This window comes from Anomaloglossus baeobatrachus, chromosome 5, assembly GCF_048569485.1.
Source record: "Anomaloglossus baeobatrachus isolate aAnoBae1 chromosome 5, aAnoBae1.hap1, whole genome shotgun sequence".
In the NCBI taxonomy this organism is placed as follows: Eukaryota; Metazoa; Chordata; class Amphibia; order Anura; family Aromobatidae; genus Anomaloglossus; species Anomaloglossus baeobatrachus.
Window position 1 is genome coordinate 501,498,531 of NC_134357.1, and position 144,179 is coordinate 501,642,709.

The following is a 144,179-nucleotide window of genomic DNA, read 5'->3' on the forward strand; positions in this document are numbered from 1 at the left end:
CAAAAATGAGTACACCCCTCACATTTTTGTGTCATGTTGTTCATTAGTGTTACAAGGTTTTAGATGTGAGTGGTGAGCTTGTGGGTTTAATTTTGGTGTTATCCCTCAAACACTCTCTCATACTGCTCACTAGAATTTCAACATGGCACTTAATGACAAAGAATTCTCTGAGGATCTGAAAAAAAAGAATTGTTGAATACATGTCTACATAAAGATGGCCTAGGCTTTAAGAAGAATTGCCAACTCCCTGAAACTGAGGCATGGTGGCCAAAACCATATAGTGGTTTAACAAGACAAGTTGCACTCGCCGATACACCTCGCCATCTTAGACAAAAGTTGAGTGCGCGTGCTCAGTGTCATATCCAGAGGTTGTCTTTGCCAAATAACGCATGAGTGCTGCCAGCATTGCTGCAGAGGTTACAGGGGTTGGTGGTCCATCTGTGAGTGCTCAGACCATAAGCCAGACACTGCATCAAATTGGTCTGTATGGCTGTTGTTCCAGAAGGAAGCCTCTTGTAAAGATGATGCACATAGACAGAATTTTGCTATATGTAGTTGCCCTATTTTATATCTAATAGCAGATTGCCATACTCTCAACAGCACTTAATCTAGTGGACTGTCCCTAGTACATAGAGAAATAGCTTATTAAACTGTCTGTTTATAAAACTCTCAGTATAGTGCTACTGTAGTTATATGTAATGAGGGTCTTAGCTCTCGCATCGGATGCCATACACAATACGGTAGTGGAACCAAGGCCTAATGTTGGAATATTGCTCTACACCCACTTTCTGAAGGAAGGGGATCATGCTGTGCTTCAGTATGTCACAGTCCTGGTGGAATTTATAATTCTTCAGTGAACTGTAGCTACCCACAGCTGGCAACACTCATGTTACCCCAAACCATGACACTTCACCACCATGCTTGACTGTAGGTAAGACATATTTGTCTTTTGTAGTCCTCACCTTGTTGCCACCGCACACGCTTGATACCATCTAAACCAAAAAAGTTTATGTTTGTCTCATCAGACCACAGGACATGGTTCCAGTAATGCATTTCCTTAGTCTGCAAGTCTTCAGCAAACTGTTTTGGGCTTTCTTGTGCATCATCCTTAGAAAAAGGCTTCTTTCTGGGATGACAGCCATGTAAACTGATTTGATACATTGTGCGGCGTATGGTCTAAGCACTGACAACCTTACCCCCTACCCGTTTAACTTCTGCAGCAATGCTGGCAGCACTCATACAGTACGTCTATATGGAAAAGACAACCCCTGGCTATGACGCTGAGCATGTGCACTCAACTTCTTTGGTTGATCATGGCAAGGCCTGTTCTGAGTGGAACCTGTCTTGTTAAACAGCTGTATGGTCTTGGTCACCATGCTGCAGCTCCGTTTCAGGATGTTCTTTTCATAGCCTTGGCCATCTTTGTGTAGGGAAACAATTAATTTTTTCAGATACTCAAGAGAATTCTTTGCCATGAGGTTACATGTTGAACTTCCAGTAATAACACCAAACAGCGATAACACCAAATTTAACACACTTGCTCCCCATTCACACCTGTGACGTTGCAACACTAGTGAGTCACTTGAGTTACGAATTGGGCGTCATTTGTTCATTTCCACTTAGGGGTGTACTAACTTTTCTTGACAGCAGTTTAGACAGTAATGGCTTTCTGTTGAGTTATTTAGTCGGCACACCAAATTTATACTGTTATACAAGCTGTACACTGACTACTTTACATTGTATCAAAGTGTCATCTTCAGTGTTGTCCCATGAAAAGATGTAATAAAATATTTACAAAAATGTGAGGGGTGTACTCACTTTTGTGATCTACTGTATATGCCAGTTTACATTCAGGCTTTACTTTGTCTAACCTGTTTTATATATTTCCTATTACCTATCTCCTCCTGTTGATATATGCTGCCCCCTTGTATACATTTCCTTTTTCAAACCCTACCATGTTTTGAATGAACTATTAATAAAGATTTAATATATTTTACGTCTTAAAAGGCTATATTTTGTTAATAGGTCTTATATTTATTACTTATCCATATACATTGCTGGATACTAGATTTGGCAGATTGCATATAATTTGCATTTTATATATATATATATATATAAAAATATACATATATATGTATATATATATATATATATATATATATATACATACACAGGTTGGATACTTTTTTGTCAACAATCCCCCATCTCTACCATTCTGGGCTGGACCTTTGCATTAAAAGAGAGCCTCGACCCCACAGCCCTCCCAGTCTTCCTCTGATGTTATGCTAGTGTCTGACTGCGAATTGAGTTCTGATAGATTAGATGATAATACTCCAGAGGAGTGGTCTACAACCTGTGGCTTGGGAGCTACATGTGGCTCGTGGGACCGTGATGTGTGGCTTGTGAATGTCTTCCAGCCTGGTGCACCAAGCAGCTATGAAGAGGAGGTCTCAATTTGTTGATTTTGTGAATAGCCCCATATAGAAGAGCAGATCTGAAAAGGGGTAAGGTAGGAACCCCTGGATCTTTGTATACTACCTCAGTGTGATTTCGGTGGAAGAACTTTTGCTGTCATTATACTAGTAATGGGGTCTCTGGGTGTCACTACTGTGAGGGGGCGAGGTCTGAATGTGGCTCGGGATCCACTCTCAGAGCTGAATGTGGCTCACGACCATCTTTCAGAGCTAGATGTGGCTTTCAAGGTCAGAAAGGTTGGGGACCTCTGCTTCAGAGGTTTATTAATTAAACCAATAAAGTATAAATTAATTAAATCGGTTAAAAGCACTTTGGAATCTGTAAGATGCATTAGGGCCATTAGCTCATTAAGGAGCATTTTTATTACTTCCCAGGACTTAAAGAGAAAGTGTTACCTTCTCATCCATTAAGTATTGCTTTCAAAGGAACTGGGATAAGCCGGACAGCAAATATAACCAGGGTGCTAAGATGAAACACACAGGTTATAGACCCTAATTGTTCTTTTGCTTGGGATTCACATCCAAAAATTGATCTTGAGATAGCAAAATTGGCTAAAAGTTCAATTTTTCCCCTCATGAAGAAACCTCCCTATGGATCATATGGATCACAGGTCTGATAGTGTGCTTAAATTTTTTTTTTTATCTACTGCAGCAGCATGAAAGTTGTTTTTCTCTGCTATTCCTGTAGCAACGGCCCAACAAGTCTGGCTGAGCCACTCATGCATGATCTGTGTTATAAATCGGCAGCGCCGTAGCTGCAAGCAGCCTGCTGCGGTCCATTTATGGCTGTGCCTCAAGTCGTCCAATTGGCTGCTTCTTCCTCCATGTCTAAGTGTTGAGAAGCGGCTAGGGCGCATGCACGTGCCTATTTGCCCCAGCCAGAGCCTATGTCCAGTGTCTCGCCTAGTGAGCATGCTGGCAGCAGCTGCTGACTTTGGAGCAGAAGAGAACATCCTCAAGTCACTTCGCTGTAAGGTTCAGGACACTTGCCGAAGAACTAGGGTGGCCAGATAGGACCCTCACGTCAAAGATGCGCTAGCATCCCGCGAAGTGCCAACCTCCCTTGAGGGCCATATGACACTGGATACCCGTATTGACCTGCGAAACTCCAAATGTCAGCTGGAGCACAGGTCAGCGGGTCATTCAACCACTGTGGTGGTCTCTCCCACTGCACCTCCCTTAGAGGATGCCCCTGTCCCCGTGGACATCTCTAGGGTTGGTGTTGCTAGGTCATCGTTCGGTCATTATGCCAACCATTGCCCAAAGCGTCAGGCTAAGCGACCGGGATTGGTGACCATAGCTGGTGGCAGACTGGACCAGGCGTCATCCATGAGGGTGACGTTTCCTTTGTCCATGTTCTTTAAGGGGGCTATCTGGTCCACAAAGGCTTGTGTGGACACAGGGACTGGGGATAATTTTATCTCCTCTTTTGCCCAGCGGCATGCCATCCTGCTGGTGCAGATGCCAAGGCCAGTGAGAGTCCATGTGGTGGATGGGTCCTTTTTACCTAAGGTAATTTCCCACTGTACGGTGCCCATTACCCTTGCCATGTCATCTGGGCATAGGGAGATAATTTCTTTCCCGGTTCTCCCTTAGGGTGCAGATGATATTCTGCTGGGCATGCTTTGGCTGAAGCGGCATTCCCCACTTATCGAGTGGTCGTCAGGGGAGATTGTTTTGTGGCTCCCACAGCATATCTCCATCTCCTGACCGTCGCACGGTGGTACCTTTGGCGACTACAAACCATCCGAGTGGGGGGCCGCCAGAGGGGGGGTACTGTTACAAATCGGCGCCACCATAGCCGCAAGCAGCCTACTGTGGTCCCTTCTATGCCCAGGCGCTGGCCGACATTTTTGGCCGTGCCTCTGGTCATCCAGCTGGCTGCTTCTTCCTCCACGTCTAAGTGTGGAGAAGTGGCTAAGGCGCACGCGCGTGCCAATTTGCCCCAGCCAGAGCCTATGTCCATTGTTTCGCCTAGTGAGCATGCTCAGCTTCAGTTCAGGCTACTGAGCATGCTCACACACTTAGTGCAAAAAGCCTCTTTACCCAGGTTCTTGGACTTCGTGCTGTGTCCAAGTTCTGTGTTGTGCCTACTGAGCATGCTCAGCCTGATAGTCTTGTTTCTGCGACTAAGTCGGTTGTTCAGGATACTGAGCATGCTCAGGCACTTAGTGCATCAGAGGCTAAGTCCGGTAAAGGACTTCACAGGGCATGTCAGTGAGATGGCAAGCCCTGATAGACCAGACGGCATCAGGTGTCCTGATGATGTGGCAAGTCTGAACTGGGTCGCGGAGGCTCACCCCTATGACCTTGCACCCCATCATTGGTCATCAGACGATGACTGGTAGGGTGTTTGGGGCGGTGCTGTGCTTGTGTTTGTGTCATCAGTGATGTGGCGGTCACGGATAGGCCACTGGTGACGTCACTGATGATGTAACACTCCGCTATTGGCCCCTGGAGGCGCCATTGTGGTTCACACTGGGTCTGGGGCGGACACTAAGTGTTAAAAGAGTCTGGAGAGTGCACCATAGTACGCAGTCTTCTCACATGCTCACACATTACCCATGTTTAGAGCCACATTGCGGCCTATAGCCACTAGTTCTGGAAGCGTTAGAGTTAGGCATCTGGTGCCTGTCACGCCAAGATTTGTGACTTGGCACGTTAGGGGCAGGGGCCGCTCTTCCCTCCTATCGTTCCAGTCTTGTTGTAGCAGCACAGTGGAGTTAACTGGGCTGCGGCTGCTGCGCCTACTGCCCCGTTGTGCCCCCTACGCACACAGACAGTGTATCCCAGGACCCCTCTGGTGTTAACAGGGGAGTCTAGGTGTGTGGACCCTGTGTCATGAACAGGGTTCACAATAGTCCTTGTCCAAGTGACGCCTAACTTGTTTCAGTTTCATATTATTTCGGAGACACCCAGCTCTGTATTATCCGCTTTACCTACGGGTTGCCAGCAGCTCCTTTACCATCTTGGAGCACAGTGAACCCTGACTGGAGATTGCGGTATTCACCACCTTATCCTAATCTGCCAGTCCCCCCGTAACAATCTGGAGGATAGAAACTCAGTGACGAGCGCTGCTGTCAGAAGTGCAGCAGCTTCCATCACCGCAGGTCATGTACCTAGCTAACCTCCTGAAGTCAGCGCTGGTCATTCCCTGCAGTGACCTGGGGTGACCTCATGATGTTAGCACAGGTCACTGCACTGCTCTCCCAGCCAATGGGGAACATTCTGTTCTTCACTGACTGGGACAGTGAATATGAATTGTCGTGGGACCCCCTTATTGGATTACACTGGACCCGGATTTGTTTTTTCTTTCCAAAAAATTGGTGAAAAAGGGAATGTGTTGGGGAGTGTTTTTTCAAATAAAAATTTGTCGTCTATTTTTTTTTTATTACTGACTGGGTTTGTGATGTCGGGTATCTGATAGACATCGTGACATCACTAACCTCTGGGCTTGATGCCAGGTGACATTACACATCCGGTATCAACCCCATATATTACCCCATTTGCCACCGCACCAGGGCAACGGGATGAGCCGTGTAAAGTCCCGTGACTATCGCATCTAATGGATGTGCCAATTCCAGCCGGCTGCTGGCTGATATTTTTAGGCTGGGGGGCTCTCAATGATGTGGGTCTCCCCAGCTTAAGAATACCAGCTCCCAGCTGGGAGACTTTATCTTGGCTGCTATCAAAATTGGGTGGACTGCAGGCTGTTTTTTAAAATTATTTATTGTAATGTACGATATAGACCCGCCCACCGGCGGGTGTGATTGCTTGCAGTCAGACAGCTGTCACTCAGCGTGGGAGCGCATCTAACTGTAACCAATCACAGACAGGGGGAGGAGTAAATATGTATGAGCCTAATGAGCGGCCGACTCGGGGAGATCAAAGAGCTGCCACGGGAGCAATGTGACAGCCGTGCCGGTGATTGGTGAGTATGTAGCGCTTGCTCTTACCCCTTTGCCCCAGATTCTGTTCCCCATAGACTTTATATGGGGACCAGCATCTGGCCAGATACCCTGGACTGCATGTAACTCTCTTTCCGCTTTTTTGCAGTCCACAAAAAAAACCAGAAGTCACACGGATGACACACGGACCGTATATGGAACGTAAAGGGACGGATGCGATTTTCACATGGATGCCGCACGGATGCATCTGTGATAAAACAGGACCGTGTTTTGCGGACGGCAAAAACTAAACGGTTGTGTGAATAAACCCTTAGTGTTCTTTCTCCTTGCTCTGGATTTGCCTGAAAACATACACCACACCGTTTCATAGCTTTTCTAGTTTGCTTTGGCAAGCATTTTATGTATAATCTTTCTTTATTGAATAATTCACAACAAAAAGACAAAGAACATAAAGAGAAAAAGATCATCAGTATCATCAATATGACGTATACATTTTGTTACAGACATATTGATTTTCATCCTGTATTCCTCATATTATTGCCACAATTATGCCCTATATTAACTAACAAATTATTGTAGCTAAAACTACTATATATTCTTACATTTGAAACAGAAGGAATACTTATACATCAGTTGTTGTATATCAGTTTTTCACATCATGTGGGGAATCTCTTCTGTGCCCACACTTTTACATTGAAAAAATTCTAATACCCCACTGAGGTTATATGCACATCCAAACTTTAATTTTTTTGATCAAAAGAAAAGAAAAAAGTAAGAACAAGGAAAGAAAGAGTAAGAACCGAATAAAAGAAGGGTAGTATTAGGAGGGTGCACAAGAACGGCCAAGGAGAAGGGAAGGAGAGCTAGGAGTGACAGGTGTCAAAAAGGGTTCGATAATCATTAGTATCCTTATATAATATCCATGGCGTCTATATTTTCAGGAACCTTTCCGTATTGCCCTCCGCTTCTGCTGACAGATCCTCCATATGATGGATATATGCAAATTCCTGCTGCCACTCCCCCAAGGATGGAACCTCCATTGATCGCCAATGTCTGGGTATCACTGCCCTTGCTGCCGTTAGACAAAACCGTAATAGGTCCCCCTTCTGGGCTCTGAAGGACCCAGGAAGCATGGATAATAATGCTATTTGAGGGGACTGTGGCACCACCTCTCCAGTTATTTCGTGTATGTCTGAAAAACTGCCTCCCAAAACGGTTTGATTTTACAACACCACACATGTAACATTCTACCACGTTCAGTTTCACAGCGCCAACACATCTCAAAAACCGATGGAAAAATCCTGTGGAGCCTCACCGGGTATTGATACCACCTTGTCAAAATCTTATAGTTTTTCTCTTTTGCGTGTCCAGCAGTAGACATTTTGTGAGAAAATATATATGCTTTTTGTTTTTGTTCGTCTGTCGAGGTTGTCTCCATTTCCTCCTCCCAGTTGGTCATAAAATTAGGATCTGAGTCCGCAGAGGGAACAGCCCGCCCCAACAACTTATAAATAATTGATATCAGATGGGGGTCAACGATTCCTGCATGAACAATTTCTCAAAGGGTAAAGCTGAAGCAATTGCCAAATGTTGTCCTCCCTTTGATTGAGCACTACCAAACGAGAGTAATTGCCTATACTCAATCCACGATAGGGTCTGGGGGGGATCCATATTCTGCATGTCTGCAAAGGATATCAAATTGGACCCAGCCATGGCGTGGTATAACCTGCCCTCCCGCCGCACACGCCATCTCAGAAAATTGGAACGACCAATTCCCAGAGGGAATTCTGGATTGGACAGAATTGGTGCAAGGAGGAAAGGACACCCCACCAACCCGCCTTTCTGTTTTATTTGATCCCATACCTTCAATGTAGCCCGAATCAAAAAATCTGCACAAGGTAATCCCACCCCTCCCGGGACTCTATCCATGGTAAATATTTTAAGGGGACTGATGAGCTCTCCTGTTCCAATGTGATCCATTTTTTAGAATTTGCATTGAAATGCCAGTCAAATAATCGAACCAGCAGGGCCGCCCGATGATATCCATGGAGGTCTGGACGTCCAGCACCCCCCGTAGAAGTGCAACGAGTAAGCGTTTGATATTTTACTCTAGCTCTGGAGTGTCCCCAGACAAATTGAATCAGTGCGGACCTGAGGGTTCGAAAAAAGCCCGCTGGAGGAAGTATTGGGACCGCCTGAAAAATGTTCAGAAATCGAGGGGGTATGTCCATCTTAAACGTATTTATACGTCCAAACCAGGAAATGGTTTTTTTATGATAAGTTAATAGATCTTTGACCGTTCGTGACAAAAGCGTTTGATAATTCATGGAATAAAGGGATTCCAAATCAGCAGGGTCATTTATTCCCATATATTTTATTGCTTTAGGCTGCCATTTAAATGGAAAGTTACTTTTTGGCCATTGACACCTCCTGAGATTGTAAAGTGACATTTAGAGCTTTTCGATTTGGAGTGATTGACCCTAAAATTGCTTAGGTCCCCGAACCTTTCAAATTCCACCAACACAGGGAAATGTCATGTGTGGTTGGGAAACATATAGTAATAAATCATCAGCATACAATGCCGCCTTATATGTTCGTCCTCCTATGCGTAGACCGTGTACACTGGGATTTCCTCTAATCGCATTAGCAAGATGTTCAATTGTTATAACATACAATAGCGGGGAAAGAGGGCATCCCTGCCTTGTTTCATTTCGAATGTTAATAGGTTTTGATAGTGAGCCATTTGCTTTAATGCGGGCTGATGGGCATGTGTATAAGGCCAAAATTTTATTTAAGAAACATGGACCCATTCCTATTTGTTTTAAAGCTGCCCTCAGGAAATCCCAATGCACACGGTCGAATGCTTTTTCTGCATCTATAGATAGCAGGCCAAGCGGCTGGGACTTTGATCTAGCGTGCGCTATGAGCAACAAAGTTTTATTAACATTGTCTCGTGCTTCCCTACCCTGTATGAACCCCACCTGATCTGCATCGATTATAGAGGGGAGGAGGGGGCCCAGCCTATTAGCCAGTATCTTAGAAAATAGCTTTATATCAATGTTTAGTAATGATATTGGTCTATAATTAGACACCATAGTAGGGTCCTTGCCTGGTTTCGGGAGGACCGTAATATGGGCCTCTAATGACTGAGCTGCAAATGGGGTTGTCTCCGAGATTGCATTAAAGACTTTTGTGAGGAATGGAGTAAGGAACTCTTGAAAAATTTTATAAAATGCTGGAGAGAAGCCGTCAGGGCCTGGACTCTTTCCAGCCGGGGTACCCTTAATGACCGTACCCACCTCCTCCTCTGTAAACCGAACCTCTAGTTGTTGAACATCATCATTTTCCAGAATCGGTAAGGCAGTGTCCGTCATGTACTCCTCAATTCATTTAGTCCGAGTCTGTGACTCCAAATCGGAGAATTTCCCTTGGATATTATATAAATCAGAATAGAACACCCTCAGCTCTTCCAAGATTTCTGTTGGGTTACTCACTTCCCCCCCTCCTCTCCGCTTCAGACAAGGAATGAACGTTGTATTATTTCGCGGGTGCAGGAGACGGAACAGGGGCCTGCCACACTTATCCGAATGCTGGTAGAGGAAACGTTTATAATGATTGCGATACCGAAGGTATTTTTCATTTAAAAGGGTCCTAAGCTCCTCCCTACATCTCGTGAGTTCTGCCAACGTCTCCGTCATTTGGTTACGTTTATGTATTGTCTCTAGCCTGTGTATCCGATCTAACAGCTCCTGTGTTTGAATGACTTTCAGTTTCTTGATACGTGCCCCGTGCTTTATCAGCACCCCTCTGATCACACACTTGAAAGACTCCCATTGTAGAGGCAATGAAGTGGAATCCAATTCGTGAGTGGACAGGAAGGCCCCAATAGAATCTTTAATATCATTCATGCAAATTGAATCCTTAAGCAAATTGTCATTGAGCCTCCATGTCCACTCTCGTCTCAAGCTATCCGGGGGTAAAAAAAACAAAAAGATCGGGGCATGATCGGACCACACATTGTTACCGATCGTGGGGTTCGGTCGCCAAGCTAACACACAGTGGCTAACTTGGCAAGCAGTTTATGTTGCTTCGCTGCATCATGTGAGCCATTACAAGTGCATGGAAAAGGTCCTTCAAGAATAGGTGTCTCCTGTCCTTCCTCCTAACATGGAAAGCGGGATGAGTTTCAATATAAATAATGTAGGAATTAAGTGCTAATACATCAAGCATATTTGAAAAATGACTACAGGTCAATGTTTTGTTTGCCTCTTGCATGAATATTCACCAACCATTTCATCCTTCTTGTCCATACCTTCTTTAGTTTTATTATAGTGCAGGATGATTTCTAGTTTTGGTTTCCTGTCATTGCTATGAATACTGGAATCATGATGCATGGTACTGAGTAATATAATGGATTTTTTTCCTTCTTCGCTTTGTAAGCCACCATCTTTGCTTTGTTGCTTAACCCCTTAGTGACGGAGCTAATTTTCACCTTAATGATCAGACCAAATTTTGCAATTCTGACCAGTGTCACTTCATGAGGTTATGACTCTGGAACGCTTCAACGGATCCTGGTGATTTTGAGATTGTTTTTTTCGTCACATATTGGACTTTATGTTAGTACCAAATTTAGGACAATATTTTTTGCGTTTATTTATGAAAAAAATTGAATTTTGGCAAAAATGTTGAAAATTTAGCAATTTTTAACTTTTGAATTTTTATACCGTTAAACCAGAGATTTCTGTGACACAAAATAGTTAATAAATAACATTTCCCACATGTCTACTTTACATCAGCACAATTTTGGAAACAAAATTTTTTTTTTGTTATGAAGTTAGAGGGGTTCAAAGTTTATCAACGATTTCTCATTTTTACATCAAAATTTACAAAACCATTTTTTTAGGGACCACATCACATTTGAAGTGACTTCAATAGGCCTAGATGACAGAAAATACCCAAAAGTGACACCATTCTAAAAACTGCACCCCCCAAAGTACTCAAAACCACATTCAAGAAGTTTATTAACCCTTCAGGTGCTTCATATGAACAAAAGCAATGTGGAATGAAAAAAAGCAAAAATTAAATTTTACCTAAAAATGTTGCTCTAACCCAAATTTTATTCACTTTTAGAAGAAATAACACAACAAAATGGACCCCAAAACGTGTTCCCCACTTTCTTATGAGCGCGCCGATACCCCACATATGGTCAGAAACCTCTGTTTGGACAAATGGGAGGGCTCGGAACAGAAGGAGCAATATTTGAATTTTGAAAAGCAAATTTGGCTTAAATAGATTGCGGGCACCATGTTGCATTTACAGGTCCGCTAAGGTACCTAAACAGAAGAAACCCCTCACAAGTGACGCCATTTTGGAAACTAGACCTCTCAAGGATTCTATCTAGGAGTATAGTGAGCATTTTAGATCCACAGGTACTTCACAGATTTTGTTAACGTTACGTTGTCATATTGAACATTTTAATAATTTTCTCAAAAATGTTGCTTTAGCATCAATTTTCTCACTTTTTCAAGAGGTAATTCCAAAAATTTGACCTCAAGGTTTATTAACCACTTTTTTATGAGCGCGGTGATACCTCACATGTGGTCTGAAACCTTTGTTTGGACAAATAGGAGGGCTTGGAACGAAAGGAGCAATATTTGAATTTTGGAAAGGAAATTTGGCTGAAAAAGATTGCGGGCACCATGTCGCATTTGGAGGTCCCCTAAGGTACCTAAACAGCAGAAACCCCGCACAAGTGACCCCATTTTGGAAACTAGGCCCCTCAAGGAATTTATCTAGATGTTTGGTGAGTACCCTGAACCCTCAGGTGCTTCACAGAAGTTTATAATGTCGAGCTGTGAAAATAAAAAAATACATTTTTACCACAAAATTGTTACTTCAACCAGGTAGCTTTTTTTTTTACAAGTGTAAAAGGAAAAAAATCAGCATAAAATGTATTGTGCAATTTCTCCTGAGTATGGTGATACCTTATGTGTGATGAAAATCAACTGTTTGGGTGCACAGCAGGGCTCGGAAGGGAAGGAGCGCCATTTGACTGCACAATTGGCTGGAATCATTAGCGGACGCTATGTTGCATTTGGAAAGCCCCTAAGGTGCCTAAACAGTGGAGGTTTCCCACAAGTGACCCCATTCTGGAAACAAGACACCTCAAGGCTTTTATCTAGGTGTATATTGGGCAGTTTGAATCCAAGAGTACTTCACAGAATTTGATAAGCTTAGGTTGACATATTGTAATTTTCATTTTTTTCACAAAAATGTTGCTTTAGCATCATATTTCTTACTTTTTCAAGAGGCAACAACAAACCGTGGATCCCACAGGTTGTTATCCAATGTCTTATAAGCACAGGGATACCCCACATGTGGCCAAAAACCTCTGTTTGGATAAATGGGAAGGCTTGGAATGGAAGGAGCACCATTTGAATTCTGGAAAAGTTGAAATAAATTGCGGGCACCATGTCACATTAGCAGGGCCCCTTGGGTACCTATACAGCAGAAACCCCCCACAAGTGACCCCATTTTGGAAACTGGATTTTATTCAGGAGTATAGTAAGCATTTTGAATCCACAGGTACTTCACAAAAATGTTGCTGTAGCAACAAATTTCTCACTTTTAGGCTATGTAGCCATGATCCAGCGACACGGCGTCTAGTACACAGTGTCAGCCTTCCTGCAGAGATGTGAGTGTTGTCCACGGGAGAACGCAGCTGCCCATGCCCACGATTTGGGTTCAGGCTGCTGTGGAGCTCTATGCTACCTGCAGAGAACACTCTTGTCTCCGCAGCATATATTTACATGCTGAGGCTCGGGAAGCTGCACCACAGGTCGGTTTATGCTGCGGAGAAAAGAAGCACATTGGGCATAGGATTTCTAAAAATCCTTCCACTGTGCTTCTACTGCACAATGCAGCGCTATGGATGCAGGGAAAACACTCTGCGCCCAAAACGCTGCAAACCCTGATTGTGGGCACACAGCCTAAAATGCTACAATGGATGAATGGATAGATGTCAAACATATATAACGTCCCACCCCCCTATATATTCTAAGCTGGTGCCCTTTAGTGCCTTTCATATGGCACTAAAAGGGTGCCTAGCCATGTATTTAGCCCCCTAAAAAATTAATAATTAAAATAAACAACGTGGGGTCCCCCCTATTTTTGATAGCCAGCTAGGGTAAAGCAGACAGCTGTAGCCTGCAAACCACAGCTGACAGCTTCACCTTGGCTGGTGATCAATTTGGAGGGCTCCCCAGGCGTTTTTTAAAAAAAAAAACCAACAAACAAACGTGGGGTCCCCCCAAATTAGATCACCAGCCAAGGTGAAGCGGACAGCTGGGGTCTGGTATTCTCAGGGTGGGAAGAGCCATGGTTATTGGACTCTTCCCAGCCTAAAAATAGCAGGCCGCAGCCGCCCCAGAAGTGGCGCATCCATTAGATGCGCCAATCCTGGTGCTTCGCTCCAGCTCATCCCGCGCCCTGGTGCGGTGGCAAACGGGGTAATATACGGGGTTGATACCAGCTGTAATGTCATCTGGCATCAAGCCCTGGGGTTAGTGATGTCACGGCATCTAAACAGATACCCGACATCACTAACCCAGTCAGTAATAGAAAAAAATAAAGACTGAAAAAAAACCTCCCCGAAACATTCCTCTTTCACCAATTTATTGAAAATAAATAAATTTCGGTCGCTGTAATCCATTTTGGAGGTCCCTCGGCGACTCTGGACCTTCTAGAATATGGGGGGCACGTTCAGGGAACGTATCCCCCATTTTCTGGAAGAGCAAGCTCTCCATGAGCAGTGTGGGTGCAGTAATCTGAGAATACTGCACTCACACTGCCCCGGTCCAACCTAGGGCAGAGTGACCTGCAGTAACCTCATTCCAGAATATGAGGGGCACGCTCACACAACGTACCCCCCATTTTCTAGAACAGCAGGCTCTCCATGTGAGGAGTGTGGCTGCAGATTACTGCACTCACTCTCCCCCGGTCCACAGCGCAGCAGCGAGGTCAGCGTCCATGCTTGCAAAGATCCAGCTGACAGCCGCTGTCTGCGCATGCGCCGCCAGCTTTCTAGGAGGCGGAGTGATCGCGGGGACGGAGCAGCAGCCAGGTAACGGGGCTGAACAGGGCTGACCGGGGAGCTGACCGGGGGACCTGGGCACGACTTTTCTGCCGCATGTGACGTGTCACATGCGGCAGAAAGAGCAGAATGAATACGGCCGCGCGCTGTGCGCTGCAATCTTGCATGCTCCGGAGGGGGGGAATGGGGAGCACTCTAGAGAACCGGAGGGGCTCTGTTGGACCAGAGGGCTCCGGTGGACCGGAGGAGGGGTCAGGGGAGGACATTTCCCTCCGATCTGAAATGTTTGATAATTTCAGATAGGAGGGAAATGAATGCAGAGCCGGCGGCGGCGGCAGTTTTCTGTGCACTTCGGCGCCATTTTGACTGCTCCGGAGGGGAGGTAGGAAGGGGGGGGACTCTCCGGCACCGGGGGCTTTGGGGGTACTAGGGGTTTATATTTCTTTCTCATCTGACATGTTTGATCATGTCAGATGAAAAAGAAATCAGTTTTACCGGCCATTTATTTTTTTTTTCATGTGTTCGTCGGTATACGGTGTATACCGCCGATCACATTATCGGGGTCCAAAAAAAACACCCCGATTCATAATCTGGGGGGTCTCAGCTACCCCTGGTAGCTGAAACCACCGAGATTTTCGGTCGCTGGGGAGCGCTACAGGGTTTTTTCGGGCCGCCACTTTAAAGCGGCGGAACAGAATAAGTACCCTGTTTTGCCGCCGCTTTAAGTCGTACGGCCGTCGTTATGAGGTTAGACCAAAGACACTATCACATGGGCATACCCAGGATCAAAACTAGGGGGGGCAAGCCATGGTCATTCAGGTTGTAAAATATTAGAACGGAAAAGGTGAATGAAACGAAAATTTTAACTATTTACTATCCGAATAACGAATTATGCGAATAGCGAATAGTAATGATTACACTCGCTCATCGGTGCTCACTATTATAGACCTATTGGAAAACATGGAATTTATGGTTAAATGTCTCTAGGCTGGGTTGATTCCTCTCAATTTCATTTCCTACAGAAATTGCTTAACTTACCTTTTTGGATCCAGTTTCTTATATCCATTTAGGCAGCCTCGATGTCTTCTAAATGTAAATAAGAAAGCAATCTAATAAATTATAACTGGAATAAATTCGAAAGATTAGTTGTTTTAAAGAAAAAGGTGCGTTCACATGCTGCGTATTTCTGCATTTATGCAGCGCAGGACCTGGAACAGGACCTTAAACAGCACCATGTGACAAGGCAACGTCACCAGTCACATCGTGCTTCCGGGTCCTAGAGCCCCCCCACAAACACATACTGTATACAGCCCCCCCATAGGGCTCCCATCTCATATACAGTCCCCCCTTAGGGCTCCCATCTCATATACAGTCCACCCATAGCGCTCCCATCCCATATACAGCCCCCTATAGGGCTCCCATCTCATATACAGCCCCCCATAGGACTCCCATCTCATATACAGCCCCCCATAGGACTCTTATCTCATATACAGCACCCCCATAGGGCTCCCATGTCATATACAGCCCCTCATAGGGCTCCCATATCATATACAGCCCCTCCATAGGGCTCACATGATAGGAGCCCTATGGGGGTCTGTATCTCATATAAGGCCCCCCCCCATAGGGCTCCCATATTCAGTCCCCCCATCATATACAACAGCTCCCCAGACTGTCTGATTAAATATTTACATTTTTTTTACTTGTGGCAGCAGCTCAGCCTCCCAGCAGTCTACCCAGCTTGTGACTGTGCCGGCCGCTCTACACTTTATGATAGTGACTATCATAAAGTGCTCGCTGTGGAATGTGCTTCATCACTGGAGGAATATCTCGTCGATTTGGCTTCATAGTACCAACAACTGTAAGATCTTTTTCAAGCAAAAAATTGCCCAGTTCAACATTAGTAACGTAATTGTCCATTGTAATGTTTCTAGTAGAATTGTAAATTGGTACATGTTTTGTTTACAATGTCAGAACCTAGGTCTTTCTGCACTGGAGCGCCAACTTCTTTGCCACAGCAGATAAGCCCATTTATCCCATAATAATTTGCAGAATCACACATCCAGAATATTTTTATTCCATACTTGGCTGGCTTACTAGGCATATATTGAATGAACTTGCAATGTCCTAAGAAGGCTACAAGTTGCTCATCCACTGTTACATTAGCACTAGGATTGTAGAGCTTGGTAGAATTCTTGATAAAAATATTCCAGATGCAACGGATATGTGCTAATTGATCCATTTCCAATCTCTCAGGACGAGTTTGCTTATCAACCAATCTAAGGTGTCTCCAAATTTCCTCATATCTATCCACTTGTGGTGGTGGGCACGGGGCAGGCAGTGTGTACTAGTCATGGCAGCAAGGGAACAGGTCACAGCACAACCTGTCATTAACCCCTCATCTCCCCGTCACTGCACCACACACTGGAGAACTCCGTAACAGGCTCAGGCATCATACATTCACTTCTCTTCATCAGACAATAAAGTTCAGGCTCAGGTCTTCCTTAAACACTTGCAACTTTATTTCTGGGAACTTGTTACAACTTCGGTCTGCATCTTGCCGTCACCGTTATCGTCTCAAAGGGGTTCCTTCTCCTATTCACATGATACAGTTGCAGTGATTGGTCCTGTTGCACCTGAGCACCATCTAAAGTCTAAAGCCCTTTCTTTCCCTTACTTCACTTCATGTCCACACAGGGGTCCGCTTCTGTGCAGGGGTCTCCCCTTTGTGCCAGACAATCTAGACATACCCTCACCACCAGGGGGCGCACTGACCTTTACGTGAGTGAGGGCTCCCTTTTGTTCCCGCCAGCAGGCACTGATGCCAGACCCCCGACTTTCGGACTAAATCCCTCTCCGTGAGGGATGCAGTTCCACCATCCGTCCAGGATCCCATGTGTCGCAGCCGTGGGGGTGACCCACAGGGTCAGGATCTGTTACTTGGGACATCTTACATCTACATCTCAGTGGGGACTCTCCTTTTTCCTTCCCTCTATTACTTACTTATATCTAACCTACTCTTCTACCATTTCTCTCTCCCTGCCCACCCAGGTGCCAGACAACTGTGCTGCAACACTGCCACCTAGTGGAGAAATCACACAAACAAGGCATTTACACTTTACAATAACACTTTACAGTTACCACATAGGACATTAGTGTGCCGGGTACAGATGCAGAGGTGGGCCCAACAATTAACCCCCCTACACACTGACATTGTTGCTTTGAAGTGAGGATCAGAAAATGGTTCCAGAAATAATTCTCTGATAGAAACATTGTAAGATTTTTTACATCGTACCAGAAGTGCTAGTCAAATATAAGCATACGATTTCTCTTCTGAGAATTTTTTCCATGTTTTTTTTTTTCCCCAGAAGCAATACGTCTTCCTTCTAGGTTTGTAAATAAAAGCACCTCATCTGCAATATTTTCAGAAAAAAAAAGTACAGAAAACATCTTTCAACACACAGGCATGATCCACCCCCCTCCCCAGCAACCCTGACTACAATAACACAGTAACTTGAGACACAAACATTGAGGAGTACATGATAAACAGTATGGGCCTAAAAGGCCCAGGTTACGTGGATAATAATAATCTTTATTTATATAGCGCCAACATATTCCGCAGCGCTTTACAATTCAGGAGGATTGTATACAAGCAAGTAACAGTTATGGAAAATACAGTATTTAGAGGGAAAAAAAAAGACAACCCTGCTCGTGAGAGCTTACAATCTACAATGAGATGGGGGGGCGGGGCAAGTTACGAGTGCTTATTTACAATGACAATCCAGCCATCTCAAGGAATAAGGGGTATCCCCAAAAAAGCATTGTTATACCAAAATGCCTATCACATAAAATGATATTACTAACAACAACATACTTGAGCAATACCTAGAGTTTCAAAATTCAAACTAAAGTAATCTTGCAGAAAATAGCAAAAAATTAAGCTACTGGGCCTAAAAGGCCCGATATATGCATTCTAGGGTTAATGATTGGTGACCAGGTTGAAAATGGGTTGTCCAACACCTCTCTGTTCCACAGGCATTGTGACACTCTACTGTACATGATTGGGACAGTTGCCAAGTTAATTATTTGTTTCTGAACAAGTCTCATCCAGTGCTGAACATTCTAAAGTCCAAGGGTATCTGCATCTTCAGGACAGATCCAGTTGCATAGAATGATGGAACAGGGAATGATCAGCTTGTTCCTCCATCATTCAGCCAGCATGTCTAAGTTTTGTCGCGGCAATCGACATGATCGTGCTTTATGTGTGAAGCCTCAGTCCTCAAATAGCACAGGCTGGAGCAACACATAATGGGTAACAAGGCTAGGTAATTTGTTTTATTGTGGTCTGTACATTTTCCTGTGTGAAGAAGGACACAAAAATGTATTGAGGCCAAATTTCGTGGTCTCTTACTGTAGACACGGTGGTCACACTATACTGTATTGTGGAGCCTAATGGTGGCCTCAAACTGAATAATGGAACATACTTGGAGCATTATATTGTATCAGAGACACTGTGGCAGCCTCATCATCTATTGGGAGAACTATGGTAATCTCTTATGACTTTGAGGGGTCATCATAATGTGTGTGAGGGGCACTATGAGGGGCATCATACTGTGTGGGAAAACTAAGGGGGCATCATTGTGTAGGGAAATACACAGTGAAGTCAACATTCTGTGCATGTGACGGTTATTCTATGGGGATGGAGAAAGCTCCTCACCTGGGGTGGTTGTGTGAGACACAACCACTATGTAGGCATGAAGACTACTGCAGATCCATGGGTGTAGAGACACCAAGCTGGAATATAATAAGCTAGTGATTCCTCCATATGTTTTATCCAGCGAATGAGGCCAGATTGCCTCAAATAAATGTGTTAATTTTATCCTACAAATTGTTTGATTACACGGCAGTACAGAGGAACCACTATATACTTCATTATATTCCTGTGGGGATATTAAATGGGAGTGTTGTACTGTGTGGATGTCATACAAAAGTGTATCATAGTGAATAGGTCACTAAGGGGCATCACTGTTTGTGTATATGGCACAATACATTTCGCTCTTTCCTGTGTTTAAAAGTTGTGAATTATACTCTTCATGACTATGCTAATTGTTTTGTTTAGCGGTGAGTGGTTTGAAAGAGTTTTCAATCTGATTTTTCCTTCGGCACCTCATGATTTCTATGTCTCATCTAATTATTTGGTCACTATTAGTTGGATGAGACAAGCAGGGCGTTGAATGGCAACTGTCCTGGTCATGTAGAACTTACTGTCTTTCTATGGTCAACATCTAATTGTATAGAAGAAAGCGTCAACAGACAACATTTTTATACTGCAGAAAAAGGAGGACAATCGAGTGTATATGCAAACAAATTGTTTATTATAGAAAAGACACACGCAAAACCGCAATGAGAGATAGATTAACCCCTTCACCCCCGGCCACTAAAACACCCTAATGACCGGGCCATTTTTTGCAATTCTGACCAGTGTCACTTTGACAGGTTATAACTCTGGAACGCTTCAACGGATCCTGGCGATTCTGACATTGTTTTTTCGTGACATATTGTACTTCATGTCAGTTGTAAATTTAGGCCGATACTTTTTGGGTTTATTTGTAAAAATTTAGGAAATTGTGCGAAAATTTTGAAAATTTCGCAATTTTCAAACTTTGAAAATGTATGCCCATAAATCTGAGAGATATGTCACACAAAATAGTTACTAAATAACATTTCCCACTTGTCTACTTTACATCAGCGCAATTGTCGAAAGAATTTTTTTTTTCGTTAGGGAGTTAGAAGGGGTCAAAGTTCATCAGCAATTTCTAATTTTTCCAACAAAATTTACAAAATATTTTTTTTAGGGACCACATCACATTTGAAGTGACTTTGAGAGGCCTAAGTGACAGAAAATACCCAAAAGTGACCCCATTCTAAAAACTGCACCCCTCACACTGCTCAAAACCACATCCAAGAAGTTTATTAACCCTTTAGGTGCTTCACAGGAACCAAAGCAATCTGGAAGGAAAAAATGAAAATTTTACTTTTTAACACAAAAATGTTACTTTAGCCATAACATTTTCATTTTCACAAGGGAGAAAAGAGAAAGTGCACCCTACAATTTATTGTGCATTTTCTCCTGAGTACGCTGATACCCCATATGGGGTAAAAATCAATTGTTTGGGCGCACGGCAGAGGTCGAAAGGGAAGGCGCGCCATTTGAATTTTTTAACGCAAAATTAGCTGCACTCATTAGCGGACGCCATGTCGGGTTTGAAGACCCCCTGAGGTGCCTAAACAATGGAGCTCCCCCACAAGTGACCCCATTTTGGAAACTAGAGCCCTCAAATAATTTTTCTAGATGTTTGGTGAGCACTTTGAACACCTGGGGGCTTCACAGAAGTTTATAACGTTGAGCCGTGAAAAGAAAAAAAAATTTTTTTTACCACAAAACTGTTGCTTCAACTAGGTAGCTTTTTTTTTCACAAGGGTATCGGGAAAAAATGCAACATAAAATGTATTGTCCATTTTCTCCTGAGTACGCAGATGCCTCATACGTGGTGGAAATCTAATGTTTGGGCACACGGCAGAGCTCGAAAGGGAAGGAGCGCCATTTGAATTTTTGAACGCAAAATTAGCTGCACTCATTAGCGGACGCCATGTCGGGTTTGAAGACCCCCTGAGGTACCTAAACAATGGTGCTCCCCCACAAGTGAACCCATTTTGGAAACTAGAGCCCTCAAATAATTTTTCTAGATGTTTGGTGAGCACTTTGAACACCTGGGGGCTTCACAAAAGTTTATAAAGTTGAGCTGTGAAAAGATTTTTTTTTTTTTTACCACAAAACTGTTGCTTCAACTAAGTAGCTTTTTTTCCACAAGGGTATCAGGAAAAAATACACCATGAAATTTATAGTGCATGTTTTCCTGAGTACGACGATACCTCATATGTGGTGGAAAGTAATTGTTTGGGCGCATGGCGGGGCTCAGAAGAGAAGGAGCACCATTTGACAGCAAAATTTGTTTGAATCATTAGCGGATACCATGTCACGTTTGGAGACCCCCTGAGGTGCCTAAACAGTGGAGCTCCCCCACAAGTGACCCCATTTTGGAAACTAGACCCCTCAAGAAGTTTATCTAGATGTTTAGTGAGTACCCTGAACCCCCAGGTGCTTCACAGAATTTTATAGAAGTTGATAATGTTCAGCCATGAATACAATTTTCTTTTGTTTTACCACAGAACTGTTACTTGAACCAGGTAGCTTTTTTTTTCACAAGGGTATCAGGAAAAAATGCACCATAAAACGTATGGTGCAATTTCTCCTGAGTACGCAGATACCTCACATGTGGTGGAAAGTAATTGTTGGGTGCATGGCGTGCCTCAGAAGAGAAGGGCACCATTTGACAGCAAAATTGGTTGGAATCATTAGCGGACGCCATGTCACGTTTTTAGACCCCCCCTATGGTGCCTAAACAGTGGAGCTCCCCCACAAATTACCCCAATTTGGAACTAGACCCCTCAAGGAATTTATCTAGATGTTTAGTGAGCCCCTTGTAACCCCAGGGGCTCCACTGAAAGTTGATAACGTTGAACCGTGAAAATTATTTATTTTTTTTTAATTTTTTTTTTTAATTTTTGCAGCAACAAGGTAGCTTTTTTTTTTTTCTTTTTACAACGGTATCAGGAAAAAATGCACCATGAAACGTATTGTGCAATTTTTCCCGAGGACGCAGATACCTCATATGTGGTGGAAATCAATTGTTTGGGCGCATGGCGGGGCTCAGAAGACAAGGAACGCCATTTGACTTTTCAAACGCACAGATGCAGTGCACTGATCGGCCGCTGCAGGAGGCACGGTCGGATGAGATACAAAAAGCGCTAGGAATACGGAAAAAAAAAAAAGTCAAGCCAAAAATTGAGCAGGGATGCTGATCCGCGCTCAGCGGGACGCACGGACAGATGCGATACTTTTTTTTCCGTATCCCCGATGCTTTTTGTATCGCATCAGTCCGTGCGTCCCGCCGAGCGCTGATCAGGGATGTACATAACGGATCGGCATCCCTGCTCAATTTTTTGGCGTGACTTTTTTTTCCGTATCCCCGATGCTTTTTGTCACGCCAAAAATTGAGCAGGGATGCCGATCCGTTATGTGCATCCATGATCAGTGCTCGGCGGGACGCACGGACTGATGCGCCACAAAAAGCGTCGGGGATACGGGGGAAAAAAAGTCCCGCCGAAAACTGACCACGGATGCAGATACGTTATCTGCATCCCTGATCAGCGCTCGGCGGGACGCACGGACGCATGAGGTGTAAAAATGGACAGGGGATAGAGGAAAAAAAAGAAAAAAAAAAAGTTATACTCACAGTACCCAGAGGATTAGCAGGAGGAACAGCTTTACAGGAGCAGCAGGCAGGAAGTTGGACAGCTCAGCAGAAGACCCAGGAAGAAGGACCCAGCGATGGAGGCAGATGTGATCGTGCCAGTGAAGACCTCGGAGGACCCTGTGAAGACAGGTAAGAGGACGTCGGGGGGACAGCAGAGGGGGAGGGGGAGAGCAGAGGGGGAGAGCAGAGGAGGAGGGAGATACCAGAGGAGCTGCAGAATAGAGATCACGGGGGAGGCCGGCAGATTGGGATGGCGGGGGGGGCAGATTGGGATGTCGGGGGGGCAGATCGCAGGGGGGCACGGGCTATTACGGGAGCGCGCAGGAGCAATCACAGGAGCACGCAGGGGCTGCAAGGTGAGCACAATACTCACCGCTCCTGCTCCATGTGACCGCAGCGGCAGCAGCAGCGGTGGCGTGGTACCACTAGTACCAGCCAGTGCTGCACGCTGCAGACATGTTGGGGGAGGGTCCCCAGACCAGCACAGGCCTGGGGAGGGCGGCCACCAGCAAATCAAACCGCCCCACTGCACACTGATTGGAGCGATTGTGCGTCATAGCACGATCGCTCCAATCAGTGCTGCAGGGCCTGGGGGCGGCATGTTTGAGATCCACCTATGATCTGCTGTACCTGCTACGGCATCTCATAGACGGATCTCACAGTATCGCACTATTTCCGGCATTATTTTTACCGAAATCAGTGCGAAAGATGTGGTTGGCGGTTCAGATTTGAACCGCCAATCACATCGATCGTCGATGGGGGGTGGCGATGCCACCCCCCCTGGGGTGAAGCAAAGGTCCCCTGCTGTAAGAAACAGCAGGGGACATCATTTGAAAGCCGTTGCTATGGCCACGGCAATCAAATGAACTTTAGGCCGTAAAATAACGTCCCTGGTCGTTAAGTCACGTTAAAATAGGACGTAATTTTACTGTCCGCAGTCGTGAAGGGGTTAAAAACAACTACCACTGAATCAAGGGGGGCATACAGTGTGACAAGGATAATACAATACATATTAGGTACCAGTAGCCGTGGGAGAGGTGAACAAGTAGTAAATTTATATTAGAAAAGCCAACATGAATACAGTATGGCAGTAAGACCCACTGTTCACAATCCCAAAAGGAGGTTTCATCCTTGAAGAAGCAATAATACCTCCGCGAAACGCACGTTGGTGGCGATCCCTTTTCTCTCTAGGTATGTGCATTATGTGACTGTCATTTTTTACTTGTTGCCAGTAGCTGGTTTTATCTGTTGGTATTGCTTTATATACTCTTAATGTTATTGGGATTCTTTGTTTATCCTGATGCATTTGCACTTTATGTCCCTTGATACAATGTCTCCCAAGGGTCTCTTGGCTAGTACATTACACATCTTGGGTCATTAACTATAATTACCCTCTGGTACCTTATAGCCCTTGGTTATGATGTTTTTTTACATGTAATTTCACACACTCCGGTTGTGGCTAGACCCTTCTCGGCACTGAATTTTTTGTACTTTATATACTGGGACATTCAGTAAAACAGAGTGCTGGTAGTGTTGATCCACCCCGGTGTGTTGGCTACCCTTCATTTAGGTGTACCTCTTCACCTCTCCCACGATTATAGTGAGACATCATAACCCATACTTTCTACCTCTTTCATGGCTATTTGTTACTTAACCCTAGAACGCATACCTGGGGCCTCGCAGGCCTGCTAGGTCACTTGTTTTCTATGGTAGATTGCTATGGTTGAGCGTTCTAGGGTTAATTGTGCCAATTGTGCCATCCAAGCAATCCCTTTTTTAAACATTCCACCTCTCCCACGGCTATTTTGGATTGTGAACAGTGGGTCTTACCGCCATACTGTATTCTTGTTGGCTTTTCTAATACAAATTTACTACTTGTTCACCTCTCCCACGGCTACTGGTACCTAATACGTATTGTATTATCCTTGTCACACTGTATGCCCCCCTTGATTCAGTGGTAGTTGTTTTTAATCTATCTCTCATTGCTGTTTTGCGTGTGTCTTTTCTATAATAAACAATTTGTTTGCATATACACTCAATTGTCCTCCTTTTTCTGCATTCTATTGCGAGTGGTGCACATACACCGCTAGTACAAGTGTGCTGGTGGCGTATTTACCTTATGGCTCATGTTTCGAGAAATTTTCTCATAATAAACCTTTTTATACTGTAGTTATACAAATGTAAATATAAACTTTGTTCAGATATAGGTGATTTATTTTATACATAATAGTTTTCGTTTAATATTTCTTTATTGTTTTCAAGAAAAATTATATAACAAAGCATGAATATAGATAATTTTGTAGTGCCCGGTTTTACAGAATATGGAAAAGTTGCAGTTTGGTCTGGGCATTTAAATCTTATACAGCATATACTACAGTGAACTTTATCATAGGTCTTAGGGTACTTTCACACTTGCGTTATTTTCCTTCCGTTACAATCCGCCCTTTTGGGAAACAGCGGAATCCGTTAACGGATTCCGCTGTTTCCCATAGACTTGTATGGTTGACGGATTGTACCAAAAGGAGCTGCGTTGCTTCCGCTGGGTGACGCTCCGTTGCTTCCGCCCAGCGGGAGGAACGCAGCATGTAACGTTATTTTGAGCAGCGGAATCCTCTGGATTTCACTGCGCATGCTTTTTTTTTTTTTTTTTTTTTTTTTTTTTTAAATCAAACTTTATTTTGGCTCGCGGTGGCCGAACGTTCAGCTGAGCGCCCGGCCGTCGGCAAGCGACAGCGCTCAGCTGAATGACCGGCCACCAGCATGCCCGGCCGCCGGCAAGTCACAGCGCTCAGCTGAGCGCCCGCCCGCCGGCATGCCCGGGCGCCGGCAAGTGACAGCGATCAGCTGATCACCCGGCGGCCGGCTGCAGGGAGCGATCAGCTGATCACCCGGCGGCCGGGAGCGATCAGCTGATCACCCGGCGGCCGGGAGCGATCAGCTGATCACCCGGCGGCCGGGAGCGATCAGCTGATCACCCGGCGGCCGGGAGCGATCAGCTGATCACCCGGCAGCCGGCTGCAGGGAGCGATCAGCTGATCACCCGGCAGCCGGGAGCGATCAGCTGATCACCCGGCGGGCGGGAGCGATCAGCTGATCACCCGGCGGCCGGCTACTGGGAGCAATCAGCTGATCACCCAGCGGCCGGCTGCAGGGAACGATCAGCTGATCGTTCACTATAGTCTGCCGCTGGTAAAACCGGGAAAAAAAAAAAAAAAAAAATCAAAACGAATTGCGTTGTTTTGCAGCATCCGTTGCATCCGTTGTGTCACTATATGCAACACATCCGTTGCATCCGTTACACAACGCAATGCAACGGATACCGTTCAACGCAAGTGTGAAAGTAGCCTTACAGGAAAAATTCTTCATAACATCCTAAATGACATCTTATCCCAAGTATATATCAGTCGTTTATCTTTTGTTCTATTTAATATGTAGATGGCAATATCATTCTGTATAATCTTGCCATATATTTCAACAAGTAAACCTATGTACACTAATTAGATAAACAAGAGAAGGAAAAGAGGGGAAAGAAAAAAAAGCAAGGGATGAAAGGAGAAGAAGAGGTAGAAAGAGAAGAGAAAGAAGAAGGAAAACACGAGAAAGAGAGAAGGGGAGATTATGTAGGGTTCTGTGACGTCGCACCACACCACCCTCCCATCAGGAGGGCCACTTCGCCCCGGCAAACATCAATGTGGCAGCGTGCCCGTGAGTAACCAGGATTGGAATTGTTGTGTTTCTCTGAATTGAAGCCACGGATACCAGGTGGAAAAGCATAGTGAGTCTCTCCCTTCATCAAATGCCCTTATCTCTTCCAAACATCTCAGGGCATCCATAGCCCCCATCCAGTCTGCTCTTCTCAATGTATAGGTGGACCTCCAATGTTTCGGTATGATCTGTCTCATTGAGATCATGAAGTATGAGAGCAGACCTCTCTTCGCCTTAGAGATTGCCCCCCCGTACATTGAGATGAGTGCCACTTCCGGCGAGGGTGCCACTCCCACATGATGTAGATGATTATAGAGAGCAAAGACATCTTTCCATAATCCCTGGATCCCTGAACAAGACCACCAAACATGCAGCATTGTGCCCACCGAGGTCTGACACCTCCAGCAAGTGTCTGAGACCTCTGGAAACATTCTGTGAAGCCTGGCGGGTGTCCTGTACCACCGTGCGAGGATTTTATAATTGAGTTCCTGCATTCTACATGAGATGGTGGATTTGTGTGTTAGGTTAAATGACTTATGCCACTGTTCTTTGGAAAAAGTCTTTTTCAGTTCTGACTGCCATTGCCCTACATACTCGGGCAGGTCCACCCCCGTCTCCCCGGACACTGTTATGTTGAAGATTATCGAGACTGTGTGGGGAGGTGTTTCTCGAAGGAAACATAGTCTTTCAAATGGAGTCAGGTCCCTATGCATCTCAGATCCCGTAGCCAGAGAGTCTACAAAGCTACATAGTTGTAAGTATTGAAACCAATGACTTGGCTCTCTTGGCCGGTCATCTAGCAAGGACATCAGTGGTCTGCAACCCTGTTGAGTAATTACATCTTTAACATGTGGGATCCCTCCCATTGGCATTGAAATCAAGCTGGGACGGATTTCGCGAAGCCAGCACTGGAATGCAGGGTTGCCCACCAGTGGTGTCATAGGGCCCGGTTCCCCTGTCAGCCTATATCGTTTATTGGCCCTCCTCCATGCGGTAGCCAGAGACAAGAGAATCGGGGAAATTCCCAGGGTCTCCAAGTTGATTCTAGATGATAACCAGATGATTCCCTGCGTCATGGTCGCGTGTAGATCACATTCAATCTCTACCCACAATTTTCTGTCCCTGTTATGGAGGAGATCCAGTATGCAATTGCCCACCGACGCTGCGTGGTACGCTTTAAAATCAGGTAGCCCCACCCCTCCGCCCCAGCGAGACCTATTCAACATGGAGTATTTCAGTCGGGGTCTGGTACCGCGCCATATAAAATTGCTGATCATCTTTTTTAACTTGAGGAAGAAGTTTTCTCCTAGATTCAATGGGATTGTCTGGAACATATATAGTATTTTGGGTAGGACATCCATTTTAATTGTATTGACTCTACCAAACCACGAGATGGGGAGGTTATGCCAAGCCGTGAGGTCTTTTTGTATGTTTTTTAAAAGGTCTGGAAAATTATGTTCATATAGGTCTTGGTGTTTAGAAGGTACCCTGATCCCCAAATATTTAATGCAATTGCTGTTCCACTTAAAGGGAAAAACGGGTTTGAGGGTATCCTCTTCCACCGACGATAGTGATACATTTAGGATCTCTGTTTTTTTGTAGGTTTACTTTAAAGTTGGAGAGTCCACCAAAAGTCTCAAACTCTTGTAGTATGGCGGGTAAGCTAATCCTTGGTTGTGTCACATATGTCAGGAGGTCATCTGCAAACAGTGCCAGTTTATGAGACGTTGGTCCCATCTGTAACCCCTTTATCGAGGGGTTTTTCCTAAGCGCTTCTGCCAGGGATTCCATTACCAAAATGTATAGGTATGGTGATAGAGGGCATCCCTGTCTGGTGCCGTTTCCAATACTGAATGGGGTTGACAGGCGTTCGTTCACGCCCACTTGTGCCGTTGGTTCACGGTATAGGGCCTTTACCCATTGTAGTAAGCGCGAACGGACGCCAATTGCCTGCAGCGTGGCTTCTAAAAAGCCCCAATGGACTCTGTCAAATGCTTTTTCGGCATCGACTGTCAAGAGGCACATTGGGGTTTGGCGTTGTCGGGCTTGGGCTACCAGAGACAGGGTTCTGATTGTATTATCACGTGCCTCCCTCCCTGGAACAAATCCTACCTGGTCTTTGTGTATCAGCTTGGGAATGTAGGGGCCTAATCTCAAAGCTATCATTTTAGAGTATAGTTTAATATCCACGTTTATTAATGAGATAGGTCTGTAATTGGCACAAGTTAGTGGGTCCCTACCAGGTTTTCGGATTACTGTTATTTGGGCTTGAAGTATCTGTTTAGGGAACTGGCATGTTTTTGTTATGGAGTTAAAGGCTTTCAACATTATAGAGCTACAGGCTTCTCCACATATTTTGTAAAACCGGGGGTAAACCCGTCGGGGCAAGGATTTTTGCCAACTTTAAGGGCTTTAATAGCATCACTTAGTTCAGTGTCTGAGAAATCCTCTTCTAGACTCTCAGCCTCTGTATCCTCAAGAGGGTCTGGTGCATATTTATTGAGGTATTCTAAGATGTTATGGTGTCTTGTGTCAGATAATGGGGCATGTGGAGTTGGGATGTTATAAAGTTTTGCATAGTAGGCTCTAAATTCTTCTAGTATGTCAGGGGTAGAGTGGATCTAAGTTCCTGTCTGTGAGTATAGCGAGAGTATTGAAGTTTGTGCATATCTGGGATGTAGGGTTCTGGCCAGTAATCGTCCACTTTTATCTCCAAACTCAAAGATATTCCTGCGGAATGTATCCCTGGCACACAACGATATTCGATCTAGTATGGATAATATTTGGTGACGAATGTTAGATATTTCTATTTTGAATATATCACTGGCTCTGGATTTATTTATCGTTTCTTTGTGGCCTAACTGCAGCAGTAGTTCTTTTAGCGCTCTTGCACTTTCGTTTTTAATTCTGGATCCATGCGATATACAAACCCCCCGAATCATACATTTTAACGCTTCCCATTTGACCGGGTCTGGTGTAGGATCTGCCGCATGATCTATTTTGAAATTTGCAATAGTCTTATGGATATCTTCCAGACACTGCTCATTTTTAAGTAGTGTGAGGTAGCACGGTCGGCTGCGCAGCAGAAGACACGGGATCCAGGCATTAAGGTTCACAGCACACGGTTTAATGTCCAAACAAAAGTCCATAACAATATACATGTGCCTCTCCAGCAGAGAACTCAGGGAGTTGTGATCACTCCCTCACACCCGGGACACCTGCCCTCGTTCCTGTTTCCATTTAACCCTTCCTTCAGCCTGTAGGGAAACAGCATTAACCCTGGAGTGGATTTACTTTCTATCATGGAGTGAGCACAACCGGGGCGAGACATACCGGCCGTCATAGATAACCCCGGTCACAGTCTCACAGTAGATTATCATAAAATCTCCAGGTGTGTCCCGTGTCCCCTCTGTCCCTTACCCCAATTTTCCCATACACTGGTGCGTGGTCCGACCAAAGGAAGACATCCATCGAGCAGCCCGGGGATTTGTCCAGCAAGTCATGGGATATGAAGATGTGATCTAGTCTGGTGTAGCTGTTGTGTATTGTGGAATGAAAACTGTAGTCTCTGACTCCGGGATGCAAGACCCTCCAAAGATCAACTAATTTAAGGGATGTCAGTTCCCTTTTCAATCTACGTAGTGCCGAGGAGGGGATTGCGGACCTACCAGAGGACGAGTCCAGGACCGGGTCTAGAACGAGGTTGAAGTCTCCTCCCACGATGATACAGGTGCCACCCGCAAACTCCGCCAGCCCCCTCAAAATCTCCAGTCCAAAGGATACCTGGTCTTGATTTGGAAAATAGATGTTAGCAATAGTATAGATGTTATTCAAAAAAGATATTTTAAGAAATAACCAGCGTCCCTCCTGGTCAATGAGTGTGTCAAGGATTGTTGGCTGGAATGTTTTGTGAAAGGCAATGGAAACCCCACATGCCTTCCGACTAGGGTGTGGGCCATGAAACCACGTCGGGTAATTTTTGGTTTTACATTTAGGTATATTGGAAGCTATGAAGTGTGTCTCTTGGAATAGAGCTATTTTAACTCCCTTCCTATGAAGACGATATAAGATATGATTCCTCTTTTCAGGTTTATTTAAACCTTTAGTATTGTACGTGCAAAAGGTTAGGTGCGACATCACAGAAAAGAGTGAGAAGGGGATAGAAAGAGAGAAAAGAAAAGGAAAAAGAAGAAAGGAATAGAAATAAGATCGTTAAGAAAGAGAAGAGGTAAGTAAGCTAAGTAGGACTAGATGGCCTACTGCTCCTGAGTATCTACTAGTAGACTATTGTCTAATGTGGCACTCTGCCACGTCCCTAGTAGAGGTACGGGGAAGCCTACGGCACTTCAAGAGCTCCCCCATCCCCACGACAGACCCCCACCTGAAATATGAATAACAAACCACGTATGCAATTTAATAATGGTCAATAACTTTTCCTTCCCTCCCTCCTCCTAACCCCCGAATGTTTGATATATTTCAAATATAAAACATATGGCACCGGGAGAACACGGTACAACCAACTTAGAAAAATGTAATTAAACCAGAGCTCAATATCAGATCTAGATGAAGGGGAAGGGGAAAAGGGGAGAAGGAAAAAGACAACTGGGGAAAAAGGAACTATGTAACGCAGGGAGTGATGCGAAGATAAAGGACCAGTGGGGAGAAGCAGGAAAAATTTGGAGAACAGAGAGAAAAAAAAAAAAAAAAGAAGAAGTGGGGGGAAGGGGGTAAGAGAGTTGAATATGGTGTGGGGCATATGGTATGTGTAATTATGGCGGGGGAGAATAGGTGGTGATCCGGGTGCTAGAGAGTGATGAGAGTGTGGAGAATGTAGGAAGGTGGGAAGTGGGGAGAAAGAAGAAAAAAAAAAAAGGGGAGGGGAGGGGGGGGGGGGGAAGGAGATGGTATGATGGGAGAGGTGGGAAAAAGCATTGATATACTTATGCTCTATAGATAGGTAGGTAGGTAAACAGTCAAATATAATCAACATGTATCTCGCCTCCTGGCTCCTCCAGTATCTTTCCTTTCTTTCTCTGGATGGTCAGCGATGATCAGCGATGTACATCTCGGGGGGATCCTCCAGCTCGTCTGTTCTGTACTTGTCGCCATTGCTCCCTTGGTGGTAAGGATGTGGGACCCCCCGGAGTTTGCCAGTCTGGCAGGCTGATCATAGGCAGTTCGAAAGTCCCTAAGAAATTAGGAAGATCTCCCAAGGTCCGGAGGACTGCCGACTTCCCATTCTTCTTTGCTAGGAGTTGGAAAGGATATCCCCAGCGATATGGAATATCTTTATCTTTAAGGGACTGGAGTAGTGGTCTTAAGGCCTTACGTAGTTGTAGTGTTCTCCGTGATAGTTCTGGCAGGACAATCAAGGGTGTCTGTCCCTTTATATGTACCTGCTCCTTTCTCTCTGCATCTTTGTAGTATGGCCTCCTTTTCTTTATAGAAATGGACCCGACATATCACATCTCTTGGTCTGGCCGGGTCAGAGGATTTCGGACCCAGGGATCTGTGGATGCGGTCCAGTTCTGTGCGTTGTTCTGGATCACGTTGGAGGAGACGGGTGAAGAATTTTTGTGCCCATTCGTCCAGCTGTGATGATTCCACTGCCTCTGTGAGGCCTCTAATCCTTAAGTACTTACGGCGATGCCAGTTCTCGATGTCATCTAAATGGGTTGAAATGTCCTGTATCTGGGCTGTGTGCTCTGATAGGACTTGTTGATGTGATTCTATATGGGAAAATATCTGTTCCTGCACCTCTTCTGTAGCTGCTACACGCTGGCCAATTTGTTTGATCTCTGATTGTATAGCAGCCATGTCCTGCTTGTGGGATTCCCTTAGTTTCCCCAGCAAAGAGTCAATTTCCTGGTTGGAATTGATCTAATATGTGCTTTCCAATCCCAATCTTCCTCTTGTACCTGTGATTGGTCTGGTTTATTCTTGTCTCTGCTGGTGGAGGTATTTAAATTGGAGGGTCTTTGTTCTTTAAGTGATGTGTGTTGTTGTGGTGGTTTTATTATGGGCTCCTCTCCGGGTGCTGCAGGTCTGCTTCCCATAGCTGCTGGAGTCTGTTGTAATATTGGGCTGGAGCCTTGCTCTGCCTGTAACTCCTCTGGAGATCGTTGTTGTGTCTGGGGCAAGGGGTTATCAGTATTCCCCTCTGTGGTGCCCAGCTTTAATGTGTCTGCGTTTAGAGCTGTGCTGGCTACCGGTATGTGTGGGGGCAGTGAGGTCGCTCCGCTGGATCTTTGCTGAGCGTTACCTCCTGTCTCAGTATCTGCCAGCGCCATCTTGGAGAGAGCAGTGGTGTCAGGCTGAGAGGCTGCGGCCCCGAAAAAGCGGGCGATATCAGCGCCTTCTCCCTCCTGGATCTGTGTGCTCGTCGCCCGTCCTCTCCTGCGTGCCATTACCGTCCTGGAGCCCGGTGAGTGCCTGTGTTATTGGAGTTCTGCCGTGGGTCTGTGGGAGCTCCTTCTTTCTGCGTCCTAACGCGCCATCGGCTAGCTCCGCCCCCTATACATAATAGTTTTCAATAAGAAATGATAATTGGTAATTCTAAACATTTTTTTAATAATCATTTAGTGCACTCAATTATTTTATCTTCCTTTTGTAGACGAGTGACTTTAACATCATGTATTTTTTTTCTGGTACATTGTCAATAAAACATTTAAAAAAATAAAATGGCTACTTCCGTGTGTGAGTTCTCTGATGTTGGACAAGATTTGATTTCCGATTAAAACATTTCCCACAATTTGAACATGAAAAGGACTTTTCCTCTGTGTGAGTTATTTGATGTATAGAAAGTTCTGATTTATCCCTAAAACATTTCCCACATTTGGAACAGAAAATTGGCTGCTCTCCCATGTGAATTAAGAAATGTAGTCTAAGTTTGTATTTCCTACTATAAAGTTTCCCACATTCTGAACAAGAAAATGGCTTTTCCCCTGTGTGAACACTTTGATGTCTAACAAGATTTGGTTTCTGATTAAAACATTTCCCACATTCTGAACAGACAAATGGCTTCTCTCCTGTGTGAATTCTCTGATGTTTTACAAGTTCAGATTTCTTCCTACATGGTTTCCCACATTCTGAACAAGTCAATGGCTTCTTCCCCTTGTGACTTCCCTTATGTTTTACAAGTATGGATTTGGATTTCTCATTATAATTTTTCCCACACTCTGAACTTGAAAATGGCTTGTCTCTTGTGTGCGTTATCTGATGTTTACCAAGATCTGATTTATCTTTAAAACCTTCCCCACATTCTAAACATGTAAATAGCTTCTGCCCTATGTGACTTCTCTGATGTACAACAGGTCTTGATTTACTACTGAATTGTTTGCTACATTGTGAGCATGAAAATGGATTCTCCCCTGTGTGAATTCTCTGATCTATTTCAACTTGGGCTTTTCCACTATAATGTTTCCCACATTCTGAGCATGAATACGACTTCTCCCCTTTGTGACTCCTTTGATGTGCAAGAAGGCTTGATTTACTATTGTAATATTTTCCACATTCTGAACATAAAAATGATTTCTTTGCTGTGTAAACAATTTCATTTTCAAAAGCACCTCTTTGATTTTCATTTTGCATATTTGTCTTTGATGAGGCAGAAGAAAGAACCTGGTCAAAAGGATCACAAGACATATTTTTTCCAAGATGAGCTTGAGCTATAGCTGCAAAAATAACAGGTTCTTCACATGTATCTGGTTTGCTATTATGATTATCAGCTGCAAAATCTGAGAATCGCAGATCTCCCTCAGAGCTCCTGGTATAGTCATCTGCCAAGAATAAAACTGATTTTATTATTTTTTTTATAACAGTGCATTTGCATATTAATATTTATTTTGTTATATATTTTATATTTCAATACAAACTGTAATACAATTCAATTATCATCAGAATAAGACAGTATACCACAAAAGAGGGACTGATAATTTATGATGTTAGCCCACCAGGTTGGGCCCTTTCAAATTGTCAATATTCTACACCATGTGCAGACTTATTAGGCAATTTGTATTTTAGAGGATTTTCTTTTATTATTGATCAACAACTATGTTCTCAGTCAACCCAAAAGACTTATAAATATCAAAGCTTAATATTTTTGAAAGTTGGAGTGGGGTTTTGTTAGATTTGGATTTATCTGAGGAGGATATCTGTTTGTGCAGGTAACTATTACTGTGCAGAATTATTAGGCAACTTAATAAAAACCAAATATATTCCCATCTCACTTGTTTATTTTTACCAGGTAAACCAATATAACTGCACACAATTTAGAAATAAACATTTCTGACATGCAAAAACAAAACCCCAAAAAATTAGTGACCAATATAGCCACCTTTTTTTATGACACTCAACAGCCTACCATCCATAGATTCTATCAGTTGCTTGATCTGTTTACGATCAACATTGCATGCAGCAGCCACCACAGCCTCCCAGACACTGTTCCGAGAGGTGTACTGTTTTCCCTCACTGTAGATCTTACATTTTATGAGGGACCACAGGTTTCAATGGGGCTCAGGTCAGGTGAACAAGGTGGCCATGTTATTATTTTTTCATCTTTAGACATTTACTGGCCAGCCACGCTGCGAAGTACATGGATGGATGTGATGGAGCATTGTCCTGCATGAAAATCATGTTTTTCTTGAACAATACCGACTTCTTCCTGTACCACTGCTTGAAGAAGTTGTCTTCCAGAAACTGGCAGTAGGTCTGGGAGTTGTTCTTCACTCCATCCTCAACCCGAAAAGGTCCCACAAGTTCATCTTTGAAGATACCAGCCCATACCAGTACCCCACCTCCACCTTGCTGGCATCTGAGTCGGAGTGGAGCTCTCTGCCCTTTACTGATCCAGCCTTTGGCCTATCCATCTGGCCCATCAAGAGTCACTCTCATTTCATCAGTCCATAAAACCTTTGAAAAATCAGTCTTAACATATTTCTTGGCCCAGTCTTGACATTTTATCTTATGTTTCTTGTTCAACAGTGGTAGTTTTTCAGCCTTCCTTACCTTGGCTATGTCCCTGAGTATGACACATCTTGTGCTTTTTGATACTCCGGTAACATTGCAGCTCTGAAATATGGCCAAACTGGTGGCAAATGGCATCTTGGCAGCTTCACGCTTGATTTTTTTCAATTCATGGGCAGTTATTTTGTGCCTTTTTTACCCAAGACGCTTCTTGTGACCCTGTTGGCTATTAGCCATGAAACGCTTGATTGTTCGGTGATCACGCTTCAAAAGTTTGGCAATTTCAAGACTGCTGCATCTCTCTGCAAGACATCTCACAATTTTGGACTTTTCAGAGCCCGTCAAATCTCTCTTCTGACCCATTTTGCCAAAGGAAAGGAAGTTGCCTGATAATTAAGCACACCTAGGGTGTTGATGTCATTACACCACATCCCTCCTCATTACAGAGATGCACATCACCTGATTTACTTAATTGGTAGTTGGCTCTCAAGCCTATACAGCTTGGAGTAGGACAACATGTATAAAAATTATCATGTGATCAAAATACTCATTTGCCTAATAATTCTGCACAGTGTATTGTAGCTGTCTTCCCTGTAGTTTCATGTTTCACTGCGTCTTTTCACCATCCATTTCCCGTTACTAGTGATGAGTAAACCCGAACTGTAAAGTTCGGCGTCCGTACCAGATGCCTACTGTCCATGCATGGACTCCGAGCAAGGACTTCTCAGGGAAATCCGTGTAACTGTTCAGGTTCGGCAACCCGGATAATGATAGAAGTGTAATCTAGGTGGCTCTAACACTACTTCCGGGTCAGCTCATTACCTCTCATACATATTCACTGCTGCACCCACTCACCATCAGTCCCAGCATCTGCGACTGGTTGCAGTCAGGCTGTTCCCTCACCTTGTGTGACAGCCTCTATGATCGGTTGGAATCACACATGCTGTCTGCATGCCTTTAGTGGTGTAATAACTAATAAATAAAAAAATTGGTGTAGGGTCCCACCATATTGTGATACCCAGAGCAGATAAAGCATATGGCTACAGGCTGCATCAACCAGCCATGTGCTTATCTTGGCTCTGTATCAAAATAAGAAAGACCCTGTGTTTTTGTTTTTTTTATTTTATTTAAATAAATAATTACAAAAACTGGTTGCGGTCCCCCCCCAATTTCAATACCCAGCCAAGATAAAGCTGACAACTGGGGGCTGGTATTCTCAGGCTGGGGAAGCCCATGGTTATTGGGCCACTCAGTCTAAAAATTGCAGCCTGCAACTGGCTAGAATTGTCACATCCATTAGATGTGACAAACCCGACACATAACCCTGCTTATCCCGATTGCCCTGGTGCGGTGGCAATCGGGTAATATGAGGGGTTAATAACAGCTCACAGCAGCCACTAAGCCTTAGGTAAGTAATAGGTACGATCTACGAGATACCCCCATTATTAATCCTGTAAAAGAAAAACACATACAAATATTTTATTTGAAATTAACAATACAAAAAAAAACTTTTTATCCAATCTATTAACCTCACAAACACCTAGGTCTGACGTAATCCACGAGGTCCCATGATGATCCAAGCTCTGCAGCATAATGAAGTCACAGCGCGCGAGCACATTGCAGAACATTACATATATGTACACTACGTAGATCAACCCCAAATTAGTATACAATAAATTATGGAAGTTACATCAAATATAGGGGAAAAAAATATGGACAAAAATATATTAGGTCAAGCACTATATACAAAGTATCAATATGAAAAAATGTGCGCTAGAGACCAGAATCAGTATAAAGTAGATTTGATTAAATTATTAAAATTACTATGAATAAAAGAGAAATATCGCAAATGGCCACAAGGTGACATTGCTCACAAGATACAGGGAAAATTCAAAGTTACCATCACTACTGACAAGAGGCTGTATTGTGGCTAATTGTAAAAAAATGTTTAGTGCCATCGTGAAAAAACAAACAACAGCCTTATTGAATATGCAAAGAAATTGTGAATAAAAATAAGGTGGTTAATAGTGAAAAGAATGTCATTACAAATAAAGTGCTTAATGCATATAGTGAAAATAACAGTAATGCGGGCGTCACACGGTACGATATATCTGGCGATATGTCGTCGGGGTCACGTCGTTAGTGACGCACATAAGGCATCGTCAGAGATATTGTACCTTGTGACACCTATGAACGAGCAGAAATACTCATTTTCTCATTCATCATTGACATGTCGTTCATTTTCATAATCTCATTCCTCCTTCTGTGCTCCGGTTGTTCGTCGCTCCTATGGCAGCGCACATCGCTCCGTGTGACACCCCGGGAGCGACAAACACAGCTTACCTGCGTCCCGCCGGCAATGCGGAAACAAGGAGGTGAGCGGGATGTTTACGTCCCGCTCATCTCCGCCCCTCCGCTTCTATTGGCAGGCTGCCGTGTGACGTCGCTGTGACGCCGAACGTCCCTCCCCCTTCAGGAAGAGGATGTTCGCCCGCAAAACGACGTCGCCCGGGAGGTAAGTACGTGTGACGGGGGTTAACGACTTTGTGCGCCACGGGCAACTAATTGCACAAACGACGGGGGCGGGTGCGTTTGCAAATTCGATCGGACGATTTATCGTCCCGTGTGACGCCCGCATAAAGGCTGCTTTACACGGTACGACCGATTGTGAAATTGCACAATCGATCGTACCCGCCCCCGTCCTTTTTGCGTCACGGGCAAATTGCTGCCCGTGGCGCACAAAGTCGGTAACCCCCCGTCACACACACTTACTTCCCGTCCGACCTCGCTGTGGGCGGCGAACGTCCATTTCCTGGAGTGGGAGGGACGTTCGGCGTCACAGCGATGTCACACGGCCGCCGGCCAATAGAAGCGGAGGGGCGGAGATGAGCGGGATGTAAACATCCCGCCCACCTCCCTCCTTCCACATAGCCGGCGAGAGCTGCGGTTCGCATGTAAGCGATGTTTATCGTTCCCGGGGTGTCACACGGAGCGGCGTGTGCTACCCCGGGAACGATGAACAATTAAATTAAACGATATTATGAAACCTAGCGAGCAGTACATGACCCACGATTTGTGAGCGATACTGCGTCGCTAGGAGGTGTCACACAGGCCGGATGTGCGTCACAAAAAACGTGACCCCGACGATCTATCGCACGATAGATCTTCTGGTGTAAAGCAGCCTTTAGAGTAGCAAAGTCACAAAATTCCTCTTCTAGTTTAATGATCAGATATCAGATACTGACTAATAGTAAAGTGAATCCATGTATATTATAGCAGCAAAACAATTTTAAAGTGCATAGATGGATCTTAGTCAAATATAATCATATCACCTATGTCAGGGAGCAATGCCATGACTCCAACGTGTGTTTCGACGCAGTGCCTCCGTCGCTCAACAGGATATTATTATATAGTAGGCATAGCCAATCAGGGGGAATAAGAAAGGTGAAACTAATGTTTCCATTGGCGCATGCCAATGACCTCTGCTAAGTAAGGGCCAGCCCACACAGCAGCAGACATGGAGCTCTGCCCACAAAGGGGAAAGGCCATCACTGTGGTCAAATCATCAGCCCATCTTGACGCGATGCTGGATGGTATAGGGATATCAGTGAGAATGCGGTTTACATTGTTTCACCAGACATAGAAGAAAAGGGGCATATAGAATCAAAGGTGATAGTTATATGTGCGGCCGGTGACGCAGACACTGAGGACAGAACCCTGCCCAAAAGGGGAGGAGTTACGGCCAGGGGTCACATCAGCGGTCAGGTGCAACACTGCATGCAACAGTATGATACTGATATAGCCAGTTAGCCACAAGACCAAGTCATATTTATTAATAGACAAAATAAATGAATATGGAAAGTATGGTGAAAGCTAATAGGTCGGTGATGCAAGGACCGAACGTGAACTCCACCCACAAGGGAAGGAGCCACGTCGCATCACCAGCCCATAACAAAAACCAAGATGAACAGATGGTAGGTAATGCACCAATATACAACGAAGTGGAAAATATATATATGTTCCAGACAAGTGATGATAAGCATGCCGGACACAGAACTCCGCCCACAGGGGGAGCCGTGTCCCGCGGTCACATCACCAGCATACGGCAGGACCTAAATTAGCTAAAAAATTGGAAATGAAGGCACACACCAGCCAATATGAATCCATGTGACAAAGTACAGTATATAAATGATGTGATGTTGGTGAAGCAAGCACCAGACGTAGAACACCGCCCATAAGGGAAGAATCACCAGCCCATAACACCCCGTAATGAAAAGAGGTGGACATCACAAGACCGTAATATAAATAAAGGATGTATATTTCATGTGGCCGATAATGTGAGAGCCAGACATGGGACTTCACCCAAAGGTAGGAGCCATGTACAGTGGTCACATTAACAGCACACATGCAAGGAGCTAATGATATGGGCACCAAGTGCAGTCATCTCAAAAGGTGAGGGGGAATTTTTGCTAAATCACAATGATGACCATCATTATAAAGTTGCACACAACAATATGGGGTGCAAAATATATGGGTGATCGCAAGAGGCAAATTGATGGGAGCACCGAACGCAGACTCTGCCCACCAAGTGGAGGCAGCACGTCCAATGATCACACCAACAGCCCCCAACACATATAGACTGCAAATTATATCCATAAGTTTGAAAATCGTAATACAATGTTGCATATATGTGCTGTACAGCTAATGATGAGCGGGCTGGACACGGAATTCCACCCACAGGAAGGAAACGCGTCCGGCAGTCAGATCAGCAGCACACTGCAGGACATAAATTAGATAAGAAATTGGAAATGAAGGCACACACCAGCCAACGTGAATACATATGACAAGGTAATATTCATGCCGTGATGTTGGTGATGCAAACACAAGACGCAGAACTTCGACCATAAGAGAGCAACCGTGTCCAGCGGTCAGATCAACAGCCCATAACTCCCCATGATGATATTAACGTGGTCATTGATGCAAGTACTGGACATAACTCCCAAATTAAATGGGCCGCGTCAGGCAGTCGCACCAACACAAAACACGACAACATTAGAAAACCAAAGCATAATACAGAAAAACAATGTAAATATAAAAACGCAGTGTGACCATGTGTTGCACATAAATACTACACACCGTTGATGTCATACAAAATAGTCCCTACCTACAAAAATTATTAAATATACTGCATGTCTTTACACTACATTATTATCAATATGCAACCCAAGATACATTTATAGAAACAACAAATGTATACATATATGTTTAGAATGGGAAAAAGTTAAAAAAGAGGAAAGAGGGACATATATATATATATATATACATATATATATGAGTCCAGCAATGTAGACCAGCTCACTCCTGTGAATTGCCTGGATCCTCAGCTGACCTGGTTAACTCCGTTGTGCCCGGATCAGGACGTAGGAGTCCATCCATACAAATGTGAACAACAACAAGGCAGAGTCCAGCAATAACGTGAGCAATCCAGGATGCTGTTAAAAAAAAAATTTCATTCAGCGAGAAACTAGGGGAGTGGGTGGATTTTTATCTTCAACCCCTAGTGCCATTAACACCAAGTCACCTTAAAGATTCCAAAAGTATGATACAGATTATGGAAAAATTTCACTGGCAATCTGACTATATGTGGCTATCTTGCGATGTGGTGGGGTTATATCCCTCTATCCCCCATCACGTCGCGATACGATGTATCACATATTATTTGTCCAGATACAGTAATTATGAGGATTCCATCCAGAAGTTTATTGTCTCTTCAATTCAGTTTCTTTTGGGTCACAATTATATTTTTCGTTTGATAAGAGATACTTCCTCCAGACACAAGGCGTGAGCATGGGCGCTAAGTTTTCACCTTCCCTAGCTAACCTGGTTATGTCCGTATGGGAGGAAAATTATATTTTTAACATTGATAACCCATACAAGGATAATATTGTTTGGCTGGGTAGATTTATTGATGATCTGATATTTGTCTGCAGGGGTAGTCTCTCGTCTGCGAAATTTTTTTTTTCTTATTTGGATTTGAATGATTTCTATCTAAAATTTACGAGTAGTGGTCATGAGGTATCAACAAACTTCTTGGACCTAAAATTGACCGCAGATTTGGATAGCAATAAGGTCTTGATATCTCCCTATAAAAAACCTACTGCATGCAATAGTATTTTAATGGCTTCCTCTAGTCATCCCAAACATGTCATTCAGAATATTCCTGTGGGGGAGCTTATTAGACTAAAAAGGAATACCACATCTAGTGATAGATTGGAGGAAGAAATTGAAATAACTTGTAACAATTTAAAAAAAAAAGGGGGTATCCCAATTGGTCTTTGGAGAGAGCCAAGAAAAAAATAGCAGGCATTAATAGGGTTAAGCTGTTGGATTCTACTAAGAAAAAAAGACAGTTTGACTCCAAAATTTCTGGGGTAGTTTTCAGCACCAACTATAGTCCTCAGTTTAATTCTATTGTTAAAATTATCAGAAAATATCTTCCGTTATTATCTCAGAATGATATTTTGAAAAACATTGTGGAAAATAATGATATTGCCTTTGTGGCAAAAAGAGTCCCAACCTTAGCTACATTATTATCACCTAGCATGTTCAAAGATCCAGACAAAATCTCCCCTAGCAACTGGTTAAAAACAATAGGATTTTTTAAATGCGGTGCTAATATTTGTAAGTGCTGCGGTTTTGCTAATAAGTCTAAAATATTTACATCTATTTCCAATGAAAAACAGTTTAATGTTCGTTCTTTTATAAACTGTAATACGGAGAATGTAGTTTATTTAATTAATTGCAATATATGCCGCATGCAATATGTAGGCTGCACGATGAACCCCCTTAAAACCAGAATCCGCAAACATCTTTCAGATGCTAGCAATTTGCCAATGGTTGGTGCATCAGTAGTATCCCGACATTTTTCAAAAAAACACAATGGGGATTTACGCGGTTTTTCTTTTATGGGCATAGAGCATGTAAAAAAACCATTGAGAGGGGGAGATTTCATAAAAAAGTGCTTGCAAGAGAGAGTAGGTGGATATTTGAGCTGGGGACCCGCATGCCACAGGGCTTTAACAATCGTATGGATATCATTATGCACTATTGATACATTGTTGCATTATATGTTGCTGGCTATTACTACTGTGTTAGGCTTTTTGTATCACTTTAAAAATAATTTTATGGTCAGGTTATTGGATTTTCTGATTGTATTTTTCCCCAAAATGTTGAATCCTTTCCTTATAACTCTTATGCATGCTGTATATTGATTAATATGCGGATAGCTTACATGTTTGATTTGCTTTTCTAGCTTATGTTTTTAAATCTCTCGTACATGTTTGTAATTACCCTGATGGGAGTGAGATGTATATAAGGTTCTATGTTTGGAAAGCAGATCAGATTCTGGACCGTGAAGAAGGCGGATTTTACCGCTGAAACGCGTAGTCCTATCTGCGCTATTTTCCTGCGATAATGCTGTTCTGAATTGCTTGGACCATTATATTTTAATGAATTTCTGAATAAAAAGAAGGAAAATTTTTTTTAACAGCATCCTGGATTGCTCACATTATTGCTGGACTCTGCCTTGTTGTTGTTATATATATATATATATATATATATATATATATATATATATATATATATATATATATACATATATATATATATACATATATATAATATATGATATATATATATATATATAATCATATATATATATATATATATATATATATATATATATATATATATATATATTTAACCTTAACCCTATCTTACGTTTGCAATTGCTAGTGCCGTGTCAGTGTCTCTTATGGTAACACCTACTGGAACTCTCAAAACACTTTCTGTGGCAATGGCACTCTACTTCTCTATGCAGAGGTATAGAGTTGAGTCTATGGAGGGGGCAGAGGCTGGAGTCTGGAGCAGGACTCGGGAACGGTGAGACCCTGGAGCAGAAACCAAGTCCACACCATAGAGCAGTAGCAGTCGGGAGGCGTGACCCAGGAGGCAGGACTTGGGAGCAGCAGCCAAGCAAACATCATAGCGCAGTAGAGGCCAGGAGGCGGGATCCAGGTCACAACACTCAGGAAGTGGGACTCTGGATCGTGTGAGCAACTTTTACCATGCCATGGTGGGAGGAAGCCGCAGGACGATTTGGGAGCTACATTATGCCTACTCCTGTGGCTCTAGTGTTAGGTTATGTCTTCGTGATGTTAGTGACATAACCTAGTGTCATGTGACATAACCTAGTGCTGGAGGCGCTGACTAACTAGGGCTTTTTTTGGAGTAGGGGTTATATGCCAATGTATGGAAAGCGCTATGGAATTAATAGCGCTATATAAATGAATAAATATTATTATATATTATTATTATATTTAAAGCCTACTCTAAAGATCCCTAAACATCAAGCTTGGGCTTAGGCCGCTTTACACGCTGCGACATCGCTAGCAATTGCTAGCGATGTCGAGCGCAATAGCACCCGACCCCGTCGCACGGCTGATATGTGGTGATCGCTGCCGTAGCGAACATTATCGCTACGGCAGCGTCACAGGTACATACATGCTCTGCGACGTCGCTGTAACCGGCGAACCACCTCCTTTCTAATGGGGCGGTTCGTTCAGCGACGTCACAGCAGCGTCACAGAACCGCCGCCCAATAGAAAAGGAGGGGTGGAGATGAGCGGCCGGAACATGCCACCCACCTCCTTCCTTCCTCCTTTTCGATGTGTGCTGCCGCAGGAACGACAAAACAACATCGTACCTGCAGCAGCACCGATATTATGGAAATTAACGACGTGTCAACGAGCAACGATTTTGCACATTTTTGCGCTCGTTGATCGTCGCTCATTTGTGTTACACATTGCGATGTCGCTACCAGCTTCGGATGTGCGTCATTAACGACGGACCCCGACGATATATCAGCAGCGATGTTGCAGCGTGTAAAGTACCCCTTAGTTTTGGAAAAATACAACGTGTTACAACAATTGAACAAACAACACATATGTATAAAGAGTGGCAAATATAAACATAGAATATAAAATAAAATAAAAAAGTCATCAACATCCGCTGAGTGTTTGTGTATATGTGTAAATTTATATCAGGCATATAAGGCAAATATTGGATGTATAATATACCTGTATAAAATATGGTATAATTAATTATAAAAGGTAAATAGGAAATGTGAAATAATATTATGATGTAAGAGGGGATTCATAGAAACGTGTGATGTCGGCCAAGAGCACAAAAAGTCAAGCTGTATATACCCACATAAAAGTTAATAATAATGAGCCAAAAATGTGATAAAATAAAGAAAAAGAGTGTGAAATCTTGAGAATGTATATAGAGACACGATGCTATATTAAAGTATATTAATCATAACCTAAAAAAAAGTACAAAAATATACAGTATATGATTATATGACACTACATGTAAGTCAACACAATCATGTACAAAAAGATGAGGATAATAGATAGAAATTAGAAATGCTGATCAGTAGAAAACACAACAATCATTCCTGCATGTAGCCACTACATAGACGATCTATAGCAAGAAAAATTTGATTCTTTATGCCCTTTTTCTTCTGTGACTGGTGAAGTAAAACAATGACGAGCGCATGCACGCTGATATCTATCTCTCTATACCATCCAGCATCGCTTTAAGATGGGCTGATGATGTTTCCACAGTTGTAGCCCCTCCCCTTTGTGTGTAGCGCTCCACGACTGCTACTCGTGCCATCCGTCTATGACGTTGTTTATGTTTGCCCTTAGTTACAGGAAGTTATTGGTGTGGTCATGTGCCAATGGAAACATTCATTTCACTTCTCTTATTTCCCCTGATTGGCTATGCCTACTATATAATTATATGCTGTTGAGCGACTAGCCAAGAAGGCACTGCGCCGAAACGCGCGTTGGGGTCGTGGCATTGCTCCCTGACACAGGTAATATGATTATATCTGGCTGAGCTTCATCTATGCACTTTAAAATTGTTTTGCTGCTATATTGTGCACGGATTCACTTTACTATTGGTCAGTATCCGATAATTAAACTATAACAGAAATATTGTGGCTTTGCTGCTCTGTCATTTTCACTCTATTAGCACTTTATTTGTAATGACATTCTTTTCAGTACTAACCAGTTTATTTTTATTCACAATTTCTTTGCATATTCAATAAGGCCATTGTTGTTTATTTTTCGCTATGGCAGTAATAACTTTTCACAATTACCAACAATACAGCATCTTGACAGTAGTGATGGTAACTAAGAATTTTCCCTGTATGTCACTATGCACTCATCCAGCCTATCCCAGATCATTCTGAGGCCAATCTCATGGCGGTTTATACTGATTTCTCTGATCCTTGCTGTGTGTTTGCCTGACTCTTCTTCCAGATATTTTACTAAGAGGTCTATGTCTTCCTTGTGTAACAACCCCCATTTTAAAAAGAACTTGGTGTTCATACTTTTTAGTATTCTCTAGGTGATACCAGCCAGTGTCATAATATTTCGGCGTGACGAGCGATATGCCAGCAAGGTAATGTGCTTCAGTTACCTGGTGAGTGGTAAGTTATCATTGGCAGAGTTGACTTGTGTGGTGCTTTCTCTTTTATAGTTGTGTTGGAATTGTACCCCATGTTGAATTCTGTTTGCCTCACCGGAGATACCATGCTCTCGTTTTTGTATTAGCTCACGAATGCAGTCTAGCTCAGGATTGTAGTCTGAATCAGGGAGCTCATTAACGTACTGTGAAGTGTGCTGTAATGAATCCTGTGGTATAAGCCTCGGGCTAGGTATACTGCTTTGCCTTTGTATTTCAGGTTGTTGCGTGGCCGGTAGATTCGCAGCAGCCTCCTTTGTGTTTAATGCCGGCTTTCACTTATCTCTTTCTTCGATACGGATCAGGTTATTCTCACCCCTGAAATCAAACTTGGTGAACCAATGAGATCCCAACAGCTTGTTATAAAGATCAGGGATAAGTTTCTGTAAGGGCTTGGGCCTGACTGGTTTCATGATACTGAGACCATACTGCAAGATCGAGAACTAACTTGGCTGGGTTTTGCACGTGATCCGCCATTGCTTGAGAGGGAGACAATTGGCCAGTTATAGTATTACGCCTATCAGAGATCACATTCTCAAAAATGTTACCTCCAATAGACTTTGCCAGATGGAGTGAATTATGCCGAGATTCCTAAGGAACCATGGCTTTCATCTTTTTTTTACAAAGATCTAGTCTTAAAATGGGATCTTCTGAATTTCTTCCACCGAAGAGCTGCTGTCTCGAGGAGCAAACTAGAAGCAAGAGAATGGTCGGGTAGCCAGGTCAGAACCAGGGGGTCAGTGTAGGGAGAAACTTGAGAAGGAAAATTATCATAAACTGAACCGAGGTTAAAGATCAAGAATTTCGACTGAGAGAACAAAAAAGACACAAGTACACAGAAGCAAGTCAGATTTTCTGGCACCTAAAGGAAAAGGTACCATAAAAAAATTAATTTTCAATAACTGAAAAAATGTTTTGTTTAAATATTATAATTTGTTTTTAATTGAGCAAAATATAAAAAAATTAATTTAGAAAGTTTGATATTTTTCACCCTTAAACGTGGGAGCAGCTGCTGAGAACCTAGTGTACAAATAGCTCACATTACAACTACAGTAAAAGTGGGTGTAATCTGCTCCCATGTGTGTGATGTCACACCTCCCATCCCCTTCTGGGTGTTTGCAAAAGGATAAGGGAGGATGAAGTTTAGGATCACAGTGCGGAGCCATTTTGTTGGTGACTGCAAAGTGATCCTGACCGTGGAAAGTTTCATTCAGGACCACTATGTTCCCCACTGTATACAGTGCCCCATATAGTCTTCCGCCATATTACAGTGCCCCATAATACTGTGCTCTCATATTACTGTGCCTACATATTACTGTGTCACCTCCACTCTGCTTGCGCTGAGCACAGAGTGCTGACAGGAGGAACTGCCAGGAGTAGAGGTCCGAGGTGAGTACATGTGGCGGAGCGGTGATCATAGCCTGCGATCTATAGTATAATAGCAGGCTCAGGATGCAGATTACTGCTTGCCGTTGCATGTACTCACGTCAGACCTTCACTCCTGGCAGTCCAAAATTTAGTTTATTCTTCTCCAATTATACTTTTCTTTACTTACAGTATATCACAAAAGTGAGTACACCCCTCACATTTTTGTAAAGATTTTATTGTATCTTTTCATGGGACAACACTGAATATATGCCACTTTGATACAATGTAAAGTAGTCAGTGTACAGCTTGTATAACAGTGTAAACTTGGTCTGCCTTCTAAATAACAACAAACAGCCATTAATGTCTAAATCTCTGGGAAGAAAAGTCAGTATATTCCCAAGTGAAAAATGGCCAAATTGTGCCCAAAGTGTCAATATTTTGTATGGCAACCATTATTTGCCTTAACTCTCTTGGACATGGAGTGTACTAGAGTGGAATTTCGCTTTTTTTTTTGCTATTTTGACACATTTGGAAGTTTTTTTACTACTTTCCAGTACATTACATGAGAAATGGATAGTGTCATTCAAAACTACAGTGCCCCGTCCTCCATTATCTTCTATATAGTTCTGTATCAGAGATTCACGAAACTAAGAATCTTTAAAAGTATATTTAGAGGCTGAGCAAATGTCCTGTGATAGACAGAAAGAAATATGAATACAGAAGTATCTCCTCCGCAGTAGCTTAGAGGCAATAATTATGCCAAAAATAGTGTCAAAATGTGTTTTTTATTTTTAAATACAATCTTAAAGGGTAAAATCCACATGAAAAGCTCAGTATAAGGCCCGTTTCACACGTCAGTGAAAAACACAGACGTTCTTCAATGACGTGTAAAACACGCACATGTCCCTCCGTGTGCTGTGATTCACGGCACACGTGGGTTGTCTAAGTGCAAACCGGGCTCCGTTCTCCGTGGTCCATGATTGCACATTGAGATCAACTCACCTGTGCCCGCTCCCCTTGGTGCTGAACGCTCCCGCGGTGCAGCATCCAGCCGGCGCTGACCCCCACAGCAGCTGCTTCCAGGTCGGCTGTGTCGTGCATTCATGAATACGCACGACAGTAATGAGCCAGCTCAGAAGCAGCAGGCAGAACAGGCTACAGAGAGCGTCGCTGGAGCCAGGTGAGTAAAAATTATTTTTATTTGATATGCACGTTTTTTTCTGGAACACACCACTGCGTGGTCCGTTGGACATCAGTGATGCCAGAAAAAAAACGGACATGTCTCCGTACGGCAATCACGGATACATATGTACGCCGCACGGAAACACAGTCAGTGAAAAATCACTGAAGTGTGAGCAGAACTATTGATTATAATGGGTCTGCGTATGTCAGTGATTCTGGTACGTATAAAAAAAAAAAAGCACAAACGTACCAGAACGTCTGAAACAGGCCTAACAAACACTAAAAATGTAACATACAAGTACAAGTAAATCTACAAGCCATTAATTAAGTAGAACCTGTGACTTCTCTGCATTTAATGATCACTACTCACCTGTGCAGTTATCTGTAGGAATCTCCTCTTTACACCACTCATCACCCCTCACATATGTCTCTGTAGTATTAATATGGGTCAGATCTTTACCCTGAAACAAAGATTTAAAAAGTCACAAATAGATGGAGACGTCTTGTAGAATAATTTAGAAAAACAGAGTATTGCGAGTATGCTATGCTAGAGAATTTCAGATGTGGTAGTGCTCAACTGTGCAGCGATACAATCTTCAAAAATTCCAAGAGTATAAAAAAAAAAACAAAAAGGAGTGGCACTCGCCATTTGCACATTTTTTTGTGCTTTTCTAATTCCAAGGTTATATGGTCAAATTTCAAAATGCCCCAAAAATACATTTGCAAAAGTTGGGACCACTGATGTACCCATTGCGGTACTAGCTGCCTGGGTAGCACTGTTCCACAAATGGAAAGGAATTACGGTATGTTCCAAGACAAAGCATAAGGATTTACATATAAATTCATGCAGTTCACCCTTGAATTATTAGTGTCCAGACATCCAATTCACAGATATGAGCGGACCAAGGATTTTCTCAATTTTCCCAGCACCATTACACCACCTCCACCAGTCTAGAAATGTTGACACCTGACAAGAAGGGCACATGGATTTACGGTACTTGCATGAAATTCTGACCCATCAACATGGCGCAACAGAGATCTCATACGAGTAGACAATGTTTTCCACTGCTCTTTCTTTTGACCAATGAAGGGGGTTTTTTTATTTCTGTTTTCCTGGAAAGCATTGGCCCTGGAACGGGACATCTGCTACCATAGCCCAATTATGCTAAGAAATGATGAGAGCATCTGGACACATTAGTATTCTTCTGTAATTTGCAGGACTGTGCACCATCTGTGATAAGAACAATTCTTGATTTATTTTTATTCTTTTATCACACTATTTTCAATATACTCTTGACATCATGCATATAAAAGCCCATAATCTAGCAATAATGACCTTGTGTGAAGTAGTTGAAGTTGCATAATCTTCACAACTACGAAAACTAATCATTTTATTTCATACTACACAGGGATCATGTACCCAACAGGTTTCAGTTGGGAAAGGGCCAGCATTTCTAATACGTTGGCCATTAAGTGTCGTATACTAGTGGATAAAACAAGACTGAACATGAGACCTCCCACATCAAGGAGAGAATTCATAACACCTCTCCATCTACCTTATAATCCTGAGGAACATCGGGACTTTCTTGTTTACAGTCCTGTGGGAGAAGAGGACAGGGACATCTCTCTGGTGTTGTCCTCTCACTGGATAGAACTGGAGGAAACACATACAGGGACTGAATTCATTCTTTACATACAGATAATTATAGGCCATGTGTATTTAGCCCTGTCTATTACCTGGTGATGTGAGGGGCTGGGGAAACTCCATCATGGCGTCCTTGTACAGATCTTTGTGTCCTTCTAAATACTCCCACTCCTCCATGGAGAAATAGATGGTGACATCCTGACACCTTATAGGAACCTGACACATACAATGATACCGTCACCCCCCGATCCCTTCATAGTGTTACTGTATAATGTCCCAGCATTCCCAGCAGTGTCACCTCTCCAGTCAGCAGCTCAATCATCTTGTAGGTGAGTTCTAGGATCTTCTGGTCATTGATGTCCTCATGTATCAGGGGGTGAGGTGGAGGCCCCGTGATTGGACTCAGGGGTCTTCCCCATCCCTCAGACACAGGGGCCTGACAGCGATCACTAGAGGTCTTCTTCACTACTGTGTAATCCTGGTTATGGAGAGACACATTAATAAACCTCACTACAGACATTTCCAGAGTCCTCACCTCTCCAGTTCTGTCCATCTGTTATTCCCATAGATAAGAATGGTGTAATGTGACGTCATCAGAATCTCTCACCTCTCCAGTAAGCCGGAAGAGGATCTGTAGGGTGAGGTGTAATATCCTCTCCGCCATCTTGTCCCTGTCCTTATCCATCCTTGATGGGTCAATCAGGAGAATTCTCTTATATAGAAGATCTGAGAGGATCCGATATTGTAGGGACCTGAATGGGGAGAAAATGACGATGTAACATCAGAAAGATCCCATGTAAGGAATCTCCGGAGCTGTTACCGGCTTCACATGATCACTACATCCAGTCCTGGCCCCGTCCTGCCCCCGGTATAACACACAATGCAACTATAGTCACACACACAGATTTATCATGGGCTGAGCACTGAAGGGGTTAATGCCCCCTGCTCCAGTAATGGGGAATCTCCACATACCTTCTCCTGCAGAGCCGCGCACTGGATATACAGCTCTTCTGTGCTTCCAGGACCTGTGATGATGTCACAGTCATGTGATCAGTCACTTGGTGGGGAAGAGCTGTCCTATATTTTGCAGGAAGCTGCTACATGAATGGCTATATGCGCACACTGACGTTTTTGACGCATTTTTTGGTGCAGTTTTCTTGTCAGAAAGTTCTGACTTTTGACTTCCCATCAAAGTCTATGAGAAATCAGATTTGCTGTGCGCACGTTGCAGTTTAGAGTCTGTGTGCACTGGTCCCGTGTACCTGCACTGCCTCCTGGTGGTAGCTGGGGGACTGGTGCTGAAGTGGGAGCAGGGGCTGGCTTTTCAGCAAGGACCTCCACATCAAGGGCATACCAGCCCCGCTCTCCATAGTGCCGTGTGTAGGCCACTTTGTCACCCACATGCAAATCCCGGTTGGGGTGTCATGTGGGGAGATAGGGTCTCACATCCCGGCGGGAGATGAAGACTCTCTCCTTCAAGCCGGGCTCTGCGTTGAAACCCCATCCTCTTTTTAAGCTGAAACGCTCCACAACACCCTGATACATCAGGCTCCGGGCACGGTAGGTGGCGAGCCGCAGGTGCTGCTTCTCCTGGAGCTATCTGGCCTCTGCCTGCACCCACTGTGCTTCTCGCTGCTCTCGCTCCCACGCCAACTGGTTGATGATAGCCTGGCAGCCTCCACGGGTGTCCTCCTCAACCTGTGCTCGCTCCCAGGTGACAACTTCTGACTTCCCGCTACTTGGTTCAGAGTAGCTTGCTGCCCGGTCCCCGACAGCGACTGGGTACAGTACTTGGGGAAAGTTGTCAGCACTGGTGGTGGCCTCCTCCACGGCTCCCGATGATGTCATCACCTGGGCTGCCGTCACTGGATCAGAGGGTGCTTGCTCCTTCTTCAGCAGAGAAGGTGATGCGACCGCTTCTGGTCTGGCAGGGGAAGCTGGTGCTGTGCCGCCCCGGCGCAGACCGGGGTGCTTGGATCCGGGGTGGTCGTGGCTTGAGGGGTCCGGACCCGGGCTCAGGAAACACTCCGATCCTTGAAAGGGGATTATTTACAGGGGAGAAGTTTGTGACCCTACCTGCGGGTTGCGGTAATGGGAGTACCGCCACTGCTGGAAGGAGTACTGGGACAGATGGTGTGGAGCAGCAAGGTGTTAGTCCCTCCGCAGGTAGGGAAGGCCCCGGCCTCTGGGGTTTTGGTGAATTTGAGAAGGCAGGGATCAGGGTACTCACTGTGGTAGTCGTGTTGGATGAGGTTTATAAAGTAGACACACACATTGCAGGTAAACCAAACTCTCTGTGTACCACTCCCACTGCAGGGAGCCCGTCCAGGTGTCTGCTCCCACCGGTGTTACTTGGTAATCTGGAGCCTGCCTCCATGCACAATTTAGTTGTCTGTTTGTGGCCCTTTGGCTTGAAGCTGTTAGGGCCCCGCTCACTATGTGTAGTGTAGCTGTGCTCTTGATGGCTGGCACTTGAGATTTCAGTGGGTTGCTTTGTTTAGAAAACCCTATCCCCCGCGTTGTCCTGATGCCTTCCATCTCTGAGCTCTTAGGAAAGTTTGCGAAGATACTCTCCCTCCCAGGTTAATTATCAGGACGTTGAATCGGTTCCTATCCAACCCTATCCAACGTCTCTGCAATCGGTCCCCGACTCCTCTGATCTCAGACTACCGTCTGTGACCCAACCTTGGTCTAGCTCCCCGGGAGCTACTACTCCAGCTCCTCGCACTTTGAGGGCTCTCACTGTTCTGTTGTCCATCCCTTCCACGAGTCTGCCTGACCCCTAGGTGGGTGGCCCTATTCCAGCTAGACCAACCCACTGATGTGTCTGACAGGTTATGATGTGAGGTGTGGTTGGGATTTGTGGTGCTGATAGTAGTGACACCGATTGTTGGGATCCTGGAACCATGGGGGTAGGCCCTGCACCCTAGGGAAAAGATGCAGTTCCCTGTAGCACCCTGATATATTCAGGGGCGCTACAGTGACACTTTGCCCTTCTCCAGCGGAGAAGGTGATGCGACCACTTCTAGTCCCTCTGGCTCTGGCGGTGACACTGCCTGGTCGAGGACGGATCCTGGTGTCTGGGTCTGTGCAGCATGGTCAAGCGGCGCTCCACTCTCTTGAGCCCGCATGGCTGCCACCACCTCCATCATCTCTGCCTTTCCTCTTCTCGAGTCGCTGCAGGTGTTCCGCTCACAGAGTCCAGCACAGCCACTGGACCTCCTCCTTTAGCCTCTCCGTGGTGCGGGTCCCTGGTTGACCTGGTGCACTGGCATGATCCCCTGGAGAAAACATGTTGCTGGATACATTCGTGGAGGCATTCTGGTGCAGGGCCTTCAAGCTCCCTGCTTCCGGTTTCGTTTCACATCCCGGATACTCCCAGGGGGCAGGGCTTTCTTTTCGTGCCTTTTGGTATGCTGTGGTGCAGTTATTTTTCACAGCAAAATGGCGGCGGTTTTTCAAGTAATAAATTACAGTCCATACAGTACAGTATTTAAGGCACACGTCACCCAGTTTGACCAGGTCCAGTTCAATCCTATTCATGACGCCAGGAAAAAGGGTTGTCGAGCCCAGGGATATGGGGTACTCGGTCCCGGGCAGTGTATACCTTTGGAATGTCACTATGGTGGCCGTTGCCCGGTTCCATGCCCTGGGCCCTTTTTGTAATGGGGGTGTATTTACAGGGGATTTAGGTTAGTGTTCATACGTGACGCCACTTGCGGTGTTGCGGCTATACAGATGGAGCCGCCGCTGCAGAATGTCACTACTGGGGCTGGTGTTAATTGCAGCCTGGATGATAGGCCCTCCGCAAGCAGGGCCGGGCCTCAGAGGATCATTCATGTGATGGGCGTCGGAAGAAGGTAGTCCACACAGAAATTTAGTGCAACTGGTTTTTACTCACTGATTGTTGGTGGTAACTGGTTACCCGAGGCCAGCTAGTTTCACCTCCAGGCCCCCTTCGTCCCAGTGCCAGTGAAGTAATCTGGTACCTTCTTCCCCTGCACCTGTCTCTGGTAAATGGGTCCCCGTGGCGTAGAGCAACTGGGGGTCCCCATCCAGTGGTTTGTCCACTTCTGTCCGCCTGACGTTAGCGTAAACCCTGTGGGGTTGGAGTCTCTGGTCCTGTCCCCGGTTCTCCCTTTACTACTGAGTCTTCGGATTCTTAGGGTCAGCGAGGTTCTTGATGGTCCCCTCGCTGTGCAGGTGTTAACAGGTCGGCTTGGAGTTCTTTCATATCCTAGGGTCCTGCACCCCGTTGGTGTGTAGTTCTCGGAGTACTCTACCTGCAACTACTCTCCTGGGTACCAGGTCACTGCTAACCCCACGTCGAAACGTCTCCTCCCGTCCACCTTCACTCCTCTGCTTGTACTGTCTGACTCCTCTCCACAGTCTGCCCCTCCCACCTTGTCAACTAGTGGACTGGACTGGCTGCACCTCTAGGCAGCCATCCATTGGTCCTACCCTAGCCTTGTACCATTGTATGGGGGATTGTTGGGGAAAAACTGGGATTACCTGGGTTTTTGTGTGTTACTGGCACTGGTCTTCAGGGACCCTAGGGGGTAGGCCCTGCATCCTGGTGGGGATGCAGAACCTTGTAACACCCTGATGGCTTCAGGGGCTCTACACAACCCCAGCTCAGTGATAAAGCCCATCCCCCTTTCTTGTGGTTAAACTCATCCACCACACCCTGCTACTGGAATCCGCGGTCCTTCCAGCTGGCCCATCGCAGACTCTCCTTTTCACGGAGGTCGTGGGCCAGCACTTGCACCTTTTGTGCCTCACGCTCCTCTTGCTCCCAAGCCAACTGGCGGATCGTGGCCTGGCATGCTGCATGGAGCTCTTCTGAAACTGCGGCGTCTAGCTTAGAGGCCTTGACTGCTGTGGGGGCTGGTTGCATCTTTCCCCACTCCGGGTAAAGTCTGGCAAGCCTACGTGCACTCCGCTGCTGACTCTGAAGGCGGCACGACCGGTTCTGCGGCCGGGCATGGGGGCGGTGCAAACAGGTCAGGTGGAGCTTCCAAGGATGGGACGGCTTGGGTCTTCTCCTCCGGAGAAGGGGATGCGGCCAGTTTCAATCTGGCCGGGGAAAGGACTGGCAACGCCTTCTGGTCGGCAACTGGGATTGGCACACGTTCCGCTGCCAGGAATGGAGGTGGTGCGGCCTGTACATCGGCCAGGAACGGTGGCGGTGGAATGGCCCGAACAGTGACGCGGAGTGGAGGTGGTATCGCGGCCCGGTCAGCGGCCTGGTATAGCACGGGTTCCGTGACTGGGGGAGCCGACGGGGCCAGGGAGGTTTCTGCTACTACCTGCTCCTGGCTCCGCCCCTCATGCGAGGCCCGCTTTTCTTGGGCCCGCACTGCCGCCACCATCACTCGCATCTCCTTTCACCACTCGGCTTTCTGGCACAGGAACTAGGCCCGCATCTGTATGCACAGCAAGTCCAACTGTTCCTCCAACCAGTCAGCAGTCCCCATTTCGAGACGGTCTGGTACTCTGCCCGATTGGGCAGCCATGTTGCAGCTCTGCCTTCCGGAAACTTTCTACAGCAGGGTTCCGGTGTCCCTGCATTAGTTTCACTTTACATGTTTCAGGCACTCCCAGGGTGCAGGCCTCTGGTTTTGCGCTCTTTTCAGCTTGTGGTGCAGTTATTTTTACAGTCCAAGATGGCGGCAATTCAAAAACTTTAAACACAGTTCAGTTCGTAAGGCATGCTTGTCACCCGGTTTTACGGGTCTAGTCAGAATCCTGCCGACTACACCAAATTTTCTTGTTGTGACGCCCTAGGGCTGTGAGATACTCGGTCCTGGGCATGTGTGACATTCAGGGGAGTCGTGGTCAATGCTCGGTTCCGTGACCCTGGGGGTCGGTCAAAATATAAAAGGGGTTAAAATAAAAGAAAAGAAAAGAAGAGTTTTTGTCGACTACGCCACTTGCGGTATGCTACCAGGTTATTTGAAGCTGCCGCTACAGGGTTCTACTGGGGCTGATGGAGTAGTGCAGCTTAGGTGTTGTGGGCTCTCCGCAAGCAGAGCTGAACCCCAGCAGTGGATGATAGGGATTGTAGTGAGGAACAGTCAGTGTGAGTGCAAGGGGTGATCAAGAACACAGTCCACACCAGTATTGCAGTTTCCACTTGCCTTTACTTTGCTGTGGTGGTACCTGAACCCGCGGGTGGCGGTTCCAGGTGTACCCGCTTCCCTTGTTCTCCATACCAGCTGTGACCTGGGTTGGCTGTCCTCCATGCACACTTGTTGTTGGGCTCCCGTGGCCTAGAGCTGCTTGGGAACCCCTCCGTTTCTGGCTTGGTCCTATTGCAAGCAGCCTGGACTATTTAAGGGGTTCAGTCCCCTCTTTGCTGCTTGTGCTTCAGACTTTTTGGATTGGCGATGGACCCTGGAGATCTTCTCGCCTGGCAGAATTAACAGCTGACCATAAAGTGTCCCACTGTCCTAGGGTGTGCACCCCGCCTTGTGCTGAGTACTGTAAGCCTTGCTTCCAGACTTCCACAGGCCTCCCGTGGTTCCTGGAGTCTGAAACTTCCACAGGTAACAAACAGTGCCTGGAGTCCCGGTTCTGTACTCCACAGTTCCTCACTCACTTTACAGCACTCCGGTGGTTCTTCAGGTCAGTTTCTGCGCTTTCCACTTTCTACTACTTCACTCCTCTCCTTCTTGCTTCCTCACTCGACTCCCTACTTCCTTCAACTCCCTTCTAACAGACTGCACACCACTTCCTCCCGTCTTCCCAACTAACCACTGGCCCCTCCCCTTGCTGGGTCTCTCCCTCAGGTTGGGTGGCTACCGTCCAATCAGTGTCCTCCCATTTTACCTGTTACCAGGCAGTCTCCCAGTTTGGTGTTGCGGTTATGTGTGTGGCCTATAGGTGCTTGTGTGTTGACTCTGGCACGGATATTCTGGGGTTTGGGTTTCCACGGGTTACATTTGTAGCACCTGGTACCTCAGGGGTGCTACACTTAGCCTTCTTGGTATTGCAGTTTCAATTTTGAGAAATTTACATAAAATACCTTGATCACAAAAAGGAAGATACCTCCTAATATTAACGCACAAAGAATTGTAAAACCTAACTGCAGGATACCACCATGAAAAACAATTTCCTACAAAATATATATGAAAGAAAATGAAAAACACTAATGTAGACTTTTATGCAGTTGGCACACAGTTGATTATCAGGATGTTAAAACTACATAAAACCAATGTGATTAAAATGCTGAATAGCAGGGCAGAGGAGCAGAGGAACAGCAAAGAAGGACTAAATAGAGATGGGAGAAATGATTGAAAGGACTGCGGTCCATCGGCTGGTCAGTAATCTGAGACCAGTGGATGGGAGTCTTGCAAATCTCATTACTTTCCAAAATTCTTGGCTCCTCTTGATTAGCTAGGTTGGGATGACATGGTGTGTGTAGAGAAGAGAAGCCAAGAGGTAAGGAGATACACAGACCTTCTGTCCAGCAGTCTCCGATTACTGACCTGGCTGATGGATTAGAATTCTGCAAATTGATTTTTCCATCACTATTACAAAATGTACAAAAATCTAATAGCTAGGATTATTCAATGATGATAGAGATACAAGTTGATATGGTGATCCCAATGGTGGTCTAACGCTGAACTGTGGAACATAATAGGGCATCATACTGTATGGCAGCCTCAACCCATATTTGGAGCGCTGTGTGGTGGCCTCATACTGCATTAAAGGGGTTGTACACTACTTGGACAACACCTTCTCATTCCCTCATGTGTGTCCCCATAAAATAACAAAGCCTATACTCTCCTTTGGTGCCAGCGTAGTTCCAGTGATGTTGGAATTCACATTCCCAGGGCCCACATAGCATTGGTTGTGGTGCTCGCATGTCATAACAATCAGGGCCAGGTTCCTTCTCCCCACCTTCGTAAGGTTAAGTAATTAACAGGAAATGAGGGGATGCAAAAGCCCTCACTTCCTATAAATTACTTAAACATAGGAAGCTGGAATTGATTGGTCGTGTGTCATAACAATGTCACAGGAGCCCAAGGAACGCAAGTTCTGACATCGCTGATATTGGATTTGTTATTTTTATGGGGGTTCATATAGGGAATGAGAAGTGGTTGTTCCAGTAGTGGACAACTCCTTTCAGGGTACTGTGGGTGCATCATAATGGGGTGAGGGGCACTGGGGGGTGTCATACTGTGTGAGAGAACTGAGAGGGCTTTGTTATTTGTAGGGAAATGCACATGGGGGCTAACTACACTAGTGCTAATGTGTAGTGAAGACATTATATTTTGTAGGGGCATCATAATTTGTAGATTGTCACCACATATTGACGCCATGGTAGATGTATAGGAGGGTGGGACACAAAGGGGGTCACTATTTTTGTGTGTATGTCAGAATATATTTATCTCATTTCTGTTTTTAAAAGTTATGAATTAATCTGTTCATAAAGATACAAAATTGTTTTGTTTGAGGCTGAGTGGTTGGAATGAGTTTCCAATTCAGACATTTTCTTTCGGACCGACCTCATAATTCTATCTCCACCCTACGATTCATCTACTTATGAAGTCACCCTATAAATAGGATGAGACAAGATGGGCAATGGATACCATGGCATCTGATCATGTACAGTCATGGCCAAAAGTTTTGAGAATGACACCAAAATTATATTTTCACATGATCTGTTGCCCTCTTGTTTTTAATTGTGTTTGTCTGATGTTTACATCACATACAGAAATATAATTGCAATCATATTATGAGTACCAAAAGGTTATATTGACAGTTTGAATGAGTTAATGCAGCAAGTCAATATTTGCAGTGTTGACCCTTCTTCTTCAGGACCTCTGCAATTCTCCCTGGCATGCTCTCAATCAACTTCTGGATCAAATCCTGACTGATAGCTGTCCATTCTTGCATAAGCAATGCTTGCATTTTGCCAGAATTTGTTGGTTTTTGTTTGTCTACCCATCTCTTGATGATTGCCCACAAGTTCTCAATGGGATTAAGATCTGGGGAGTTTCCAGGCCATGGACCCAAAATCTCTGTTTTTTTTCCATGAGCCATTTAGTGATCACCTTTGCTTTATGGCAAGGTGCTCCATCATGCTGGAAAAGGCATTGTTGGGCGCTAAACTGCTCTTGGACAGTTGGGAGAAGTTGCTCTTGGAGGACATTCTGGTACCATTCTTTATTCATGGCTGTGTTTTTAGGCAAGACTGTGAGTGAGCCGATTCCCTTGGCTGAGAAGCAACCCCAGACATGAATCGTTTCAGGATGCTTAACAGTTGGCATGAGACAAGACTGGTGGTAGCGCTCACCTCTTCTTCTCCTAATAAGCTGTTTTCCAGCTGTCCCAAACAATCGAAAAGGGGATTCATCTGAGAAAATGACGTTTCCCCAGTCCTCAGCAGTCCACTCCCTGTACCTTTTGCAGAATATCAGTCGGTCCCTGATGTTTTTTCTGGAGAGAAGTAGCTTCTTTGCTGCCCTCCTTGAAACCAGGCCTTGCTCAAGCAGTCTCCGCCTCACAGTGCATGCAGAAGCACTCACACCAGCCTGCTGCCATAGCTGAGCTAGCCCGGCACTGCTGGTAGTCCGATCCCGCAGCTGAAACAGTTTTAAGATACGGTCTTGGCGTTTGCTGGTCCTTCTTGGGCGCCCTGGAGCCTTTTTGGCAACAATGGAAGCTCTCTCCTTGAAGTTCTTGATGATGCGATAGATTGTTGACTGAGGTGCAATCTTTGTAGCTGTGATACTCTTCCCTGTTAGGCCATTTTTGTGCAGAATAATGATGGCTGCACGTGTTTATTTAGAGATAACCATGGTTAACTGAAGAGAAACGATGATACCAAGCACCAGCCTCCTTTTAAAGTGTCCAGTGGTGTCATTCTTACTTAATCATAACTGATTGATCGCCAGCCCTGTCCTCATCAACACCCACACCTGTGTTAATTGAACAATCACTAAAACAATGTTAGCTGCTCCTTTTAAGGCAGGAATGTAATGATGTTGAAATGTGTTTTGGGGGTTAAAGTTCATTTTCTTAGCCAATATTGACTTTGCAAGTAATTGCTGTTAAGCTGATCACTCTTTATGACATTCTGGAGTATATGCAAATTGCCATTAGAAAAACTTAAGCAGTAGACTTTGTAAAAATTAATATTTGTAGAATTCTCCAAACGTTTGGCCATGACTGTATAGCAGTGTCCCTTTGTGGTCCATATTAAGTAGGATGATGAAAGTAACAATGGACAACCCTTTTACACTGCAGTTAGTAAATGTAAAACATATACTGTATGTTGTTCAAATATAGGTGTACTAATTAGTGTGCAATAAAAAAAATGGTATTTAGTCATTGTAAACATTTTTAATAATTCTTTAGTGCACTAAATTGTTTTCCCTTGTTTTCATAGACAAGTGACTTTACAATAACTTGTATTTTTTTCTTGTACATGTTAACAATGAGACAGCTATTTCCCTGTGTGGGTTCTCTGATGTGTGACAAGATTTGCTTTCCGATTAAAACATTTTCCACAATTTGAACATGAAAAGGGCTTCTCCCCTGAGTGATTTCTCTGATGAATAACAAGATATGATTTATCCGCAAAACATTTCCCACATTTTGAACATGAAAATAGCTTCTCTACTGTGTGACTTCTTTGATGTCTAACTAGATCTGATTTCACCTTAAAACATTATCCACATTCTGAACATGAATATGGTTTCTCCCCTGTGTGATGTCTCTGATGTCTAACAAGAGTTAATTTTTCTGTAAAACATTTACCACATTCTGAACATAAAAATGGCTTCTCCCCTGTGTGAGTTCTCTGATGTGTAAGAAGTCTTGATTTAGAAATGAAATATTTCCCACATTCTGAACATAAAAAAGGCTTCTCCCCTGTGTGAATTTATCTGCTGCTTTACAAGTTTGCGTTTCTCACTAAACTGTTTTCTACATTCTGAACATGAAAATGGCTTTTCCCCTGTGTGAATTCTCTGATGTTTAACAAGTAGGGATTTCTCACTATAATGTTTCCCACATTCTGAACTTAAAAATGGCTTCTCCCCTGTGTGAATTCTCTGATGTTTAACAAGTCTTGATTTACTACTGTAATACTTTTCACATTCTGAACGTGAAAATGATTTCTCCCTTCTGTAAGCTATTTTATGTTGAATGGCTCTTCTTTGACTTATATTTTGCATATTTGTCTTTGATGAAACAGAAGAGAGGACCTGTTGAAAGGGATCAGGTAACAGATATTTTCTGAGAAGGGTCTCAGGTGTATCTGGGATAATGACATGTTCTTCATATGCATCTAGTGTGATACCACAGTTATCTGATGAAAAATCTGAGAATACCAGCCGTCCCTCTGAGATCCTGATACAATCATCTGCCAAGAATAAAAATTATTTAATTATTTTTCAGTAACACTGCATTTGAATTCAATTAATATTTATATTATTATTGTATACTTTTTAACATTTCCTTACAAACTGAAATGTAATTCAATTATTGCAGACTAAAGCCCGCTTTACACGCTACAATAAATCTTACGATGTGTTGGCGGGGTCACGTCGTAAGTGACGCACATCCGGCATCGTAAGTATGATTGTAGCGTGTAAAACCTCCGTGCAATTGCGATTGAACGAAAATCCATTCATCGCATGCACATCGTTCATTCCTCAAAAAATGAACGTGCAATTGTGCAATGTTCCCGAGGCAGCACACATCGCAGTGTGTGACACCCCGGGAACATTGAACGACAGGTTACCTCCGTCCGCGGCTCCCGCCGACAATGCGCAAGGAAGGAGGTGGGCGGGATGTTTACGTCCCGCTCATCTCCGCCCCCTCCGCTTCTATTGGCCGGCTACCGCGTGACGTCGATGTGACACCAAACGTCCCTCCCACTCCAGGAAGTGGACGTTTGCCGCCCACATCGAGGTCGTATGGACGGGTAAGTACGTGTGACGGGGGTGAATCGTCTGTGCGGCACATTCAACAAATTGAACATACCGCACATACTATGGGGGCGTTGCAAAAAGCATACGATATTGTATGCGAAATTGCAACGTGTAAAGCAGGCTTAAGACAATTGACAAATGAGGGACTGATAGAATATAGCGTTTTGCCAGCAATTTGTGCCCTTTCAAAATTTTTACTTCTCTATTATTGCAATTTTCTCTGTAAGTTCATATTTTTTTCTATAAAAAAGTCCAGTCATGGAGCGGATCAAATAAAATTTTCTTGACTTATAAGTAAGAATAAAACATTTTCCAGAACAGAAATATACAGTCATGGCCAAAAGTTTTGAGAATGACACCAAAATTATTTTTTCACATGATCTCTTGCCCTCTGGTTTTTAATTGTGTTTGTCTGATGTTTACATCACATACAGAAATATAATTGCAATCATATTACGAGTTCCAAAAGGTTATATTGACAGTTAGAATGAGTTAATGCAGCAAGTCAATATTTGCAGTGTTGACCCTTCTTCTTCAGGACATCTGCAATTCTCCCTGGCATGCTCTCAATCAACTTCTGGACCAAATCCTGCCTGATAGCTGTCCATTCTTGCAAAAGCAATGCTTGCATTTTGCCAGAATTTGTTGGTTTTTGTTTGTCCACCCATCTCTTGATGATTGCCCACAAGTTCTCAATGGGATTAAGATCTGGGGAGTTTCCAGGCCATGGACCCAAAATCTCTATGTTTTGTTCCATGAGCCATTTAGTGATCACCTTTGCTTTATGGCAAGGTGCTCCATCATGCTGGAAAAGGCATTGTTGGGCGCCAAACTGCTCTTGGACAGTTGGGAGAAGTTGCTCTTGGAGGACATTCTGGTACCATTCTTTATTCATGGCTGTGTTTTTAGGCAAGACTGTGAGTGAGCCGATTCCCTTGGCTGAGAAGCAACCCCACACATGAATCGTTTCAGGATGCTTAACAGTTGGCATGAGACAAGACTGGTGGTAGCGCTCACCTCTTCTTCTTCTAATAAGCTGTTTTCCAGATGTCCCAAACAATCGAAAAGGGGATTAATCTGAGAAAATGACTTTACCCCAGTCCTCAGCAGTCCACTCCCTGTACCTTTTGCAGAATATCAGTCGGTCCCTGATGTTTTTCTGGAGAGAAGTGGCTTCTTTCCTGCCCTCCTTGAAACCAGGCCTTGCTCAAAGAGTTTCCGCCTCACAGTGCGTGCAGAAGCACTCACACCAGCCTGCTGCCATTGCTGAGCTAGCTCGGCACTGCTGGTAGTCCGATCCCGCAGCTAAAACAGTTTTAAGATACGGTCCTGGTGTTTGCTGGTCCTTCTTGGGCGCCCTGGAGCCTTTTTGGCAACAATGGAAGCTCTCTGCTTGAAGTTCTTGATGATGCGATAGATTGTTGACTTAGGTGCAATCTTTGTAGCTGCGATACTCTTCCCTCTTAGGCCATTTTTGTGCAGAGCAATGATGGCTGCACGTGTTTCTTTAGAGATAACCATGGTTAACTGAAGAGAAACAATGATACCAAGCACCAGCCTCCTTTTAAAGTGTCCAGTGGTGTAATTCTTACTTAATCATGACTGATCGCCAGCCCTGTCCTCATCAACACCCACACCTGCGTTAATGGAACAATCACTAAAACAATGTTAGCTGCTCCTTTTAAGGCAGGAATGCAATGCTGTTGAAATGTGTTTTGGGGGTTAAAGTTCATTTTCTTAGCCAATATTTACTTTGCAAGTAATTGCTGTTAAGCTGATCACTCTTTATGACATTCTGGAGTATATGCAAATTGCCATTAGAAAAACTTAAGCAGTAGACTTTGTAAAAATTAATATTTGTAGCATTATCAAAACTTTTGGCCATGACTGTACAGACATTGAAGAACAAAAGCTATGCACTTCAAACGATTCATTTAGGGTTAGTAATGGAGAAGCGTCTATCACAGTCATGGCGAACCTTTTACAGGCCGAGTGCCCAAACTGTAGCCCTAAATCCAATTTTTTTTTCCAAAGTGCCAACCAATCCTATTATGTAAACAATTGATTGTAACCTTACCTTTGCAGTCTTCTCTTCAGCAGGGGCATCATGCTCATGTATGCTTACCACACATTGGAGCTGAGCCCCTGCCCTTTCCAGACACAGCAGTTGGATTGATCTTTCTCGAAAGAATTGCAGCATATTAGAGATTTTAGCCTGGAATGCAATCACATTTCACCCTGTAATCCACATCTACATTTCAAAGTCTGAACATCTTGAAGTCCTATAAAGACGTACGAGTTGCTCCCCTCCCCCTTCATTGTGTAGTTCTGTCCCCCTTCCTGGCCACTTTCTGGTAAACATGTTCCCCATCCTGATATATATTTCCTACATTCAGGTATATTTGTCCCCATCATGGCCCCATCCTGGTAAATATACCTCATCCTGGTAAATGTACCCCATTCTGGTAAATGTACCTTATTCTGGCATGTTCCCCCATGCTGGTAAATGTACCCCATCCTGACATATTGCCCATCCTTGTAAATGTTCCCCCATCCCGGCATGTACCCCATTCCTGGTAAATGTCCTCCATCCTGGTAAATGTTCCCAATCCTGGTTAATTTACCCCCATCCAGGTAAATTTACCCCCATCCAGGTAAATGTCCCCCTTCCTAGCATGTACCCCTTCCTGGTAAATGTTCCCCTTCCTGGTAAATGTACCCTATCGTGGCATGTTTCCCCCATCCTGGCATGCATGTTTCCTCCATCCTGGCATCTATGCTTTCCCCATCCTGGCATGTATGTTTTCCCCATCCTGGCATGCATTGTTCCCCCATCCTGGCATGCATTGTTCCCCCATCCTGGCATGCATGTTTCCTCCATCCTGACATGCATGTTTCCTCCATCCTGGCATGCATGTTTCCTCCATTCTGGCATGCATGTTTCTCCATCCTGGCATGCATGTTTCCCCATCCTGGCATGCATGTTTCCTCCATCCTGGCATGCATGTTTCCCCATCCTGGCATGCATGTTTCCCCCATCCAGGCATGCATGTTTCCTCCATCCTGGCATCTATGCTTTCCCCATCCTGGCATGCATGTTTCCTCCATTCTGGCATGCATGTTTCCTCCATCCTGGCATGCATGTTTCCCCATCCTGGCATGCATATTTCCCCATCCTGGCATGCATGTTTCCCCATCCTGGCATGCATGTTTCCCCATCCTGGCATGCATGTTTCCCCATCCTGGCATGCATGTATCTCCATCCTGGCATGCATGTTTCCCCATCCTGGCATGCATGTTTCCTCCATCCTGGCATGCATATTTCCTCCATCCTGGCATGTATGTTTCCTCCATTCTGGCATGCATGTTTCCTCCATCCTGGCATGCATGTTTTCCCCATCCTGGCATGCATGTTTCCTCCATTCTGGCATGTATGTTTCTCAATCCTGGCATGCATGTTTCCTCCATTCTGGCATGCATGTTTCTCCATCCTGGCATGCATGTTTCCTCCATCCTGGCATGCATGTTTCCTCCATTCTGGCATGCATGTTTCTCCATCCTGGCATGCATGTTTCCCCATCCTGGCATGTATGTTTCTCCATCCTGGCATGCATGTTTCCTCCATTCTGGCATGTATGTTTCTCCATCCTGGCATGCATGTTTTCCCCATCCTGGCATGTATGTTTCTCCATCCTGGCATGCATGTTTCCTCCATTCTGGCATGCATGTTTCCTCCATCCTGGCATGCATGTTTTCCCCATCCTGGCATGCATGTTTCCTCTATTCTGGCATGCATGTTTCTCCATCCTGGCATGCATGTTTTCCCCATCCTGGCATGCATGTTTCCTCCATTCTGGCATGCATGTTTCCTACATCCTGGCATGCATGTTTCCTCCATTCTGGCATGTATGTTTCTCCATCCTGGCATGCATGTTTTCCCCATCCTGGCATGCATGTTTCCTCCATCCTGGCATGCATGTTTCCTCCATTCTGGCATGCATGTTTCCTCCATCCTGGCATGCATGTTTTCCCCCTCCTGGCATGCATGTTTCCTCCATCCTGGCATGCATGTTTCCTCCATTCTGGCATGCATGTTTCCTCCATCCTGGCATGCATGTTTTCCCCCTCCTGGCATGCATGTTTTCCCCATCCTGGCATGCATGTTTCCTCCATCCTGCCATGCATGTTTCCCCCATCCTGGCATGCATGTTTCCTCCATCCTGCCATGCATGTTTCCTCCATCCTGGCATGCATGTTTCCTCCATCCTGGCATGCATGTTTTCCCCATCCTGGCATGCATGTTTCCTCCATCCTGGCATGTATGTTTTCTCCATCCTGGCATGTATGTTTCCTCCATTCTGGCATGCATGTTTCCCCATCCTGGCATGCATGTTTCCTCCATCCTGGCATGCATGTTTTCCCAATCCTGGCATGCATGTTTCCTCCATCCTGGCATGCATGTTTCCCCATCCTGGCATGCATGTTTTCCCCATCCTGGCATGCATGTTTTCCCCATCCTGGCATGCATGTTTCCTCCATCCTGGCATGCATTGTTCCCCATCCTGGCATGAATGTTTCCCTATCCTGGCATGCATGTCCCCACCCCATGCTGTCATGTGCGTTCCCCCACCCCATGCTGTCATGTGCGTTCCCCCTCCCCCACCCCATGCTGTCATGTGCGTTCCCCCACCCCATGCTGTCATGTGCGTTCCCCCACCCCCACCCCATGCTGTCATGTGCGTTCCCCCACCCAAACCCCATGCTGTCATGTGCGTTCCCCCACCTCCACCCCATGCTGTCATATGCGTTCCCCCTCCCCCACCCCATGCTGTCATGTGCGTTCCCCCTCCCCCACCCCACGCTGTCATGTGCGTTCTCCCACCCCCACCCTACGCTGGCATGTGTGTTCTCCCCCACCCCATGCTGTCATGTGCGGTATCCCACCCCCACCCCATGCTGTCATGTGCTGTATCCCACGCTAGCACTGCGCCCCCCCCCCCCACCTTGGCACAGCCGCACACGTGTTATAAAAAAAAAAGCAACACACAACTCACCTTCCTGCACACGCTCCCCCACCGCGCGCCGCTGGGTCCTCAGTCCCCACGTGGCCAGAAGACGTCATTACGCCGGCGCCGCTTACAGACGCTCCTCCGTCTCCTAGGCAACACACCTGCAGCCTGGGGGAGGAGGAGTGTCAGAGCGAGGAGAAATGTCTCCTCCGCTCCAACACAGTTTTGATCTGCCGGCGCGACTGCACTAGCAGATCAAAACTGCAGGATCAGGCGACAGCACGCGTGCCATAGGTTCGCCATCACTGGTCTATCAGATACCCCTATTACTAACCCAGTAGGAGTAAAATAAAAATCACACACACAGGAAGAAATAGTATATTTGAATAAAGACTCCCTCACACGCCATCGTTCACAATTTATTGATTTAAAAAATGCTCGAAGTCCCGATGTAATCCAATGGTATAATGTCCCATGACGTCCATCGAATTCTATGGAGCCTCCGTTCTCAGAACAAAGTTCTATATGTCACTCGCAGTCAGTGCCAGACATGGAATATCTCAGAAGTGTAAGAAATTCCGGGTCTGCCACTGACATCAAATGACCCATGGAGTCTCGTTCTGAGAACATTCTGAGAACGAGGCTCCACAGTTCATTCATGGTTAGTAGTAGGTGCAGAATTTCGCACACTTGTTTATAAGCAAAGTATGTCATTTTTATTAAACATATCCAATTTTATTAAAACATAGTTCAAATAACAGTAATGCAATATAAAAATTCCTATATTCCATGCTTGCATATTTTAGCTTTTCAGAGGGCTGAGTGTATATATTCTTGTAATTAATGTAACATGGTAGCCATAAAGCAGAACACCAAAATCTGCACTACAATATGCGCACCTTCCTTTCTGAACTTTGCACTGGCCCTGAAAAGTAGTTCCTAATTACATTGAGGATATTGGCGCACTCAGGAGAAAATGAAAAACAAACTATGTGCTCCATTTTTTCTTATTAGCTCTTATAAAAAATTAAAAACTTGGGGCTAAAAAAACATTTTAGCTGTAAAAATTTTAATTCTTTTTTCACCACTCAATGGTATAAAATTCTAAGATGTACATGCAGTGTCAATGTAGCGCCTCTGAAGCCATCAGGGAGCTACAAGGTACTGGATGCAGGGCCTACCCCCTAGGGACCCGGAAATACAGTGTTGGTAACACACAAACACTCCAGATAATCCCTGTTTTCCACAAATTATCCCTTATAGAATGGTACCAGGCTAGGGTTGGACCAATGGATGGCCGCCTAGAGGTGGAGCCACTCCAGTCCACTAGATGACCAGGTGGGAGGGGCAGACAGTGGAGAGTCAGACAGTGAAGAAGAGACACAGGAGTAGGAGTAGTGGAGGAGAATGTGTTGGAGACAGTGAAAGTGAGCAAACAGACTGACAGAAGTAAACAGTGATCTGAGGGCCCAGGCGGTTAGTTGCCGGTGGAGAATGGTGGAGTACTCCCAGAACTACGCACCAACTGGGTACAGAATCCTAAGTCAGGCAAAAGTTCCAGGCAGACCTGATAAAATATGCACAATGAGAGGACCATCAAGGACCTCACTGACCTTGAAGTTCGGGACTCAGTAGCAAAGTGAGAACCGGGGACAGGACCAGAGACTCCAATCCCACAGGGTTCACGCTACCGTCATACGGACTGCTGAATAAGACAACCAGGAGGGGAGCCGCAGCTGCTCTACACCACGGGGACCCACCAACCAAAGACAGGTGCTGGGGAAAGAAGCCACCAGGTCACTAAACCGGCACTGGGACTAAGGGGTCCTGGGGTTAAGACCAGCCAGCCTCGGGTGACCAGTTACCAGCTTACAGTGAGTAAAAAGAACAAGTTACACCGAACTCTCGTTGTGGCCTACCTTCTTTCAACACCCACCTGCAACACATATCCTCTGAGGCCTGGCCCTGCTTGTGGAGGGCCTAATATACAGGCTGCCAGTAACACCAGCCCCAGTAGTGGACATTGTGCAGTGGCAGCTCCATCCCTATAGCCGCAAAACCGCAAGTGGCGTCACGTATAAACTTTATTCAACAATCCCCTGTAAATATTCCCTTTTTCAAAAAGCACCCAGGGCATGTAACCGGGCAACAGCCACCAAAGTGACTTTCCCCAGTTATACACCGCCCAGGACTGAGTACCCCATAACTATGGGCGAGACAGCTTTTTTCCTGGCGTCACGAACAGGATTGAACTGGACCCCGTCAAACAGGGTGCCGTGTGCCTTTATAGACTGTGTTTTATGGACTGTGTTTTACTGCTTGAAAAACTGCTGCCATTTTTGGTGTAAAAAATAACTGCACCACAGCAGTGAGAAAGGCACGAAAAGAAAGCCCTGCCTCCTGGGAGTGTCCGGTTTGTAAAACGAAACCAGAAGCAGGGAGCCTGGAGGCCCTGCCACAGAATGCCTCCAGGACTATACCAAGCAACAGCATATCTGCACCGGGAGAGCGTGCAGAGAGGCTAGAGGCAGAGGTCCAACGGCTGTGCTGGACCTTGCATGCGTAGCAGGGGGCGTACATAGAAATCATGGCGCCCCACAGCAGAATTTTGAATTCACCCCCCCCCCCCCCCAAAAAAAAAGAAAAAAAATACAGTACAGACCAAAGGTTTGGACACAGCTTCTGATTCAAGGAGTTTTCTTTATTTTCATGACTCTGAAAATTGTAGATTCACACATTGAAGGCATCAAAACTATGAATTAACACATGTGGAATGAAATACTTAATAAAAAAGTGTGAAACAACTGAAAATATGTCTTATATTCTAGGTTCTTCAAAGTAGCTACCTTTTGCTTTGATTACTGCTTTGCACACTCTTGGCATTCTCTTGATTAGCTTCAAGATGTAGTTACCGGAAATGGTCTTCCAACAGTCTTGAAGGAGTTCCCAGAGATGCTTAGCACTTGTTGGCCCTTTTGCCTTCACTCTGCGGTCCAGCTCACCTCAAACCATCTCGATTGGGTTCAGGTCTGATGACTGTGGAGGCCAGGTCATCTGGTGTAGCACCCCATCACTCTCCTTCTTAGTCAAATAGCCCTTACACAGTATGGAGGTGTGTTTAGGGTCATTGTCCTGTTGAAAAATAAATGATGGTCCAACTAAACGCAAACTGGATTGAATAGCATGCCGCTGCAAGATGCTGTGGTAGCCATGCTGGTTCAGTATGCCTTCAATTTTGAATAAATCTCCAACAGTGTTCCCAGCAAAGCACCCCCACACCATCACACCTCCTCCTCCATGCTTTACGGGGGGAACCAGGCATGTAGAGTCCATCCGTTCACCTTTTCTGCATTGCACAAAGACACGGTGGTTGGATCCAAAGATCTCAATTTTGGACTCATCAGACCAAAGCACTGGTCTAATGTCCATTCATTGTGTTCTTTAGCCCAAACAAGTCTCTTCTGCTTGTTGCCTGTCCTTAGCAGTGATTTACCAGCAGCTATTTTACCATGAAGGCCTGCTGCACAGTCACTTCTTAACAGTTGTTCCAGAGATGTGTCTGCTGCTAGAACTCTGTGTGGCATGGACCTGGTGTCTAATCTGAGCTGCTGTTAACCTGCGATTTCTGAGGCTGGTGACTCGGATAAACTTATCCTCCGCAGCAGAGAGGACTTTTGGTCTTTCTTTCCTGGGGCGGTCGTCATCTGAGCCAGTTTCTTTGTAGCATTTGATGTTTTTTGCCACTGCACTTAGGGACACTTTCAAATTTTCCCAATTTTTTGGACTGACTGACCTTCATTTCTTAAAGTAATGATTGCCACTTGTTTTTCTTTACTTAGCTGCTTTTTTCTTGCCATAATACAAATTCTAAAGGCCCCGTCACACACAGAGATAAATCTTTGGCAGATCTGTGGTTGCAGTGAAATCATGGACATATTGTTCCATTTGTACACAGCTACAAACCTGGCACTGATTGTCCACAATTTCACTGCAACCACAGATCTGCCGCATATTTATCTTAGTGTGTGACAGGGCCTTAACAGTCTATTCAGTAGGACTATCAGCTGTGTATCCACCAGACTTCTGCACAACATAACTGATGGTCCCATCCCCATTTATAAGGCAAGAAATCCCACTTATTAAACCTGACAGTGCACACCTGTGAAGTGAAAACCATTTCCGGTGACTACCTCTTGAAGCTCATCAAGAGAATGCCAAGAGTGTGCTAGTTTTGATGCTTTCAATGTGAATCTACAATTTTCAGAGTCATGAAAATAAAGAAAACTCTTTGAATGAGAAGGTGTGTCCAAACTTTTGGTCTGTACTGTACATCCAGAACTTGTTACTCCATTATTCAGCCAGCATGTCTACGTTTTGTAATGGCAAGCAATATAATTGTGCCTTCTGTGTGGAGCCTCAGACCTTCCACAGCACAGACTGGAGCTGAAAATAATAGAAAAGGTTAAGTGATTTTTTTTTTTTGGCATTGTGTCTGTACATTTTCCTGTATGATGATGAGGGATATCAAAATGTATTGAGGACAATGTGATATCACAGGAGAGGTGCTACAAGGTCCTATCTAGGTGGTATAGATGTCCTGTGAGTATCCATGCTGCCTTTCAGTCAGCCTCTGATGTGTGCTGGAGATGCCAAAAGGAGAGGGGAATCCTCACTCATATCTGATGGTCATGTCCCCGGGTGAGATCATTCTGGGAGAGGATTATTTTTGAGTTATTCAATAAACTGTTTTTGAGGTAGATCCAGCTCACAAAAGAGTTAGCTCTCCTGTCCCTCGGGAATGTCTCTGCTTCAGGGTTTAGGTTTTTTAAGACATTTTTTAACAGCTGCCAGAAAGCTAATTCCAAGATATTTGAAGGAAACTAGAATCCTGTCATGGGATGAATTCATAGCAGAGTGCAACGAGATCCTCAGGATGGAGACCTTGATAGGTCAGACACTCGGCAACAAGGACAAAGTTGATGCCACGTGGGCCAAGTGGATTATGTTCAGAGACTCACTGGATATGGGTCTATGGATTCACAGGAGGCAGGTATGCGGGTAATATTCCTTTAATTCTCTTATTTCTGTACCTGGAAGGCTAACCTTGAAAATGTGGTTTTGATGTAGGAGGGCGCGTCCATTCGGGTCGGAACCCTTTGTACCCTTCCCCTTTCACCTTACTCTCACACATTTCTGTTGTCTTTAATGTCTATAAATCCTTCTCCCACCTCTTCTTCTTTATCTCTTTGTTTTTCAACTCGTTTTTCCTATTCCACATAAATACGAATTTTACTTGTTATTTTTGGTTACGAGTGACGCAGATGTAGACACAGAACTGTGGGGTTTTTTTTAGCAGCCAGCTTGAGATATATACCCTCAGCCTTCGTGCTGTGCAATTGTTTGATTCTCTTCTGCTATTCTAATAAACTTTGATTTGAACAAAATGTATTAAGGATAACTGTCATGATTTTATATTGTAGACATAGTGGATGTATTCTATAGGGGAGACCAGTAGTTTGCGCATATTGAATTGTTGGATATACAGGGGGCAAGATGCTGTATTTGGGACATCATTGCAGCCTCATTTATTGGGCAGACTGTGGTTGCTTCATACTCATAAAACATTGAGGGCACTGTGGGGATATATTGTGTGAGGGGCAGAGCTGTGTGGGAGAACTGAAAGGGCATTATTTTGTGTTGAGGAATGCACAGTGGGGGCATCGTACTGTACACGTATCGTAGGAGTAAAATCTGTAGTCGGAATTGTGGGATCATTATACTATGTGGGGGGGAACTTTGGGGGCATCATACTGAAAAGCCATTGTGGAGGTGTTGTCCTGTGAGGATGCCATTGATGGTGTGTCGTAGTAGTTGGGGCATATAGGCGCATCACTAGTTTTGTGTTCATATCACAATATGTTTCTCTCTTTACTGTCTTTAAAAGTTGTGAATTATACTCTTTATGCTAAAAAAGGTTGTTTAGGGATGAGTGGTTTGAAGGAGTTTTCAACTCAAACTTTTTCTTTGACACCTCATGATTTCTATGTACACCCCTGGTCTCATCTAATTATTAGTAGACAAGCGGGTCATTGAATGATTACCTGAACAGCTGTCCTGATTATGTATAACATCATCTCACCATGGTTAATGTCTAATAGGATGGAAGAATGAGTCAACAGACAACCTTTTACACCATAGTTATACACATGTTAAATATATACTTTATTCAAATATAGGTGTATTATTTTATACTTATTAGTTTTCAATAACAAACGGCAATTGTATACATTTTCTAATAATCATTTAGTGCAAATGAAATTGTTTTCCCTTTATTTTGTAGACCAGTGACTTTACTGTAACATTTTTTTCTTTTACATGTTGTCAATAAAACAAAAAATAAATGCGACTTGCCTGTGTGAATCCTCTGATGTTTGGCAAGAATTGCTTTCCAATTAAAACATTTCACACAATTTGAACTTGAAAATGGCTTCTGCCATGTGACTTTTCTGATATACAGTATAACAAGTCTTGATTTAATGAAAATGTTCCTACATTCTGAACATGAAAATGGCTTCTCCCTTGTGTGACTTCTCTGATGTTTAACAAGTATAGATTTCTCACTAAAATGTTCCGTGACATTCTGAACTTGAAAATAGCTCATGTCCTGTGTACATTATTTGATGATTAACAAGATGTGATTTGTCTATAAAATATTTCCCATATTCTGAGCAGGTAAATGGCTTCTTCCCAGCGTGAATTTTCTCATGTACTGTTAAAACTGATTGCTGTTTAAATGATTTCCCACATTCTGAACATGAAAATGGCTTCTCTCCTGTGTGATTTCTCATATGTATTTTCAGATTGGCTTTCACACTATAGTGTTTCCCACATTCTGAACATGAAAATGGCTTATCTTCTGTGTGAATTCTCAGATGTTGAACAAAATTTGTTTTACAGTTAAAACATTTCCCACATTCTGAGCATGTGAATAGCTTCTTCCCTGTGTGGATTTTCTTATGTACTGTTAAAACTGACTGCTGTTTAAATGATTTCCCACATTCTGAGCATGAAAAAGGCTTTTCCCCTGTGTGACTTCTTTGATGTATTACAAGGTTGCCTTTCTCACAATAACGTTTCCCACATTCTGAACATGAAAATGGCTTTTCTCCTGTGTGCGTTTTCATATGTGTAACAAGACTTGATTTCCAATTAAAACACTTCCCACATTCTGAACATGAAAATGGCTTTTCTCCTGTGTGAATTCTCTGATGTTTAACAAGATATGATTTTTCTGAAAAACATTTCCCACACTCTGAGCATGAATACGGCTTCTCCCCTGTGTGACTTCTCTGATGTGTAACAAGGCTTGGTTTACTAGTGTAACATTTTCCACATTCTGAACATGAAAATGATTTCTCCTTTCTGTAATCTATGTTATTTTCAATGGCTCTTCTTTGACTTTCATTTTGCATATTTGTCTTTGATAAAGAGAGGACCTGTTGAAAAGGATCACATGACAGATTTTTGCTGGGATGAGCTTGAGGTGTATCTGTGATAATTACAGGTTGTTCACATGTATCTGGTCTGCTACTATGATTATCAACTGCAACATCTGAGAATATCAGATGTCCCTTGAAGCTCCTGGTACAGTCATCTGCCAAGAATAAAACAGAATTTATTATTTTTAAATAACACTGCATTTGAATTATTTATTTTTGTATATACAGTACTTTATAAAATTTGCATACAAACGATAATAGAATAGAAGCAGCAGAGCAGAGAGAGCTGTCTGCCCACACAAGCTCTCAGTAAAGATTGTACATTGACAGTGAGGTGTCAATCACAGGAGTTGTGCCGGACTGCTGTGTGTATGACATTGTAACTCATCAATGATAATCACTAGGTGATAAAGCCTTTAGTTTAAGTAAACAACAGCACACAGCCTGATGAGAGGCATAGTTGATTTTTGTTGTTGTTTTTTGTTTGTTTTTTTTTAACCCCTTACTGTATATCTCTGAATATGTTAGTAATGTACTGGTTGCTTTTTCAAAATTTTATTAAGTCCAAAAGGCATCACAAGATATTCATAGTGACATTCACTTGTGTTAAATGCTGTCTTCCACTATGTACGTGTTAGGTTGTGGCACCATATTTAAACGTGGATTCAAAAGTTGATTAGCCATGCCCCTTGAGAAAGAGAGCCACGTGAAACGCACGTTGGGGAGCAGCTTGAGCGAACCTCACCTTATATGGGTAAATATTAACCCTTTCCATTGTGACTGAACTGTGTTGGATTTTACTCAATGTGAAATTGATGGATTTAGGGCATGCACGGTATAGATAGGAGGAATATGTACCTGTTATGCACTTGTCACTTTGAATATAGAATTGTCTTGCACTTTGAGATAAGCTAAGGAATACTGCTATCTGGTGGCTGTTCTATGCTCTGGCCACTTTATATGAAAGTCCCTATATGAATGTAGACTATTGTGTGATGGTTATTTAGCCAAGAATAGTATTTTTTTAAGATTAAACCAAGTATATTTGCCATCTTTTAGATATATTACTTTATATAAAGTGACTAAACTACTAGTAATTATTAAACAGATTTGTATTTTTACCTGGTTCTATTTTTTCTATGTGGATCATTCAGCTAACTATTAATGTGTATTGGGATTACTAAAAATCTTTAATGAATTTAATAAAAAAAGGGAATTTTGTTTACTTACCGTAAATTCCTTTTCTTCTAGCTCCTATTGGGAGACCCAGACAATTGGGTGTATAGCTTCTGCCTCCGGAGGCCACACAAAGTATTACACTTTTAAAAAAGTGTAACCCCTCCCCTCTGCCTATACACCCTCCCGTGGATCACGGGCTCCTCAGTTTTGGTGCAAAAGCAGGAAGGAGAAAACTTATAAATTGGTCTAGGGTAAATTCAATCCGAAGGATGTTCGGAGAACTGAAAACCATGAACCAAAAGAACAAATCAACATCAACAACATGTGTACACAAAAGAACAACCAGCCGAAAGGGCACAGGGGTGGGTGCTGGGTCTCCCAATAGGAGCTAGAAGAAAAGGAATTTACGGTAAGTAAACAAAATTCCCTTTTTCTTTGTCGCTCCATTGGGAGACCCAGACAATTGGGACGTCCAAGAGCAGTCCCTGGGTGGGTAAAAGAATACCTCAATAAAAGGAGCCGAAAAACGGCCCCCTCTTACAGGTGGGCAACCGCCGCCTGGAGGACTCGCCTACCTAGACTGGCGTCTGCCGAAGCATAGGCATGCACTTGATAGTGCTTCGTGAAAGTGTGCAGACTAGACCACGTAGCTGCCTGACACACCTGCTGAGCCGTCGCCCGGTGCCGCAAAGCCCAGGACGCACCAACTGCTCTGGTAGAATGGGCTTTCAACCCTGAAGGAAGTGGAAGCCCAGAAGAACGGTAGGCCTCGAGAATCGGTTCCTTGATCCACCGAGCCAAGGTTGACTTGGAGGCCTGAGAGCCCTTACGCTGGCCAGCGACAAGGACAAAGAGCGCGTCTGAACGGCGCAGGGGCGCCGTGCGAGACACGTAGAACTGGAGTGCTCTCACTAGATCCAAAGAGTGCAAATCCTTTTCACACTGGTGAATTGGATTAGGGCAAAAGGAAGGCAAGGAGATATCCTGATTTAGATGAAAAGGGGATACCACCTTAGGGAGAAATTCCGGGACAGGACGCAGAACCACCTTATCCTGGTAGAAAACCAGGAAGGGGGCTTTGCATGACAGCGCTGCAAGCTCAGACACTCTCCGAAGTGATGTGACTGCCACCAGGAAGGCCACCTTCTGAGAAAGACGGGAGAGAGAGACATCCCGCAGCGGCTCAAAAGGCGGCTTTTGAAGAGCCGTCAGAACCCTGTTAAGATCCCAAGGTTCCAACGGACGTTTGTAAGGTGGGACCATGTGGCAAACCCCCTGCAGGAACGTACGGACCTGCGGAAGCCTGGCTAGATGCTGTTGAAAAAACACGGAGAGCGCCGACACTTGGCCCTTGAGAGAGCCGAGGGACAAAATCTTGTCCATTCCAGATTGTAGGAATGAAAGAAATGTGGGTAAAGCAAACGGCCATGGAGGAAAACCGTTATCAGAGCACCAGGATAAGAAGGTTTGCCAAGACCTGTAATAGATTTTGGCGGACGTTGGCTTCCTGGCTTGTCTCATGGTGGCAATGACATCCTGAGATAACCCTGAAGACGCTAGGAGCCAGGACTCAATGGCCACAGTCAGGTTGAGGGCCACAGAATTCAGATGGAAAAACGGCCCTTGTGACAGCAAGTCTGGGCGGTCTGGAAGCGCCCACGGTTGACCCACCGTGAGATGCCACAGATCCGGATACCACGACCGCCTCGGCCAGTCTGGAGCGACGAGAATGGCGCGACGGCAGTCGGACTGGATCTTGCGTAGTACTCTGGGCAGCATCGCCAGAGGGGGAAACACATATGGCAGTCGAAACTGCGACCAATCCTGGACCAGAGCGTCCGCTGCCAGAGCTCTGTGATCCTGAGACCGTGCCATGAAGGTCGGGACCTTGTTGTTGTGTCGTGACGCCATGAGATCGACGTCCGGCGTTCCCCAGCGGCGACAGATCTCTCGAAACACGTCTGGGTGAAGAGACCATTCCCCCGCGTCCATGCCCTGACGACTGAGAAAATCTGCTTCCCAGTTTTCCACGCCCGGGATGTGAACTGCGGAGATGGTGGAGCCTGTGACTTCCACCCACTGCAGAATCTTGGGGCTTGGCGGAGGGACGAAAGGACCGAAACCTCGATTGGATTTTTCTCTGCTGAGGTCTCTTAGGTTTGGACTGGGGTAAGGAGGAGTCCTTTCCCGAGGATTCCTTAATAATCTCATCCAACCGTTCGCCAAACAAACGTTCGCCAGAAAAAGGCAAACCAGTTAAGAACCTTTTGGAAGCAGAGTCTGCTTTCCATTCGCGCAGCCACATGGCCCTGCGGACTGCCACGGAGTTAGCGGATGCCACAGCCGTACGGCTAGCAGAGTCCAGGACGGCGTTCATGGCGTAGGACGAAAATGCTGATGCCTGAGAGGTCAAAGAAGACACATGCGGAGCAGAATTCCGCGTGACAGCATTAATCTCAGTCAGACATGCCGAGATTGCTTGGAGAGCCCACACAGCCGCAAAGGTCGGGGCAAAAGACTCGCCCGTGGCCTCATAAATAGACTTCACCAAGAGCTCTGTCTGTCAGTGGCATCCTTCAGGGATGAGCCATCGGCAACAGACACAACGGACCTAGCAGCCAATCTAGAGACTGGCGGATCCACCTTGGGTGAGTGTGCCCAGCCCTTAACGACTTCAGGTGGAAAGGGATAACGCGTGTCAGAGTGCCTTTTAGTAAAACGCTTGTCCGGGACCGCTCTGGGCTTCTGGACAGCGTCCCTGAAATTAGAGTGATCAAAGAACGTATTGCGCGTACGTTTGGGGAATCGAAATTGGTGTTTCTCCTGCTGAGAAGCCGACTCCTCTACAGGTGGAGGCGGGGGAGAGAGATCCAACACCTGGTAGATGGACGAAATAAGATCATTTACTAAGGCGTCCCCCTCAGGGGTATCAAGGTTGAGGGCGAAGTCAGGGTCAGAGCCCTGAGCTCCCACATCCGCCTCGTCATCCTGAGAGTCCTCAAGCTGAGATCCAGAGCAGCGTGAGGAGGCCGGGGAAGAGTCCCAGCGAGGCCGCTTAGCCGGTCTGGGACTGCGATCCGGGCAGGAGTCCTCCGCCTGGGACCTAGGGGCTATCCTGGAAGCGCGCTGCGGCGCGGACTGAGAAGGCCCTGGAGGAGACAAACTAACAGAGGCCGGGGCCTGTGAAGAGCCCGGTCTGGACTGCAATGCCTCAAGGAGCTTAGATGACCATTTGTCCATAGACTGTGCAATGGATTGAGAAAGTGACTGAGAGAGTTTCTCCGCGAAAGAGTCCAATGACTGTGCCTCTGTCCCTGCAGCCTGCTCAGGAGGAGCAGGGGGATCTACATGAGCCGAGGGGCCCACAAGTGCCCTAGGCTCCGGCTGAGCAAGCGTGGCAGGAGTCGAGCATTGATCACAGTGAGGGTAGGTGGATCCCGCAGGCAACATAGCCCCACAAGAGGTACAGGCTGCGAAAAAAACCTGTGCCTAAGGGGCTTTGCTCCTTGTGGACGACATGCTGTAAGCAATAAGTGTCCCTTAGGAGAGCGACCACTGAGGGTATATGGGAAAGGGTTATACAGCCGTTCCGAATATATATAATATATATATATAAATATATATATCACGGCACCCTAGGGGAACCAGCACCGGGTGACCGGTGTGGCTTACCAACTGCTGGTGTCCTCCAGATTCCCTGTCGTGGGTCCCCCGGAGCTGTAGAGCTGTGCAGCTGCAGCATACACCGGCAGAATGCCAAACATGGCCGCCGGAGCTCTCAAGGGGGGAGTGGAACCATGGGCGGCGCCGGCAAAAGGCGGGAATCTGGAGGCCCCATAGTGGTCAATGAGAGGGGAGGGGAGACATGCAAAGATGCTCCAGCCCACTGTCGGTAATCCCGCCCTTACCCCTGACAAGTAGCCCGGGGGCGGGATTTTTCGCGACTAGGCCGCGATGAAGCCGGGGACTAAATTTAAGGCCGTGCCCGACAAGCAGGCACGGCCGGCGAGGAAGTCCGATGAAAAAACAACGGACGGCGCTACTGGGGAGAAAGGCGACCTCTCTCCCCGTACCGTCCCCCCATGGGGACACAGAGTACCTTGAAGGTGCAGGGCCCGGTCCCTGGGGATGAAAACGCTCCGGTCCAGCAGGTTCCACCAGGGGCTGCGGATGGAGCACGGTCTCAGCAGGTGAATGACCGGTGAGGCTCCCACTTCTCCCAGAGCCGCATAAGGGATGGTGAGGGAGACGGCATGTGGCTCCAGCCTTTGTACCCGCAATGGGTACCTCAACCTTAACAACACCGCCGACATAGTGGGGTGAGAAGGGAGCATGCCGGGGACCCCATGAGGGGACCTCTTTTCTTCCATCCGTCATACTATGTATGAGAAATCTTTTTTTTTTTTTTATGAGTGGATGTGTGCCTCCTTCCACACAAAGCATAAAACTGAGGAGCCCGTGATCCACGGGAGGGTGTATAGGCAGAGGGGAGGGGTTACACTTTTTTAAAAGTGTAATACTTTGTGTGGCCTCCGGAGGTAGAAGCTATACACCCAATTGTCTGGGTCTCCCAATGGAGCGACAAAGAAAAGGTTTTTTTTATATGAATATCTGGTACTGTTCTCTGAGTTCTAATTTATGATTGGAGTCATAGTGTATCAACATATTTGAAATGTAGTTTTGGAAATTTACTGTAGCGATCTGGTATTTGACTTGCTGAAGATGCCAATTTGATATCAAAACGAATAGCCTGAATATCTTATGCTTTAATGGCTACATATTCTATTCTTTGGACGTTCATTATCCGCAGTGCCTTGGTCCTTGACACTGACAAGCTTCAGAAGTATCTTTAGAGGCATCTGCATTTCTCTGCATTTAGTGGTCACTCACCTGTGTGGTTATCTGTAGGAATCTCCTCTTTACACCTCTCATCATCCCTCACGTATGTCTCTGTAGTATTAATATGGGTCAGATCTTTATCCTGAAACAGAGATTGTAAAAGTCCCAGACAGATGGAATTCGTGTGAAATGATTTAGAAGAAAAAAAAATTGATGGCCAAACCTGACACTATAGCAGTAGTTATCACAGAGCTGCAGGTCTTTCGTATAAGTCCAACCTGTTGTCTCCTAATTCTATTAGGGGTACTTCACACACAGCGAGATCGCTACTGAGATCGCTGCTGAGTCACGTTTTTTGTGACCTCATTAGTGATCTCGCTGTGTGTGACACTGAGCAGCGATCTGGCCCCTGCTGTGAGATCGCTGCTCGTTACACACAGTGCTGGTTCGTTTTTTTATTGTTGCTCTCCCGCTGATAAGCACACATCGCTGTGTGTGACAGCGAGAGAGCAACAATCTTGAATGTGAAGGGAGCAGGAGCCGGCGTCTGACAGCCTGCGGTAAGCTGTAACCAAGGTAAACATCGGGTAACCAAGGTGGTTACCCGATATTTACCTTCGTTACCAGCCTCCGCAGCTCTCACGCTGCCAGTGCCGGCTCCTGCTCCCTGCACACGCTAAGTTAAGCGGTGTGAGCTGGTAACTAAGGTAAACATCGGGTAACCATAACCCATGTTTACCTTAGTTACCAGTGTCCGCAGCTTCCAGACGCCGGCTCCGTGCAAGCGCAGCGTCGCTTGCACGTCGCTGCTGACTGGTCACTGGTGAGATCTGCCTGTTTGACAGCTCACCAGCGACCATGTAGCGATGCAGCAGCGATCCTGACCAGGTCAGATCGCTGGTCGGATCGTTGCTGCATCGCTTAAGTGTGAAGGTACCCTTAGTCTCCATAACTAAAAAATAGTGAGAAGATCCAGATAACATCTATTGTCTATGATCAGCTTCATCCAGTCATCTCCACCACGTATAAAACAAACTAAATGGCCACCTTATTAGATACACCCGTCTAGTAGCACATCGAACCTTCTTTGGCCTTTAGAACTTAGCAATTTTGTCGTCTAAAGGCCGCTTTACACGCTGCGATGTCGCTAATGATGGCAACCGCCCCCGTCGTTCGCGCATCACGGGCAAATCGCTGCCCGTGGCGAACAATATCGCAGGTACGCGTCACACGTACTTACCTTCCTAATGACGTCACTGTGGACGGTGAACAACCTTTTTTTTTTTTAAGGGGGAGGTTTGTGCGGCGTCACAGCGACGTCACGCAGCGTCCCACCAATAGAAGCGGAGGGGCAGAGAGCAGCCGCATTAACGACACGCCCACCTCGTTGCCAGAGAACGCAGGAACGCTCTTGTTTGTCGTTCCCAGGGTGTCACACGTAGCGATGTGGTCTGCCTCAGGAACAATCTGCATCCTGAACCAGCAACGATATTTGGGAAATGAACGACGTGTCAACGATCAACGATTTGGTGAGTATTTTTGATCGTTAGCGGACGCTCATAGATGTCACACGCAACAACGTCGCTAACGACAACAGATGTGCATCACAAATTCCGTGACCCCCAGCGATATCTTGTTAGAAATATCGTTGCGTGTAAAGCGACTTTTAGATTCCACTACGTGATACAATTGTTCTGCAGGAATATTGGCTAAATGTAAAAGTTATGGATAGGAAACTGGGCAGGGAAAAAGTTAGAGTATCAGCCCTGCAGTTTTGGGAGATGTTTGTAGGCGGTTCACCAATTTTGGTTTTTTTTTATGTAGTACAATTAACACTAGACTGTAATTGTGGTACGTTTTCTATGTGGGGCTCTGTAGAGTAAGGACCATCTACTGCTCCTTGTTAGCACTTGAAGCGTAATATTAAGTGTGCAGAAACATTTTGACTAAGGGGAGAGGTTTAGTCTATAACTAGACCCCTGGGAGCTGTTAGAGTTCAGTTGTGGATTGAGAGTTGAAAAGAGAAGTGAGAGACTGAGAAGCAAGAAGTGTGTGTGATAAGGAAGAATGACAAAAAACTGTAGGTGGAAAATTGCTATAGAGTCTCATCTAACAACAATGAAAGAAATAATGTGGCGTGTTCACTCACATTTTTCGGTTGTCTTATAAAAACCTTGAATTAAACTTCAGTGGTAGATCCAGCTATTGCAGAAACCACAAATCAAAGATCAGCAGGCATTGTATAGGAACTCCAAAATAATGTGCTCACCTCTGCGCCACTGGATGTAGAGTAAAGGAGCCAATATACTGGATGCAGTTATGTAGGAAGTTTAACTACGCATTTCGAAGTGAACCCACTTCTTCCTCAGGAAAATCAGGTAATCTCAAGTTTTCTGTGGAAGAAGTGGGTTCACTTCGAAATGCGTAGTAATAAAACCGCCTAAATAAACACATTCACAATATTGTCTCCTTTACTATCGGTCCCGTTACAGGTAGCGACGTTCCAGCAATCACAACAACGATACGACCTGCTCAGAATCGCTGGTACGTCGCTACATGGTCCCCGTTGAGCTGTCAATCAGGCAGATCTCCACAGCGACCAGCCATTAGCGACCAGTGTACCGACGGCTCCCTGTACACTGAAGAACTGGCGCTCGTTGGTCTCCCGTAGTCAAACACGCCAAAGTGTGCTGCACAGCGGGAGACCAACGAGCAAAAAATTATCCTGATCGGTTTGGTTTGTCACGATCAGCGACCTAGCAGCAGGGGCCCGCTCGCTGCTGCTTGTCACACACAGCGATATCGCTGGCACATCACAAAATCTGTGACGTTTCAGCGATCTCACTAGCGATCTCGCTATGTGTGACAGGGGCTTATCTGTCCATCAGCGCAGTGGTAATCCCATTACTCTTGAGTTCCTGTACAATGCTGACTGATAAGGAAGAATTGTGCTTCTAAACTGATCTACCTACTGACCTGTAGCTGAGAAATTGGAAAACTGCTGGTTAACCTGTTACCAGGTCAGAAATCCGGTGAAGAAAGAGGATCTCTATGGTACTGAGCCAGAGGTCCAGAAGGGTAGTTGTGGGTTTATGTGCAACCAGAGACAGCAAGGACAAAGGCTATGTGTAAATCTGACTTGGAATTTACATAAAGATCTTTAGATAGCCAAAACGTGGCAGATTGTACACGGTGAGTGTGCTTCATCGAGAAGGAAAGAAAGTGCTATTAGCAAAGATGGAGACAACTAATGACGAATGCAACTGCTGGATAATGTATAAGTTATGTGTCGCGACATGAATCTATGAAGTATGTGCCCCTGTTGTAAACAGAAGATGACATTAACAAGTTATGGACCTGCTATTCTCTCTCATGTACTGTATATATACTGTGTGTGTGTGTGTGTGTGTGTGTGTGTGTGTGTGCGTGTGTGTTATATATATATATATATATATATATACATATATACATATATATACACAGTGCCTACAAGTAGTATTCAACCCCCTGCAGATTTAGCTGGTTTGATAAGATGCAAATAAGTTAGAGCCTGCAAACTTCAAACAAGAGCAGGATTTATTAACAGATGCATAAATCTTACAAACCAACAAGTTATGTTGCTCAGTTAAATTTTAATAAATTTTAAACATAAAAGTGTGGGTCAATTATTATTCAACCCCTAGGTTTAATATTTTGTGGAATAACCCTTGTTTGCAATTACAGCTAATAATCGTCTTTTATAAGACCTGATCAGGCCGGCACAGGTCTCTGGAGTTATCTTGGCCCACTCCTCCATGCAGATCTTCTCCAAGTTATCTAGGTTCTTTGGGTGTCTCATGTGGACTTTAATCTTGAGCTCCTTCCACAAGTTTTCAATTGGGTTAAGGTCAGGAGACTGACTAGGCCACTGCAACACCTTGATTTTTTCCCTCTTGAACCAGGCCTTGGTTTTCTTGGCTGTGTGCTTTGGGTCGTTGTCTTGTTGGAAGATGAAATGACGACCCATCTTAAGATCCTTGATGGAGAAGCGGAGGTTCTTGGCCAAAATCTCCAGGTAGGCCGTGCTATCCATCTTCCCATGGATGCGGACCAGATGGCCAGGCCCCTTGGCTGACAAACAGCCCCACAGCATGATGCTGCCACCACCATGCTTGACTGTAGGGATGGTATTCTTGGGGTCGTATGCAGTGCCATCCAGTCTCCAAACGTCACGTGTGTGGTTGGCACCAAAGATCTCGATCTTAGTCTCATCAGACCAGAGAACCTTGAACCAGTTTGTCTCAGAGTCCTCCAAGTGATCATGAGCAAACTGTAGACGAGCCTTGACATGACGCTTTGAAAGTAAAGGTACCTTACGGGCTCGTCTGGAACGGAGACCATTGCGATGGAGTACGTTACTTATGGTATTGACTGAAACCAATGTCCCCACTGCCATGAGATCTTCCCAGAGCTCCTTCCTTGTTGTCCTTGGGTTAGCCTTGACTCTTCGGACGAGCCTGGCCTCGGCACGGGTGGAAACTTTCAAAGGCTGTCCAGGCCGTCGAAGGCTAACAGTAGTTCAATAAGCCTTCCACTTCCGGATGATGCTCCCAACAGTGGAGACAGGTAGGCCCAACTCCTTGGAAAGGGTTTTGTACCCCTTGCCAGCCTTGTCACCCTCCACGATCTTGTCTCTGATGGCCTTGGAATGCTCCTTTGTCTTTTCCATGTTGACCAAGTATGAGTGCTGTTCACAAGTTTGGGGAGGGTCTTAATTAGTCAGAAAAGGCTGGAAAAAGAGATAATTAATCCAAACATGTGAAGCTCATTGTTCTTTGTGCCTGAAATACTTCTTAATACTTTAGGGGAACCAAACAGAATTCTGGTGGTTTGAGGGGTTGAATAATAAATGACCCTCTGTATAAACTTTTCACAATTTAAAAAAAAAAAAAAAAAAGAAATAACATTCTTTTTTGCTGCAGTGCATTTCACACTTCCAGGCTGATCTACAGTCCAAATGTCACAATGCCAAGTTAATTCCGAATGTGTAAACCTGCTAAATCTGCAGGGGGTTGAATACTACTTGTAGGCACTGATATAGATTATATATATATATATATATATATATATATATATATTTATATATATATATATATTTATATAATATACACACACACACACACACACACACACACACACACAGGAATGTAAACAACAATCAACCCCGACAAGGAAGGCCAACGGGAAACGAAACGAGCGTCTGGGCCGATTATTGTTTACATTCCTGAGGCAGGATAATATGGGTAAGTTGGATCACCTCATCTGCTGAATCTAATAATACTTTTGTTGTACTGGACTGCCCTCCAGTGGCCATGGGTATTTACTACAGGCTTTACCGCTCTTAATTGTGTTCTATTGGGTTTTGTGCAATATTGATATTGTTTACAATCTTTTTTATATATTTATTCAATTATTGCTGCACATGGAGCCACTCATAGTACAACATATATTTTCAGCTTGATATATACACATTATATACCTTTTTTGATCCATACTTAATACCCCATCTGTACCATGCCCCCAAGGTTATGTATACAATTCTTTCTGCACTTTGTATTCCCCCATTGTTACACATACTGCTTGATGGCTTTTTTATATGTACATTTTTATCTTTGCTTCCTAAAATTATTACTCTTGATTATTATGGATTTTCACTCCATGTTTTTCTGAGGTCAATTGATATAGGAGTTTTCCATTATTTAGTTGAATATGGTTTTTCGACTGATTTTGATTCTATATGTAGTTTGAATGTCTGTGCTCCTGTTCTCAGAACAAGTTGTAATAAGTTATTTGCTTCCACAAGATCTAATATCATTGGATGTTTTTCTCAGACTATTTTCAATATACTCCTCACATCATTGCAGGTAAAAATCTATCGAAGTTGGCAATTGTTGAAATGCTTGTGCTGGCTAATCTAGCACTAATACCATGTTTGAAATGATTCAGATTGCTAAATCTTCCCATTCTTAAAATTGATTATTCCATGCTGCACTAAGTAGTCATATATCTAATAAGTTTCAGATGGAATAGGTCATTGTCTATAATTAATTGTCCATTCAGAGTACAATACTGATGGATAAAACAATACTGAACACAAGACCTTCACAGCCGCCGACACATCATAGCGCAGATTTCATGACACCTTCTCTCCATCTACCTGATCATCCTGAGGAACATCTGGCTTTTCTTGTTTACAGTCCTGTGGGAGAAGAGGACGGGGACATCTCTCTGGTGTTGTCCTCTCACTGGATAGATCTGGAGGAAACACATACAGGGACTGAATTCATTCTATATATACAGATTATTATAGGCCGTGTGTATTTAGTCCTGTCTATTACCTGGTGATGTGAGGGGCTGGGGAACCTCCATCATGACGTCCTTGTACAGATCTTTGTGTCCTTCTAAATACTCCCACTCCTCCATGGAGAAATAGACGGTGACATCCTGACACCTTATAGGAACCTGACACATACAATGATACCGTCATCCCCGATCCCTTCATAGCGTTACTGTATAATGTCCCAACATTCCCAGCAGTGTCACCTCTCCAGTCAGCAGCTCAATCATCTTGTAGGTGAGTTCTAGGATCTTCTGGTCATTGATGTCCTCATGTATCAGGGGGTGAGGTGGAGGCCCCGTAATTGGGCTCAGGGGTCTTCCCCATCCCTCAGACACAGGGGCCTGACAACGCTCACTAGAGGTCTTCTTCACTACTGTGTAATCCTGGTTATGGAGAGACACATTAATAAACCTCACTACAGACATTTCCAGAGTCCTCACCTCTCCAGTTCTGCCCATCTGTTATTCCCATAGATAAGAATGATGTAATGTGACGTCATCAGAATCTCTCACCTCTCCAGTAAGCCGGAAGAGGATCTCTAGGGTGAGGTGTAATATCCTCTCCGCCATCTTGTCCCTGTCCTTATCCATCCTTGATGGGTCAATCAGGAAATTCTCTTATATAGAAGATATGAGAGGATCCGATATTGTAGGGACCTGAATGGGGAGAAGATGACGATGTAACATCAGAAAGATCCCATGTAAGAAATCTCCGGAGCTGTTACCGGCGTCACATGATCACTATATCCAGTCCTGGCCCCGGTATAACACACAATCCAATTAAAAATCTAAATTCTGATATATAAAGCTGAGTGTATGTATGTATGTATGTATGTATGCATGCATGCATGTATGTGTGTATGTCTGCTAAAGGAATCCGCACCGTCGCATTTACAATCACAACATTTTGCATAGACGCCCCATGTGACTCAGGGAACATCATAGACTATGTTTTAATGGGAAAATTTAACCCTTCGCTTTACAGTTGCTCTCAAAAAATCCTGCCTTCATTAAAGTCAATGGAGCTTCGAGCTATTAGGTTATTAATAGGAGCTGTAATTGGTTTCTATAGCAACAAAATAAATTGTTTAGTATAAGAAGCTTATGTGTGAGGTAATAAGATGTTGGTGGGGAGACGGATAGTGAGACAGAAAGAGACAGAGAGAGAGAGAGACAGACAGTCAAAGAGACAGACAAAGGGACAGACAGAGACAGACACGGAAAGAGACAGGCAAAGAAACAGGCAAAGAGACAGAGAAAAGGAAAGAGACATGGAGAGAGACAGAGACAAAAAAAAAAAGAGAGATGGGGGAACGAGACAGACGGGGGAACGAGACAGACAGGGGAACGAGACAGACGGGGGAACGAGACAGACAGACAGAGAGAGAGAGACAGACACAGATAGACACAGAGATAGAGAGACAGACAGCGATAGAGAGAGACAGACAGACTGATACAGCCAGACAGAGACACCGAGACAGATGTCAGAGACAGACAGACAGAGACTGGGAGAGAAAGAGACACAGTTACTATCTCGGGCAACGCCCGGGTACTACAGCAAGTCTAATATATACAGCTAAGTGTATGTATGTGTGTGTCCGCTAAAGGAAGTCGTACCGTCGCATTTGCAATCATTAAATTTTGCACAGCCACATCACTTGACTCAGGGAACGTCATAGACTATGTTTTCAGGGGAAAATTTAACCCCGCGCTCTACAGTTATTCGCCAAAAACCTGCTTACATTAAAGTCAAAGGAGCTGGTGACATGCCTGCGCCAGGGCTTGGGGTTACTCGTTACTGGGCCGCGGTTCCATTTCTGGGACGGTGCGGTGGCAAGGCCCGGTTCCATGACCCCGGTGTTGTTAGTTAAAGAAGAAGTGATGGGGATGGTAGTTCGTGACACCACCTGTGGTACTCAGCCAGAGATAGCCGACGATGGGACCTCTGGGGCAGATGGTGACGCAGCTGAGTTGGTATAGCTCTCCACAGGTAGAGTTGGGCTCCAGGGCTGTTGGGGGTAGTAGGGGATGGTGGGGGGCAGGCGAATAACGGAGCAACACAGAGATGCAGTCTCAAGGTGTTTTTCTCACTGTAGCAGGTCCCAAAGTAGCAAGACTAGTCAGTGACCACCTTTGGAGTGCTGGGTTTCACAGTGATGGGCTCCAGTCAATCTCAGGTAGTTCAGAGGTCAAGACCGGTGCACCTTTCTCATGTTCCTTCCTTGGTTGTCTTCCTGTGCTGACTTCTCGCCCTCCTGTCCTGCGTCTACACACACACAGTGCCCTGAGTCAGTGTCCGCGGATCCTTCACAATGGGAGCCTGTCGGCCTAGTCCCTTTGGTCCTATGAGGTCACCTTACAGCGGATTCGTTTGCGGGTTTGGCTTCGGTACTAGATGTGTCCTCAGCCTCTGGTTTTACTAGCGGAGCACGTTGGTTCTTCTCCTCTAGTCTAGGGACCAGTCGCCGATGTGTGGCCAAGTCCCTCCACTCCAATATCTTGCATGTGGAACAAAGCCACGGGAGTATGGCGCACTTCCCGTGGTCTCTAGGACTGTTTCTGTGTTGCGCCTGGGCCGAGCTGCACCAGCTCCAGACCACAGGTCTTCACTCCTCCACTGCCCCTTCTCGACTCTCTGACACTACAGTGTCCCTTCACTAACTAGCTCCACCCCCAGGCCCTGTCAGATTAGGGGGAGGGAGATACCATCACCAGTGGTGGCTATACTGTACATAACATTAATGGAACCAAGCCCTAACCCTGACCTGGACGGAGAGCTGTTAATTTAGAGTGTTGTGTGTTTTGTGTGCATACCAGTGGATGACCTTTTCCGTACCCAGGATGGAGCACCACACCTCTGGATGAGGTGCAGTACCTCTGTGGCGACTGAAGCCTCAAGGGCGCCACACTGGGAACGGATGTTATTACAGACTCCTATTACGGACAGAGAAAGAGACAAACAAGGAGAACCACACACAGAAGCTGGATGTTTGAGGTAATATATTGCCTGTTTTGACAGTTACACTGGATATTTATCAGGTGGCCTATAGCAACCAATCACAGTTCTTCTATTTTGTTAGAAGTCAATGAGCTTTGATTGGTTGCTATAGGAAATGAAGGACATTGTTAGTATAGAACAGCTTATGTGTGAGTTAATATGATTACGGTGAAGACGCTTAGCCGATGCTGTTGTAGAGGCTGATGTAAGTCATATGACCTTACCTGTATAGTAATTGCGTGGGGTTTTATGAGGCAATATCTTGGCTGTTTTGACAATTGGCCTGGATATTTATCACATGGCCTATAGCAACCAATCACATCTCTGCTTCTATTTTGTTACAGTCAGGAGCTCTGATTAGTTGCTATAGGCAACGAAGGATAATTAATATGATTTCAGTGGTGAGATGGATAGAGAGAAAGAGAGAAAGCAAGAGAGTGAGAGAGACAGAAATAGAGATGGGGACGGCAGAACCGGGGCCGTCAGTAACAGATAATGATAGAACATTAATATCTCCTGATAGTGACAACATGGAGCGGGTGACGGCCATAATGGAGACTGTACAATAACAGAGCAGCGAGCGGCGTCAGGAGGGAAGTGACCCAATCTAATCCCATACAGACAGATCCTGATAGAGCCGCACAGACGGGAACACGTTCTGTCTCCTGGAGTGTGAGCGCAGCACTGAGGGGGTTAATGTAATGGGGAATCTCCACATACCTCCTCCTGCAGAGCCGCACACTGGATATATGGCTGCTCTGTGCTTACAGGACCTGTGATGATGTCACATGGAGGGGAGGAGTCAGGGGGGGGTCACATGATCAGGTTCACACAAAAAAAGGTAACATTAAGAGTCTGATGATTTCTGTCAGTGTGATGACAACCAAGTGTGAGTGAGGGACCAGTGTCATTTAACCCCTTCACCACCCGTTTCTGTTCTTTTGGGGGGGTTTCGTCCTCCTCTTCCAACAGACATAACATCATTTATTCTTCTGTCCACATGGCCATATGAGGTGTTTTTTGCAGGACGTGTTGTTCTTTTGAGTGAAACCACTAATATTACCACATACTGTAGAGGAAAATGGGGGGGGGGAAAGCCAGGTGGTTTTAAATTGTGCAATTTTGCAATTGTTTTGCGTTTTCCCCCCCCATGTTCACTATATTGTCACGCTCCCCGGCTTCCCTGCCTCGCTCCCCGGCTCCTCTGTCAGGCGTCCCCCGCTCCACAGCCTCCATGCCCCATCACCTGCGGTCCCCAGGCAGCCCGGTCCCCGCTCCCGGCGGCAACTCTGATCCAGCCCGGCACTCCTGCCTCCTGTGCACCGCTCCCTGCTCTGGCTTCTGGCACCCGGGCCTCGCGCATGCACATTAGGGCGCGCGCGCGGTCATTGACACTCTCTTAAAGGGCCAGTGTCCTCCAACAGGATATTAAAGTATCAGGTACAGGGTATATAGGGGGATCCTTTCCAAGTGGGTGGGGCCTGTTCTTCGTGTTTGCTAAGCTAGGAGTCAGGTCTCCTTGTGTCTTGTGCCATACTTACCTATCTCTCTCGTAGAGTCGCTCCTGCCACGCCAACCGGTCCTGACAATACCCGAACCCCGAACGGTGACTGTCTGCCATCCCGTCAGTTCCTACCATCTCCGATCCCTGCGGTGACCCACCTTCTCGCTCTGTTGGTTCCGGATTCTGCCTGACGTCATCTCAGCCTCCGAACCTGAGCTCCGTCACCCGGACTACCATCAGAGACCCCGTGGTCCCAGGGACTTCTTCACTCCACTCCTCTGCACGGACTGTCCTGCTACCTGTAGTGCTCCGGCTACCGGGCACCTTGCCCTCGGTGAGGTGTTCAGCCCAGTGGATCCACCTCCTGGGTCTGCCCCGTCCACCTGGTCCTAACAGTAAGAACAGGCCATGGATCCCGCCGAAGCACTAGCGGCCCAGCTGGGCACCTTGCAGCAAGAACTCGTACGACAGCGCGAGACCCAGTACTGCATGCTGGCCTTCATGTCCTCGGTGGATACCCGCCTGAACACGCTGCAAGCAACTGCCACGTCCCTGGCATCTCAGGCTTCTACTGCACAGTCCACGGCCACGGTTCCTGTGGTGGCTACCTCGGAAGCTTCTAAACTCCGCTTGGCCTCTCCACCCCGTTATGCCGGAGATCCCAAGACCTGCAGAGGATTCTTAAATCAGTGCTCCCTCCATTTCAAGCTGCTTCCGCACCTGTTTGCCTCCGACCAAGCCAAGGTGGCGTTTGTGATGTCCCATCTAGAGGGTGAGGCACTGGCCTGGATGAACCCCTTGTGGGAACAGGAGGACCCTTTAACTACTAACATCCAGGACTTCCTGCAGGCGTTTAGAACCACCTTTGACGAACCCGGCCGTGCCGCCGCATCCGCCTCATCACTCCTCAGGCTACGTCAGGGGACCATGACGGTGGGGCAGTATGCCATCCGCTTCCGCACCTTGGCCTCAGAATTGGGGTGGAACAATGAAGCCCTCACCGCCGCCTTCTGGGAAGGACTCTCCGGTCGTATTAAGGACGAGCTGGTGGGCCGCGATGTTCCATCCACACTGGATGCTCTAATTGCACTAGCCACCCGCGTGGACCTCAGATTCCAGGAACGATCCAAAGAGGTGTCCCGCGAGAGATGTCCAATACGGCATTCCTCTCCTCCGCAGAAGCCCGTCATACCTCAGTCGGCATCGTCTGGCGTCTCTGCCCACGAACCCATGCAGATTGATCGTTTGCGGCAGTCCGACCAACGCCGAGCAGAACGGCTCGCTAAGGGTCTCTGCTTCTACTGCGGAGAGGGCACACACCTGCTACGTTCCTGTCCAGAGAGACCGGGAAACTCCAAAGCCTAGGGTTGGTAGGAGAGGCCACCCTAGGTGCTGGGACTCTCTCAGACCCGGTTACGTGGACTGTTCAAGTGACCACGGGAGAGACGCGGTTCACGGCCGAGGCGTACCTCGATTCCGGGGCAGCAGGCAATTTCATCCAGCAGGCCACGGTGGACAAGTACCAGGTGCCTGTTACTCCACTCGACAAACCCCTCGTGATTGCCTCTGTGGATGGGAGACCCCTCTCTGACACCATCTCGTGGATCACCAAGTCGGTAGAATTACGTATCGGTGCCCTGCACACCGAGAACATCACTCTCTACGTCCTCCCACACATGTCTCATCAAATCCTGCTGGGACTCCCCTGGTTACGGACACACGAACCGTCAGTCAGCTGGCGTACTGGTGAAGTTACCCGATGGGGCTCCTCTTGCCACGAGAACTGCCTGAAGACCATACAACCCATCCGACGACCTCCGGTTCCGGAGTCCCTACCAGGACTGCCTTCGGCCTATTGGTCCTTCGCGGACGTCTTTGATAAAAAGGAGTCAGAGGTACTGCCGCCACATCGTCCTTACGACTGTGCCATCGACCTACTCCCGGGAACTACACCACCTCGAGGACAGATATATCCTTTGTCCCCTGCTGAAACAAGGGCCATGTCTGCCTACATCACTGAGAACCTGGCAAGGGGATTCATCCGGAGATCCTCCTCTCCTGCTGGAGCAGGCTTCTTCTTCGTTAAGAAGAAAGAGGGCGACCTGCGCCGATGCATTGACTACCGGGGATTGAACCAAATCACCGTAAAAAATAAATACCCCCTGCCGCTCATCCCCGAATTGTTTGATCGGCTTAGAGGAGCTCATGTGTTTACCAAGTTGGATCTTCGGGGTGCCTACAACCTGGTCCGCATCCGCTCTGGGGACGAATGGAAGACCGCATTCAATACTCGCGATGGGCACTATGAATACTGTGTGATGCCCTTCGGCCTGTGTAACGCACCAGCAGTCTTTCAGGAATTGGTGAACGACGTGTTCCGGGACCTTCTCTACGTCTGTGTGGTGATATATCTGGATGACATCCTGGTCTTCTCTCCGGACCTCCAGACCCACAGAGAGAACGTGCAGCTGGTACTACAAAGACTGAGAGAGAATCGTCTGTACGCCAAGTACGAGAAGTGTGTCTTCGAGCAGTCTTCTCTTCCCTTCCTGGGTTACGTAATCTCCGATACCGGTCTGCAGATGGACCCAGAGAAGGTATCTTCCGTTCTCAACTGGCCCCCTCCTTCCGGACTGAAGGAAATCCAATGGTTTCTTGGATTTGCAAACTATTACCGTCAGTTTATCCCTCACTTCTCTGCCCTGACTGCGCCTCTCTCCGCCTTGACCAAGAAGGGGGCTAATCCGAAGGACTGGTCACCTGCGGCAGACGCCGCGTTTGGCTCCCTGAAACAGGCATTTGCTTCCTCTCCTGTGCTCCACCGTCCTGAGTTAAACCGACAGTTCACCTTGGAGCTGGATGCCTCCTCCTCGGGAGCCGGAGCAGTGCTCATGCAGAAGGCCTCCTCCGGGAAGATGGTTACTTGCGGTTTCTACTCCAAGAGCTTCTCCGCGCCTGAACGCAACTACACCATCGGTGACCGAGAGCTATTAGCAGTCAAACTGGCTCTGGAGGAGTGGCGCTACCTTCTGGAGGGAGCAGTGTACCCCGTGATCATTTACACGGACCACAAAAACCTGGAATACCTGCGGTCCGCTCAGCGACTGAACCCATGCCAAGCCAGGTGGTCCTTGTTCTTTGCCAGGTTCGATTTTCAGCTCCATTTTCGGCCCGCGGACAAGAATGTGCGAGCAGATGCCTTGTCCAGGTCATTCATGCCCAAGGAACAGGAGAAGGAGACGTCTCAGCCCATCATCTACCCAAGTAAAATCGTTCCGGTGGCCCCTGTCACCCTGGCCCAGATACCGCCCGGGAAGACCTATGTCTCTGAAACTGACAGACAAAAAGTGTTGCACTGGGGCCATGCCTCGAAAATAGCCGGCCATGCTGGTCAGAAGAGAACATGGAGTACAATTGTACGTCACTACTGGTGGCCATCCCTTCGCGTCTTTTGTCTCAGCCTGCTCCTCTTGTGCCAGGAACAAGACGCCCAAACACCTGCCATATGGTCGCCTTCTGCCTCTGCCTATTCCCTCCGTTCCGTGGCAACACATTGCAATGGACTTTATTACAGACTTGCCCTTGTCCGCCGGACACACAGTCATATGGGTCGTGGTGGATCGGTTCTCCAAAATGGCTCATTTCGTCCCTATGGCTGGACTCCCCTCTGCCCAGGAACTCACTGACGCCTACATCCAGCACATCTTCCGGTTGCATGGCTTTCCATCACACATTGTGTCCGACAGAGGAACTCAGTTTACCTCCTGCTTCTGGAGGGCCCTCTGCAAACATCTGGGAGTGGCTCTGGACTTTTCTTCAGCCTACTATCCTCAGTCGAATGGCCAAGTGGAACGAGTCAATCAGATCCTGACCTCCTTCTTACGTCACTATGTTAATACCCATCACGATGACTGGTCCACTCTTCTTCCTTGGGCTGAATTCTCCCATAACCACCACATCAGTGAGTCCTCCTCCAGCTCTCCCTACGGACTTCAGCCTTCCGTCCCATTACCTGTATCCTCTTCCTCGGATGTCCCTGCTGCTGATGCTGTAGTCCGTGACTTTACAACAATTTGGGACTCTGTCAAGACGTCCCTTGGATGTGCTTCCCTGCGGATGAAGAGACACGCAGACAAGAGGCGTCTGGATCCTCCGTGTTTCTCTCCAGGAGATCTGGTCTGGCTTGCTTCCAAGTACGTCCGATTGAAGCTACCATCATACAAGCTGGGTCCTCGCTACATCGGGCCGTTTAAGGTCATCACCAAGATTAATGAGGTCTCCTACAAGCTGCAGCTGCCGGCCACGATGGGAATACCCAACTCCTTCCACGTCTCCCTGCTCAAGCCGGTTGTCCTTGGTCCCTTCTCCGCTGCTGCCAGTTCTGCTCCTCCTCCTATTGCTCATGATGACATCTATGCGGTAAGGGATATCGTGGCCATGAGAACCGTGCGGGGCCGACAGTTCTTCCTAGTGGACTGGGCTGGGTATGGTCCTGAGGATAGGTCCTGGGAACCCCGGGAGAATGTGGGTACTCCCCTGATACGTGCTTTCCTGTCCCGGTTGCGGGGAGGGGGGCGTGGGGGAGGGGGTACTGTCACGCTCCCCGGCTCCTCGGCCATGCTCCCCGGCTTCCCTGCCATGCTCCCCGGCTCCCCTGCCTTGCTCACCGGCTCCCCTGCCACGCGTCCCCCGCTCCACAGCCTCCATGCCCCATCACCTGCGGTCCCCAGGCAGCCCGGTCCCCGCTCCCGGCGCCCGGCGGCAACTCTGATCCAGCCCGGCACTCCTGCCTCCTGTGCACCGCTCCCTGCTCTGGCTTCTGGTACCCGGGCCTCGCGCATGCGCATTAGGGCGCGCGCGCGGTCATTGACCCTCTCTTAAAGGGCCAGTGTCCTCCAACAGGATATTGAAGTATCAGGTACAGGGTATATAGGGGATCCTTTCCAAGTGGGCAGGGCCTGTTCTTCGTGTTTGCTAAGCTAGGAGTCAGGTCTCCTTGTGCCTTGTGCCATACTTACCTATCTCTCTCGTAGAGTCGCTCCTGCCACCGGTCCTGACGATACCCGAACCCCGAACGGTGACTGTCTGCCATCCCGTCAGTTCCTACCATCTCCGATCCCTGCGGTGACCCACCTTCTCGCTCCGTTGGTTCCGGATTCTGCCTGACGTCATCTCGGCCTCCGAACCTGAGCTCCGTCACCCGGACTACCATCAGAGACCCCGTGGTCCCAGGGACTTCTTCACTCCACTCCTCTGCACGGACTGTCCTGCTACCTGTAGTGCTCCGGCTACCGGGCACCTTGCCCTCGGTGAGGTGTTCAGCCCAGTGGATCCACCTCCTGGGTCTGCCCCGTCCACCTGGTCCTAACAGTAAGAACAGGCCATGGATCCCGCCGAAGCACTAGCGGCCCAGCTGGGCACCTTGCAGCAAGAACTCGTACGACAGCGCGAGACCCAGTACCGCATGCTGGCCTTCATGTCCTCGGTGGATACCCGCCTGAACACGCTGCAAGCAACTGCTACGTCCCTGGCATCTCAGGCTTCTACTGCACAGTACACGGCCACGGTTCCTGTGGTGGCTACCTCGGAAGCTTCTAAACTCCGCTTGGCCTCTCCACCCCGTTATGCCGGAGATCCCAAGACCTGCAGAGGATTCTTAAATCAGTGCTCCCTCCATTTCAAGCTGCTTCCGCACCTGTTTGCCTCCGACCAAGCCAAGGTGGCGTTTGTGATGTCCCATCTAGAGGGTGAGGCACTGGCCTGGATGAACCCCTTGTGGGAACAGGAGGACCCTTTAACTACTAACATCCAGGACTTCCTGCAGGCGTTTAGAACCACCTTTGACGAACCCGGCCGTGCCGCCGCATCCGCCTCATCACTCCTCAGGCTACGTCAGGGGACCATGACGGTGGGGCAGTATGCCATCCGCTTCCGCACCTTGGCCTCAGAATTGGGGTGGAACAATGAAGCCCTCACCGCCGCCTTCTGGGAAGGACTCTCCGGTCGTATTAAGGACGAGCTGGCGGGCCGCGATGTTCCATCCACACTGGATGCTCTAATTGCACTAGCCACCCGCGTGGACCTCAGATTCCAGGAACGATCCAAAGAGGTGTCCCGCGAGAGATGTCCAATACGGCATTCCTCTCCTCCGCAGAAGCCCGTCATACCTCAGTCGGCATCGTCTGGCGTCTCTGCCCACGAACCCATGCAGATTGATCGTTTGCGGCAGTCCGACCAACGCCGAGCAGAACGGCTCGCTAAGGGTCTCTGCTTCTACTGCGGAGAGGGCACACACCTGCTACGTTCCTGTCCAGAGAGACCGGGAAACTCCAAAGCCTAGGGTTGGTAGGAGAGGCCACCCTAGGTGCTGGGACTCTCTCAGACCCGGTTACGTGGACTGTTCAAGTGACCACGGGAGAGACGCGGTTCACGGCCGAGGCGTACCTCGATTCCGGGGCAGCAGGCAATTTCATCCAGCAGGCCATGGTGGACAAGTACCAGGTGCCTGTTACTCCACTCGACAAACCCCTCGTGATTGCCTCTGTGGATGGGAGACCCCTCTCTGACACCATCTCGTGGATCACCAAGTCGGTAGAATTACGTATCGGTGCCCTGCACACCGAGAACATCACTCTCTACGTCCTCCCACACATGTCTCATCAAATCCTGCTGGGACTCCCCTGGTTACGGACACACGAACCGTCAGTCAGCTGGCGTACTGGTGAAGTTACCCGATGGGGCTCCTCTTGCCACGAGAACTGCTTGAAGACCATACAACCCATCCGACGACCTCCGGTTCCGGAGTCCCTACCAGGACTGCCTTCGGCCTATTGGTCCTTCGCGGACGTCTTTGATAAAAAGGAGTCAGAGGTACTGCCGCCACATCGTCCTTACGACTGTGCCATCGACCTACTCCCGGGAACTACACCACCTCGAGGACAGATATATCCTTTGTCCCCTGCTGAAACAAGGGCCATGTCTGCCTACATCACTGAGAACCTGGCAAGGGGATTCATCCGGAGATCCTCCTCTCCTGCTGGAGCAGGCTTCTTCTTCGTTAAGAAGAAAGAGGGCGACCTGCGCCGATGCATTGACTACCGGGGATTGAACCAAATCACCGTAAAAAATAAATACCCCCTGCCGCTCATCCCCGAATTGTTTGATCGGCTTAGAGGAGCTCATGTGTTTACCAAGTTGGATCTTCGGGGTGCCTACAACCTGGTCCGCATCCGCTCTGGGGACGAATGGAAGACCGCATTCAATACTCGCGATGGGCACTATGAATACTGTGTGATGCCCTTCGGCCTGTGTAACGCACCAGCAGTCTTTCAGGAATTGGTGAACGACGTGTTCCGGGACCTTCTCTACGTCTGTGTGGTGATATATCTGGATGACATCCTGGTCTTCTCTCCGGACCTCCAGACCCACAGAGAGAACGTGCAGCTGGTACTACAAAGACTGAGAGAGAATCGTCTGTACGCCAAGTACGAGAAGTGTGTCTTCGAGCAGTCTTCTCTTCCCTTCCTGGGTTACGTAATCTCCGATACCGGTCTGCAGATGGACCCAGAGAAGGTATCTTCCGTTCTCAACTGGCCCCCTCCTTCCGGACTGAAGGAAATCCAATGGTTTCTTGGATTTGCAAACTATTACCGTCAGTTTATCCCTCACTTCTCTGCCCTGACTGCGCCTCTCTCCGCCTTGACCAAGAAGGGGGCTAATCCGAAGGACTGGTCACCTGCGGCAGACGCCGCGTTTGGCTCCCTGAAACAGGCATTTGCTTCCTCTCCTGTGCTCCACCGTCCTGAGTTAAACCGACAGTTCACCTTGGAGGTGGATGCCTCCTCCTCGGGAGCCGGAGCAGTGCTCATGCAGAAGGCCTCCTCCGGGAAGATGGTTACTTGCGGTTTCTACTCCAAGAGCTTCTCCGCGCCTGAACGCAACTACACCATCGGTGACCGAGAGCTATTAGCAGTCAAACTGGCTCTGGAGGAGTGGCGCTACCTTCTGGAGGGAGCAGTGTACCCCGTGATCATTTACACGGACCACAAAAACCTGGAATACCTGCGGTCCGCTCAGCGACTGAACCCATGCCAAGCCAGGTGGTCCTTGTTCTTTGCCAGGTTCGATTTTCAGCTCCATTTTCGGCCCGCGGACAAGAATGTGCGAGCAGATGCCTTGTCCAGGTCATTCATGCCCAAGGAACAGGAGAAGGAGACGTCTCAGCCCATCATCTACCCAAGTAAAATCGTTCCGGTGGCCCCTGTCACCCTGGCCCAGATACCGCCCGGGAAGACCTATGTCTCTGAAACTGACAGACAAAAAGTGTTGCACTGGGGCCATGCCTCGAAAATAGCCGGCCATGCTGGTCAGAAGAGAACATGGAGTACAATTGTACGTCACTACTGGTGGCCATCCCTTCGCGTCTTTTGTCTCAGCCTGCTCCTCTTGTGCCAGGAACAAGACGCCTAAACACCTGCCATATGGTCGCCTTCTGCCTCTGCCTATTCCCTCCGTTCCGTGGCAACACATTGCAATGGACTTTATTACAGACTTGCCCTTGTCCGCCGGACACACAGTCATATGGGTCGCGGTGGATCGGTTCTCCAAAATGGCTCATTTCGTCCCTATGGCTGGACTCCCCTGTGCCCAGGAACTCACTGACGCCTACATCCAGCACATCTTCCGGTTGCATGGCTTTCCATCACACATTGTGTCCGACAGAGGAACTCAGTTTACCTCCTGCTTCTGGAGGGCCCTCTGCAAACATCTGGGAGTGGCTCTGGACTTTTCTTCAGCCTACTATCCTCAGTCGAATGGCCAAGTGGAACGAGTCAATCAGATCCTGACCTCCTTCTTACGTCACTATGTTAATACCCATCACGATGACTGGTCCACGCTTCTTCCTTGGGCTGAATTCTCCCATAACCACCACATCAGTGAGTCCTCCTCCAGCTCTCCCTTCCATGTCGTTTACGGACTTCAGCCTTCCGTCCCATTACCTGTATCCTCTTCCTCGGATGTCCCTGCTGCTGATGCTGTAGTCCGTGACTTTACAACAATTTGGGACTCTGTCAAGACGTCCCTTGGATGTGCTTCCCTGCGGATGAAGAGACACGCAGACAAGATGCGTCTGGATCCTCCGTGTTTCTCTCCAGGAGATCTGGTCTGGCTTGCTTCCAAGTACGTCCGATTGAAGCTACCATCATACAAGCTGGGTCCTCGCTACATCGGGCCATTTAAGGTCATCACCAAGATTAATGAGGTCTCCTACAAGCTGCAGCTGCCGGCCACGATGGGAATACCCAACTCCTTCCACGTCTCCCTGCTCAAGCCGGTTGTCCTTGGTCCCTTCTCCGCTGCTGCCAGTTCTGCTCCTCCTCCTATTGCTGATGATGACATCCATGCGGTAAGGGATATCGTGGCCATGAGAACCGTGCGGGGCCGACAGTTCTTCCTGGTGGACTGGGCTGGGTATGGTCCTGAGGATAGGTCCTGGGAACCCCGGGAGAATGTGGGTACTCCCCTGATACGTGCCTCCCTGTCCCGGTTGCGGGGAGGGGGGCGTGGGGGAGGGGGTACTGTCACGCTCCCCGGCTCCTCGGCCATGCTCCCCGGCTTCCCTGCCATGCTCCCCGGCTCCCCTGCCTTGCTCACCGGCTCCCCTGCCACGCGTCCCCCGCTCCACAGCCTCCATGCCCCATCACCTGCGGTCCCCAGGCAGCCCGGTCCCCGCTCCCGGAGCCCGGCGGCAACTCTGATCCAGCCCGGCACTCCTGCCTCCTGTGCACCGCTCCCTGCTCTGGCTTCTGGTACCCGGGCCTCGCGCATGCGCATTAGGGCGCGCGCGCGGTCATTGACCCTCTCTTAAAGGGCCAGTGTCCTCCAACAGGATATTGAAGTATCAGGTACAGGGTATATAGGGGATCCTTTCCAAGTGGGCAGGGCCTGTTCTTCGTGTTTGCTAAGCTAGGAGTCAGGTCTCCTTGTGCCTTGTGCCATACTTACCTATCTCTCTCGTAGAGTCGCTCCTGCCACCGGTCCTGACGATACCCGAACCCCGAACGGTGACTGTCTGCCATCCCGTCAGTTCCTACCATCTCCGATCCCTGCGGTGACCCACCTTCTCGCTCCGTTGGTTCCGGATTCTGCCTGACGTCATCTCGGCCTCCGAACCTGAGCTCCGTCACCCGGACTACCATCAGAGACCCCGTGGTCCCAGGGACTTCTTCACTCCACTCCTCTGCACGGACTGTCCTGCTACCTGTAGTGCTCCGGCTACCGGGCACCTTGCCCTCGGTGAGGTGTTCAGCCCAGTGGATCCACCTCCTGGGTCTGCCCCGTCCACCTGGTCCTAACATACAGTTAGGTCCAGAAATATTTGGACAGTGACACAAGTTTTGTTATTTTAGCTGTTTACAAAAACATGTTCAGAAATACAATTATATATATAATATGGGCTGAAAGTGCACACTCCCAGCTGCAATATGAGAGTTCTCACATCCAAATCGGAGAAAGGGTTTAGGAATCATAGCTCTGTAATGCATAGCCTCCTCTTTTTAAAGGGACCAAAAGTAATTGGACAAGGGACTCTAAGGGCTTCAATTAACTCTGAAGGCATCTCCCTCGTTAACCTGTAATCAATGAAGTAGTTAAAAGGTCTGGGGTTGATTCCAGGTGTGTGGTTTTGCATTTGGAAGCTGTTGCTGTGACCAGACAACATGCGGTCTAAGGGACTCTCAATTGAGGTGAAGCAGAACATCCTGAGGCTGAAAAAAAAGAAAAAATCCATCAGAGAGATAGCAGACATGCTTGGAGTAGCAAAATCAACAGTCGGGTACATTCTGAGAAAAAAGGAATTGACTGGTGAGCTTGGGAACTCAAAAAGGCCTGGGCGTCCACGGATAATAATAATAATAATAATAATAATAATACTTATATATAACACTTGTGTTTATTGATGACATAACAGCAGACAAGAGTAGCCGGATGAATTCTGAAGTGTACCGGGATATACTTTCAGCCCAGATTCAGCCAACTGCCGCAAAGTTGATCGGACGGCGCTTCATAGTACAGATGGACAATGACCCCAAGCATACAGCCAAAGCTACCCAGGAGTTCATGAGTGCAAAAAAGTGGAACATTCTGCAATGGCCAAGTCAATCACCAGATCTTAACCCAATTGAGCATGCATTTCACTTGCTCAAATCCAGACTTAAGACGGAAAGACCCACAAACAAGCAAGACCTGAAGGCTGCGGCTGTAAAGGCCTGGCAAAGCATTAAGAAGGAGGAAACCCAGCGTTTGGTGATTTCCATGTTTTCCAGACTTAAGGCAGTGATTGCCTCCAAAGGATTCGCAACAAAATATTGAAAATAAAATTATTTTGTTTGGGTTTGGTTTATTTGTCTAATTACTTTTGACCTCCTAAAATGTGGAGTGTTTGTAAAGAAATGTGTACAATTCCTACAATTTCTATCAGATATTTTTGTTCAAACCTTCAAATTAAACGTTACAATCTGCACTTGAATTCTGTTGTAGAGGTTTCATTTCAAATCCAATGTGGTGGCATGCAGAGCCCAACTCGCGAAAATTGTGTCACTGTCCAAATATTTCTGGACCTAACTGTATATGGTGATAGTGACCAGGCACTATGATTCCCCAGGTCAGTATGAGTTTGTAGATAGTAAACGTGCAATTTTTTGTGTTTTTTTTTTTTTTATTTAATTTACCATGAGTGATGAAAAACAATTTGTAAAAATAAAAAAAGTTCGCTTGTGTCGCCATTTTACGTGACTGTAACGTTCTCATTTTTCGGGATCTGGGGATCAGTGACGGCTTATTTTCTGCATCTTGAACTGACGTGTTTACTGATATGATTCTTGGGTAGATGCTATGTTTTGATCACCTCTTATTTTATTATATTGCAATGCTGCGGTGACCAAAAAACCTTAATTGTGGAGTTTTGTTTATTTCTTACTCTTCTTATGACATGTACTGATTGGATTAATCTATTCTATATTTTGATGAATCGTAAATTTCTGAACACAGTGATACCACATAAGTTATATATACAGCATATATATATATATTATATATATATATATTGTGAGGTAGCGACCACCAATGTTGTGGATGGTCGCAGTGGAGAAGGATCCCCCTGTGATATTGAACTGAAGGTGTGACTGTGGGACTTGTAGTTCCACAGAACTTGGGTTGTAATTAAGGGTTAGGTTCCCTTTAAACTGTGACCAGTGTGATGGACAGAGCTGGAGAATCACATACCTCCACCTGTGGGTGTATCCGGTTGGGTTTTAAGAGACTGTTAGTTTTAGAAACAGGGGGAAGCCTGAGAGTGCTGCACATGGAGGATGTGTGCTGGAGATCTCAGTGTGAAGACTGAAGAGAGACTCCTGGAAATCAGTCCCGGTGATGACTGGGGAAAAATACTGCAGCCTGGCTGGAGAGGGCTGGAGGCTGCATGAAGCAACCACAGTGACTTGTGTTCGCTGGCTGGAGCCAGAGTGTGGAGAATCCACTATGGACACTTAATTGGACTGGAAGCCCACGGTATGTGGATGTTATATTTTCCTTTAAGCCAGGAGAGGCTTCATTGTGTTTTGGAAGGGCAGTTTATGTTGGTTACTAATAAACTGCTGCATTTTTGAGAGAGACTGTGTTGCCTGTGTATGCCTAAGCTACCCTGCACCGCTGCAAGCGAGTAAAACCCCCGGGTTGCAGTAAGCAACGTTCACATATGGTGGAGAATGCGGGCAGCAATCCAGGCAGCACGTCTAGCAACTGCAGAGGTGTTGTTCCTGTGGATCAGCCGGGTCCACGAAGGTTGTTTTTTTTTTTTTGTTTTTTTTCTGCTGTCTACACACTGCAAGGAAGTGTTGCCTGTGGATTGGCGGGTCCACGAAAACAATTTTCGAAGCTGTCTGCAGTGGATCGGCGGGTCCACGAAAATCGTGTTGGCGCACTCAAGCAGCTGGCGGTGGATTGGTGGGTCCACGAACAGAGACAGCGTACTCCAGCTGCTGGCGGTGAATCTGCGGGTCTGCGGGGTTCCGTGCTGCAGTGCCGAGAGACTAGTGACTGGAGGTTCCAGGCCAACCCAGAATTGCGGGGCCCTGTTTGGTGAGCAGTGATACACCACAGGCTGGAGATCCTGGTTGTACGGGCGGTACAACCTGGAAAGGTTAGTGGTTCTCTAACCCCCCCCTCTTTAGACCACCGGGTATTACCCATTCGAGCGCCCCTCCTGTTTGTTTTCTTGTTTCAGCATGGAGGGCGCACAAATGGATGCTATGGAGGAGCTGTACCAGTTCCTTGTGCGTGGACAGCAGGAGCCGTCAGTGCGCACTGATGTGGCAGCAGTGGACCAGTTGATGAACTCCCTTCTGGGGCCAATACGAACACAGGGTGCCCAGCGAGATAAAGGGGAACTGTGTGAATTCGGGTCTAAAGACACTGCAAGGAAGCCACAGAAACCCCAAAAGGAGGCGGAGTCCCAGAAAGGGGTGGTTAGCCAAAAAGGGACAGAGGCCCGGAAAGGGGTAGTCGCTCAAAAGGGGGCGGAGTCCCGGAAAGGGGCGGTTACCCAAACGGGGACAGAGGCCCGGAAAGGGGTGGTTACCCAAAAGGGGGCGGGGTCCCAGAAAACGGTGGTGACACGAAAAGGGGCGGAGCATCCCAAATCCGAAGGTGTAGTGGCACCAATGGACAGTAGCCAAGGACAATGGTGTTCATGCTATTCGTGTCCGGTCTGCGGTACAGACTGCCCGGCTGACGAGAAGTCACGTCTGTGTTCTGTGGAAGTTGATGGCAAATGTGTGACTGGGCTGGTAGACTCGGTGAGCTTGGTGTCCCTGGTGAGGGCCACGCTCGATACCTACCCGATTCTTGGAAGGATGGAAGCCCGCTGCAGACATGGGAACATTGGAGAGTATCCACGGTCCCGAGTGGTCGTTGAGACGGATGGGGTGTTTGGATCCGTTAATGTTGGGGTAGTGCCTGACTTACCGCATCCCATTATAATAGGCCGGGACTTTAATTTTTTGGAGGACTTGTGGTCGATGGCAGAAATGGCCAGCTGCTTGTGTAAAAGCCGGAAAGGCTCAAAGGAAGCCCTATCACAGCGGGAGGCTGAAAGTGTTCCTAGTAGTATGATATTGTGTAATAAGGGGAAGACCGTTAAAAATGGGAGAGCTCCAGACAGGGGGTTCAACACTTGGTTAAGTGGGGGCTTGTTAGTCCAGGAAACCAGGGGGAGTGACACTGACTCTAGTAACCTGAGGACTGAGTACAGTGAGGTACAGACAGTTGAGAAAGATAAAATCTCCTCTCGACGCCGAAGACGTAATAAGCGCGCCAAGGGGTAGTGCAATGTATATCGTCTGAGTGGGGAGAGAAGGTTGAGGAAGGCACGTTGACAGTAGCAACCGCTAATGTAGAGTAAGACAGTGAAATCCTGAAAAAGAAAGAGTCAGAAACTGAACAGACACACTGTAACGACAGAAATCAGCAGGGTGAAAGTGCAAAAAAGGAGCCGACCAAAACAGTATTGGTGATGTCCCCTATGATTTCCTGGTGTGAAGCTGATGGTCTGTTGAGTGAAAACACTATAGGAGAAGAAATCCTGGAGGCTGTTGGTGGAGGAAAAATCCACAAAGGTCATGGTGAGCAGACCAGTGATCCACCCAGTGCTGGAGTGAATAATAGTGCAAATGGCACAAAAGCTGTTGTAGACCCCAGAGAATCTGAGGTTGAAGGTATGGAGTGCAAGAAAGCCTCTGAAGTTGCAGAGAATCAAGAGGAAATTGAGGGAGATGCTGCAGAGTCCCAAGAGATGGCTGAAGCTGCAGAAATTGAGAGAACCCTTAAAGTAGGGAAATCTTGCCCAGATGTCCCATCAGCAGGTGAGAGCTTAACTGAACTTACTGGTAAGACCAAGATGGAGGCCATAAAGATGGACTTGGTACAGAAGATTGAGAATCTTGAGGCCAAAGATGAGGAAAAATTCAAAGGCTCTGAGGCTATGGAAAAACCTGAGGAGAATGCAACTCCAAAGGTGGAGCCTGTGATAAGAAAAGAGGATGGATATGGAAGACCCAAGGAATGGTCCGATGGGCTTACAGGTAAAGAAATTCGGCCAGTCTTTACGTGCATGGTAGAAGTCCCTGCAGACTTGAGAAAAGCCTGTGCCAGTGAGGCGGTACATGAAAATTCAAGACGGCCGTAGGAGCCTATAAAGTGTACTTTGCCCCAGAGTCTTGTCGGTTGCTGGTGTGCTCTGTAAGTGATGTCACAAAGAAGCGGGTGGCTATCCTGAGTGGCATGCACCTACAGTGTCTTCGCACGAAGTGGCTCATCTCTACAAAGATGGAAGAAGACACCAGACGATTGGAGCATATGAAGCGGCTCACCGCAGCGTTTCAGGAAGTGGTGGTTGTGAAGAAACCATTAATTGGGCTTGCAATAAGAGCGCTGAGAAGTAACATTCAGCAAGCCAGGAAGGTTCCAGGTATTACAGCTATTGAATTGGAAAAAAACAGTGGAACATTCCGAATCTATGGGAAAACTGCAGGAGCAGTCAAGACAGCTCGGAAGTTGTTGGAGTTTGTGGAGGAGGTCACACAAGTGCCCAGAGAACTGGTTAAGAAGCTGATTGGAAGAAATGGAAGAGTCATGCAGGAGATGGTTGACAAGTCCGGTGTGACGAGAGTAAGAATTAATATTCATAATGAAGCCAAGATACTCTGTGAAGTCGGTATGGTTCCATGTGTCATTGTGGGAACAAAGGAGTGTGTTGAAAATGTACGAGTCCTCCAAGAGTACCGCCTGGGTTACCTGGAAGAACTAAGGCAGTTGAACCTAAAAAGGCAGAATATTGCAGAACAACTCCATCAAGTGGGTATGAGGTGGAGACCGCTTTCAGGCTGGGGCCAGGAGAAGGGTTGCCCACCTGATAAAGGTGTTGCTTCAGTTGGCACAGAAAGTAGGTCCTACAATGAAAGGAACCAAGGTCATGGAAGACCTAACTACACTTTGGGCTATAGCATAGACTCTGAATGGTCCAAGTCCTCTACTCTAAACTCCAAAGGAATGGATGAAGGGAGTGATGTATCTACAGCGAAGGATGGTCTTGAAAGAACACACCAACAGAGCGATGACAACCGAAGACGCCATGGCAGAACAAGCCATAGTATATCTGCAAAAAGAGAATGCAGACGGTCTAGATATAGCAGATCGTCTATCCGCTCAGTGCTGAGGTGCCCAGACAGTAGCCCTTCTAGTGGATTAGATCGCTCAGAGTCAGACCAGACAGTAGTTTCGACTGGAAGAGACTTTCGCTACTACACTAGCCGTTGGAGACAGTCATGGAGAGATAGGTCTGACCGGGGGGCGTACCTGACAAGGAGGTTGACTGAGACGAGTCTGGTGACAATGACCGACTTTCTGTCAGGAGCTAAAGCTCAAATTTATCAGAGCGGGCCCTCTCAACTTGTGGGGCAAGGTAACACTAATGCCCTGTCTCAGGGCCCCTGTGGGTTATCAAATGTTCAACCCTACAAGTTTGAACAGAGGGGGGGATATGTGAGGTAGCGACCACCAATGTTGTGGATGGTCGCAGTGGAGAAGGATCCCCCTGTGATATTGAACTGAAGGTGTGACTGTGGGACTTGTAGTTCCACAGAACTTGGGTTGTAATTAAGGGTTAGGTTCCCTTTAAACTGTGACCAGTGTGATGGACAGAGCTGGAGAATCACATACCTCCACCTGTGGGTGTATCCGGTTGGGTTTTAAGAGACTGTTAGTTTTAGAAACAGGGGGAAGCCTGAGAGTGCTGCACATGGAGGATGTGTGCTGGAGATCTCAGTCTGTGTGAAGACTGAAGAGAGACTCCTGGAAATCAGTCCCGGTGATGACTGGGGAAAAATACTGCAGCCTGGCTGGAGAGGGCTGGAGGCTGCATGAAGCAACCACAGTGACTTGTGTTCGCTGGCTGGAGCCAGAGTGTGGAGAATCCACTATGGACACTTAATTGGACTGGAAGCCCACGGTATGTGGATGTTATATTGTCCTTTAAGCCAGGAGAGGCTTCATTGTGTTTTGGAAGGGCAGTTTATGTTGGTTACTAATAAATTGCTGCATTTTTGAGAGAGACTGTGTTGCCTGTGTATGCCTAAGCTACCCTGCACCGCTGCAAGCGAGTAAAACCCCCGGGTTGCGGTAAGCAACGTTCACAATATATATATATATATATATATATATATATATATATATGTTGTGATATAATCACTGGTACTGTGCTGAGAGGGTTAAGGTGTGTTACCTGGGCCGACTCTGTTGTGGACAGCTAATGAGATAGGTGGGACGGCTGTTCACCATATCTCCACCTCGGGGTGTGGTCCCATGAATGAAAGTCAGGCCTCTGGACACACCCATGGCCCTGCTCTGAGTTCCTGTGCTGGAGGAAGTAGCTGGGTGCATTGATGGGTGGAGGTAAGGAAACAGCATCTGAGAAGGCTCTGCAGGGATTTGTGGACTGAACATAACCTGAAGGGCTGAGGTTTGGGAATGTACCTGTTTTCCTGCCTGTACATGCCATGTGATGTCCGTACCAGCGCGGTGCTTTATGAAGTGGAATAAAGCAGGCTGTGATCTTAAGAAACTGTGCCTCCTGTGTCTACCTGAAGTCCTCATGCTGAGCGAGTAACCCCCTATGTTGCAAGGTGCAACGTCACATATGCTGCTAGATAGCGGGCAGCGTTCCCAGGAGCACGTGGTGGATATACACAGCTGTGGATCGGCGGGTCCACGAACAGTGACAGCGCCCTCAAGCACCTGGCGGCGAAACAGCAGGTGGCGGGGTTCCGTGCTGCAGTGGTGAGAGTCCAGCGACTGGAGGTTCCAGGCCAGCCCGGAATTGCGGGGCCCTGCTTGGTGAGCAGTGATACACCACAAGCTGGAGATCCTGGTTGTACGGGCGGTACAACCCGGAAAGGTTAGTGGTTCTCTAGCCCCCCCCCTGTCTTTGCCCACCGGGTATTACCCATTGGAGCGCCCCTCCTGTTCCTCTTCTCGTTGCAGCATGGAGGGGTGGTTGCCCAAAAAGGGGTGGTTGCCCAAAAAGGGGTGGTTGCCCAAAAAGGGGTGGTTGCCCAAAAGGGGGCGGAGGCCCAAAAAGGGGTGGTTGCCCAAAAGGGGGCGGAGGCCCGGAACGGGGTGGTTGCCCAAAAGGGGGCGGAGGCCCGGAACGGGGTGGTTGCCCAAAAGGGGGCGGAGGCCCGGAACGGGGTAGTTCCCCAACAGGGGGCGGAGCCTCAGAAAGTGATGGTGACCCACAAGGGGGTGGAGCATTTACAAGCCAAACAGGTAGACTATAGCAAGGGGCAATGGGGTTCGCCTTACATATGTCCTACCTGCGGTATAGGCTATCCATCCAGTATGAGGCCACAGAAGTGCTCCGTGGACTTGAATGGGCTACGTGTGTCTGGTCTGTTAGACCCGGGGAGCCGGTTGACCTTAGTTAGACCCATGCCTGATCTCCATGTGATGGTGGGTAGGACGATAGAAGGAAGTTGTGTGCATGGGACCACTAAAGTATATCCTCTGGCCAGGGTGATGATTCAAATGGCCAAACGTTTGGGACGCCCTGATGTGGGTGTAGCGCTAGATCTGTTATATCCGGTTATCATAGGACGGGACTTTGAGCTCTTTCAGGATTTATGGAAGACAGAGGCCGGGACCGATTGCACAGGAATGAGTCGGCCCTCGCCTAAGAAAGCCTCTTTTCCGTATGAGGTTATACAGATTCCCTGTGGGATATTGGGGTGCAATGAGGAGATGGTACCTCCACATAAGGACTGTCAAGAGTTAGGGGTGACCATGACGTCTCCAAAAGGAAGTGACAGTGTGACCACTACAGTTATAGTAGCTCCAGAAAAGGGGACCGACATCTGGTTAAGTGGGGACGTGTTAGTCCAGGACACCAGGGGGAGTGACGACGACTCCAGTAAAGACACTGACTCAAGAAAGGTGACAAACAAGTACAGTGAGGTACAGAAGTGTGAGAAGGGGAAAACTTCCTCCCGACGCCGAAGACGTAATAAGCGCCGAGAGGTAGCACAGTGTATGCCGCCTGAGGGTGCACAGAAAGTGAAATACCTGGGTAATGACAACACGTTGCCAGTAGCAACTGCTATGGAAGAGTCAGACAGTGATATCCTGCAAAAGAAAGAGGAATCAAAGACTGAACTGACACATTGTCACGACAGAAACCAGCAGGGTGAAATTGCAGGTCAGGAACCGACCAAAGACGTAATGGCGGTGTCTCCTATAATTTCCATGCATGAAGCTGGAGGTCTGTTGGATGATGGCGCTGTACGAGATGACATCCTACAGAATAATATAGGAGAAGGAATCCAGGGCAGTGTTGGTGTAGTACAAATCCACAAAGGTCATGGTGAGCAGACTGGAAAGCTACCCAGTGGTGAAGTGATGAATGTTGAAAATGGTGCCAAGGTTCTAAGAAGAACAGAGTACCGTGCTGAAGGGCGTAACACCCTGGTAGAAGGCGATGCTGTAAATGCCCAAGAGAAGGCAGAGGGTGACACTGCAGAGACCCAAGTGGAAGTTGGAGGGAATGCAGTGAAGTCCCAAGACACAGCAGGTGCTGTAAAAGCGGAAAGAGCCTCTGAGGAAGAGGTGAAGTCTGGACATGAGGTCTCATCAGAAGCTGAGAGCCTGACTGACTCAGTGGGTAAGACCAAGATCGCAGACAAGAAGATTGGCTCAGCTAAGAGCCTGAAACCCGAAGGCTCTGAGGCCGGGGCGGAACCTGAGGCGTGTGTAACTCAACAGGTGAAGCCTTTGGCGGAGAATATGGAGGAAGGCAAGAGACCTGAGAAACAGTCTAGTGTCCTTGACAGTGAAGGAAGCAGACCAGTCTTCAAGTACCGGATAGACGTGCCGGAAGACTTAAGAGAAGCCTGTGCCAGTGAGAAGGTGCATGAGAGATTCCAGAAGGCAGTAGGGGCCTGTAAAGTGTACTTTGCCGCAGAGACTAATCAGTTGGTGGTGTGCTCTTTCAGTGATGTCACAAAGAAGCGAGTGGCAATCCTGAGTGACATGCACCTACGGTGTCTTCGTACGAAGTGGCTCATCACTGCAAAGAAGGATGAAGACACCAGACGCTTGGTGCAGCTGACCGCAGGCTTTCAAGAAGTGGTGGTTGTGAAGAAAGCATTAATTGGACTGGCATTGAGAGCACTAAGAAATAATATTAAGCAAGCCAGGAAGGTTCCAGGTGTCACAGCTGTGCATTTAGATAAAGACAGTGGAACATTTCGTATCTATGGGACAACTGCAGAAGCGGTGAAGACAGCTCGTTGGTTGTTGGAGTTTGTGGAAGAGATCATTCAAGTGCCCAAAGAGATGGTTATGAGGCTTATTGGACGACATGGAAGAGCCATGCAGGAGATGGTTGATAAGACCGGTGTGACGACATTAAGAATTGATATTCATAACGAAGCCAGGAGGCCCTGTGAAGTCGGTATGGTTCCATGTGCCATTGTGGGCACAACTGGGTGTGTTGAAGATATACGAGCCCTCCTAGAATACCGTTTGGGATACCTGGAAGAGTTAAAACAATTGAATCGAGAAAGTCGGAGGATTGCAAACCAACTTCGACACGTTGGTGTGGGATGGCGACCATATAGGGGCTATGGCCCCGAAGAGAAAGGTGGCCCGCTCTATGAACGTGTTGCTTCAGAGGGCAAAAGCAAGTCCAATGGTAAAAGGAGCCAGGGTCATAGAGGACCCAGGTATTCATCGGGCTATAGCACAGACTCTGAACTGTCTCAGGCCTGTGAGACACAATCCAGAGGACTGAACGAAAGTAGCGATGTGTCGTTAGCCAATGTCGTTGACAAGAGAGTGCACAATCCGAGAAACAGACGACGATGCCCGGGTAGAAGAGCCCACGATAGATTTATACACAGACCCTGCGGAGGGCTTGGATATGGCGCCTCTTCTGGCAGTTCACTGCTGAGACCCCTCGATAGTGACCCCTCTAGTGGTCGGGATAGCTCAGGGTTGGACGGAACGGTAGTATCGACTGGGAGAGAGACTCCCTCCTACACTGACCGTGGGTGGCAGCCTTGGAGAGCTGGGACTGACCAGGGGGCGTATGAGAGAGTTCGCTGGGGAGGGTCCGGTGACTGTGGCGGACGGTACATCAAGGGCTGTAGTCCGGGGCGGACAGAGCGGGTGCTCTTGTCCGCTATGTCAAGGTGCCAAAACCCCCCGGCTTTGGGCAGAGGGGGAGGATATGTGATATAATCACTGGTACTGTGCTGAGAGGGTTAAGGTGTGTTACCTGGGCCGACTCTGTTGTGGACAGCTAATGAGATAGGTGGGACGGCTGTTCACCATATCTCCACCTCGGGGTGTGGTCCCATGAATGAAAGTCAGGCCTCTGGACACACCCATGGCCCTGCTCTGAGTTCCTGTGCTGGAGGAAGTAGCTGGGTGCATTGATGGGTGGAGGTAAGGAAACAGCATCTGAGAAGGCTCTGCAGGGATTTGTGGACTGAACATAACCTGAAGGGCTGAGGTTTGGGAATGTACCTGTTTTCCTGCCTGTACATGCCATGTGTTGTCCGTACCAGCGCGGTGCTTTATGAAGTGGAATAAAGCAGGCTGTGATCTTAAGAAACTGTGCCTCCTGTGTCTACCTGAAGCCCTCATGCTGAGCGAGTAACCCCCTATGTTGCAAGGTGCAACGTCACAATGTATACTGTGTATATTCAGTATATGTTATGCTTGAAAAATGAGATCAGACACACAGTCGAATGTTCATCTTTCGTCGATCGACGTTGGCCCAGAACAGAGTTTGTTTCAACTGAAACATGCCATTTTATAAACATAGGAAAGGGGCATGGTCTGCTCTACAGTGAGCATGCCCGGATGTGTCCATTAGTCAGTGAGTTGAACAATGTGTTAGTCCATGAGCTGATTGGTGGGCATCATGGTAGGTGGGTCTATGACGTCATCGGGTCGTATCTGTGGTGATGCTCATGGGTGGGTCTATGACATTATTGGGCAGATCCATGGTGACGCTGATGGGCAAGTCCATGACATCATCGGAGGCCATCTTCTATATCTTTGAAGACTGATTGGCTTATGTATAGAGAATCGATTTCATTGAACAAACATCTCACAACTCACAGTCCTCTATGTCCAGAGGTTAATTAAGTATTTGATCCAATGCATCTCCTCAATACATTATATATATATATATATATATATATATATATATATATATATATATATATATATATATATATATATATATATATATATATTGTGAGGTAGCGTCGTCGGCTGCGCTGCAGAAGACACGGGATCCAGGCACCAAGGTTCACGGCACACGGTTTATTCCCAAGAAACAGTCCACAATAGTACATATGTGCCTTTTCCGGCAGAGAACTCAGGGAGATCTGATCACTCCCTCACACCCGGCACACCTGCCCTTGTTCCTGAATCAATTTAACCCTTCCTTCAGTCTGTAGGGAAACAGCATTAACCCTATAGTGGATTATCATGGAGTGAGCACAACCGGGGCGAGACAAACCGGCCGTCATAGATAACCCCGGTCACAGTCTCACATACCCCCCCCCTCAGTTCAAGCGTGCGGGGTTGAACTCCTGCCATCAAACACGGGCCGCGGGACAAGGCATCGGCGTTGCCCTGCAACCTACCGGCCCGGTGTTCAACCGTAAACCAGAAGTTCTGCAGAGAAAGGAACCACCGGGTAACCCGGGCATTCCGTTCCTTGGCGGACCTCATCCAGACCAGTGGAGAGTGATCCGTCACCAAGCGAAACTGCCGTCCCAGCAGGTAATAGCGTAGGGACTCCAAGGCCCACTTAATCGCCAGGCACTCCTTCTCCACTACGCTATAATTCCGCTCGGGAGGGGTGAGCTTCCTACTTAAGAAGGTGACGGGGTGTTCCTCCCCCTGAACCACCTGAGACAGCACTGCCCCCAGGCCGACCTCCGAGGCGTCAGTCTGTACTATGAACTCCTTCCGGAAATCAGGGTTGACCAGAACGGGCTGTCCGCACAGGACCTCCTTCAGGGCCCGGAAGGAGTCCTCAGCCTGCGGAGTCCAGCGCACCATGACGGACTTCTTGCCTTTGAGAAGGTCCGTCAAGGGGGCTGATAGTCCCGCAAAATCTTTTACAAACCTCCTGTAGTACCCCACGATACCCAGGAAGGCCCTAACCTGCTTCGTGGTCAGGGGTCTAGGCCACTTCTGGATCGCCTCGACCTTGTTAATTTGGGGCTTAATCACTCCTTGGCCTATCACGTAGCCCAAGTAGCGGGCTTCCGTGAGTCCCAATGCACATTTCTTGGGATTGCTGTCAATCCGGCTGTTCGAAGCGCGTCCACCACTGCTTGTACCTGTTCCAAGTGAGTCTGCCAATCGGAGCTGTAAATAATGATGTCATCAAGGTACGCTGATGCATACGCCTGGTGGGGTTCCAGCACTAAGTCCATCAACCTCTGGAACGTGGCCGGAGCGCCATGTAACCCAAAAGGCAAGACAACATAGTGGAAGAGACCCTCCGGCGTAACAAAAGCGGTTTTCTCCTTGGCGGACTCCGTTAGTGGCACCTGCCAGTACCCCTTGGTCAGGTCGAGCGTGGTAAAATATCGCGCCTGTCCCAGCCTATCAATCAGCTCATCCACCCGGGGCATGGGGTAGAGATCAAACTTGGATATTTCGTTCAATCTCCTAAAGTCATTGCAGAACCTTAAGGAGCCATCGGGTTTTGGTATTAGGACAATCGGACTAGCCCATTCACTCCGGGATTTTTCGATGACCCCCAGGCGTAACATTGTCTTTACTTCCTCCGATATGGCTTGTCGTCGAGCCTCCGGTACTCGGTATGACTTCAGGCGTACCTTCAGGTGGGGCTCGGTGACAATATCATGTCGTATCAGACTGGTCCTACCGGGCAGCTCGGAGAAGACATCGGGGTTCTGCTGAACCAACCGTCTGGCCTCTCGCCTCTGTGTCTTGGTGAGGGCTTCTCCAATCCTTACTTCCATTTCGTCCTCTCCGGAGGTCGCTGGAGCCGGATGTGAACGACCCGAAGAGGAGGGAGGTGGGGAAAAAACAGCCATCAGGCTTTCCCGTTCCTGCCAAGGTTTTAATAGGTTGACATGGTATATTTGTTCAGGTTTCCGCCTACCGGGCTGCAATACTTTATAGTTAACCACCCCGACTCTTTCCTTTATCTCGTAGGGGCCTTGCCACTGAGCCAGGAATTTACTCTCCGCCGTGGGAATCAATACCAACACCCGATCCCCGGGATTAAAGGTCCGCACGGTGGCTTGTCTATTGTAGCGGCCGCTTTGCGCGGCCTGAGCCTCCTGTAAATGCTCCTTCACAATTGGCATGACCGCGCTTATGCGGTTCTGCATACCCAAAATGTGTTCAATCACACTTTTATGGGGGGTGGGCTCCTGCTCCCAGGTTTCTTTTGCCAGGTCCAACAATCCCCGGGGATGTCGCCCGTATAACAATTCAAAAGGCGAAAACCCCGTGGATGCCTGTGGCACCTCTCGTATGGCAAACATCAAATAGGGAAGCATCATATCCCAGTCTTTCCCGTCTTTGGAAATCACCCTTTTGAGCATGGTTTTCAGGGTTTTATTGAATCGTTCCACTAAACCATCCGTCTGAGGATGATACACAGACGTACGCAACTGCTTGATCTGGAGTAGCCGGCATAGCTCTTTGGTCACTTTAGACATGAATGGGGTCCCCTGATCCGTAAGGATCTCCTTGGGCAACCCCACCCGGCAGAACACAGCAAACAACTCCCGAGCTATAAGCTTGGCTGCAGTATGTCTGCGAGGTATCGCCTCTGGATACCGGGTGGCATAGTCAACGATCACTAGGATATGCTGGTGCCCTCGAGCAGACTTTACGAGGGGCCCCACCAGATCCATCCCTATCCGTTCAAAAGGGACTTCTATAATGGGTAACGGTACCAACGGACTGCGAAAATGGGTCAGGGGTGCGGTAAGCTGACACTCCAGGCAGGTTTCGCAGAACCGTTTTACCTCCCCAAAGACCCCGGGCCAATAGAACCTTTGCAATATTCGCTCCTGCGTTTTCTTGACTCCTAGGTGACCACTCATCAGGTGTTTATGAGCCAAGTCGAGGACCCGCCGGCGATACGGCTGGGGCACCACCAACTGCTCTACCCCTACGCCCCGTATTTCATCTACCCGGTAGAGTAAATCCTGCTTAAGAGCGAAATGGGGGTATCTTACCTGGGCACCAGGCAGCTGTGCCACCCCGTCAACTACTGTCACCCGACTCCGGGCATGTATTAATGTAGGGTCCTGGAGTTGGGCTGTCCCAAACGTATCCGGGGACGCCTCCAACTCCGGGATGGGCTCGACCGTCTCAGCCTCTCCTGCCAATACCTCTAGGGGCGACCTATCAGGTTCACATCCTGTCCCTATCATGGGGACCCCTACGGCAGGCGTCCCGGATTCAGGATTGTAGGGCTCAGGTCCCGGACTGACCAATATCTGAGGGGACTTAGGAGGTCCCTTCCATAAAGTCCAAAAATAGGGCAGATCCCTTCCTAGGATCACATCATAGGGAAGAGTATTAATAAGTCCCACCTCATGTTGCACCTGACCGCAAGGTGCTGTGATGGTGACTATCCCCGTGGGATAGTCTCGGCGGTCCCCATGTATGCAAACCACCCCCACGGTACATCCTGTGGCCTTTACTTTAGCCCTTAGGGTTGATCGCACAAGGGTCACTAAGCTTCCGGAATCCAACAAGCCTGTAACCGGACATCCATTCACCTGAATTTGGCACAAGTGGGGCTCAGTCTCTGGGGAGACCAGGTCAGCGGTACACACCACCTGAGCATACATTGAACCCCGCCGGGTAACCCCACAATCCATGGGCTCCGTGGTGAGTGGACACTGGGCTTCCATATGTCCCACCCGCTGGCACCGCCAACATCTAATAGGGAAGGACACCCCCTTGACGAGTTGTCGTTTAGGGTACATAGTTTTCCGGACCTCAGGGACGGAGGGTGCGGCTTCAGACGGGACGGTAGCGGACTCCCGCACCGGTGTCAGCGGTGGGTCCTTGGCCCTAGGCTTGGAGGGGCCGGACCGACGGGCGGTACGCAAAGTCTCAGTGTCCCGTATCAAGTCCTGCGTAGCCACATGCCGCTCTACCAGGGACACTAATTGGTCCAGGGTACTCGGGTCACCCTGTCCGACCCACCGTTGAATGGTGACGGGTAAAGTGCGCACAAAACGATCCACTACTACCCTTTCCACCATTTGCGCCGGGCTCAGAGTGTCAGGCTGCAACCACTTTTTTACAAGATGTAACAAGTCATAGGCCTGGGAGCGTACGGGTTTGGCTTCCTCAAAGAACCACTGATTTACCCGCTGAGCCCGTACATAGGTATTAACCCCCAACCGAGCCAGTATTTCGGCTTTCAGGGTCACATAGTCAATGGCGTCCTCGGTACAGAGGTCCAGGTATGCTTTTTGGGGTTCCCCCGTCAGATAGGGTGACAATACCTCAGCCCACTGCGGGGTCGGCAGCTTTTCCCGCTCGGCCACCCGTTCAAACACCGCCAGGAACGCTTCCACATCATCACCCGGGGTCATCTTTTGCAACGCTTGTCTCACCGCTTTCCGGACGCTGCCGTCGTCACCCGGTCCCTGGGTTGTTGCTGCCGGTCCGGCACGGATCGACTTGGCCAGGAGAACCATCTGTTCTTGGTGCCTTTTTTCCTGCAATTGCAAGGCTTGCTGCTGACGTGCATTGGCCTGATCCATCTGTTCTTGGAATTTTTTTTCCTGCACTTGCAAGGATTGGAGCAGGTGTGCATTGGTCTGTTGCTGCTGTGCATTAGCCTGTTGCTGCTGTGCATTAGCCTGTTGCTGCTGTGCATTAGCCTGAGCCAAATGCTTTATTATGTCCTCCATGGCGTCGCCGGGTTTGGGCTGTAGTATAGCCGCTCGAATCCAGGACATGCGCAGCTGGGTCACCAGGGATGGATGCTACACCTCACCGGCTGTCATGCCCGCATTCTCCACCATATGTGAGGTAGCGTCGTCGGCTGCGCTGCAGAAGACACGGGATCCAGGCACCAAGGTTCACAGCACACGGTTTATTCCCAAGAAACAGTCCACAATAGTACATATGTGCCTTTCCGGCAGAGAACTCAGGGAGATCTGATCACTCCCTCACACCCGGCACACCTGCCCTTGTTCCTGAATCTATTTAACCCTTCCTTCAGTCTGTAGGGAAACAGCATTAACCCTATAGTGGATTATCATGGAGTGAGCACAACCGGGGCGAGACATACCGGCCGTCATAGATAACCCCGGTCACAGTCTCACAATATATATCTATATATATATATATATATATATATATATATATATATAACAGACCAAACGTTTGGACACACCTCCTCATTCAAAGAGTTTTCTTTATTTTCATGACTCTGAAAATTGTTGATTCACATTGAAGGCATCAAAACTATGAATTAACACACATGGAATGAAATACTTAACAAAAAAGTGTGAAACAACTGAAAATTTGTCTTATATTGTAGGTTCTTCAAACTAGCCACCTTTTGCTTTCATTACCACTTTGCACACTCTTGGCATTCTCTTGATGAGCTTCAAGAGGTAGTGACCGGAAATGGTCTTCCAACAGTCTTGAAGGAGTTCCCAGAGATGCTTAGCACTTGTTGGCCCTTTTGCTTTTACTCTGTGGTCCATCTCACCCTAAACCAACTCGATTGGGTTCAAGTCTGGTGACTGTGGAGGCCAGGTCATCTGGCGTAGCACCCCATCACTCTCCTTCTTAGTCAAATAGCCCTTACACAGCCTGGAGGTGTGTTTAGGGTCATTGTCCTGTTGAAAAATAAATGATGGTCCAACTAAACGCAAACTGGATTGAATAGCATGCCGCTGCAAGATGCTGTGGTAGCAATGCTGGTTCAGTATGCATTAAATTTTGAATAAATCCCCAACAGTGTCCCCAGCAAAGCACCCCCATACCATCACACCTCCTCCTCCATGCTTTACGGGGGGAACCAGGCATGTAGAGTCCATATGTTCACCTTTTCTGCATTGCACAAAGACACGGTGGTTGGATCCAAAGATCTCAATTTTGGACTCATCAGACCAAAGCACTGGTCTAATGTCCATTCATTGTGTTCTTTAGCCCAAACAAGTCTCTTCTGCTTGTTGCCTGTCCTTAGCAGTGATTTACCAGCAGCTATTTTACCATGAAGGCCTGCTGCACAAAGTCACTTCTTAACAGTTGTTCCAGAGATATGTCTGCTGCTAGAACTCTGTGTGGCATGGACCTGGTGTTTAATCTGAGCTGCTGTTAACCTGCGATTTCTGAGGCTGGTGACTCGGATAAACTTATCCTCCGCAGCAGAGAGGACTTTTGGTCTTTCTTTCCTGGGGCGGTCGTCATCTGAGCCAGTTTCTTTGTAGCATTTGATGTTTTTTGCCACTGCACTTAGGGACACTTTCAAATTTTCCCAATTTTTCGGACTGACTGACCTTCATTTCTTAAAGTAATAATTGCCACTCGTTTTTCTTTACTTAGCTGCTTTTTTCTTGCCATAATATAAATTCTAAAGGCCCCGTCACACCACCCCATCACTCTCCTTCTTAGTCAAATAGCTCTTACACAGCCTGGAGGTGTGTTTGGGGTTATTTTCCTGTTGAAAAATAAATTATGGTCCAACTAAACGCAAACCGGATGGAATAGCATGCTGCTGCAAGATGCTGTGGTAGCCATGCTGGTTCTGTATGCCTTCAATTTTGAATAAATCCCCAACAGTGTCACCAGCAAAGAACCCCCACACCATCACACCTCCTCCTCCATGCTTCACGGTGGGAACCAGGCATGTAGAGTCCATCCGTTCACCTTTTCTACAAAGACACGGTGGTTGGATCCAAAGATCTCAAATTTGGATTCCTCAGACCAAAGCACAGATTTCCACTGGTCTAATGTCCATTCCTTGTGTTCTTTAGCCCAAACAAGTCTTTTCTGCTTCTTGTCTGTCCTTAGCAGTAGTTTTCTAGCAGCTATTTTACCATGAAGGCCTGCTGCACAAAGTCTCCTCCTAATAGTTGTTCTAGACATGAGAAGGTGTGTCCAAACTTTTGGTTTGTACTGTATATAAAAATTACCTTCTCACCCCCTGTGGGTGGTTATTTGTCCTTCCCCATTCTCGGGTCCTCTACTAGAGGCCTGGGAGTTTGAGGGTTCTGCGCAGGATATTAGTTGTTCCAAGCACTGCGCTTTTCTGGACACAGAGTTCAGATGTTGCTCCTGGAATCTGTTGCAGCCATTTTTCCAACTTAGGAGCACTTGGAGCAGTGACCCCTATCACCACTGGAATCACTGTTACCTTGACCTTCCACACCTTCTCCAGTTTTTCTTCAAGGCCCTGTTATTTCTCCAGCTTCTCATATTCCTTCTTTCTGATGTTAGGGGTACTTTGCACACTACGACATCGCAAGCCGATGCTTGCGAAGCCGAGCGCGATAGTCCCCGCTCCCGTCGCAGCAGCGATATCTTGTGATAGCTGCCGTAGCGAACGTTATCGCTACGGCAGCTTCACATGCACTCACCTGCCCTGCGACGTCGCTCTGGCCGGCGACCCACCTCCTTCCTAAGGGGGCGGGTCGTGCGGCATTACAGCGACGTCACACGGCAGGCGGCCAATAGAAGCGGAGGGGCGGAGATGAGCGGGATGTAAACATCCCGCCCACCTCCTTCCTTCCTCATTGCCAGCGTGAGCCGCGGTGATGCGGGTAGGAGATGTGCCTCGCTCCTGCGGCTTCTCACACAGCGATGTGTGCTGCCGCAGGAACGAGGAACAACATCGTACCGTCGCTGCAGCTACATTATAGAAATGTCGGACACTACATCGATGATACTATTACGACGCTTTTGCGCTCGTTAGTCGTATCATAAAGGATTTACACACTATGATATCGACAGCGACGCCGGATGTGCGTCACTTTTGATTTGACCCCACCGACATCGCAGCTGCGATGTCGTATTGTGCAAAGTACCCCTTACTGTCATTAGGCACTGCCACATCTATTATCATTGCTGTCTTCTGATCCTTGTCTACTATCACGATATCTGGTTGCTTAGCTACCACTTGCTTATCCGTCTAGATCTTGAAGTCTCACAGGATTTTAGCCCTTTCATTCTCCACCACTTTTTCTGGGGTCTCCCAACTGGAGGAGGACTTAGCCCATACGCTGTACAGATATTCCTGTATACAATTCCCGCTACATGGTTGTGGCGTTCAGTGTATACTGTTCCTGCTTGCATTTTGCATCCTGCCACTATATGTTGGATTGTTTCCGTGGTTTCTTTACATAGTCTACACCTTGGGTCTTGTCTTGTGTGGTAGATCCCTGCTTCTATGGATCTGGTACTTAGCGCCTGCTCTTGTGCTGCTATGATTAGTACCTCTGTGCTGTCCTGGAGTCTAGCTTTCTCCAGCCATTGGTAGGATTTCTTCATGTCCGCCACCTCCATTATCTGTCTATGGTACATCCCATGCAGCGGCTTGTCTTGCCATGGCACTTCATGTTCTTGTTCTTCCTTCCCGGACTTTTGTTGTTGCTGTCCTAGGCTATTCCTCATCATCTCATCTTTTGGTGCCATTTTTCTGATGTATTCCTAGATACTTCTTGTTTCATCCATGATGGTGGCTTGGACACCTATCAAGCCACGACCACCCTCCTTTCTGTTGGTATACAATCTTTGGGTGTTTCACTTGGGGTGGAGACCACCATGCATTGTAAGGAGATTCCGGGTCTTCACATCTGCAGCTTCCATTTCTTCTTTTGGCCAGCACACGATGCCAGCAGGGTATCTGATAATTGGCAGAGCATATGTCTTGATGGCGCGGATCTTATTCCCATTGAGGGTCTTTAGGGCCTGTCTTACCCTTTGATGGTATTTGGATGTTGCTGCTTTCCTTACCTCCTCATCATGGTTACCGTATTCCTGTGGGATGCCAAGGTACTTGTAGCAGGTTTGTACATCTGCTATGTGCCCTGCCGGTAGTTCTTCTCCATCAGTCTTTACTACCTTGCCTCTCTTTATGACCAGCCGGCCACACTTCTCCAGTCCAAAGGACATCCCGATGTCTTCGCTGTATATTTTGGTCAGGTGGATCAGTGAACTGATTTTCGTATACAGCTTGATGTCATCCATGTAGAGCAGGTGGCTGATGATGCTTCCACTCTTGAACTTGCATCAATAGCCAGACTCTGTTATGATCTGATTGACGGGGTTCAAGCCTATGCAGAACAGCAATGGGGATTGTGCATCACCTTGGTATATGCCACATTTGATGGACACTTGTGCTAGTTGCCTTGAGTTGACTTGCTGAGGAAGGTTCTTAATTTCCTGTTGACATTGTAGAGAGCCAAGCATTCACAGATCCAGGTGTGTGGCATTAAGTCATAAGTAACTTATGATTAAGGACTCTGTTTTGTTTTTATTATGAAGTCCGAAACGCGTTAAGATCATCTCTGAACTGAGCTTTCCATCTGCGGTCTTCATAAAAGGGTTTTAAAAATGTCAATGTATCAATAAAGGAAAATAACTTTTTTATCTTATCTTATTATTATATTATGACACATATCGAACGTACTGCCCATATGTACCCAGTGTACACTAAGGGGCCCTTTGCATACTACGACATCACAGCCGATGCTGCGATGCCGAGCGCGATAGTTCCCGCTCCCGTTGCAGCAGCGATATTTTGTGATAGCTGCCGTAGCGAACATTATCGCTATGGCAGCTTCACATGTACTCACCTGCCCTGCAACGTCGCTCTGGCCGGCGACCCACCTCCTTCCTAAGGGGGCGGGTCGTGCGGCGTTACAGCGACGTCACACAGCAGACGGCTAATAGAAGCATAGGGGCAGAGATGAGCGGGACGTAAACATCCCGCCCACCTCTTTCCTTCCGCATTGCAGATGGGACGCAGGTAGGAGATGTTCCTCGCTTTTGCGACTTCGTACACAGCGATGTGTGCTGCCGCAGGAACGAGGAACAACATCTTACCGTCGCAGCAGCCAAAATAATGAAAATGACCGACACTTCACCGATCATACGATACTGACACTTTTGCACTTGGTAATCGTAGTTAAAACGATTTACACACTACGATGTCGAGAGCGACGCCGGAAGTGCATCACTTTCGATTTGACCCCACCGACATCGCACCTGCGATGTCGTAGTGTGCAAATGGCCCCTAAGACTCATGCCATAAAAACAGATCCCGTATAGCGTAGACTGAATGTTTACACACCCACCACATGAATAACTATCGTACATCAGATGGGACAGCCGAGAAGGGGGTGAAGACAGAAAAGAAGAGACTTCATATGGACTACCTGGACCATCAGCATGGGGCAGAGGTGACACAAGGGAAGATAAGGTAACTGAATACCGTACATGGAGCACTGGAGAACAGCTAGCCGAGTGAGCCCACATTAAATGGACAAATACGACCTTAGAAGTACCAGTACATCCAAGGTCATGAAGGGATTAAAAGGCAGCCTCCCTCACAATCACAGCCTGAAGACAGTGGCTTCCTCCCACTCCCTTTGCTGTGCCTGTTGATTAGTAGCAGCCATCGGAAATTGGAAATTCAGTATGCAAGCACCCTCTAGTGGTCCCTGACGACCAGCCAGGGTATTTGACTAGACCAATCACATTGCATATCTCACCCCAACACAAGCTTCTAACCAGGTTGTTAATCAGCCACACCTCTTCCAAAAACCTCTTAGGAGCAGATGTTCTTATGATGTACAATACAAAATTATCACTCCTAGAATATGTGCCGCCCCCCGTGCCAGCAGCCGGTTGCTGCTCGGATCCGGGCCTTCAGGGGTGGTGGCTTGAGGGTCTCCGGACCCGGGGGTCTCGCGGACGCGCCGAATAAATGGGGGGACGTATATGTACGGGCTGGGCCGTATTAAGTTCGTGACGCCACCCACGGTGTGTGGTGAAGTGGGACACCACGGCTGCTGTTACGGGGCACCCGGGGGAGATGTTGTGCAGCAAGTTGTTAACCCCTCTGTGGGTAGGGATGGTGGCCCCGGGACCCGGTTGGCGTGTGCAAGAGATGGCGACCGCAGGGGGTGCTGGTGTACTCACAGTTAGTAAAACACGCAAGTCTCTGGTAAACCAAGGTGATGGCGGCCGGTGCCGCGGCCGGTTGCGTTCTGGTCCCCCACCCGGCTGGTGGTCTCTATCATTTTCCTGCACTGCTGTATGTAAGATGGACTTTCCTAGTGTGAAACTCAGAAGTCCGCTCCCGGCTGGATGTGGCCTAAGGAGCCGTGCCCGCAGACGCTGGCCCGTGGGATCTATGGGCCCTGGCGGTGACCTCTTATCCCTAATCGGTGGGCTGTTGTCTTCTATGAGGGACTTTGGGTGGGACAGGACCTCTAGTCCTGGCCTCAATCGGTTAATTAACCAGCTCCAGTTGGTTCTGGTCCTGGCTTCAGGGTCCAAGTACCCCCTTTGTGCTAAGGTTTCCGGGTCGGTTCCCCGTGTCGACTACAACCCTCTCCCGGTCCACCTCGATTCCACCGAGCTGTCTTCCCGTCTCCTGCTGACGGAGACCACCGTCTGCCTTCTAGCCAGTGGCACCAGGGCTCCTACCCTGGTACTGTTCAACTTGGACTTCACTGCTGGAGCTACCCCTAGCTCCAGCCCACACTCCTCTCCAAACTGAACCTCAGACTGATCTAGACTGATCTACTGCTTTTCCCGCCCCGGGCTGTCTGGACCCCTGGGTGGGCATGTCCCAACCGCCTGGTCACACCCACTAGTGTGTCTATCGTTCCCTAAGGGGGGGGTGACTAGGGTTTTCTGGTTGGCTGTGTGTTTCCTAGTGAGGGAAGGTGTTATGCAGGGGCCTAACTGTGACTACCTGGTTTTGCCAGGGCGTCACACTTCCCCTTGGTTAAACACAGACCATCTGCAGGCTGTCCGACCACCACCGTTTATTGAACTAGAAAAAGATAAAAGAATAAAACAATTACAAGTATAATAACATATTTACATTAAGCAGTTTTGTTTTCTTCCCTTACGGGAGGCAGGTAACTTAAACGTTGCACATATATAACAACCAAGACGGGACGGACCGGGTCCTTTTCACTTCACCCACCCAAAACAACCTACCCCCTTGTGCCACTGCCAAGCAATGGTGCACACCCCTTGCCCAAGTCCAGGGTAGGTCCGGGTGTTGCCCAAACGGGCCGGGTAAAAAGTTCCTTACCCGGCAGTCCTTTCAAGGGCCCCTCATCCAGGGGACCCCTGACCTGGAGGGTCGTCACCGGTTTTGTTGGTGACAGGGCCTCGGCCGACTCTACCGCAGGCCCATCCTGCAACCAGCCTCTTCAGAGACTGTGGCTTGGTGAAAACGGTGGTCAGGGAGTATTTACAAAACCCAAAAGTTTATGGGTTGGCCTGCAAGTTCACGGCCATTGTCTCTGTTTTTAAATTATAACAGCAGAAACGGGACATTACGGTCCCAACGGGGGACTTTAACTTTTTGGTAGCCGGGAACCACTACCACTGCTTAACATTCTTAATCTTCATCAGTTGAAGTTGGCGGGGAGGGGTGGTCGTTGTGCTGGGCCCCGGTTCCTGCCAACCTCTTCACATCGAGGGCAAACCACCCCCTCTCCCCACAGTGCCGGGTGTAGACCACCAACTCCCCGGGCTCTAGGTTTCGGTCAGGGTGACCGACGGGCAAATGTGGGTATACATCCCTCCGGGATACGAATATTTCGGCCTCCATGCCCGACTCGTATATAAACCCCCATCCCTTTTGGGGGTTAAAATGCCGGACCTGGCCCTGGTAGACCGGGCCCCGCACCCGGAAAGTAGCATTCCGCAAATTGTCCTTCTCATTGTAGGTCCTGGACAGGACCTCCACCTTCCGCTTTTCCCTGGCGGCAATCTCCTTTCCCAGCTGACGCCACTGACGCTCCCAGTATGGAGCATCGGCTGCCTGTTCCGGCCCTTCCTGTGCGGGGTCTAGGCCCAGCCAGAGTCCCTCTGTGCCGGCTATGACCGCCACCTTTGGCAACGGCGGACCCCGCTGTGTCGTGGCCTGCTCTGCTGCCTTGCAGCTGCAACCCCGCGGTGCCTCAGCCGAGGCCAGGAATCTGGGAGCGGCCAGCGTTGCTCGCTGTGCCGGCTTCCGGTCGGGAACCGCCTCCGCTTTGGCCGGGCGGACTGAAAGGGACGTTGTCATCTGGAGTGCGGCCTCTTCCGGGATCGCTGTCGGGTCCAAGGCTGGACGGGGCATCTTCCGGGCGCTGGTCTGGCGTGGAGCCGGTATGGGTGCCGGGGCGGTGACTGGCTGGCTGCTGGCGGCTTCCTCGGGCTGGTCCTTGCGGGCCGGTGGAATGGACGCCGCTGCCGGTGCTGGTGGCAGCGGACCGAGCGGGGTGTCAGTGGCAGGTACGGGCGGTGAGGGAAGCAGCATGGCGGGCAGGGGCAGGCCGGGCCCCTCAGCCTGGTCGGCCGGTCCCTGAGGGACATAGGTGTTATGATCCGGAACCATGGAAGACCACCATAAATCATTGGTAAAAGGTAACAAGAGCATATGTAACTAATCTGGCCGCCATCCCCTTACTAACCATCACAACTAGAAGTAGCCGAGTGGTGAACTAACATCCTGTGCACCGCGAACCCAGCCGGAGAACTAGCTATCCTAAAGGAAGGAAAGATGAATAACTCTCAGAAATAGATAAAGAATAGCAAGCCCCCCCACATTCAAAGACTGTGGTGATATAGGAAAACACAATACACAGATAGATGATAGGATTAGCAAAAGGTGAGGCCCCCACTGACTAAAATAGGAAAGGACAGGATAGGGGCTGATGGTGGCCAGAGAAAAACCCTGCAAAACGCCAAATTTCTGATAGTACAAAAAGGCCCTCAGATCGCACGATCTGCACTCCGTCCTATACCAGGCACTCTTGTCATACCAATGAACAGAAAACAGAAATCATTACAAATTAAAAAAGCCACAAACACATGGACTTATAGGAGCAATACTACAAACAAAACTGCAGGGAGTTTCCCAGCTAAGCAACTGAGAGGGAAGATCCCTGAATGCAAATAAACTAAAAACAACCACAGCAAATGACAAACTCAGATAAGAGTAAAAGAACCAAACAACAAATAAAGAGCAAAGCACTTATCTGGGGTAGATGTGGTGTGGAGCAGAATGAAGCAGGCTGGTGAACAAAGAACAACTGACATCCGGCATAGCCTGCTATCAGACCAGGATTTAAGTAAGCAGAGATAGCAATGGAAACGCCCATAGATCAACACACCTGGTCTATGTCCAAACCATTCCTGGCCACAAGAGGGAGCCTCCCAGCAGCCAAAGCATAACTGACATTCACAACAGTACCCCCCCACCCCCTTGAGGAGGGGTCACCGAACCCTCACCAACGCCACCGGGTCGCTCGGGATGAGCATGATGAAAGGCGCGAACCAACCTGTCCGCATGAATGTCAGAAGCCACAACCCAAGAGTTATCCTCCAGCCCATAACCCTTCCATTTCACAAGGTACTGAAGCTGACACCTACTGCGACGGGAATCCAGAGTTTTTTCAACCTCATACTCCAGATCCCCTTGTACCAAAACAGGGTCAGGAGGCGCTGCTGCAGGAACCGTTGGCTCCACATGTTTCTTCAATAAGGACTTATGGAAGACATTGTGAATCTTAAATGACACAGGCAGAGTCAAACGGAAAGATACAGGGTTGATAATCTCCGATATCTTATAAGGGCCAATAAATCTGGGCTTAAATTTAGGAGATGGAACTCTCATAGGAATATTTTTAGAGGACAACCACACCATGTCCCCCACTTTAAACCGGGGACCAACAGTCCGACGCCGGTTGGCAAACTTTTGGGCAGTTTCTTGGGACTGAAACAATTTATCCACTACCTGCCCCCAAATCTGCTGCATTCTGTTTACCACTGAATCCACCCCTGGACAGTCACACGCCTCAAGCTGCCCCGAGAGGAACGTGGGGTGATACCCAAAATTGCAGAAAAAGGGGGACACCAATGTGGTAGAGCTAGCTCTATTGTTAAGGGCAAATTCAGCCAAAGGCAAAAACGAAACCCAGTCATCCTGATCCGCAGAAACAAAACACCGTAAATAGGTCTCCAGGGTCTGGTTAGCCCTTTCAGTCTGACTGTTGGTCTGAGGATGAAACGCTGAGGAGAAAGACAGCTAAACACCCAATTTGGAGCAAAAAATCCTCCAAAACCTGGATACAAACTGCACCCCTCTGTCAGAAACAATGTTTTCGGGAATACCATGCAAACGAACAACATGTCGGAAAAACAAAGGCACCAACTCTGATGAAGACGGCAACTTAGATAGGGGAACCAAGTGGATCATCTTGGAGAATCTGTCACAGATCACCCAAATCAGTCATTTTCTGAGAGACGTAAAGCTCTGAAATAAAATCCATAGAGATGTGCGTCCAAGGTTTCTTAGGTACCCGCAAAGGCAATAATAGCCCACTAGAACGTGAACAACAGGGCTTGGACCTAGAACAAACTCCACACGACTGCACAAAACGACGGACATCCCGGGACAGGGAAGGCCACCAAAAAGAGCGTCTCACAAGATCCCGAGTACCAAAAATGCCAGGATGACCCGCCAAAACAGAGCAATGAACCTCAGAGACAACTCGGTCTCTCCATTGGTCCGGGACAAACCGTTTCCCTGTAGGACATCTCTCAGGTTTATCCCCCTGAAATTCCGCCAGTGCCAACCACAGATCAGGCGAAATGGCCGAGAAAACTACACCATCATTCAGGATAGTAGACAGCTCAACAACCTCCAAAGAGTCAGCACAGAAACTCCTGGAAAGGGCCACAAGAGAGCACAAAATTAAACCGGGTAAAAAACAAAGCCCACCTGGCCTGCCGAGGATTCAACCTCTTGGCCGATTCCAGATAGGTAAGATTCTTGTGGTCCGTAAGCACCACAACTTGATGCCTAGCCCCCTCCAACCAATGCCTCCACTCTTCAAATGCCCACTTCATAGCCAATTATTCCCAGTTCCTCACATCATAATTCCGTTCAGAAGGAGCAAACGTCCGAGAGAAAAAGGCACAGGGCTTAAGTTTACCTGAAGTAGCGTCTCGTTGAGACAGAACAGCACCTGCTCTGATCTCTGAGGCATCGATCTCAACTTGAAATGGGCGAGACACATCAGGTTGCTGCAGCACTGGGGCAGAAGTGAATCGCCTTTTAAGCTCCTGGAAGGCCACAATCGCCTCTGGGGTCCAATGCTCAGCATCAGCTCCCTTCTTGGTCAAATCTGTCAGAGGTTTGACAATGGCAGAAAAATTGGCTATAAATTTACGGTAAAAATTAGCAAACCCCAAAAACTGCTGCAGGGATTTTAGAGAAGTCGGTTGCACCCAGTCATAACTAGCCTGAACCATAACCGGGTCCATTTCGATAGCGGAGGGAAACAAGATGAAGCCCAAAAAGGAAATCCTTTCCACCCCAAAGAAGCACTTTGACCCCTTTAACGTACAGTGCATGATCCTTAAGTATCTGAAAAAAACAGCCCGTACTTGCCCAACACGAGAGTCTCAATCATCAGAAAAAAATCAAGATGTCATCCAAATACACAATCAAAAATTTACCAATAAGGTCCCGAAAAATATCATTCATGAAGGCCTGGAAGACGGAGGGTGCATTAGTGAGACCAAAAGGCATCACTAGGTACTCAAAATGCCCCTCAGGAGTATTAAAAGCCGTCTTCCATTCATCACCCTCCTTAATACGGATGAGATTATACGCCCCTTTGAGATCCAGTTTCATAAACCATTTGGCGCGCTTCACTCTAAAGAAAAGATCAGACATCAGAGGCAAACGGTACTGATATTTGACCGTAATTTTATGAAGAAGACGGTAATCAATACAAGGCCTCAATGACCCATCTTTCTTAGCAACAAAGAAAAAGCCAGCACCCAAAGGAGAAGAGGAGGGCCGAATGTGCCTTCTCCAATGATTCCCTGATGTATGACCGCATGGCATCATGTTCGGGCACAGACAAGTTGAAAATCCGCCCCTTGGGAAATGTACAACCCGGCACCAGCTCAATGGCACAGTCACAGTCCCGGTGTGGGGGCAGAGAATCAGATTCCTTGTCATTAAATATATCACGGAAATCAGACAACAAGGCCGGAACATCAACCGCCTGAGCAGACGTGGACGACACTGAAAGGTCCTGATGCAAACCTTGACAACCCCAACTAGCTACCGACAAGGATCTCCAGTCAAGAACTGGATTATGGGTCTGCAACCATGGAAATCCCAATACCAAGCTATCCTGTAGATTATGCAATACTAAAAATGTACAAGTTTCCTGATGCGCTGGTGCAACTCTCATAGGCACCTGGGTCCAAAATTGGGGTTTATTTTCTGCCAAAGGGGTAGCATCAATGCCCCTTAAAGGAATAGGAGTTTGCAAAGGAACCATGGGGAAACCACAATCCCTAGCAAACCCAAAATCCATCAAATTGAGCGCTGCCCCTGAGTCCACAAAGGCAAATGCAGAAAAGGAAGACAATGAGCAAATCAATGTGACAGACAAAAGAAACTTTGATTGCAAAGAACCCACAGTAACAGAAGTAGCCAATCTCCTTTCACGTTTAGGGCAGACAGAGATGTTATGAGAAGCGTCTCCACAATAGAAGCACAGTCTGTTCTTCCGTCTGAACCCCTGCCGACTAGCATTAGAGAAGACCTTATCACACTCCATAGGCTCCAAAGGCTGTTCCACAGGCACAAAACCAGCAGGTATCTTCCTGCGCTCACGTACCCGCCTATCAATCTGAATGGCCAAGGTCATAGAGGCATCAAGACCAGAAGGGACAGGAAATCCTACCATTACATCCTTCACAGTGTCAGCAATACCCTTCCGAAAAAGAGCCGCAAGCGCATCATCATTCCATTTGGTAAGGACCGCCCAGTTTCGAAATTTCTGACAAAACGCTTCTGGAGAATCCAAACCCTGAGTTAAGGACAATAAGACCTTTCCTGCTTGGTCCACAATATTGGGTTCGTCATATAATAAACCGAAGGCCTGAAAAAAGGAGTCCACATCCCTGAGAATCGGATCATCAGACGCTAAAGAGAAGGCCCAGTCCTGAGGGTCACCACACAGAAGGGAGATGACAATCTTAACCTGCTGTATGGGAGTCCCTGAGGACTTAGGACGCAGGTCAAAAAATAATTTACAAGTATTTTTGAAGCTCAAAAATCTCGACCTATCTCCCGAAAAAAACTCAGGAACGGGAATCTTAGGCTCTGCAAGGGGAGTGCAAGATAAGACTCTATACGACGAACCTTAGTATTAAGATGAGCAACACGCTCACCCAATTCATCCATGCTAGAAAAAAGAAATCTTCCACGAAACCCAAAGAAGAAGGGGAAAAAACACACACACAAAAAAAAAAACAAATTTCAGCAGAACTTTTATTTTTATTTATTTTTTTTCTTTTCCCTCTTAAGAGTAACCTTTAAATTTGTTGGCCGGATGTACTGTTATGATCCGGAACCATGGAAGACCACCACAAATCATTGGTAAAAGGTAACAAGAGCATTGGCAACTAATCTGGCCGCCATCCCCTTACTAATCATGACAACTAGAAGTAGCCGAGGGGTGAACTAACATCCTGTGCACCGCGAACCCAGCCGGAGAACTAGCTATCCTAAAGGAAGGAAAGATGAATAACTCTCTGCCTCAGAAATAGATAAAGAATAGCAAGCCCCCGACATTCAAAGACTGCGGTGATATAGGAAAACACAATACACAGATAGATGATAGGATTAGCAAAAGGTGAGGCCCCCACTGACTAAAATAGGAAAGGACAGGATAGGGGCTGATGGTGGCCAGAGAAAAACCCTGCAAAACGCCAAATTTCTGATAGTACAAAAAGCCCTCAGATCGCACGATCTGCACTCCGTCTTATACCAGGCACTCTTGTCATACCAATGAACAGAAAACAGGAATCATTACAAATTCAAAAAGCCACAAACACATGGACTTATAGGAGCAATACTCCAAACAAAACTGCAGGGAGTTTCCCTGCTAAGCAACTGAGAGGGAAGATCCCTGAATGCAAATAAACTGAAAACAACCACAGCAAATGACAAACTCAGATAAGAGTAAAAGAACCAAACAACAAATAAAGAGCAAAGCACTTATCTGGGGTAGATGTGGTGTGGAGCAGAATGAAGCAGGCTGGTGAACAAAGAACAACTGACATCCGGCATAGCTTGCTATCAGACCAGGATTTAAATAAGCAGAGAGTTAGCAATGGAAACGCCCATAGCTCAACACACCTGGTCTATGTCCAAACCATTCCTGGCCACAAGAGGGAGCCTCCCAGCAGCCAAAGCATAACTGACATTAACAACACATAGGGGCATGGGTCGCTTACCCGCTCCTCCAAGGTTGCCTCCACTTCACGAGCCCGCACGGCTGCAGCCAGCTCCGCCATCTCGGCCGTCCATCGCTCCAAGATATAGCGCGCCTGTGCCTGGATCTGGCGGCACATGCATTCCGTCTGGGCTTCTACCCAGGCCCCTGTCCCAGGCACGGGCTCCTGCACTCCGAGCTTGCCAGACGGGTTGGCCATGTTGCTCTGATGGTGTCCAGGAACAAGAAGGGTGGCAGAGTCCTGGAGTCCCTGCCCTTTATCTGCTCAGTCACATGTCGCAGAATCTTCACCCGCCGCTCCTTGGTCTTTTGCCGGCACTTCTTTTTCAAGACTGCTAGTTCTGTTTTGCGACTTCTGGCCTCGCTTTCCGGCCGCGTTCCAAGGGGGCGGGGCTTTGACTTTCGCGCCCTTTTTGTGGGGAAGAAGATGCTGAGCTATTGTTTTTCGCACCAAAATGGCGACTTCTGAAAATTTGGCAATGGATCACCGCTGACTGTCCAATACAAGGCGCACTTCCACAAGGTAAGTGGACGGGTAAGTATCCTGGTCGTGATGGCAAGTTTCGGGGTGTGCCGCCCCCGTGCCAGCAGTCGGTCGCTGCTCGGATCCGGGCCTTCACGGGTGGTGGCTTGAGGGTCTCCGTACCGAGGGGTCTCACGGACACGTCGAATAAATGGGGGGACGTATATGTACGGGCTAGGCCGTATTAAGTTCGTGACGCCACCCACGATGTGTGGTGAGGTGGGACACCACCGCTGCTGTTACGGGGCACCCGGGGGAGATGTTGTGCAGCAAGTTGTTAACCCCTCCGTGGGCAGGGATGTTGGCCCCGGGAGCCGGTTGGCGCGTGCAGGGGATGGCGACCGCAGGGGGTGCTGGTGTACTCACAGTTAGTAAAACACGCAAGTCTCTGGTAAACCAAGGTGATGGTGACCGGTGCAGCGGACGGTTGCGTTCTGGTCCCCCACCCGGCTGGTGGTCTCTATCCTTTTCCTGCACTGCTGTATGTAAGATGGACTTTCCTAGTGTGAAACTCAGGAGTCCTCTCCCAGCTGGATGTGGCCTAAGGAGCCGTGCCCGAGGACGCTGGCCCGTGGGATCTATGGGCCCTAGCGATGACCTCTTATCCCTAATAGGTGGGCTGTTGTCTTCTATGAGGTACTTTGGGTGGGACAGGACCTCTAGTTAATTAACCAGCTCCAGTTGTTTCTGGTCCTGGCTTCAGGGTCCGAGTACCCCCCTTTGTGCTAAGGTTTCCGGGTCGGTTCCCCGTGTCGACTACAACCCTCTCCCGGTCCACCTCGATTCCACCGAGCCGTCTTCCCGTCTCCTGCTGACGGAGACCACCGTCTGCCTCCTAGCCAGTGGCACCAGGGCTCCTACCCTGGTACCGTTCTAGTTGGACTTCACTGCTGGAGCTACCCCTAGCTCCAGCCCACACTCCTCTCCAAACTGAACCTCCTACTGATCTAGACTGAATTACTGTTTTTTCTGCCCCAGGCTGTCTGGACCCCTGGGTGGGCGTGTCTCAACCTCCTGGTCACGCCCACTGGTGTGTCTACCTTTCCCTAAGGGGGGGGTGACTAGGGTTTTCTGGTTGGCTGTGTGTTTCCTAGTCAGGGAAGGTGTTATGCAGGGGCCTAACTGTGACTACCTGGTCTTGCCAGGGCATCACAAATACTTTTGTAATTTTTGAGCATAAAAGTATTAACATCAAGTAGACATTCTAAAAGTATTAAAGGTCTCTCTCCATTTTAGACCCAATGAGACATTAGGGATTAAATAGAAGTCACGGGGCACTCAGCCTTCAGTCCAAAAATGTATTTTCACATCAGGATACAAAAATGAATGAATCCATGGTATACTAAGGGAGGGAGGCGGTGAGGGAAAGCTCTTCAGACGACGGCCGTTTCACGCCGACCAGGCACTTCTACGGGTCCACTTCCTGGTTGGCGTGAAACAGCCGTCGTCTGTAGAGCTCTCCCTCACTGCTCCCCCTTCCTTGCTATAAAATAGATTCATTCATTTTTGTATCCTGATGTGAAAATACATTTTTGGACTGAAGGCTGAGTGCCCCGTGACTTCTATTTTACCTTGGAAATTGCTCCTGCAACTGGGACTGCACATGGAGTGAAGCACCGCCGTCCTTTAGTATACGGACCCCACGAGGATTCCTGTGAGTATACCTTCTCCTGTTTGCAGTGTGGTGCTGCCATTTTGCACATTTCTTGCTTTTTTTGTTTGGTTTGACCTTAAGGATAGATGTATTCCAAGATCCAGAAATAAGTTGTGAGGTACAAGCCATGATTGCATTCCCTGATATAGATATTGTGCCATACAGTGAAAAAGAAGAGCTGACAGAGATACCTGACAGTTTTTAAGCTAAGGGGAGGGCAGAAATTGCATGCTTTTTTTTTTAAACCAAATTTTTATTTCTTTTCTTGTAATGGTAAAAAAGGGTACAGAATGAAGAAAATAAGGGTCAACAAATCAAAATATCAAATAACATAGTCTCTACAATTTATCGCTCAAATATTTGTCACGGTCATCAAATTTGCTCCTTCCCCTTCTTCGTCAATGTATATTTCCATTATTCAGTCTCCGCTACCCCCCTTCAGCATTCCTTGATAGCTTGTTACAAACATTACTTATAAACACTATCCCTCCCACCCCCCCTCCCCTTCCCTCTCCATGCGACACAACCCAGAATTTGGCCAACTATACTTTCAGCTCGCACAGGGACCCTGACAGGTCTTCCTTCATGTACCATTCCGTAGACACAAATGTGGACATTATTTGTATTGTTTCTTCTCTAGAACATATAAGGCTATGTGCGCACGTTGCGTACAGTTCACTGCAGAAATTTCTGCAGCGATCTGAAGAGCACATGTGCGCTTTAAATCGCTGCAGAAATGTCCGTAGTGAAAGCCGATTCCATGCGCTCTGCCTGCAGCTCCTGCCATAGACAGAGCAGGAGCTGCCAGCAAAGCGCAGGAAAGAAGTGACATATCACTTCTTTTTACGCAGCGCTTCGGCAGTAGCCGAAGCGCTGCGCTCTTAAACGCCACGTGCGCACGGCCCTTGCACAATCTCCATAGACTGTGCAGGGGACGCAGGACGCATGCAGTTACGCTGCGCTACAAAGCGCAGCGTAACTGCATGTATTTACGCAACGTGCGCACATAGCCTTACGCTTATGAACTTTCTCCATTTACTGAAAAATTTTGCTGTCATCCTTTCTTTACACCTCTCCACCATCACCTTCTCCAACATGAGCGTTTTTTTCAATTGATTAACAAGTTCTTCTTTTGTTGGTATTTCCTTCACCAGCCACTTCTGAAGAATAGCCCTTTTACTTATCATTGCTATATCATGGAAAAGATTCGGTAACTTGTCTCCCCCTTTCTCTCCCTCCTCCCGATGCTGATAGTGAAATAACCAGACCATTGGATCTAACTCTACATTTCTATTCCAGATTTTACTCACTACCCCTTGGACTTGTTTCCAAAATCTTTCAATCATGTCTTGCATTCAGTATATGAAATCCATAGATAGCTCTATGTATGATCCCGAATTGGGTATCTCTTAAGTTCTCATTCACAATCTTCTTTCTCATCACCATCCAACCATTCAAAATCTTCTCCTCCACTTCTTGATCTCCCAACTGCTTTGCCCACCCTTCCAACATTCTTCCTGATATGTTAGGGACTAACACTTCTCTCATATTTCCATAAAGACTTGATATATTTGTGGCATGGATGTCCCTTAATATGATCGCATCCATCTGATTTGCCTCATATTCGTTATTTATGTTGTATAGTTTCTTCATTATCTCTTGTTTCACCTGTTCAAACTGGAGAGTCTGGAATGGGCGCAAGTCATACTTTGCTCTCAACTCCTCACACGTCGTCCATCTCCGTTCTGTATCATGCATCAGGTTTTTTAGAGTTCCAATCCCTTTTTCCCTCCATTCTTTAAAGAGATAATTTTCCCTTCCCTGTGGAAAGTCAGGACAAGCCCATATATTAAGGAATTTGGAGATGTTCCAGGCTAACCCGAACTTTTTCCTAACCGCCTTCCAAGTCATCACCGTGTCTCTACAAATCAGTGAGTGTTTAATGTTGGGCGGCAAATTTGGAATGGAGGTATGTAGGATTGAACTCAGGTCCCAAGGTTTACAAAATTCAGCCTCTATATCCCAGTCAGAATACCTACTTGTTTGTCTAATCCAATCGACTACATGTCTTAAGATACAGGCCAAATTGTACCCCCTGATGTTAGGTAGTCTGATCCCTCCATTTTCTGTTGATAACCTTAGCTTTTTGGCACTAATCCTCGTCCTATATCCTTTCCACAAAAAAAGTGAGAACGCTTTTGTCAATCTTTTCACATCCGAGTGTTTAAGAAGCAATGGGATTATCTGCATTGTATAGAGAAGCTTGGAAAAGCTCATCATTTTTATTAGATGATTTCTTCCCAGAAGAGTCAACGGCAAATTTGCCCAACCTTGCAGTTCACGTTCAATTTTCTCGATCAAAGGGGAATAATTTAATGAATATATGGTTTTTGTATCCCTCCCAACCTGTACTCCCAAGTATTTAATTGTATTTCTAGCTATTGGAATGTCACATAATGCACCCCTCTCCCCCTCCGCTCTCTTTCCGTCCAAGAAGAGAATTTCACATTTGTTTTTGTTAAGTCTAAACCCTGCTAACCTCCCAAACTCCTCAATTTGTTCTATGACTCTACTCAATTGTGTTTTAGGTTTGCTCATGAACAGGATTATATCATCAGCAAATAAGGCTGAGTGCAATGACTTCCTCCCTACCTTGATCCCTTCAAACCACCCCCCCTCATTCAAACGTCTAGCCAGTGGTTCAATAGCCAAGTTAAACAATAGTGGGGACATCGGGCATCCTTGCCTGGTTCCCTTCATCAAAGGAAATGTTTTTGACACAAATCCCGGGGTACTCACTCTTGCCTGAGGATTTGCATAAAGGACCCTCACAAAATACCTAAAAGCTCCGTGTAAGCCCAGGTGATCTAACACCTGTTACAGCCATGACCACCTCACATTGTCAAAGGCTTTCTCCGCGTCCAAGGTGATCAAGGCTGGATTCCCCTCCCCCCCTTCTCTCGTCTGCTTTACTACATCAATTGCTAGCATTACTTTCCTAATGTTTGTCACCACTGAACGTCCTTTAACAAAGCCAGCCTGGGGGAGATCTATAATCTCTGGCAATACTGCCGCTAACCTATTTGCCATCAATTTCACTAAAATTTTTAGGTCTTGATTAATCAGCGAGATGGGCCTATAACTAGATGGGTCTTCTCGCATGCTTTTAGTAGCACCTGACAGTTTTTGAGCTAAGGGGAGGGCAGACATTGCATGCTTTTAGTAGCCCCAGCTAGGTGGAATTGAAGGAGGGCATCAAACCACTATGCCTTCCCCAATATCCCCTTTCCCCAGCACAGGAGGATGAAATAAGGGTCCAGATCACCGAACTTCTGCAAGCTGGAGCCTTGGTCCCTATGACATCTTCCTGAAACAAGTCGTTTTAAACAGTAAAGAAGAAGACTGCCCCAAGCCAGCATGGCACTCATAGGATGGTCCATGATGAGGGAAGTGAGCAAAGCAACAAAATCAATCATTCCCATTGTACCAAACCCACATACCCTTTAGGCACAAATTCCAACAGATACATGAGTGCACACTGTTATTGATTTGACAAGTGCTTTTTTCCCCCTCTTTCTTTACCACTGCATCCAGGTTGTCAATACCTTTTTGCCTTAACCTTTCAAGGAAAACAATATGTTTAGACAGCATTACCACAAGGTACCAAAAATTCACCCACACAATACTCAACAGCACTACAGCTTTTCCTTCAGAACTGGATCCCGGCACAGCCTTCAGTTGTGCTGTTGTAAGGAACTGGACATATTGTCACGTTTTCTCCTTTGAAGATATCAAGCTCGTCAATGTTTTGTAATGTGAAATATAATGATGTCTATAAGATTACCAAATGTTGCCATCTATCAGGTTAGCCAGTGGTAGATTGGGTTTTAGAAATGTTTTTTTATATATATACAGTTAGGTCCAGAAATATTTGGACAGCGACACAATTTTCGCGAGTTGGGCTCTGCATGCCACCACATTGGATTTGAAATGAAACCTCTACAACAGAATTCAAGTGCAGATTGTAATGTTTAATTTGAAGGTTTGAACAAAAATATCTGATAGAAATTGTAGGAATTGTACACATTTCTTTACAAACACTCCACATTTTAGGAGGTCAAAAGTAATTGGACAAATAAACCAAACCCAAACAAAATATTTTTATTTTCAATATTTTGTTGCGAATCCTTTGGAGGCAATCACTGCCTTAAGTCTGGAACCCATGGACATCACCAAACGCTGGGTTTCCTTCTTAATGCTTTTCCAGGCCTTTACAGCCGCAGCCTTCAAGTCTTGCTTGTTTGTGGGTCTTTCCGTCTTAAGTCTGGATTTGAGCAAGTGAAATGCATGCTCAATTGGGTTAAGATCTGGTGATTGACTTGGCCATTGCAGAATGTTCCACTTTTTAGCACTCATGAACTCCTGGGTAGCTTTGGCTGTATGCTTGGGGTCATTGTCCATCTGTACTATGAAGCGCCGTCCGATCAACTTTGCGGCATTTGGCTGAATCTGGGCTGAAAGTATATCCCGGTACTCTTCAGAATTCATCCGGCTACTCTTGTCTGCTGTTATGTCATCAATAAATGCAAGTGACCCAGTGCCATTGAAAGCCATGCATGCCCATGCCATCACGTTGCCTCCACCATGTTTTACAGAGGATGTGGTGTGCCTTGGATCATGTGCCGTTCCCTTTCTTCTCCAAACTTTTTTCTTCCCATCATTCTGGTAAAGGTTGATCTTTGTCCCATCTGTCCATAGAATACTTTTCCAGAACTGAGCTGGCTTCATGAGGTGTTTTTCAGCAAATTTAACTCTGGCCTGTCTATTTTTGGAATTGATGAATGGGTGGCATCTAGATGTGAACCCTTTGTATTTACTTTCATGGAGTCTTCTCTTTACTGTTGACTTAGAGACAGATACACCTACTTCACTGAGAGTGTTCTGGACTTCAGTTGATGTTGTGAACGGGTTCTTCTTCACCAAAGAAAGTATGCGGTGATCATCCACCACTGTTGTCATCCGTGGACGCCCAGGCCTTTTTGAGTTCCCAAGCTCACCAGTCAATTCCTTTTTTCTCAGAATGTACCCGACTGTTGATTTTGCTACTCCAAGCATGTCTGCTATCTCTCTGATGGATTTTTTCTTCTTTTTCAGCCTCAGGATGTTCTGCTTCACCTCAATTGAGAGTTCCTTAGACCGCATGTTGTTGTCTGGTCACAGCAACAGCTTCCAAATGCAAAACCACACACCTGTAATCAAGCCCAGATCTTTTAACTACTTCATTGATTACAGGTTAACGAGGGAGATGCCTTCAGAGTTAATTGCAGCCCTTAGAGTCCCTTGTCCAATTACTTTTGGTCCCTTGAAAAAGAGGAGGCTATGCATTACAGAGCTATGATTCCTAAACCCTTTCTCCGATTTGGATGTGAAAACTCTCATATTGCAGCTGGGAGTGTGCACTTTCAGCCCATATTATATATATATACCGTATTTTTCGGACCATAAGACGCACTTTTTTTCCCCCAAATGTTGGGGGAAAGTGGGGGGTGCGTCTTATGGTCTGAATGTGGCTGCGGGGAATGTGGGTGCTGCGGTGGAGCGGGTCATCGGGGGCACGAGCAGGCTGTAGCAGCCTGCCGTGACCACGTGGACCCGCTCATTTAATATGCACGCCCATCCCCCGCCCATCATCCCTCAGCGCTGAAGCCGGCGCTGACAGGTGGGCGGGATGATGGGCGGGGGATAAACAGCCGGCTCGCATGATCACCCCTGGCAACTACGGCCTGGAGTGATCATGTGCGGCTGTATTCACTGCTGCCCGCGCGTCATCATCAGCGCGGGGAGCAGTGAATCAGTGAGTGTACAGTACTCACTGTTCCCTGCAGCATCGCTCGTCCTTCCGTCTGTGTCAGCGGCAGCACCGCTGATTGGAGCCGTCCCCATTACCCTGCTGGATCGCGATCATCTCCTGTGTTTGTGCCGGCAGCTGAGTGGAGACTAGCGGCCGCACAGCGATGACGTCATCGCTGTGCGCACGTGTCCACACGCAGCGGCCGGGACACTGGCACAGACACAGGAGATGATCGCGATCCAGCAGGGTAATGGGGACGGCTCCAATCAGTGGCGCTGCCGCTGACACAGACGGAAGGACGAGCGATGCTGCAGGGAGTGAGGTAAAGTGAGGTGAGTATGAACGTTTATTTTTTTTATGTGCCACAGGATGCGGCCATACACCAGGATGGGGGCATATTATGAGCCGGATGGGGGCATATTATGAGCCGGATGGGGGCATATTATGAGCAGGATGTGGGCATATGATGAGCCGGATGGGGGCATATGATGAGCCAGATGGGGGCATATTATGAGCAGGATGGGGGCATATTATGAGCAGGATGGGGGCATATGATGAGCCAGATGGGGGCATATTATGAGCCAGATGGGGGCATATTATGAGCCGGATGGGGGCATATTATGAGCCGGATGGGGGCATATTATGAGCCGGATGGGGGCATATTATGAGCAGGATGGGGGCATATGATGAGCCAGATGGGGGCATATGATGAGCCGGATGGGGGCATATGATGAGCCGGATGGGGGCATATGATGAGCCAGATGGGGGCATATGATGAGCCGGATGGGGGCATATTATGAGCCGGATGGAGCATATTATGAGCCGGATGGGGGCATATTATGAGCAGGATGGGGGCATATTATGAGCCGGATGGGGCCATATGCCATGATGGGTTATATAGCAGGATGCGGCCACATGCCAGTATATAGCAGGATGCGGCCATATGGCAGGATTACGGTGTATAGCGGATGAGGGACATATACTGTATATACCAGGCAGGGAGGATCATTACCAGGATGCGGCACCATAGTAGAGAATTTGGGGACATTACCCCCATAACAGTGTCAGCAGCAGATCCTCGCCCCATGACAGTGTGTCATGACCACATTTTTTGCTTAAAATTTTATTTTCCTATTTTCCTCCTCTAAAACCAGGGTGCGTCTTATAGTCCGGTGCGTCTTATAGTCCGAAAAATACGGTAATTGTATTTCTGAACATGTTTTTGTAAACAGCTAAAATAACAAAACTTGTGTCACTGTCCAAATATTTCTGGCCCTGACTGTATATATATATATATATATATATATACATATATATATATATATATATATATACAGTTAGGTCCAGAAATATTTGGACAGTGACACAATTTTCGCGAGTTGGGCTCTGCATGCCACCACATTGGATTTGAAATGAAATCTCTACAACAGAATTCAAGTGCAGATTGTAACGTTTAATTTGAAGGTTTGAACAAAAATATCTGATAGAAATTGTAGGAATTGTACACATTTCTTTACAAACACTCCACATTTTAGGAGGTCAAAAGTAATTGGACAAATAAACCAAACCCAAACAAAATATTTTTATTTTCAATATTTTGTTGCGAATCCTTTGGAGGCAATCACTGCCTTAAGTCTGGAACCCATGGACATCACCAAACGCTGGGTTTCCTCCTTCTTAATGCTTTGCCAGGCCTTTACAGCCACAACCTTCAGGTCTTGCTTGTTTGTGGGTCTTTCCGTCTTAAGTCTGGATTTGAGCAAGTGAAATGCATGCTCAATTGGGTTAAGATCTGGTGATTGACTTGGCCATTGCAGAATGTTCCACTTTTTTTGCACTCATGAACTCCTGGGTAGCTTTGGCTGTATGCTTGGGGTCATTGTCAATCTGTACTATGAAGCGCCGTCCGATCAACTTTGCGGCATTTGGCTGAATCTGGGCTGAAAGTATATCCCGATACACTTCAGAATTCATCCGGCTACTCTTGTCTGCTGTTATGTCATCAATAAACACAAGTGACCCAGTGCCATTGAAAGCCATGCATGCCCATGCCATCACGTTGCCTCCACCATGTTTTACAGAGGATGTGGTGTGCCTTGGATCATGTGCCGTTCCCTTTCTTCTCCAAACTTTTTTCTTCCCATCATTCTGGTACAGGTTGATCTTTGTCTCATCTGTCCATAGAATACTTTTCCAGAACTGAGCTGGCTTCATGAGGTGTTTTTCAGCAAATTTAACTCTGGCCTGTCTATTTTTGGAATTGATGAACGGTTTGCATCTAGATGTGAACCCTTTGTATTTACTTTCATGGAGTCTTCTCTTTACTGTTGACTTAGAGACAGATACACCTACTTCACTGAGAGTGTTCTGGACTTCAGTTGATGTTGTGAACGGGTTCTTCTTCACCAAAGAAAGTATGCGGCGATCATCCACCACTGTTGTCATCCGTGGACGCCCAGGCCTTTTTGAGTTCGCAAGCTCACCAGTCAATTCCTTTTTTCTCAGAATGTACCCGACTGTTGATTTTGCTACTCCAAGCATGTCTGCTATCTCTCTGATGGATTTTTTCAGCCTCAGGATGTTCTGCTTCATCTCAATTGAGAGTTCCTTAGACCGCATGTTGTCTGGTCACAGCAACAACTTCCAAATGCAAAACCACACACCTGTAATCAACCCCAGACCTTTTAACTACTTCATTGATTACAGGTTAACGAGGGAGACGCCTTCAGAGTTAATTGCAGCCCTTAGAGTCCCTTGTCCAATTACTTTTGGTCCCTTGAAAAAAAGGAGGCTATGCATTACAGAGCTATGATTCCTAAACCCTTTTTCCGATTT

At 46.9% G+C, this 144,179-nt stretch overlaps 3 protein-coding genes and 1 pseudogene across 3 annotated transcripts; 1 reads left to right on the plus strand and 3 right to left on the minus strand.

Moving 5' to 3' along the window:
• LOC142311958 (uncharacterized) overlaps nt 1–461 on the plus strand; it is a 113,335-nt pseudogene extending 112,874 nt beyond the window's left edge.
• Nucleotides 462–30,903: 30,442 nt separating this feature from the next.
• Nucleotides 30,904–50,517, minus strand: LOC142311936 (uncharacterized). The gene is made up of 4 exons (XM_075350806.1): nt 50,398–50,517; nt 50,217–50,314; nt 49,031–49,121; nt 30,904–34,332 (listed from the first exon to the last, which is right to left on the minus strand). The coding sequence occupies exons 1-4, from the start codon at nt 50,480–50,482 to the stop codon at nt 33,239–33,241; spliced, it is 1,368 nt and encodes a 455-aa protein (XP_075206921.1). The 5' UTR covers nt 50,483–50,517; the 3' UTR covers nt 30,904–33,238.
• Nucleotides 50,518–50,558: 41 nt separating this feature from the next.
• Nucleotides 50,559–51,351, minus strand: LOC142312835 (oocyte zinc finger protein XlCOF29-like). The gene is made up of 3 exons (XM_075351819.1): nt 51,278–51,351; nt 50,913–51,057; nt 50,559–50,783 (listed from the first exon to the last, which is right to left on the minus strand). Exons 1-3 carry the CDS (start codon nt 51,349–51,351, stop codon nt 50,559–50,561), a joined length of 444 nt encoding a protein of 147 aa, XP_075207934.1.
• Nucleotides 51,352–73,460: 22,109 nt separating this feature from the next.
• LOC142311938 (uncharacterized) lies at nt 73,461–87,274 on the minus strand. The gene is made up of 4 exons (XM_075350808.1): nt 87,157–87,274; nt 86,976–87,073; nt 80,831–80,921; nt 73,461–74,916 (listed from the first exon to the last, which is right to left on the minus strand). The coding sequence occupies exons 1-4, from the start codon at nt 87,239–87,241 to the stop codon at nt 73,883–73,885; spliced, it is 1,308 nt and encodes a 435-aa protein (XP_075206923.1). The 5' UTR covers nt 87,242–87,274; the 3' UTR covers nt 73,461–73,882.
• Nucleotides 87,275–144,179: the final 56,905 nt, after the last annotated feature.

What these genes read in the sequence shown, in the direction of transcription:
- LOC142311936 (XM_075350806.1), bottom strand. Translation starts at nt 50,482, where the DNA reads ATGGAGGAGTGGGAGTATTTAGAAGGACACAAAGATCTGTACAAGGAC. An exon ending in CCAGCCCCTCACATCACCAG is followed by an intron (nt 50,315 to 50,397) that starts GTAATAGACAGG and finishes TGTTTCCTCCAG; the next exon opens with TTCTATCCAGTGAGAGGACA. An exon ending in TCCTACAGATAACTGCACAG is followed by an intron (nt 34,333 to 49,030) that starts GTGAGTAGTGAT and finishes TATTCTTGGCAG; the next exon opens with ATGACTATACCAGGAGCTCT.
- LOC142312835 (XM_075351819.1), bottom strand. Translation starts at nt 51,351, where the DNA reads ATGACTGTGACATCATCACAGGTCCTGGAAGCACAGAAGAGCTGTATA. An exon ending in GCGCGGCTCTGCAGGAGAAG is followed by an intron (nt 51,058 to 51,277) that starts GTATGTGGAGAT and finishes CTCCCCATTCAG; the next exon opens with GTCCCTACAATATCGGATCC. An exon ending in TCTTCCGGCTTACTGGAGAG is followed by an intron (nt 50,784 to 50,912) that starts GTGAGAGATTCT and finishes CTCCATAACCAG; the next exon opens with GATTACACAGTAGTGAAGAA.
- LOC142311938 (XM_075350808.1), bottom strand. Translation starts at nt 87,241, where the DNA reads ATGGAGGAGTGGGAGTATTTAGAAGGACACAAAGATCTGTACAAGGAC. An exon ending in CCAGCCCCTCACATCACCAG is followed by an intron (nt 87,074 to 87,156) that starts GTAATAGACAGG and finishes TGTTTCCTCCAG; the next exon opens with ATCTATCCAGTGAGAGGACA. An exon ending in TCCTACAGATAACCACACAG is followed by an intron (nt 74,917 to 80,830) that starts GTGAGTGACCAC and finishes TATTCTTGGCAG; the next exon opens with ATGACTGTACCAGGAGCTTC.